At 40.1% G+C, this 144,179-nt stretch overlaps 3 protein-coding genes and 1 long non-coding RNA gene across 19 annotated transcripts; 3 read left to right on the top strand and 1 right to left on the bottom strand.

Annotated features, from left to right (window-relative positions):
• Positions 1–5,297: 5,297 nt before the first annotated feature.
• LOC110072797 (uncharacterized) lies at positions 5,298–67,273 on the top strand. Of its 3 annotated transcripts, none has more exons than XM_078394791.1 (20): positions 5,298–6,842; positions 9,542–9,642; positions 11,055–11,124; positions 12,440–12,570; positions 14,324–14,409; positions 21,746–21,845; positions 23,715–23,758; positions 25,185–25,262; positions 28,100–28,296; positions 35,455–35,519; positions 37,374–37,480; positions 38,776–38,887; positions 40,593–40,692; positions 47,677–47,716; positions 49,771–49,822; positions 53,419–53,542; positions 56,424–56,507; positions 57,694–57,817; positions 63,233–63,323; positions 65,199–67,273. In XM_078394791.1, exons 1-20 carry the CDS (start codon positions 6,671–6,673, stop codon positions 65,271–65,273), a joined length of 1,953 nt encoding a protein of 650 aa, XP_078250917.1. In that variant the 5' UTR covers positions 5,298–6,670; the 3' UTR covers positions 65,274–67,273. The 3 variants fall into 3 exon arrangements, with proteins under 3 accessions (XP_078250917.1, XP_072857629.2, XP_078250918.1); XM_073001528.2 differs by having other exon boundaries at positions 53,431–53,542; XM_078394792.1 differs by lacking the exons at positions 53,419–53,542; positions 56,424–56,507; positions 57,694–57,817; positions 63,233–63,323; positions 65,199–67,273 and adding an exon at positions 52,037–53,378.
• LOC140707564 (uncharacterized) lies at positions 44,094–67,833 on the bottom strand. Its single transcript, XR_012087699.2, has 3 exons — positions 67,699–67,833; positions 50,857–51,049; positions 44,094–46,824 (listed from the first exon to the last, which is right to left on the bottom strand). It is a non-coding gene; the product is annotated as an uncharacterized LOC140707564 (long non-coding RNA).
• A 1,243-nt stretch (positions 67,834–69,076) lies between these two features.
• LRAT (lecithin retinol acyltransferase) lies at positions 69,077–81,939 on the top strand. Of its 6 annotated transcripts, XM_020781378.3 has the most exons (4): positions 70,459–70,477; positions 72,948–73,063; positions 75,301–75,987; positions 80,521–81,939. In XM_020781378.3, the coding sequence occupies exons 3-4, from the start codon at positions 75,445–75,447 to the stop codon at positions 80,671–80,673; spliced, it is 696 nt and encodes a 231-aa protein (XP_020637037.3). In that variant the 5' UTR covers positions 70,459–70,477; positions 72,948–73,063; positions 75,301–75,444; the 3' UTR covers positions 80,674–81,939. The 6 variants fall into 6 exon arrangements, with proteins under 6 accessions (XP_078250920.1, XP_020637040.3, XP_020637037.3 ...); XM_078394794.1 differs by lacking the exons at positions 70,459–70,477; positions 72,948–73,063 and adding an exon at positions 69,077–69,174; XM_020781381.3 differs by lacking the exons at positions 70,459–70,477; positions 72,948–73,063 and adding an exon at positions 69,322–70,037.
• A 19,306-nt stretch (positions 81,940–101,245) lies between these two features.
• RBM46 (RNA binding motif protein 46) lies at positions 101,246–134,691 on the top strand. 9 transcript variants are annotated; one of them, XM_073001527.2, is made up of 7 exons: positions 101,246–101,444; positions 109,458–109,522; positions 109,945–110,119; positions 111,070–111,537; positions 116,423–117,205; positions 128,899–128,958; positions 132,504–132,740. In XM_073001527.2, exons 3-6 carry the CDS (start codon positions 109,969–109,971, stop codon positions 128,952–128,954), a joined length of 1,458 nt encoding a protein of 485 aa, XP_072857628.2. In that variant the 5' UTR covers positions 101,246–101,444; positions 109,458–109,522; positions 109,945–109,968; the 3' UTR covers positions 128,955–128,958; positions 132,504–132,740. The 9 variants fall into 9 exon arrangements, with proteins under 9 accessions (XP_072857628.2, XP_072857627.2, XP_020637044.3 ...); XM_020781385.3 differs by lacking the exon at positions 128,899–128,958 and adding an exon at positions 108,092–108,145 and having other exon boundaries at positions 101,253–101,444; positions 132,504–134,691; XM_020781386.3 differs by lacking the exon at positions 128,899–128,958 and adding an exon at positions 108,092–108,145 and having other exon boundaries at positions 101,253–101,440; positions 132,504–134,691.
• The last annotated feature ends 9,488 nt before the right edge of the window (positions 134,692–144,179 follow it).

A 144,179-nucleotide genomic window follows, 5' to 3' on the forward strand; every position in this document is an offset into this window, starting at 1 on the left:
AGTATTTCCTAATTTTGCATCTATGCACACAAATTCATGTACACATTTTTATGCGAACCAGTGTTCTTCTCTCAGGTAATGCATACCATCCTGTTTGGTGATGTATGCAGTCACCGTAACAGAGGTGCTACCTGTTTTAAGTTCAGTCAAAATGGTACAGGTTTTTGTGCTCTCATGTTTGATAGAACGTCTGAAATGGGAGCTTTTCACACAGTGCCTGAAAGGGATGCGCAGTTTGGATTATTTGGACTACAAATCCCATATTCCTCACTCCCAGGACTCCCATGTGTAGGACTCAGACCTCACAGGCACCTGAATTGTGCTCACCTAGATAGATGGCCTAACTAACTTGCTTTATGCTTTGGACAGACCTAATTCCCCGTTTGAAAAAGAAATTGCCCCGGCAGTTGTGGTGAATTTTCTTTTTCAAACATCCATGCCATGATTCCTGTCAGCTGGGCCTTCTCTATTTTCCCCCTTGGTTGATGTTTGCCTGTTATTATGGTTGATTATGTCCTTTTGTTTTCCTGGCCTGGCTTTTATATGTACATTGCCCAGAATAGTGCTGTGCACTAAATGGGATGGTATACACTATAAATTTCAGAATAATAAATAGACTTTAGCCTGTCAAGGAGGCACACTGGGCGACAGGGCTGCCAATCAGATACCTAAACCACTGAGCTATGTTTTATTATTCTGATTCTGAGCTGCATGGGGAGCCTACACTAGTATAAAAGGCTCCCCACTTTAGCTAAAGTCAATATTTAACACAGCTATAGGGATGGTGAGAGTAGCAGCACAACTTTGAGGATAGGCCTAAACATGCAGCCAAGCTGCTCACTATGCTTTTCTTGCTGACCTGAATAATGTATAAACAGAAGCATTATCATTTGTTCTTAAATCAAGTGCCAGCCTAGCCTACATTCAGCAGCCTGCTTATTCTCCTTCCCAGTTCAGCTTCCAAATCCTTCAAGAATCAGCTTCCTCACAGCTAATCTAACTGCTCAGCCTAGACTGCCTGGGCATAATGCCTGGCAAGTGTACGCAGGCGCAACTTTTTCTTCTTTGATGCCAAAAATGATTCCAGCCCTTATGTACCTAAATATGCTGGATTGTCACTGAGTACAGATGAGATACGAGCCTCTTCAGTTTTGGTGCAGACAGTGAAACTGTTTCTTAGATGTTCAAAGGATGCTTTCACTAACACTGTGGCTTTGAAGAGCTGTGTCTAGGCTTGCATTCCTTTAACAGGCTGCTTGTTTACTTTTTTGTAGGGCCTCTCCAGGTGGATATATAAATTGATATTTGGATCGCTGTTTGTAGTTTGGTTCAAACCAAATTGTGTCATCCATGCGTTTCTATATAGATCAACCTACCTTCCTCTTTTAAGAGCTGTCACACATTTCTGGTACAGGGCTTCCTTTCTTGGGCAGGATTTGACACACTCAATTGTGTAGCCTGTGTGGATGGCCAGTTCATACCAAAATGGAGCTGTGGGGCTGCTTCATCAGACGTTTTAGCAGAGGTAACCATGTTACTCTGTGCTAGCATATCAGCAAGAGAAGAATAAAAAATAAAGGCCAAAACATTGTGGCACTTTAAAAAGTGCTATATTTTAATGTGAGCTTTCATGGACAAGTCCACATCCTCAGATGTGATAGCTCTTGACATAATATGTGGATTATGACATTAAAGGGGGAATGGAGAAACCACCTCCTCTATTTTTAAAAAATATTTCCCTAACTGACACAGCACAGTTCTAACATTATGCTGGTTTGATACATTACCCTTTTGATATGTCACTATTCAACTAACAAACAAAAGAAAAACCATTGTGGCCCACTGTATAACAGCTGAAAGAAAAGGAGGGGAAAGGGGGCTAAGTTGAGCCAATGGGTTCCACCCCTAAAAGGCAGCGCAGCCCCAGCAGAGGCAAAAGGTGGGGGAAAGGTGGGGTTTACCTCCCTTCTGTCGCCCCAACCTTGACCCTGATATTTTCCCATTGTGCCAGTACCTCTGCCGCAAGCTTGCCCTGCCTCCAGCTCTTGACTCCTGAGCAAACCAGGGAAACCTTGCTCACAAATAAACTGGCAATCCAAAGACTTGTGTCGACCCTTCTCACAAGAGAATAAACATCTACAGTGTGAATGAAAGGATCCCTCATGTGAGAGATAAAATAGATCACCATGAAGATAAGAACCTTTTATATGTGACCCAGACCACTCCATATTCCTGTCTTGACAGGCCTTCCAACAAATTTGGCAAGTCACTCTTGAGTCTGTACTAATGCTGAAATACAAGGCATAAATTACATAAATACTTTATAGTTTCTTTGTAATGTGTTTATTTTATAAATGTTGTGCAGCCAAAAGAGCTGCACATGAACATAAGTTTAAGATCCAGTGGTAGGTGCAGCAGTCAGTGCAGTCTTTTTGTATCCTGAACTTTTTTTTTCATACAAGCATATCCTTCTAACTCCTTTGAAGTCAAAGGAATAGCTTCCATAAATTTCAGGAGGATTATGATTTCCTCCAAGTCAGCAATTCTGGAACTCATTGTGACTTCCATTAGCTTAAATGAATCTTAAAATAGTTTTGTAAACAGTTAATACAAGTAGGAACATTAAACAGTTTGTGAACTTGCATCAGAAAATATTAGAAGAGATTCTCACTATCTGTATAAGTAATTAGAGACTGCCATCTGCTGTCACTTTGTCCTGAGTTCTTTAAATCTTCGGTACCTGCTGAAAACGAACCACCAACTTCTCCAATCCTAAACTGCAACATTCAGTATTACATTTTTTCACTGTGGGATACCAACCAAAACCCAATAGAAAAAAAATAAATTACATTTTCACTGTGACTAATATGTGTGCTATTTTGGTTGGCAGACAATATTCTTTCAGTATGCTTTACTGGTTATTTCATCCAATTTGTATTGCAACTTAAAACTCTTGGCTTTGAATAACAGCTCCATGCAACAACACAGCCCCTTCTCATGGCAAACTGCTCACCTTATTAATAGTTACCACATAATAACATTATGGTCCGCTTAAGGGGACAATCTTTGTTATTTTCATACTTTTTCTCTTATTTTCAGAATTTAACTAGAGTTCACAGACAGAGCAACAGAGCCTCCTACTGGTCAAGATACTAATCTGGAAAAACTTCACTAGAGCAAAATGTGTTTATGTGATCCATTAACAACAGATGAATTTGGATAATACCTTAAACGTATATATAAAAGAAGCTTCTGAGTTACTAGAACTCTTCATCAAGTTCAGATGGTATAAAGCAAATAGTTCAAAAATTGGGTCAGATTTATTTATATATTTATTTATTACATTTATATACTGCCCATCTAATGGCAAACCACTATTCTGAGTGGTTCACAATGGAAAAAAAAACACCTCTCCTAACCCACATCCACCAAAAATACCACATAATTCCCACAAGAACTGTGATAGTGAAAGCTAAAAATAACATGTACAACTAAAAAAATAGCACATTAAATATTACATCAAATGGTCTCCTACAGGGGTGGGACTTGAAGGCCTATTTAAAGAGCACAGAATTCACAAGCTTTTTAAGGGTAAAGAGAGAGGGAGCATGGCATATACAGTGGGGTCTTGACTTGAGGACCTAATCTGTATTGGAAGGCGGTTCTCAAGTCAAAAAGTCTGTAAGTCAAGTCTCCATTGACCTACAGTGCATTGAAAACCGATTAATCCCGTAACAGGCCATTTTTGTTCCATTTTGGTTTTTTTCTGCTCTGTAAGTCAATTCTCAGGCTGCAAGTCAAACCTAAATTTTGCGGCCAGAGAAGTCTGTAACTCAAAAAGTCTGTAAGTCAAGCCGTCTGTAAGTCAAGGGTCCACTCTATCTAGAAATAAAGTATTCCACAGCTTTGTGGCTATCACTGAGAAGGCCCGGTTCCTAGTTATCGTTTTTGGGGCCTCCCTCAAGGTAGCCATCTGCAGCAAGGAAACCTAGGAAGAATGTGTGACACGGGTATAAGATCTTAAGAACAGAGCCTCAAAGTATTTAGGGCCCTTGTAAGTCAATGCTAACACTCTGAATTTGTCATGGAGGCAGACAGGGAGCCAATGAAGACATTCCAAGGATCTGAGAAATATGACCATATTTCAAAGCTCATAAAACCAGCTTGGCCACCGCATTTTGTACCTGCTGCATGTTGCCTTCAAAGCTAGCCCCACCAAGAGTCAATCCCTGAGATTCCCAATGCATGAACTAGCTGCAACTGTGCAATTTGCCGAAGCTGAAAAAAGGCAGACATGGCTACAGCAGAAATTTGCTTCTCCATAGAGACAGCCAGGTCCAGAAGCACACCAAAGTTAAATAAATGGTTTTTTAGGTAAAGTGTAACCCCATCCAGATCAGATCAAAATACTGTCCAACTGGTCAGGTTCCCCTCCCGACAAGATCTCCATCTTGTCAGGATTCCACTTCCACCTGTTAGCTCTCATCCAGTCCATAATCAAGGCCAAGCAGGTGTGGTGCCCACAGTTTACAAAGCCAGACCTCCAACAAAGCAAAATGGAATTTAGAATCTACATTTAATCAATCAATCAATCAATTAATTATTTGCAATATTTTTATCTTGCCTTTCTCCTTAAAAAGGACCCAAGGAGGCTTACATCATTAAAAAGACAATATTTAAAAGCTAAAAATAGTAAGTATACAAATTAGAGACGGGGGCTCTGCATTTGTATACGAATATGAGTCCCCCCAGCACGGTTGGGCCGGCTGATTGACCCCCACACTCAGACCCCACCAGACTACTTACCATGTGGCTGAGCAGGGAGACTCATCCTCCCACCCCCTTTCCAGAGTGGCTGGGTGAGCAGGGAGGCAGGGTTGCGGCAGCCAAACCACTGCTGTGAATAGCAAGCTGATGATTATGTCAGCCACAGTAAGTGGTCCGGCAGGGTCTGAGGATGGGAGGTAATCAGCCAGGCCACCTGTGCTGGGAGGCTTCGTATTCATATACGAATATGAAGCCCCTGTCTCTAATAAAAATATTTTAAAATAATTATATTTTTAAAAGGGAAATAAAACCAATACTAAAACACATTTAAAACAGAGCACAACAATCCATTTAAAAACTCATCTCAGACCAAGAGTCATTAAGATGACTGAGGTGACCAAGTTACATTTTTGTGGTTCCCCTCCCCAATCTTCCTATTGCCTTCAGTGAGCCACACAAGTCTCTACCATTTTGTAGTCTCGCCTGTTGACAAAGGACTGGGTTGTGTTCAGCTCCTGTCACAGGTGATCATGAAAAAAAACCTGATTTGCATTATCAAAATCAATTGACTGCAAACCGAAAGAACTGTGGATTGAAACCAGAGAAATTGCCAGGAAGGAATGCCAAAAGGTGATTCCTGAAAGAAGAAAAAGGAAACCTCAATGAATTACAGATGAAACTCTTAAAATTGTTATCTCCAGATAAGAAAGCAAAGGAAGACTTGACAGAAATAGGGACAGAATTCCAAATGCAGCTTTTCAGGAACTTGCATATAGGGACAAAGGGTGCTATTACAGTAATCATTGCAAAGACACAGGCCACTGAAAAAAGGAAATCAAGACATCTCTTGTATAAAATCCAACAAAACAGTGGGAAATTTAAACCTAGATTAAGGATGCAGAATGATCAACAGGGAAACATCTGATCAAGATAAAAGAAATGGAAGATGAAAACAAAATACTGAAGAAGTCAGAAAAGATGTGTGGATGGCAGATTCCTTTAAGTAAAAATCCATTGATGACAAACCGGCAATCTGAGCAAGCAAAATGAAAGCTATTCTCAAAACATGCTGAAGAAATAAATCACCAGGACTAAATGGGAGATCAAAAGAATTTATTTCAAGCTACAGAGATTGAACCTATCAAAATACTGACAAAAATATGCCAACAAATACGGAAAACAAAACAATGGAATCCAGACTAGGGACATTCAATTACCTATTCCAACCCAAAGAGACTCCAAAGATTGCAGTAATTATAGGACTACCGTATCCGAGTAATTTTCTGTGCAAGCAAACTGATGTACTTTTACCATATAATGACAAATTCCAGGTGTTCCAAACTAGATTCAGGAATGGAAGAAGCACTAAAGAACACTGCAAATATACGTTGGCTACTGGAGTGAACTAAAAACTTTCAGAAGAAAGTCAGTTTATTTTTCATAGATTATAGTAAAGCCTTTTCCTGTGTAGATGATGAAAAGGTATTGTCCTAAGGAAATGGGTGGACCAGAGCATTTCATTGCCCAAAGGCACAGCTTGTACTATGGGCTATACAGGCTACTATTAGGACAGAACACGGAGACATGGAACTACGGCAAAGGCGTCAGTTAGGAATGTATTTTGTCTAGTTATCTATTCAATCCATTTGCAGAACATATCGTATGTAAAGATGTATTAGATGAGTATGAGAAACCCGTCCATGAATGAACATGCTCTTTCCCGTCGTACAAGTACGGGATCTATTAGCAGCGATCCGGAGGTGCTTCTATTGGCCGCACCCAGAAAGAGGCCTGGCGAAGGTTTTCCACTTCGCGGCTGGCCGGGCCCGCAGACGGGCCTCCTCCTTCAGCGCAACTTCCCTTCGGAGGAACCCGCCCAGGCCGCGCCATTTGAGGGGACACCATGGTTTGCGCCTCGCTGCTGGGGCTCCGGGCAGCAGCCGCTGCGCCTCGGCTCTTGCGGGCAGGAAGCAGCCGCTGTTGCCGCCGGTGGTGCAGCGAAACGTGCGCCCCGCAGCCGAGCCCTGTGCGGATCGGCTGTGCCTCAGGCTTCTGGGGAGACACGGCGGCCTCAGGTACTACCGAGGGGAGCGGCGCGCTCGACCGCCCGAGCGAGGGGCGAAAGCCGGCTGGCTCGCAGCTCCTCCTGCTGGCGGGCAGCCGAGAGACCCCGCCGGCGGAAGCCTAGTGGAAAAGGCGGGAAATCGACACGCCCCTGGCTTCAGGGGCGCACTTTTTATACCTTGCCGAGGGGCAAGCTTCCTACCCGGAAGCACCAAGAAGCAGGGGCTTCATGCTCTAGTAATCGTGCAGATAAAAGACCTGCCGAAATCGCTTGCAGGCTCCCTTTCCCTTCGAACCAGACTTTTCCCCACAGAGTGGTTGTGGGGATGGAGAGGATAGGCCCTCTTTGTGTATAATTCAGTGAGCTGGCTGAAAGGAAAATAGGAAAAAAGTCATTAATAATATTGTGCTCTAGTTCCCCTGTCATAATTAAAACAGGCTCGCTTTCCTTACTTCTAAGACTCAGGAAGAAGAAACCTGCCGCTTGTATGCGCTTATTTTACGAACAGGCGGAGCAGGCTTTGGCATCAGAAACGAAGCGCCTCTTCAGAATGGAGCCGTGCAAAACAAATCCGAAAAGAAACTTGCCTCCACGACAAACAAGCTTGACTCATGCTAAGTTTCCGTTTGAATAACATGAGGGTGAAAGGAAGAGAGAATAAGACGCCAGATGGCTCTTAACTTGGTTATTTACTTGGTGTTTACACCAACTCAGATTACATGCAGTGCAGTCAAAGCTTGGTCGTGAGCCAGACTGAGTGGGATTTAAAAGAAAGAGTGCAAAGGATTGGATTGCACCCTTCAACCGCCCCGGCATCAAAACCATCTAGTATTAGCATATTCATAGTTAAAGGGATTGATTAGAATGAGATAAAATGTTATTCTGAACCTGAGACCTAATGAGGATTTTGAAGCTATTGATGAATAGGTTCAGAAGGAAAAGGAGGAGTCTTTAATAGTACACACCTCAGCAAATAGAAATATGATGACTACAGTTCGGAGAGCTGCATCTTTTTTGAGAATGCCATCACGTTAAAATGATATGTCTATAGTCAATGCATACATTTTGATTATTGTACTTTCATTCTACAATAATCTTCTATGCTCTTTGGAAGTGGACTGGTAAATCAACCCTTGAGACTGGGTGGAGATGCAATCTTCACATCCAAATGGCATATCAGAGCTCAAGCAACACTATTTGATCCAGCTCCTTCCAATATCATTTAGTGACTTAATAAGTGCTTCATGATAATGTCAAATTGAACACTTCCTCTGCTCCAAGGTGGATTGGTAGAGGAAGTGAATTATTTTTAAAGACTCCGGTAGACTCTTTCTGGGGGTCTGCATTCCTTAAAAAAGAAAAGGAAAAAAATCAATATATTTGGTTTGTGTGAAGGACCAGTCAAGAAACTGCTCATAGCCAACCAAACAGAGGGACAAATAGTTGTCTGATTGAGCCCCTATTCACAGGTTTTAAAAACAGCAATAGGGTCATACAAAATAGTTAGACTGGTAACCAAACAGTGCAACTGAGTTGCATTGTGACTGCTTAGACGTAAAGCCCAATCATATTCAAAATGACTTACTGTATATCCAGGTAAATTGTACAGGTTTTATGGCATAAAGTATTTTTACTTGTATGTAAACACACATAGGACTGGACTACAAAGTAGAGGGGTTGATATTGCTAAGTGAAATGTCACATAAAGCAAAATATGGCCCCAAACCTATTCACAGTGCTATTTGTTACAACAGAAGATGGATGGAGAATGTCATCCACACACTAACATCTCCCGAAATCACTGAGGGCCAGAGTTTTGGGGTAGTTCGAGAAACCTTGAATATTCTCCCTTTGATTTTCTAATCTAACCATGTCCAAATTCCTGTTGTTTAGTGTAGTAAATCATAGCAGAGTAAGCCCATTGAATTAATGGGAATTTAGTGAGTCAACTCCACTGTAAGTTTCATTGATTCAAATGGGTGTACTCTGCAGCTTAGTGTGCTAAGCAGTTCTGGACATGACTCACCAAATCCCCATTGTGATTTACTGTGTTAAGCAATAAGAGGTCATAGTCATTGGCCTTGTGTTATACTTTTATAACTGTTTTCTATAATGCAAAGATGGCAAACCTACAGTCCTTTAGATCAGGGGTCCCCAACACCCAGTCCGCGGCCGAGGACCAGGCTGTGGCTTTGGCAGGACTGGGCTGTGGAGACACATCTCCCGCCCCCCTGCATGCATGCCCACATGCATGGCCCACCTGCACACCTGGGTCCCCCGCGCGAGTGCCCTGCCCACCCGCGAGGGCGCCCCGCCTACCTGTGCATGCGTGTGAGCGTGCACTGCCCACCTGCTACTGTGCACACCCCGCCCCCCATGCACGGGCCCCACCCACCCCAACCAGTCCGTGGTTTAGAAAAGGTTGGGGACCACTGCTTTAGATACTGTTGGACTTGAGTGTCTATCAGCCCCAAACAGCACATTCCATAGAGTTGTAGTCCAGCATCTGGCCACCTTAACTTTAACATAGTGCTCAAATCCCTGTACAGTCTGTGCTGAGAGTAAGGTCCAGTGTTCAGCAGAATTGTCTTATTAACATATTAGTTCCTCTGCTACAAATCCTGTATTTTTCAATAGTTTGCAATAAATGTTTTTACATTGCATTGTGGTTTTCCCCCTTCTTAATCTCTATTTATTATCTTGCATTAGTTCCTCAACTACTCTATGGAGGCAAGCTGGATTTCCTGGTTTTTGATTACCTTTCTGAAATTACAATGTCTTTACTAGCTACAGCCAAAGCCAGAGCTCCCGTAAGTAAATTTATTTCCCCCACCTCTAAAACCACAGTCTCAATTACAGAAACGTGAACTCAACAGAGCTGGAAGACTTGTGTAAAATATATATCTAAACCAACTGGCTTATGGGTTGAATTTCTGAAGGAACAATGTGAAAAATGTTAACATTTCAGTTGTCTGAAATCCTATTTAATGGAGGGTCTCTTGGGATCCACTTTGTTGTAGGAAAGCTGTTGGGGTCAATGGGATAAGGAGAAGTCTTTAATTTCTGACAATTGCTGTCACTAAATGGTTTTCCTGATAACAGCATTTTTTCAGAAATACAATTTGTGCAAAATACTTTTTTAAAAAATTTTCAATAGCTGAAATCTTGTTTAGCATAGTAAGACACAACTGCCCGCTGACTGCTTCCAGGTCTTCCTTTGTATCCTTTTTATTCTCCTCTTGGCAGGAGACCTCCTTGGTGGGCTTTTCCCTACCTTCCTCATTTCCATGCTCCTTTTGGTATCTCCTGTCTTTTCGGTCCAGAGGAGACTTCATTCCAGGGTAATACCCAGGAGAAGGGACACACCTTGTACCTACGTAGAGGGCCAATGGAATGTGAAGGTAGATCTTTCCTGAGTGCCCAAGCTCACCAGCTCACAGAGGGGAAACAGGTTAATTGTATGGAATATGCATATCTCTTAATGTCTGGCTTGACCCATTATCTTCAGCCTAGAATATTAGAATTTACATTTATTTATTTTATTTATTTATTCAATTTCTACCCCGCCCCTCTAGACAACGTCTACTCGGGGCTACATGGTTTCATTAACATGTATAAGAACACTGAGAACAGTGCACTTTACTGAACTTAATTTTGTATTTCAGAAAACATATTGTGCATTTTAGCTTTTTTTTTTTTTAAGGAATCATTTTCGTTGCTTAATTAGAAAACAACCATGTGTGAAATACAGTACAACTTTTGCATAGATTATTTGCTTATTGTTCAGGAGAGGCATACTGTGCTTTACCCAACCCAAAAAGGAATTGTTTGAAGCAACTAACAAAATACAAGACATTTATAGATAAAAAACCATTAAAATGGCTAAAAACAGCAGGACCAACAAAAACAGAGCAAAAACCTGCAGCCAGTAAATAAATTAAACAGCTACTAAAAGCATATACAGTACTTGTTTCCAGAGTAAAACATTCAGTTCCTGGTGGAAAACAGCGGGAAAAGAAGACGGTGATCTGCTTCTCGTAGACCATGAAGTGATGCAGTCACGCCTTGTCTTCAATATGTAGCTAATTCCCCTCCCTAAGGAATGTTGTTTTGGGAAAGAAGTGAAAACTGAGTAGCAGTTTAATTGATTTTTTCAAAGACAATTCTAAAGCAATGGCATGTTTTCTCTGATAAACTGTTATTTATTTTGTATTATTTTCAGGATTTGGGATATATTCCTGATTTTGTATTAACTGCAGTGGCTCCTTATATAAAGGACATACAGAGAAAAGGTAGGAAGTTGTTATAATATTAAATAGTTTCTGGTAATAAAGTAAGAAATAACAGCTCCCTTCTCTTGCCCTCTATTTCAAAATACTGAGGTTTAATAATAAATGTATGCACGTATCTCAGTAGGTATCTGGCTGCATTGCCAAAGGTTGAGTGTTCAGTCCCCACTGTGCCTCTTGGAAGACGAGCCAGCCTGTGTAGCCATGGGCAAGCAACACATTCCCAGGGCATTCCCAAAAGAAGGAAATTGTAATCCACTTCAAAGTATTCTCTACCCAGAACACCCTGGAAAGAGTCCCAAAAATTGGAATTGATAGCACAGTTTGTAATTTGGAAGAGAATTTGGCTTGTTTTGGGTGATTGACCATAGTTTTGGAATCCATGAATGAGCACCGGGGCCGAAAAGTTTCCCATGTGCTCCTCCTTTCCTTCCACTGTATGACAGGTTTGGGATACAGATTTTTATACAGTGGGGTCTTGACTTGAGAACTTAATCCGTATTGGAAGGCGGTTCTCAAGTCAAAAAGTTCTCAGGTCAAATCTGCATTTCCCATAGGAATGCATTGAGAACCATTTGATCCGTATCTGCTCTTTCCCGTCCATAGAAACTAATGGGAAGCTGCTATTCTGCCTTCGACCACTAGAGGGGGATATTTTGTTTCTTTTTTTCTTAGGTCAAGAAAGGTTCAGGGAAGGCAGGGAAAATACAGTCCAGGCAGTACAGTACTGAATGTTCAAATTTTGCACTTTCCCTGCCTCCCACTTGGTTTTTTTCAGTTCTTAACTCAAATCTAAGTATGTAAGTCAAGTCAATATTTTCCTATGAGAGTGGTTCTTAAGTCAAAATGTTCTTAACTCAAGCTGTTCTTAAGTCAAGACCCCACTGTATTAAGGCCAAAGTTTCCAGTTATACATGAACCAGGAAATTCTAGCTTGGTGTCAGTTAGCAAGCTAGGAAAACAAACCAGGATATGTTAGATGAAGGGCATTCTGTCTTGACTTCCACTAGCATCAGTCATCCTCCTTTGTGCCTACGTAGACCCACTGACAATCCACTTCTCAAGCACTTTTTTCTATTATAAATAAACATTTTGGGGCATTATTTACTAACCAAAAGTGGATGTTTAAATAATGTGTTTTCATCTGATCAGAGTTACATACTATCGCACCCTGCAATTGTTTAGTAGCTAGCCACAAACATAACAATCTGAGCAAAGACAGTCAAGAGAGAAACCTGTATGTGTTTGTGTATATGCTTGTGCTAGCATATGCACACAGTGTATGCATTCTTCACAGTGCTGCACTTATTGTCCTCAGGTATCCGTATCGTCAGCAATGCTGGTGGGATGAATCCACATTCATGTGCCACTGCTCTCAAAAAAGTGGCAGAGAAGGCTGGTGTAGATTTGAAGATCGCTGTTGTTACTGGCGATGATTTGATGGGAGAGGTATTTCAGTTTGGGGGGGTAATTCATTAAAGTTTTGGAGAAATGATAATTTTGATACAATTAAATAAGGCAGATTTAGAACTCCACAGCCTAACTAGATTCTTGGTGTTTCCATTAAGATAGGAGTGGGTAATATAGGCCCAGGAGCTACGCGGGGCTGGTCACAGACTGAGAGGCGTATCAAAACAACACAAACAATGAAATGGAAAGGAACTAGAAGGCAGCTGCCTGTTTCCAAAAATGGGTATTCAAATGGTGCAGGGTGGTCCTGTGACTTATTAAAATGTGCATTGAGTACACTTCCTAGGGTAACAGTTCACCTTTTATATGTCAGAATGAGAAGGATCTGGAGAAGGGCCAGGGGTTGCAGAAAGAATTTTGGTGGGCTGCCTTTTGCCTACCCTGCTTTAATAAAACACAATATTGGACAAGCACAGCAGATGACTTATTCTTTGTACTGGCTTAGTTTTTTAATTGGTTCAGCTAACTGAATCTTCAGGGCAGGGACAAGGTAGACCCATTAATAAAAAGGGGGAATTAATGGCTAATAGTGGGGTTTGTTCCTAGCTCAGAAATGGTTGCAATCTGGAGTTTACACAAAAACATTACTGACATGGGGACCAAAGAAAGAACAGTGTCTTTTAATAGACTGGGAAAATGAAGCTCTAATTAATAAAGATTCTTTTTTATGGTAACTCAGCCCAAGGATCAGCCAAAGTCATTTTACAGCCTGAAGCAGAGTAGCAAATGATGCCCTCCTTTCCCTGGTCAAGGCAGACCGCAATATTTAATTTTAACACCTCTAGGCGCCCTATACTTGCTGCCATTATAACCTTTGAAATGTATGTATGTTTCCAATACTGATCTACTTTTAAATTTGTTTTTAAATTATGATTTTAAAACTTAGGTGTTTAATAACTTTTTAATGACTCATGTATCTAGTTTTAATTTTTTGTTTGTTTGTTTTAATGACTTGTGAGCCATGTTGAGTCCTATCACATGGGAGAAAGGTCACACAGAAGCGCAATAAATAAATGAATCAGTAAAATAGTCAGGTTGTTTTGGCCTCTAAGGGACAAAATCAAAGACAGCAGATGACTCGTTTTTGTTTTGTCAGTCCCTCTGCAAACGTCTGTGTGGTATGCACTCAGGGCTTGCCAAGGTAGCTGATTTCATCCAGCCTTACAGTGAGTGATTAGTTTGGCAACTATTATACGAATCTTCCATGGGCTACACTAAGAGGCAATGATTTTAATACATGATAAAGCAGTTACTTTTGATAGGATAGGCTGTCATTTGTAGTCAAAATCAATTGAGAATATTGATATTTCCTTCCAAATGCTCACAAGTTTTACAGCACAGTGTACATTTGCTGGTCTATTTCCATTTGGGATGGCTTTAAAGCACTCCAGTCTTCTGGTGTTTCAGTAATGCTTGACAATCCTACCTGAAGAGGTTACTCAAACAAGAATTTGTTATGTCATAGCGAATGTCTTTTTTGGGGAGGGGAATCAAAGTTAAAGGCATGAGAGAAAAGGGAGAAGACAGAGGTCTTGAGCTTATTGCTTGCTCCTCAATTCTCACAGTTGGTCTGATAAACTTTTAACACACTCCTGAAAGTGGTCCTATTTAGCATTTTCTTAATTTACCTTTTACAATTGATTAATATTGTTTAAATTACTACAAAATATATATTTATCTTGAAACTTGAGAATTTCAATCAAGCATTTTATACTGCATTCATAAATTACAGTTAAGCAACATTAAAAAAGCTCTACCAAAAGGAGAAGATGGGAAGCGATTTCCAGAGAATATCTGCAGCATGAATGCATATCTGGGGTAAGATTTTTAGGAAATATTTTGTAAAAATATATATGAAGAAATGCTTTTGAAAGCATTAATATTGTATCCATTTAGTTGTCTGCATTAGGTACAGCCTCGTTTTCTGAGTCGGACTTAGTGTGATTGCATCTTGATTTAATAAATAAGTTCTTTAAGCGTGTGATAGTTTTATCAGATAATATGTTTGTAGTCATTAGTGAAGGTGCCAAAGAACAGTGATGAATCATCTGCAAAATTTGCAGGGATCATTAGCTAGTAAAATGCCAAAGTGGTCAGTATGAAAAGAAGTGCCTGTTTGTTGTCTTGAAAAATCAGGGAATATTTAATATCATACAGGGCAAAAGTTCTTGATTAAAGAGCTGGATATGTATGTATCCAGTAGTCTGCATAGTCATATAATCTCTGGGGCAGGGGATTACAGGTCTTTCCATTGCATTTTGAGAAACTTGCAAAAGGAATCCAAATACACCATCTTTCCCTGAAAATAAGGCAGGGTCTTATATTAATTTTTGCTCCAGAAAACACATTAGGGCTTATTTTCAGGGGATTTTTTTTTCATGTACAACAATCTACATTTATTCAAATACATTTATTCATGTCATCTTCTGGTTGCTGCACAATGGTGGAGGGCAGGGTTTAACTTCACAGGGTTTTATTTTTGGGGTAGGGCTTATATTACAAGCATCCTGAAAAATCATACTAGGGCTTATTTAAGGGGAAACAGGGTAGTTCCAGGCCTTCAGGGACCCAGCTAGGCTCAACAGCCCAAGTTTACTGGCAGTTGTCATTTCCTGCCTGGAGTAAGCAAGGCCAGTGACTCCCTTCCTTCAGAACCAAAACCAGCCCTACAGGGAAAAGAAATAACTTCATAGCTGGCCAAAAACTCATGGCTAGATTTAGGACTACCATGGCCCAACCACACTCCTAAGAAACAAACCAGATGTGTAGTAGAGGTTTTATTTTATTAAGGAGATTTTTAAATGGTAGATTAAATGATGAAAATGGCATCACAGATTAAACACAACAGTTTGGGAAAGAAATCAGTATACTTAGACGGAGATGCTCGCTGTAGATATAGACAGATGCCTGAGCTTATTCAGAGTGTGAAATGTACCAACAGAGTAACAGACTGACATGGAAAGATATATGACCCATTTTGGTCTTGCCCACTATTATATTCTTACCCTCAGTGGCAGTGATGACACCCAATAACCAATCATAATTTAGTTTTTCTAGAATCCTGTAGAATATGAACAATCCTACATGGATTCAGAAAAAGGTATCTAAACTAGCTGGTGTGACAAACCCAGACCTACTGGGATATGCCACACGTTAACTAAGCTGCCACCAACCATTCCCTATAAGAAGTCACACAGACCAGGGATGGATTTTTAAACAAATAAAGAATAAGGTTTATTTAAATACAACACACAGGGAAAATAAAAAGATCAGGTGAATAAGATATAGTAACGTGGCTTAGTCTCATTCATACATACACACAGTTTGGTTCACACAGAACCCTTAACTTAAAGCACAGACCCTGAACCTATCAGTTCTGGCTAACCAACAGACACCTGAACCTATCAGGTTGGTACTGACACACAGTAGTACCCTGTCTGACACACAGACTCCCACACCAGCTTCTTCTTCCCAGCTGCTGCTTCTTCACATCCCAGCGTCTCCTAACTTCTCCACCCACGCTTCACATATATATACAGTACAGCCCCTCCTCCTGATGTCCCGCCTTCCACTCCCCATAGGATGGAACTTTCCCTCCAAACCCATGACAGACAGGTAACATCAGTGCTGTATGTAACACCTCCCCTCTTTATAAGTTGTTTTGTAGGGGGAAAGCTAAGGTGCTTTTTCCCAAAAAACAACCTGGATAAAACACACAACAACAGTTATACATACCATATCATACTTACTTATACTTACATTCTAAGTTAACCATAGCAATTAGGCATTTAAACATTTACCATATACATTACATCAATTTACCTTTATTCATACAAACCAAGTTCAAAAAAACAGGTACATTTAACTTTTTGTCATCAATATATATACATAGTCCATGTTTCTTTCGCCGTCTTCATTCTTCAGGTCTTCTTGACAAGGCGTCAGCAACACAGTTCACTGACCCTCTGACCACCTTCACTTCAAAGTCATAGTCCTGTAGGTTTAAAGCCCACCTCATAAGTTTGCTATTGTGGGTTTTCATTGTCTTTAACCATTGCAGTGGTGAATGGTCAGTGCACAGAACAAAATGTCTTCCCCAGATGTAAGGCTTGGCCTTCTGGATCGCGTAGACTATGGCCAAACACTCCTTCTCCACGGTTGCCAAATGTCTCTCACCTTTTTGAAGTTTCCTACTCAGGTAGGACACTGGATGCTGGTCACCATTCTCATCCTCCTGACACAGAACTGCTCCTACCCCGCTGTTAGACGCATCGGTGTAGATGATGAACTCCCGGTCGAAGTCTGGAGCACGCAGCACTGGATAGTTGATTAGCGCCTGCTTCAACCTCTGGAACGCCTCCTCACAGTCGCTGGTCCACGGGATGCGGTCATCAGCCTTCTTCCTCGTCAGATCGGTCAGCGGAGCCGCAATCTCGCTAAACCTCGGGATGAACTTTCTGTAGTAGCCCACCAACCCAAGAAATGATTTGACTTTTCTCTTGGTGTTGGGTCTGGGCCAATCACGAACTGCTTCTATGTTGGCCTCTAGGGGTTTTATCACTCCTCCCCCTACCATGTGACCCAAGTATTTTGTTTCTGGGATACCCAGCTGCAGTTTGTTCTCTGTGCAGAGCCTAGGCCAAAGCACTTCCTCCCCTGGGTTAAAGTGCCTCTCCCTGCCTTCCTGGTCATCCCAAACTTTCTTTCTGACCTTTTGAGCTTGCAGGGTCTCTACTGCTAGCTCTAGGTTTCTCTTTAGGTCCTTCCTTAAAGAGTCTATGTATGTCACAACGTCCGGTGGGTCATCCTGGGTGATCTGCTCCCAATCCTGTTTGATCAAATCAAGGGGCCCTTTCACCCTTCTCCCAAATAAAAGTTCAAATGGACTGAACCCGGCACTGGCTTGTGGCACTGATCGACAAGCAAATAAAAGGGATTGCAGCCTCTGGTCCCAACCGCCTGGATTCTCTGCCAAGTAAGCCCTAATCATGCGCACCAGAGTCCCATTGAACCTCTCAGTCAACCCATCACTTTCAGGATGATAGGCAGTGGTTTCCCTGTGCTCAATTCCACAGATTTGCCATAAGCTTTTCATGAGCTTTGATGTAAATGATGCGCCCAAATCTGTGATTATCTCTGAGGCAAATCCCATCCTGGACATATACCCCACCAAGGCATCTGCCACTGTGTTAGTTTCAATATTAGTCAAGGGTATGGCTTCAGGGTACCCCGCGGCATGGTCCACAATGGTGAGAATGAACCCGTTCCCCCTCTTTGTGGCCCTGGGCAAAGGTCCCACAATACCCACCCCTATGCATCCGAACGGAGTGTCAATCACAGGCAAAGGGCACAACTTTGCTTTGGTCCTGTCGCGGCTATTCCCCTGCCTTTGACACACATCACATTGTTTACAGAACTCCCTGATCTGCTTCCCTATGTCAGGCCAGTAAAAATTCTGTGTGATTCTCTGCTGTGTTTTGTTCACCCCTAAGTGCGCAGCAAACATGTCAGAGTGCCCCCTTTGTAAGATCATGGGGCGATACTTTTCAGGTACCACCAGCTGACTTCTGATCCCATCTCCCCCTTTTGAGATATTCCTCAGGGTCTCTCTATACAAAATCCCCTTTTTCTCTAGAAATCTCACTGGGGTTTCAGGTGTTAGCTGGGCGTCAGTCACCTGTTCAAAACACTTTTGGAGAGTGGCATCTGCCTTTTGCTCTTGTCCAAACCTGCTGTCTGTGGTTAAGGTTTCCACCACAGCTTCTGAACTCCCCCCACCTGCTTCCGTCTCTGGCTCATCATTACCCCCCTGAACTGTCCCCGTGGTGGCTTGTGAACGTGTAATCACTAGCACCCGTTTCACATGTTCAGCCAGGTCATTTCCCACGAGCACGGCTGCTGGCAGAGTCGATGAAATTGCTAGCCGCCAAACTCCCCTCCAGCCTTGAAAGTTGACAGGTACCTCCGCGACTGGCAGTGAGATCACCTGCCCCTCAATCCCTGCCACCTTCATGCTCTCATTTGGGATTAGATATTCCCTAGGAATAATATCTGGATGGCACAGGGTCACCTGAGAACAAGTGTCCCGCAGCCCCCGATACTGATGGCCAAGTATTCCTACGTCCACCCCTGCTGTCTCAAACAACTGAGAATCCGTTCTCACCAGTAGGCAGCGCCTGACCTCTACAAGAGGACCATTTTCCTCAGCCTGATCAGCAGATGTAGCTGTTCCAGATTGAGTAGCCATGGCAACAGGCTCCCTCAGTGACAATGAGCCTTGCTCTTTCTGGACACAGAACACAGCTTTTGGCTTGGTTCCACTCGAATCCTGAGGCACAATTCCTTTTAGCTGCTTTAATTTCTCACACTCTGAGATTAGATGGCCCTTTCCCTGACAGAAATAACATTTTCTGGTGTATTTTGAGTCTCTCTCATCGTGTTTTGGTTTTCCCTCCAAAATCTGAGGTCTTGGTTTCATGTCTGAGGGCTTCCCTTCACCATGGGCCCCTCCCCCTTGCTGGCTTTTCCCTGGTCCCTGAGAGTACTTGCTGTAGGTTTCTTTGGGTTTCCCCATCGCTTTCCCCTCACCCAAGGGCTTTCTTATTTGGGAAATAAAATCTGCGATCTCGGCTGCTTCTGCCACAGATTTTGGTTTCCTTTCCCTCACCTGGAATTTCAGTTCCCCATGCAGGACTGAATAGAACTGTTCCAGCGCTATCAAGTCTTTGAGCTGCTGGTAGGTCTCTGTCCCCTCCTGAGATAGCCATTTCTCAAGCAGCCTCACCAATTGGGTCCCCACTTGGGTAAAAGTCTGCTCTGGTTTCTTTGTGAGGGACCTGAATCTTTGCCTCAGCTGTTCCGCATTTATCCCATGTCTTGCAAACACCAGTTTTTTAAACTCTGCAAAATCTTTCATCAGTCCCTCTGGCATCTCTGAATAGACTTCGGCCAGGCTACCACTGATTAAAGATCGCATGATGGTCATCTTCTCAGTTTCCCTCACTGAGAAGTCCACAAACGCTCTTTCCACTAAGGAAAAGAACACCTCAGGACAATCTCCCTTGTGGTACACAGGGAATTTCTTCAGGTCAGCCTTAGACAATTGGCCTCCCTCAGAATCCCTATTGTTATTATTGTTCTGATTCATCAGTTCCAATTTTCTTAATTCAAACGCCATTTTCTCTCTCTGCAATTCCAATTCAATTCTCTGTCTCTCTAATCTTTCTACTTTTTCCATTCTCTCTCTCTCTCTCTCTAATTCAAATTGCCGTTGTTTCTCTCTTTCCCTCTCCTCCATTTCCCTCACCCTCAGTTCATGCTGTTGGGCCAGGAGTATTTTTCTGAGTTCTGGGTTTTGTTCTCCCGTGCTGTCACCTTGCACTGAGCCAAATTCATCCTCAGAACCTTGGTCTACCTGGGGGTCTTTCACTTCACCCATTTCTGCCATCTGGCTTCGAGTCAAGGGCATAATCCCCCCTCAGAACAGGCTGCTTTCCAAAAGTCAAGCCTCAAAATAAAGCGACCACTTTTTTTTTCTTTTGCCTCAGAACCAGCTTTCCCTATAGATTGCTGCTGTCCTTTCAGCACTAACTTGCAACAGTTGCGAGCTAGAGTCTACCCCCCTCTGCTGGGCCTCTCAGCAGACAAGCTAGCTCACTGCTATTTCACAGTTTTGCCTCAGCTTTTTCCCGCCAAAACAGGCTGCCTCAGAGCACCCTAATCTAGTCTCCCCAGTTGGCACGTTCTTCTACTAGCGCACCTCCCCGTGAGGTACACCTAGAAGATTACCTACGCGCCTCAGATTGTCCCTGACTAGACCCCCCTTGCTCTGGGCACACTTGCCAAGGCTTTGCTGGACCGCTGGACAACTGGACCAGTCGTATCCCACACGCTGGACACCAATCAATGTGACAAACCCAGACCTACTGGGATATGCCACACGTTAACTAAGCTGCCACCAACCATTCCCTATAAGAAGTCACACAGACCAGGGATGGATTTTTAAACAAATAAAGAATAAGGTTTATTTAAATACAACACACAGGGAAAATAAAAAGATCAGGTGAATAAGATATAGTAACGTGGCTTAGTCTCATTCATACATACACACAGTTTGGTTCACACAGAACCCTTAACTTAAAGCACAGACCCTGAACCTATCAGTTCTGGCTAACCAACAGACACCTGAACCTATCAGGTTGGTACTGACACACAGTAGTACCCTGTCTGACACACAGACTCCCACACCAGCTTCTTCTTCCCAGCTGCTGCTTCTTCACATCCCAGCGTCTCCTAACTTCTCCACCCACGCTTCACATATATATACAGTACAGCCCCTCCTCCTGATGTCCCGCCTTCCACTCCCCATAGGATGGAACTTTCCCTCCAAACCCATGACAGACAGGTAACATCAGTGCTGTATGTAACAGCTGGCAATTCAGGTCTTGTTACCAAGCAGTTTGCACTGACTTTGGCTCCACTTCAGCCTGGTAGTACAGGTATCTCCCTGAAAATTGATTGATCAAACCTTCCTAGCTGGTGCCACATCACCTCCCATCAGCTAAGCAGACTGCAGCCAAGATGTACTGTAGATGGTTTGGCTCTTTGCATGCCTTCACAGTACTCACCTTAGATCAGTGGTTCTCAACCTTGGGCCTCCAGATGTTCTTGGACTTCAACTCCCAGAAATCCTGGCCAGCAGAGATGGTGGTGAAGGCTTCTGAGAGTTGTAGTCCAAGAACATCTGGAGACCCAAGGTTGGGGACCACTGCCTTAGATGTCTTTCTGATTTCATTGTTCAAGATGGGAAGCAATATTTCCTAACTGGTTACATTTACTGTAATCATTCGATGTAGGAGTTCATTATAACTGGTAGGGAACTGAGTCTGATAGGCACTGGCTTGCCCAGGAAATATCTTCTGAGTGTCCAAGTGGGCTAATTAAAACTCAGATTCCCAAGTCTCCTAGTTCATCATGTATCTTCCTCTGCCTGTAAATGTTATGCATATGATCAGTGGCATCATACATCAACTGCATCGCTCCCTCCACCAGTCATGTAAGAACTGCCTTCCTTGTGTTGAATTTTGTGTCTTCTCAGGTGAATTATGTTAAAAGATGAGGGAATGAATTCATGATCAGGATTTTTTTTCTTTAGCGCCAGACCGATAAGTAGAGCTCTTGATCTAGGAGCAGATATTGTGGTGACTGGAAGATGTGTTGATAGTAGCCTTGTACTGGGACCACTAATTCATTCTGTAAGTATGGAATCTGCTTCTGCGTCGGAAATAGTTTCTTCCTCTGCTGGTCATCTGTATGAATGCTTCATAGGTTTCCAGCATTTTTTCTCACCCTAAAACCTTAAGATAAGAATTGATTTAAATTTTGTTTATTTTTAAAGGATAAAACAGGGATTGATAAAATGTCAGCATTGCTTTACTATTTTAACTACTTTGCCGGGGCCAAGCACACAATGCTCATATGCAATTTTTGCTTACTTCAGTATGTTTTGAAGGGAAGTTGTGTTCCATCTGAACTTTTGACTTTCCACTTCAGCTATTTGCTTTGTGTGTCATATGGGGCAAGAAAAATACATAGTTCACATGCTTCTTCTAGTGCTCACATATAAGGTTTTGTACTATTAGTTGGCGTTTGGCAATGCAAAAGTTGACAAAATGTTGCATATTGTTGTGGCAGTGTGTTTTGGTAGTGTCATTTATTAATTGATAGTGAAATCAAAATTGTATATGCCCACTTAGGAAATAATAATAGAATATAATCAGCAACTCAATAGCTAATTCAGCCTTTTTGTGTGTTTTTTCTTGAGCTTGTAAATGAGTTCTTTCTGAATGTGCGGGAAACTTAATTTGGGGGTTCTGGTTTGTTTCTTATTCTAAAATAACTCTTATTAGGAGTATTTCCCCCCCCCCATCTTTTTAGACAATATAGCTACATTTTAAAAGAAATACAATGTTCATGTTAATGATTTTTGCCAGTGTGCATTTTAAAAATATCTGCTCCTTTTCCTGATAACTCCATTTAAAGCCACTGCTTTAAGAAACTCTGGAGTTTCTTAAGAACAACAATATTAGGGCACAAGCAGATGTTAGAGATCATCCATTTCATTAACTGCTCTGAGTGTCTGCCCGGTAGGAGTTTTTCTTGCTTGATGTAATTTGCAGACTGGCTTGTTTCGTTTTGTGATTGCTCTCCAAGACAAGTACAGGATTCTTTTTACATTTGATTTCTCAGACATAATAATGTGCCTGAATCATATCTCCAATACTAATATGCTTTCATCTCTGATCACCAACTACGGTATCTTTACTGCCTGTTGGTGCTCTTGGGCTTCATTTATAACATGCAAATAATTTACCTTGCCACAAGGTGGCACAAAATATCAGTTTGTTTCCAAAATGCATTTTTTAATTTGCTGACTGTTTTTTACTTAAATGTCTGTTTAATTTTAAGATGTGATGCAAACAAGAATGTAACTGAGCAAATGCACAACATTTTTATTTTCATAAAATGAAAAGTTCTAGAAAACAATGTCCTTTGCTTTGAATGTGTTACCTTCAAAGTTTTGAACTGGTGTTATCATTAATGAAGCCTGAAGAACTTTTAAGTTATACAAGTAACTGAATTAGTTTTAAAATCCACCTGTATAGTGTCCTATTTAATCAATACTTTGAAAATGCCTCTTTCCATCTGTAAAAAATAATAATAATAATCATGGATCTGGAACATTTCATTAGTCAATTAATTTTTCTATTTAATTTTCAAGGCATGTGTCAGTTCTCTGCAAACACATCATATGAGTGCAAAGGAATGCAGACTAAATAGTTGGCTTATAAACTCATTAGAGCCCTGTTTCTCTCTGCCCCGATCTTTCCTTTCCTAAGTAGAGTTGAGTTATGAACGTCAATATTGAGATTGTGTATAAATCACTCTCCCAGTGGCCTTGTTGTCCGCCTGCACACATGCACTGGGAAATGGACAGAAAGGAGGAAAGTGAAATCTCCTGACCTTTGAGAGTTTTCTGCAGGCACTGCATTGGCAATGAATTGGCTTGTGTTGTCCCTATTCTAACTATTTCATCTAACATTTTCAGTATTCTGTTTTTATAGTTTGGCTGGAATAAAGACGAGTTCAACCTCTTAGCATCTGGAAGGTAAATTATACTACTGTTATCTTTTTTAAAAACCCTCAAAAGCTTAAATGCTGTTAAAACATAATGGTATCACATGAACTAAACATAATGCTAATGGAAACCTTAGAGTTAAATGGCGAGATCAGTGCATATACAGTTAATTGTAAAGATCTTGGGCTTAGGCAATGAACACATAAACAGTACATTTGGGAAGAGTTAGTGGATTTTTATCTTGATCCAGTAAGATGAATGTGCACTCAGTATCAGGTTTTTTTTTGGGGGGGAAGTGGCGATCTCCTCCAAAGCACCTATTCCGCCCAGGCCTTCATGAGGTTCTCGCTCTTCTTCCTTCTTTGCTTCCACCAAATATTAATTCTTTAATATCATTTGCTTATAGAGTTAAGTGTGCTGTTCAAAACTTAAGTCTTTTATTTGATCAGGGAATTCAATTAACAATGAATATTCATGGAATAAATCACAGGCTGCCAATCACTTGTATTTGAATGAAATCTGATATAACTTTAAAACTCTTTTAACTCTCTGTTTCAATCTAGGACTCTTACAGATCTCTAATTCACTTTCCAGACACTTACAAGTTACACACAGTCTCTCACTCACAGAATCTCCCCTCAGACCCGACACACCAGTCTTTATATCCAGCTCCCTCCCCCCTTGGCTCCACCTTCCGTCCACTCATAGGCTCCTTCTTCACTATTCAGCTGTGACGGGCAGCTGAGGGCAGGGCTGTTCGCTACGGGGGGGGGGTCCCATTTCCTTCTAAATTGGAAATGATGTACACAGAAATGTGCCATGTACATAGTTTTTAATCCCAAATCTGTATATGTTATGGCACTACAAAGCTTTTAGCAGCACTAAACACAATGGTGACTTTGAATGAAAAATCTTGGCTCCATAAAGACCAAACTGGGAACTATAATACAGTAAATAGCTTCTAAACAAGTCAGCATTCAGAAGTCAAGTTGTACTAACTGTTATAGAAGCTACCACCAGATATATTAAGGTTTTGAACACTCATTCTTTAAAATGATACATTTTTATTTCTTATAACATTATTATCTTATAAAAGAAATTGAATTATTATTATTTTAATACTGTTGTATATTTGATAATTTTTAGTGTCATAATTTATTGTGGATTTAGACAGGTTTTTTTAAAAATAACTTGTGAGCCACCTTGGGTCCCTCACTTGGAAGAAAGGCAACATAGAGATGAAAATAAATAATTAAACAGGGATACATACTGTATAGGAGTATCTTCTAGGAACATCTCAAGAAAAAAAGTCACTGCTATATTAGGGGTTTTTGGGGGGTATGTGTGTAACAAAATAGGAATGTATCTGAACATCTATAAATTAGGATGTCTGGCATTAAACTGAAATGCTGCTGAAATGTATATTACAACTTTGGATGTTACTCTTGGTTTCCAGTCTTGCAGGTCACCTGATTGAATGTGGTGCTCAGTGCACAGGTGGAATATTTACCGACTGGCATAGTGTACAAGGCTGGTATGTTGAAACTGTTTTATTTACTGTTTAAAGAACATTGGGGAAATAAAATCATTTTCTTGATTTCTGGGAAGAGGCCTACAAGTAGAACTCAATAGAAATGTTGAAGGAGAGAATGAACCATATTTTATCACCTCCTTCTGATGGTTTATAATGATCCCATAATTAATAACTTCTTTGATTCCGTTGTCTAAGTTTAAGCATACCCTTTGGCATATTCATTTTGACACCAGTCTCATAGAATTCCAAGGGACAGGGTAGAAGATTTCACCTTTAATCAACAAACATGCACGGAGGATGAGCAACTGGAGAAAAATCTCCAACAACCCTTGGTTACTGTTGGTTGTTAAGACTTCTCTAAGCAATAGCAGCTGACAGGTGTGCTATATACTTCCAGAGTTCCATACCATAGTTTAACTCTACCTTCCTGGAGCTAGTGTTTTTATCACATCCTTCAGATAGTTACTATTTTCCTGGCCAAGTTACATTTCAAAGGCCAATTCAGGTTTAATCCTTCAAATGTTATTTTGGTTTGACTTCACCTATTATAATTATATTTAAAATTGTTTGTCTCATAGTAATGTAGCAATCTGAAATATGAACCAGATTGTTGTTATTTAGCAACAGGCCTAGAAGATAGGTTAACATCTCTGTTACAGCAGCTCCACTGGCTGCCAATCTATTTCTAGGCACAATTCAAAGTGTTGTTTTAAACCTCTTAAGCCCTAAATGGCTTGGGTCCAAACTATCTAAAAGACTTTATGGACCTGCCCAGGTATTAAGATTATCAGGTGAGGCTTTTCACTCATTCCAACCACCTTCACAGGGACGTTTGGTGGGGACAGGGGAGAGGACTTCCTTTGTTGCTGCTTCCAAACTGGAACTCCTTCCCATGGGACGTCAGGCTGTCCCCATCTTTACTGTTCTTTTGCAAGCAGGCAAAGATCTTTCTCTTCAGGCAGGCAGGCTTTCCTTTTAATGACTGGTTGACCAAGAGGATTTTGAAAGGGATTGTTTTATTCTGTTGTTTTACTTGTGTTTTTAATATTGCTCTTATTATGACTACTAATATGATATCTGTTTAATGCTTTTAAAATATTGTAATAATTTATTATTTAGCTTTTAACTTTGTTTCTTCTAATACTTTAAGCCACCTTGGATCCTTTAGGAGAGAGTGTAGTAGCAGATTATCTATTTTGTCATTGATGTCCTGGGGGAGAACCATCTTGTGCCAATTGGTATTTTGTTGTACTAGTCAAAACAATGTTTCCATTTGTTTAAGACCCAGATAAATGTACTTAGTAATTTGGAATGTACTGTATTTTCCATGTATAAGACACCCCCCACTTTTCTAATCCAAAATTAAGAAATCTAAGTGGGGCTTAGCAAGTGTGTGTGTGGGAGGGGAAGGGATCAAAGCGCTGCAGGATTGCTTTGATCCCTGCTTTCCCCTCCACTTGTTTTGTTCTCTCCTCAGCTTACTTACGTGTATAAGACGACCCTCAATTTTTAGTCTAAAGATTTTAGACAAAAGTATAGTCTTATACATGGAAAATACGGTAATTATTTTCTCACTATAGTCTGCCTTTAGTTCTTCAGAACTGGTTTTGTGTCCATAATTACATATTAATTTTGTGCAGTAATGTGTAGAATACAGCCATTACTTATCTCTGCCCTACTTCACACTTTGTTTTTCAGGCAAAAAGAATAATCCTTGCATTTATAGTGGCTTCCAATCCATCATATAACATCCTCAAGCAGTGCATTTCAAGATCCTTCTTTTAGTCTTACTGCCTTGTGTTTTGGGCAGAGAAAGTGCTCTCACCTATTCACTTTTATGGCAATGGCATGCTTCCTTACTAAGGAAGCAAAGAAATACAATTGCTGTCTCAGTTTTGAATAATACAATGGTGCCTCTCATAATGAGCACACCGTTTAACGACGAATTCGCATAGCAATCCATTTTTTGGGATCGCTAATGCGATCGCATACTGATGCTTTCTATGGCCGAAAATCGCTTTGCGACGATCGGTAAGTGTTTCGCTTACAGATTTTCGCATAGCGATTTTTTAAAAACAGCTGATCGGCAGTTCCAAAATGGCCGCTGGTTGCCCAAAATGGCCGTGCGCAGCGTTTTCGCGCCCTGCCCTCGCTTACTGAGGGCGTGAAAATGGCGGCCGGATGGGGAAACATTGCAGAACTGTGAGTTTTGGGCCCCATTGGAACCAATGGGTTTTTCCGTTCCGTATAGCGACGTTTCCCCATAGCGATGGTTAATCCGGAATGGATTAACCTCGCTATGCGGGGCACCACTGTACTTAAGGAGAAAAATGCTTTAACACATTTATATTTTTTTCATATAGTATATGATCAGTAAGATTGTGCAACATTTCTCCTTTTGAGTATTAATCAGGGGGAACTAATATTCAGAAATACTTGCTTTTAATTTTTCCCCCCTAAAATGTGCAATGTAAGACATTAACATTCTTTTACATCATGGGCTGTTGAAGTTTATGCAGTGATTTTAGCACTCAACATGCTGTCACACCCTTTCAACTTCTTTGCAGTGTATAATCTTCCTATATACATATATTTTCCATTCCTGATACTTATTGTGGGATGATACTTTTTGTATCCCTGTAATTTTTTCTCATGTGAATTTATTTTAGCTGGTCATGTCATTTTTTGTTTGCAGAAATTTGGAAATAACTGTCATAATTTAAAAAATCTAAATGACTGATGGCATAGTTTTATCTCCTTGTCAGCATTATAACATGTTGCATGCTTTTTGTTTGCTTATTCTAAATCTAAAGTATTTAATATTTTTAATCCTTTAGGCATAACATTGGTTTTCCCATAGTGGAATGTTCTTCTGATGGAAGTTTTACTGTATCCAAGCCACCAAACACAGGAGGCTTGTTGTCTTTTGGCACAGTGGCAGAACAGCTAGTATATGAAATTGGCAATCCTAAGGAGTATGTCTTACCGGATGTCATATGTGATTTCTCGCAAGTTACTCTTACTGAAATACCAGGTTAGTGCTGAGGGTGCTGCGTTCTTTGTAATTCTAAGGAAGCACTGTATTTTATACACAGCTTTATTCTTAGGACCAACACAGTTATGAGAATTCCTCTAACTATGTAGTGTAATAACCCTTTATTATTATTATTATTATTATTATTATTATTATTATTATTATTATTATTATTATTATTATTATTATTATTATTATTATTATTATTATTAGTATTAGTATTAGTATTAGTATTAGTATTAGTATTAGTATTAGTATTAGTATTAGTATTAGTATTAGTATTAGTATTAGTATTATGACTCTGTACGCCACCTAGAGTGGTCATAACAACCAGATAGGCGGGATATAAATTGAATGAATGAATGAATGAATGAATGAATGAATGAATGAATAAATAAATAAATAAATAAATAAATAAATAAATAAATAAATAAATAAATAAATAAATAAATAAATAAATAAAATAATTTTCTTAATTTTTTTAAATTGAGAAGATTATTTGTTAACAAGGGAGCTTGGAAGCAGCAGTGCAAAGGTTACAATATTCTGCCACATATTTTCCCAAGTGAATGCATGTCTTCAATGAGTGGAAGAATTTTTAGCTATCCCCCCCAAGCATTTCTATATGAGGATTAGAAATAACACCTTTGATAGAAATGGTAGGAAACAAAATACTGAAAAATCATCACATATGTTATATGTGAGGTCAGTGAAAAAGAATATTAAGAGGATAATAAAGTATTATAATGTTAAAGATAACATAGAGACTGAACATTTGAGAAGAAAATCATTACACCATTTGTGTGACATTAAAATTATTTAATCAAGAATGAGCACTTCTGATTCCTGCCATACTAATGCATCAATACTATAAAATACAGTTTTATGATTATGCTTGTGTAGATCAGAAACCATATTATATATAACTGGAAATGTTAGTTGAAACACATTAATACTACAGAAAATACTTGCCAAGAAAGCTTGAAAATGTAATGGCCAGACTGATTACAGTATTGGGACTAGTAAATTCAATCATATAGCCTCAGTCTTGGCACACCTTCATTGGCTCCCTGTCAGTTTCCATACTCAATTCAAGGTGCTGATTATGACTTGTGAAGCCCATAATGGGTTAGGACCTCAATTGTCAGAATCTCTCTCTCAGAAACCAGCTACCCTTCCACTCACTCCTCTCAATTCATATTGTTGAAAGTGGTCATACTGAGGGAGGCCAAAAAGGCAATAAGAAAGAATTAGGCCTGTTTGGTGGTGGCCCCCACACTCTGAAACAAGTTACGAGCTGAGATCTGCCAGATTCCTTCTCTGTTTATGTTCTGGAAATTGATAAAAATGAAATTATTCAAAGCTGCGTTCATCTGATTCTCCAGGATGCTGTATTATTTTCTCTTTTCTTTTTTGTATGAATTTTAGACTTTATCATTGGGTATTGCCATATTATTTGAATACGTATATGTTGTGTGCCGTCTTATGAGGTTTTAAGTTTTATCCAAAAAAAAAGCAATGCCCAAAGTAGTGCTTGCACTAATGGATAAGGATATAAATCAAGTAAATAAATAAAACACTAATAAAGTTGAGGAGCATTTGCTCATTTCTAAACCTAACCAACAAATTCATACTATTTAATTATTTGCAATACTTAAGTACGAATCTTCAACAACAACAACAATCTCAAAGTGGTTCACAGGATGAAGTGGCTCACCTACTTCAGTACTGTTCTTTGATCTCCTAGCTGCTAAAGAGCCTAGAGAGAATTGGAGACTACCAAGAGGCATTTGTATGATGAATAGATGAAAAAATGACCACAACTTACAGCTTGCAAATGCTTTGGCACAGCAATTTGTCCACTAGCCTTGAGTACTGAGTATCATTGAGTGGAATGATACTGGCCCTTTAGGATGTGTGAGAGATGCAAAAACCCTATGGACTGAAGCCTGTTTTAATGATAGATAACATTCTTTCCAGGTGACCTGAGTCCATAGGAATTCACAAACTTATGGTATATGTAAAGGGAGCAGCAACATTCCCTAGAAGCAGTGGCTTTCTTACCTTCACCTCAAGCCCAAGTTTAACACTGGGACCTCAGAACCTGCATGGGGGAGGAATAGGAAACTTTGAAAGAAAAATTAAAGTCTGTGGCTGATGATATCATCAGGATTTATGTGCCCATCGTTATGCAACAGGATTTTAGCCACTGAAATTAAATAGAAGAAATCGATGGTCTTTTCTTTATCTATCTTTTTATGTATTTTGAACATGAAAAATATTCCAGATTTTAAAAAGAATTTAAGAGTTGTTTGACAGCCATCCTGATAGCTTCACCTACCAGATTTCAAGTGGAATCTCTTAACTGGAATAAAATTGCAAGTTTAGGAATATAAGGAATACTTTTTAAAATACACAAAGACATTTTAAAATATAATGGGTTCTTTTAATCCAAATAGCCTGATAAAAAGTTGCTGCTTTTAGAGGCTGCTTTTACAAAAATAACAATTAAAATACTTTAACCTCCAAATGAACTTTTAGCTTGTAAATAGCCCAATATGACACATTTGAACTCCCAATGAACTTTCACATGAACTTTTAGTTAGTTATTCTCCTAGAAATATAACAGATGGGAAATAGGCAGATTTCTCAAATATTTTTAGATATAAGTGTAGTGACCGTGTACACCAGCAAAGAGACTGCAGGCCTATCTACTTTAATTGTTTACTTTACTGAATACTTTGTATGGCAGGATTAGATAAACTAGTCGGTTGAACTCAGCGATGCTTTTTTTTTCATTATTTCAGTGGTGAGTATGAAGTTTTTCTAATATAAAAGGCATCAGGTTTTATTATATTGAAGATATTTTCCTTATATTAGGTCTCACTGGTGATACATAATACTAATACTAAATGAGTTCTATTTATGTTCAGACTCTAGAAAATTAAATTTATTTAGACTTTACCTTGTCTTGTGTCCAAATGCTCTTCTGCCCAAGGTAGCTGCAGCATTAAATTGAAAAAGTGCTTCAAGTAGGAATGAAAAGAATACTTACTGAATTCCTTATCCTTGTTAAGATACCTTCAAAAAGAATTTTCAACCACCATAGGATTCCTTGCCTCCAGTACAAGAGTGAAAAAAGAAGTGCTTGCTTCACCATGAATGTTTGTGCAATTTATGCTAAATTCCTCTAAAGCAGTCTATGTAAAACTATTGTCCTTTTAGTTTAAGAAGTACAGTGGGCATATACATGCACACACATACAAAGAGCAGGCACATACCAATTACCTAATTGTTAAAACTTCAGAGTTCGTGAAACAAATCAGGAGCTATTACAATTTTGTTCATCTTGCATATGTTATGTAACTTGCACAAAATCATTAAGTCAAGAGCACCAGAAAATGTATTGCTGTGTTGCTGAGCACATAGCAAAAATGCCCTGCTTGATTCTCCACCTGTAGACTTTATTAAAGAAGGTGGTGCTCATTCCCGTTTCCAAGCCATAGAGCCAGCGTTTGTCCGAAGACAGTTTCCGTGATCACATGGCCCGCGCGACTAGACACAGAACACCGTTACCTTCCCACTGTGGTGATACCTATTTATCTACTTGCATTTTTACATGCTTTCGAACTGCTAGGTTGGCAGGAACTGGGACAAGCGACAGGAGCTCACTCCATCGCTTGGATTCGATCTTACGACTGCTGGTCTTCTGACCCTGCAGCACAGGCTTCTGTGGTTTAACCCGCAGCGCCACCACGTCCCTAATGAAGGGATACTTGCCATTATCTATCTCTGGCATGGTTACTTTTATGCTAAACTGTTGTGGTGCTTTCCTTATCTTTAGAAATAAACTTTGGTTGATGGAAAATGCAGTTATCAAATCCTGGTGTCCGATGATTGAAATTTAATTTGATTTTGTTTCATCTTAATTGTTTCTGGAATTACTGTAGAGTGCCAAAAAAAGGTTAACTGAAAGTATGAACAGGAATAATAACCCACTCCTTGTTTCTCACTGTGGCTGAGTGAAGAACAGGCTGAAAAGGAAACAATCTGCTGCACACGGAGACTCTCTAAATAATCAGGAACAACTTTTTTTCAGGACCCTCAATTGCATGGAGGGATTCCACATGTATGAGAAGCTTTCCTCTTCAGACCGTCCCTCTCCCAGTGGAGTTAGTGACAACAAGAAGGCAGGGCTAAGACTCTACCAACACACACTTTTGATATTACTTTCCTTTTTTAATGTCTGAAGAGGGCTCTGGTCTTGGCTTTTAAAGTCCTAAATGCCTACAACAGTAATTCCCAAACCCCTAGATGTTTCAGGAGTCTAGTTTTCGGAATGGTACCATCATCGTGAGTGCTTATGTGAGTGAGCTCCAGAGTCAGAATTTATTCAGTGGCAATGTGGAGGCTATAGAATACCCTTGTATGGGGATTCATGTGGATCATTGCCTTGTAGACAGAAAGTTGAAAATGTTTTCATTCAGAATGGATTTTAGCAGTTTTGTTGCATTTTGCTGTGAAATTAGTGACAACTGATAATTTATTGGTGTGTCTCCATAATGTTAGTGTTACATATCATGTGTTTGTTAGGCTCTGGATTTCAGGGCCTGGTGTCATCTATTGTTATTATATCTGAAAAGTAAAGAAGGCAGCAGTGTACTTTTCAGAGTTTGCCACAAGTCCAGTACTCTTGACTGGCAGAGAACTAGAGAACAATCAGTACTTTGGACAGCTCCAAGTAGTGCCGAAGATGCCAGCTGGACTTGGATATTGCTTCAACAAATACATGATCCGAGTTAAGCTTTAAATATGAAGTTTGCCATCTTCAGGTTGTTTGAACCCACTTTCGTATCTCTACAGTCTTCATCTCTCTTTTATAAGTCCAGTATTTTTACAACCTGCAGAGCAAAAGCAGAGTTGGAGTCATTTTGAGTTAGAAGATAGTGCTGGGACTTCTGGGTACAGGGGGCCCTGATCCTGGGAGCCTCCTTACAAAGTGCTTTATGAGGAGATTGGAAGTTCATGAGGATTCCCTAACACTGAACTAGTAATTCTTCTTTTGATTTCCAACACATTTCAAGATATTCATTGAACAGATGAACAGGGCAAAAAATGCTAATAATCATCCCCTTGCAGGGCTAGCAGTGATGGTAGTAGTAGCAATAGTAATGATGTTGTTAATAACAGCAGCAACAATGATGAACTTGTGATGGGCAAATGGTCTATATTATAAATTTATCACAGTCTCTCAGTCTTGTGTGTGACAGTCCAGTGTCTGCCATCTTCTCTGTATTATTTGTCTCACAAGCTGCAAGCTACCTGCGCTCTTTACTGTTCTTATCCTTTGACTTGGGGGAGGGGTATGTGGATGGGGAATGGAGATCAGATGTATTTCAGCAGCCCAAAAATGAGTAGCCCTGGTTACTCTCCCAATAATTTGCATATTTTACACATAATTTGATTGAGAGGTTGGTGTATCCAGCCTTTTTATATTATTATTTCATGTGATGTACATGATAAATGAGGCACCAATAATTCATACAAGCGCACATACCTAGTGCTGACCATGGAAAACACGATACGCCAGACATACCAGCAAGTCTAGCAGATGAAGTCCTGGCCTCACCTTTTTTTTTCAGTTGTCATTAACTGACAACTGAAAAACAGAATGCAAGTCTCTGAGTCATGGGGTGATTTACATGACAATTGTCAAGACTTGTATCACATTTCTTTATCAGTTAGGGCTTTTTTGCATCCAAAATAACAAGGGCTAACAAAATAGGAAGCTAATGTGTTAGGATAGTAGTGGCAATTGTGCTGAAGCAGGTTTCATAGAAAGCTCTGTAAGGTGGTGACAATGTTTAAATCCTTTAGCCACCTCCTGGAAACTATCTTCCAGATGAGCTGGCTGGGGTACTGAATGTCAAAGTGACCCTGGCTGCTAGGAGTTGACTTGATTGCCATCACATTTCCTGTGATTCACACTTTTTAATAGGTAAAAAATATTCCTTTTTTAGTAGACCATGGACGGACATTCAGAAGGTATCATATATTTATGTTTGTTCACTTGGATCAGCTGCATTTCAATGTGAACTTGGAAAGGTGTAATGAAGCAGAATAAAAACAGTTGATTGACATAATGTACCTTTGTCTAAAGTGCTAAAAATTTTGGATCCTATTCATACAAAAATATAACACAAATCTGCATTATAATTTCTTAAAAAAACTGGAGGTGCCTTATGAACAATACCGTAAGTGTGCCACATTTGCATGAGGATTTGTACATAGTTATTTTACAGTTAGGGTGTACAAAATCGGAGGGATGATAGTTCAGAGATAGTTTATTCTAAAGATACAGGGAGGAATCTAAATCTGACTACTTATTTAGGAGCCAGTTTTATACTGATTTGTTCTGCTATTCAGTATTGTAGCTTGGATCCTAACCTTTTTCCCATGAAGGGACCACAGCTCAAATCACTCTGCTTCCTACCCTTGTCCTGTAAAATTTGATCCTGATAGAGGACCTTGAGACCTTCAGTATCAGAGGTACTGTTCTTCTGAATACTACTTGCTAGGGAATATGAGTAGGGTGTTGTTGTTTCCCTGTCCTGTTTCTGGATTTCTCACATCTGATTTGGGTAGAATTCTGGGATGCATACAGTAGGTCTTCAACTTGATGCAGCATGGCTTTTTTGTTCTAGTGATGTTATTGCTCTGACTGTACTGTTTTAAGGCTTACGTATTTACATATCCACTTTTAAGTTATAACTGGAAGAGTTCTCTCAGATCATTTTAAAGAGCTATCTGATCCCTTATACTTTTTTCCCACAGTGACCAGAGAGATTTTTCCAAAGAGCCTACTGTAAGACACAAAGTATTTTCTGATTGTCCTCCATTGTGGCTGAGAACTATTATCTCTGGAAGTACCTGGTTATACCAGACTGATAGACCCAATTCCATAAATTTGTCAGATCGCATTTTAAAACTATCATTTCATTTACACTAACTTACTTTACAGTTTTCATCTTTGTGTATTACACTCCATCTAGGTCATCCTCAAGAACATGGAATGTAGCCACTTAATAAGTTTATATTAATATTTGTTTCTTTATAAATAATGCTAATGTTTTTCTGTATCTTTTATACATCCTTTAGGTATTGAAGGTGGTGCAGTGAAGGTTCAGGGAGCTAAAGGATTACGTCCTTCATCCTTTTACAAGGTGTTCATAATTAATAAAGAATTGTTCTTGTTTGAAATCTGCATTTATTTTCATTCTTGGTATTCAGAATTTAAAAGTATCATACAGTACTTGCTACTCTACCAGTCACAAACAGTATGAAGACAGACCCATGTATTATGTCTAGAAAGAAATAAAGGTAAATGTTTCCAGTCCAATTAGCAACAACACTTCATGGAGCTTGCATATTACAGTGAAAAATTCTGCTTCCAGTTAATGTTGCAAATACCAGGGAACTGTATAAGCAGAAGTTAATATTAAAACTACAATTTTGTGAAAATCCAAAATTATGTAGTAGTCTCCTGTGGTTAACAGAGGTTTTCTGCTTTTCTGAAAACATTTTTTACATTGACAGATGGCTTAGAAGTAATTCGAATAATTACTTTACTGCAGACTGGTCCAACTGGCAAAACAGGCTATAATATTTTGAAAGTCCATTCCAATAAAAACAGAATTGTCTTCTTAATAATTCACATATTTTTATTGAACACCTTAGTTTACAGTTTACATTGTTGATTCTGATAGCACTTCATTGAGATTGGCAATTATTTCTAATAGTATATGAGAAGTTATCTCAAAAATCATGATTTGTCTGTTGATGTCTTACATAATTGTGTTCAACAATTGAGTTCTTTTTGTATTTCACCACAGTGGCAGTATTTCTGTAGTTCATATGCAAAACACACATATAAATTTATGGCTGAAATCTTTTTATGTATGTTACAGAGGTACAAGGGAAGTATAATCACTCATAGTGCCAAATTGCTGTTAATTAAAGAATCCATGCTTCATTTCATCATTGCATAAACAAATTCTCATTGCATGCTTCACATATGACCCAAAATCAAAGTGGAGAGTCTTTAGCAGCAATTAATTCATGCAGTAATCCAAAAGACAACACCTGTTTTGGATTCTTGCATGAATTAGACTAAATTTTAAAAAATAATGAATTAAAAGATTTCACTTTGATTTCAGGTTGTGCATGAAGCCATCTGACTCATGAAGAATAACATGTTTAAGCAATGAGAAATCAAAATGGGGATCCTTTAATTAAGAGCAATCTGTCACTACAAGTGATATATTTTCATTTATACTGGTGTAATACATGCAGAATAAGTTTAGTCTCTATTATTAAATGTTTTAGTTGTTTAAAAATATACATTGTTCAAAAACTGAAGGATGAACATCCTGGACTGTATTTAGTCATAATTAATTATGTTTTACTGTGACAGGACTGAACCCAACCTCCCTCTGAACTTGCACACAGTACCCTTTCCTCTTCTATTTTGTGTAGGGGGTCACATTGGTGGGGGTTTTTTAAATCTTGTGACCAGTTTTCTCTTCTACTGACAGATCATTGATTTAGTGAATTTTCTGGCAATCTCTCAGTGACATATTTGGCAAGCATAAATGAAACATGGTTAAGAAAATATCATTGGGCAAATGAAATTGTGAAAGGGTTGATGAATAAAATAACCCAGGTAACCCTGCTTTGTGTTAGCTACAAATGGAGTTTGGAAGTGTTTTCTTCCGTATTTAATAAACTATGGGTACAACAAATCACAGATAAATTTCACAAGTTTAATATAGCCTTGCAGTATAATCCAATTTTCTAACTCCACAGGTTTCATCCATACATTTCATTCTGTAAATAATTTGAATAGTCTTTGTGGTTTTGATCTTCTATAATATTTCTGTTTCTTCAGGGGACAGCACTTCCATTTTTTTTAAATGGCAGCATGAACAGTTTCCATAAATATAAAAGTTACAGTTTTTGTTGATTCTGATTAGTTGATAAATAATAGTCAATTAGTTGCATCTGTTCTGTTTTTCCAGGTAAATGTCACCTACTTTGATGGATTCCGAGCCACAGGTTGCTGCCCAGTGGGAGGACCAAAAGCAATAGAAAAGGGGAGAAGAGCTGCTGAAAACATTTTGAAAAGGTTGGCATCTAATGCATTCCAACTCTCTTAATTCTAAAATCAACTTGCATCCTTTATTTATTCATACATTAGTAGCTATATTGTTTGGTTAGCATCCAAAAGTTTCAGTGTCTTAAATGAAGGACAATACACTCACTGTTTCTAACAGCGTATTGCCATTATATTTCCAAATAATGGGCAAAATAACCCATCACAATATTATGAATATGAGTAATAAAACATTCAGAGATTATATACTATCCAAAATTTAAGCTTACAAACCTTGGATAACAATAGAAGATCACAATAAATGCAGATATGTATTTAGTGATTTGGAGATACCTGACTGGGAGGAAATTGGAGAGCATTCCAGAGGGTAGGTACTACCGTGAAAAATGCTTGTTTCCTTGCTGCCACTTGTCAACTGTCTGCAGAACATAGCATGGCCAACAGCCCTCCTTTGAAGATCTCAGCCGTATAGCATGTGTATACAAGGAAAGTGGTATTTGAAGTAACCCAGTCCGGAACTCTTCAGGACTTAAAAAATCAGTGTCAAAAAGAGAAACAAGTAATTATATTTTATTCCTGGTTTAATGGGAACCCACATTGCTTTATATGAAGTTCAGACTTAATTCTTCACCTCTATTAAGGCAGGTAGGTAGAAGTTTGGTCTTCAGAATGGTTAAGCAGAGGAATTCTAATATGATCCAACACATGCATTTTGTTTACTGATAGGGATATATTTGTACCAGTAATGAATGGAATAGGATGGGATAGAAATAAACACATACTTTGGGGAAAAATAAATGTTTTGTTACTCCTTCACTTAGAAGTTAACAGTTTTTAATTTCTGTTTTCTTAATTTCTGTTTTCTTACAATGAATCAATAGTAATTAGAATGAAAGTTTTGTATAATTAGGCTCTTATCTGTACCTGGTTTCGACACTAAATACATGTTTTTCTTGTACTAAAGATATGTTAATGCTTGCACAGTGGGAAACATAACTCTGCCTTAAACTGCACGTAGTTATTACAGACTTGCATCTTTGAATACTCTTTGCCTCAGCAAGTTTAGAACAGGGAGAAGGTCAAAGGAGCACATGAATAAAGGCTTCTAAACATTCCCAGGGACTTTCCCCCCAGCTGGCTACATTTCTGATATTAGAGCACAATTCAGAATAAAATAACTGGATGGTACTACTTGTATATGCCCATTAAATTTCACTCTCATGAATACTTCAACAGCAAATCTGCCAGTTCCAGTTATTGCACATTTCCTTAGAAATTGTGTACTTTCTACATTTTACTTGTTTCAGAACTCGTGTTATGTTTGATCAGCTGGGATATGAAGATTACAGTGCAATTAACCTACAGATGTTAGGTTCTGAGGAAACCTATGGACCACATGCAAAACAGAATATAGATGGAGTAAGTGTGAAATTGTCTCACAACTGTATTGGTAAGAACATGGCAGCAAGAGTAATATTTATGTTGCGTTTGCCTTTATTCTATTTCCATTATTTTTAAAATCTTGTTACTTAGCAGAACAAGTTGCACTACAGCAGGGTTGCACTACAGCAGCACTAATTTTGTAAGGATTTGGAGAGTCAACTCCTTTATAAGTTCTATTGATTCAAATGGGCTTTCTCTAGTGGTAACTTGCTTTAGCATAGTAGGCTCGTATGAATCAAATCACCAAATCCCTGCTGATTTAATGGTCCTGCTCTAACTGCAACAAACTACATTAAACAACAGGATTTCAACCACTGTGAAGGTTCAGATGTATTTAAATAGTCTGGACCATAGCAGATGAGATTCCCAACCCAAAAGAGTGGTCTTGCATTTAGGTTCAAAAATCCAAGAGATCCAAGTAGAGGATGGAAGAGACCAACCTTAGTAACAGTAGATGTGAAAAGGACCTAGGCATCTTAGTAAATCACAAGCCAGTAGTCCAGTGTGGCTTAAAAATCTAGTGTGGATTAATCTGGTGTGGATTTTAAATAGCCAATGAAATCTTGGGTCGTGTTAATAGAAGTAGAGTGTCCCAACCATTGGAGATAATAGTCCTAGTCTGTGCAAGTCATGTCACATATGGCATATTTTTTCCAGTTCTGGTGCCACAATTTAAGAAGGACATTGAAAAATTAGAGGGCATCCAGAATTATGAGGGTGCTGGGAACTAAGTTGCATGAAAAATTGTTGAAAGACATGGAGATGTTTAGCTTGGAGAAGAGCAAGAGAGACATGGTGGCAATCTTCAGAGATTGGAAAGGCAGATTTGTTTTCTGCTGTTTCAGCAAGCAGTTGGTGGAAATCGCAGGGAGGCATATTTCAGCTCACATAGTAATTGTGAGAACTGCTTGCTGATGCAACAGACTATCTTGCTTGTTGAGGGTTTCTTTTATGGTAGACATGCTTAAGCAGATGGACACTCATCTGTTGAGATGCTATAGCTATGTAATGTGTTACAAAAGCCTATATTGGATAGAGAATTAGATGGTCTCCAAAGTCCTGTCAAGGTCTTTGATTTTCTAAAATATTTGGGCGAACTAATTGATGGCTTCCACACCAAAGGCGAAAGAGTATTTTACTTTTTTGATATGTGTTTTTTTCTAAAAGATAGTATTCACGTAGTCAGAATTAGTTTTGTAAAGCTTTAGCATACCAGACAGTAAAGCTCGATAATTTACATGGTGACCCCTATTATTGATAAAAGCCAGGCATTAAAAACTTTACACTGGGGAACACTAGAGAACATTAGACTATATTTAGAAGGCAGATCTTAGAATTTAAAATGTAAATCTTAGTAGTAGTTTTTTTTAATGCTGAGCATTCTAAAAATTTGTTGCTGTATATGACATGTTTTATCCACCAAAAATTAATGCCAAAATTTTAATATCAATTGACCACATGCACAAGCATTTCATTGTTTCATATGGGACAATCTCTGACAGGAGTTGTTGTACCCTGTGATTTCTGATTTACATTTTAAATTCCAGTTGTTGTGTTTTTACCATAGAAGAGTCTATTTTACAATTTGTTAGAAGAACTGGATATTCAACAAATTTATTGTTTGCATACTTTTGCTTTCTTTATTTGCACACACACACATCTTCCAATAACCTGAAAACAGGGTCCTCGGGAAGCTGTTATTTGGCTTGCTGTACTTCATAAGCGGAAAGAGGCTGTGGAAATCTTTTCCAGAGAAATTGCTCCAGCTGGAACTGGAATGGGTAAATTTTGAAACTTTTTCCACTGAATCTGTTAATACTGCTTTTCTGTAGTTGTGCTTAATAAATTAAATCTGTAATTAAACTTTAAATATGAGGGATACTTGATAAAAATTGAGCAGCTGATATTTTTAGTTACTCAAAGCACAGAATCATAGAAAAGTGAAGTTGGAAGGGCCTAGAAGGGCATCAGGTCCAACCCCCTGCTCATTTCAGGAATATAATAAAAACATATCAACCAACATGAATTTTGACCCAACTCCGGGAGGCAGTGGAAGACAGGAGGGCCTGGTGTGCTCTGGTCCATGGGGTCACGAAGAGTCAGACACGACTAAACAACAACCACCAGCATTTTAATTAATTAATTTACAAGCAAATATGGTAGTTGAGCCTTTGTCATTTATACATCTGCGTCTAGAGAGTTCAGACTCATTGATATGCCCAAGACTGATTTCTATGCTGTCCTAAGTTTGAAACAAGACATATAAACGAAAACAAGTAAACTGAAACAAAGCTACTCTTAGGGGTATTCTTCTAATGAAGATTCTTTCACACTTGGCTTTCACGCATCCTCTGAGCATATGGATAAGGAAAAGTTACACTTTTGACTATCCATATGATCTTTCCTAATAGAAGTCCTAACTTTCACAGATCTATGTAACTCCAGTAGCAGCTCCAGGTTTGGATGGGCATTTAGTCCCTCTGTAAATGGGTTTTCCTCCATCATTTTATTGTTGCTTCTGCTCATATTCTTGTCTTCTCCTTCTGTGCCCATTCTGCCCACCAGGCCATAGGGAAAGCACAAGGTAAGTGAAGGATGTTCCTCTGTCTCTCCTAACACTTGTCATTAGTTGCGTGCTCAGTAAAGGCAGACAAATAGCCAATGAGAGAATGGAAGCAGAGGAGCGTTAGTAGGCTCACTTTAAGACAGACCTGGAAGCAGCTCTACTTTTTGGATTCAAAATATAAATGCTATATTGGTATAGGCCCAGGATGGCCCAGTAGCTAAGAAGCTGAAATTGAAACAACATCTTCGTGATGGAATTCATCTCTGCTGTAAATTGATGAGATGGCTCACTAGACAGGCTACTGTCTCTCAGTCCCTGCTCTGCTTTGAATTATGGGGAAAGTGGCCTTAAAACGGTTACTATAAGGACTGCTTCAAACACTCTGAACATTCCAAAGCACTGAATTATTGTTCTTATACTGCTTATGAGTAATTAAAAGGAAGAAATGGATTTCTTCTTTCTGTTTCCTAGAGAAACAGAAAAGCAGTCGAAAGGCAGATCAAGGGATGGTTGCAGCCTCTACTGGATAAGGTTACACTCCCTCTGAAAACACAGGGGTGCAGCTTGCAGGTACTTCTGGATTTGTCTCTGAGTCGTGATGTCCAGGATTTCAGCGATAGCCAGGAGTGCCTTTACACAATTAAAACCAGTGTGCCAGCTCCACCTGTTCCTGGAGAGGTCTGATCTGGCCACAGTGACACATGTTCTTAGTTACATACCAACTGGATTACTGTAATGATATTGTCTTTTAATGATTTAAACCACCTTGAGTCCTTTCTAAGGAGTTAAAAAAATTTTAATTTAATAAATTAAGAGTTTTTATTACAGTTAGTGTTTCTACATTTGACTATTGAATATTGGTTGAAATCCTTTTTCTTAATTTAGTAAGTCACAACTAGGCAAGATCCATTGAATCAGTGGAACCTACTGATGAGTTTACTCACCAAATCCCCACTCATTCAATGAACCTAGACTAGTCGCAACTTGCTGTTCTAAAGCAACAGGATTTTAGCCATTGTTACATTACAGTTTTAGTCTAGTCAAAGAGAAGTATAATTTTGTCCCATTTCAGACATTCCATTTATCATAGCATTTCATGATTTCAGGTGTTTGTATATGTTCACTAATTTGCAGAGACAATCTTAGAAATGAATACAATTTTCTCATTGCTGAGCCTCTTTATAATAAGTCTTTTAGATCAGTTAGCATCAAATGCAAAAAATAATAGTCACTTTTTTCTAATATTTGATGTGATTCTTTATCATGCAAGATTGCAATCCCCACATGCACACAGATCTCTGTAGATTCTGCGCTGTGTTAGGTAACCATGATAATGGGGAGAGCCAGTGTAGGTATGGTAGGTCATTAACCAGCTCCCATACCCTGTCATAGTATATCCTGTTGTGCATGTTACATAGTAAAAGAGGAGGAACTCAGCTGAGTCTTTTCAGGATCCCATTGCACAGTTGCATGTGATTTTTATGTTAATAAGTTCATTGTAAAGCTTATAAAAACATCTTGTCCATATTGAACAGATTCCATCACATGGAGCAACATCACTCAGACTTGCCAATGTACATTTTCATAAATCGGATTATTGTACGTATATCCTCAGCTCCATTGCTGCCCAATTTGATCTACGCCATGTTTTAAATTTGTATTGTTGGAACAATAGTCCTAGCCATTTTTGTACAACTCTTCCCCCCCCACAAACACTATTTCCCTTTCAGTTTGAAATTGCTGTCTGTTCCCTTGCTGCTATCTAGTTCCCTGTTGCTATCAGAATTGCCCGTTGGGTTCATACAGCTTCCCTTCTGGGAGGTTTTTTTTTTTCATTTATTCAGTCAACAGATGGGTGAGGTAATAATGAAGTTTGTATGTCTCATGCTGAAAATCCATGTAACCTTCGTACCATAGCATAGAACTCTGGTCTGAACAAAAACACACTGCTTTATACAGCTACGTAATACCAAGCACACAAGTAACAGAAGTTGGTTAGCCTCATAGCCTTCTAGTTGTGCAGTGGAGCATGCAACCAGTTAAGCAGTCACATGACTGGTGGGCAGCAAGTTGTGAAAACCATGCTGTTTTATATATGTTATTCCGCTATAGGGTTTTGGCCATTGTTCCTGTATATTTTTTTAATGTAATAAATGAAATGTTTATGGATCTTGTTGTAAGTTAAGGACAATGGAAATTTGATCAGTCCATTTTTTTATTCTTAATAGTTTAGCATGTCTTTTACAAGACATTGCTGGAGACACAGAAATAAACAGTTATTTAAATCCCAGTACATAGGGAAATCCCAGGAGTACAAGCTGGATTTTGAAGGGGCAGAGGAACTGGAGACCAAATTTCTAACATGTGCTAGATTATGAAGAAAGCCAGAGAATTCCAGAAAAATATCTACCTCTGCTTCATTGACTATGCAAAACCCTTTGACTGTGTGGACCACAGCAAACTATGGCAAGTCCTTAAAAAAATGGGAATGCCTGACCACCTTATCTATCTCCTGAGAAACCTATATGTGGGACAGGAAGCAACAGTTAGAACTGGATATGGAACAACTGATTGTTTCAAAATTGGGAAAGGAGTATGACAAGGCTGTATATCAACCCTGAGTGCTCACTGGAAGGACAGATGCTGAAGCTGAGGCTCCAATACTTTGGCCATCTCATGAGAAGAGAAGACTCCCTGGAAAAGACCTTGATGTTAGGACAGTGTGGAGGCAAGAGGAGAAGGGGACAACAGAGGATGAGGTGGTTGGACAGTCATCAAAGCAACCATCATGAATTTGACCAAACTATGGGAGGCAGTGGAAGACAGGAGGACCTGCCGTGCTCTGGTCCATGGGGTCACGAAGAGTCAGACACGACTAAACGACTAAAGAACAACAACATAGGAAAGACACAATACAGAATGTAAGTTGTATCATCCATTTAACTTGGTAAGAAAAGGGAATAATTTGCCTCAGTGAAAGTCATTCTTTAAAAATTGTAAACGAAATCTAATCTGAACTCAGAATATGCAACATTTACAATTGTATTAAAATCAGTGTATATTAAACGATAGAACAAATAATACAAATTGCAGTCCTAAATATCCTGTTGGTTTTATATTTGTCTTGCCATCATTAAACTTCTCCCATAATCAAAGATGAAAAATTCATTTAGAATTAATGCAAGACAGCTCTTAGGGCATAATTTGCATTGAAATTACTGTGTGTTAAGTACTTATACAGGAGTACATTAGCCATGGGGGTTATGTGAATAAACTGTTCAGTTATTGCTTCAGCAATGGCCCAGAGATATAATAAATACTCTGTTTGTTGCTTTAAACCTGTGTTTACAGAAACTGGGTCAGTGTATGGTCACAGCCTTTAATTAGCAATAAATTTCTGTTCTACCAAACAGACTGAAGTAAAGATATACTTATCTATATGAGTTTAAATATCACTAAGATAAGACAGATGTAATCATCTTGACATTTGTTGCTTATGGTATTGGTGGGTTTTTTTTACCTTTAACATTTCCCACTGCTTATCTGCAAAAAATACTGTTTACTAAAAGCACTTTCCTCAGAATATTTGGAAGTCTAAATAAAGACAATCCCACGTATTAGTGCAAAGTAAAAGTTTGCACTAATACATGGGAAGTCTTGTTAATTAAAAACATGGTCAGTTATTCAAATAGGAATAAACTTAAATTCTGATATTGTAAATATAAAACATGTCCAAACCTGCACTGTTAACTGTTCTAACAATATTTATATGTGAGTAAGTCACATTGATTCCAATGAGATGTGCTTCTAAGTAAGCAAACATATCAGTATGTAAGATTTTCCATAGCTGTTACCAAAAGGTGAACTAGCGGTTGAATTACAAATTCTTTGAGTTGTGGTTGATAGATCAATAAACATTTGTTGTACAAATACTTTGGTTTCCATCTCCCTGTTTCAGCAAAGGCATGGCTTGACCTGGGCTACTCATCCTTTGTAATGGGAATGAGATGGATCATTTTTCTGAGACGTTGCCCTTTGGTTTTTTGTTTAGATGCATTTTGGTGCATTGTTTTACTGGCCAGGCTTGAAGCATGAACTATACTAAACTACCTCTCAGGTTTAAATTAAATATTTAATATTTTTATATTCCTTTAGTGATCTATCTTTATCTCTTTTAAGAAAGCATGCAATACAAGTACAGTATTCTATCTTAATTTAAGTCAATGTGGTTTAAACTTGTCAATTGAAGTTCATTTTAGGAAACACAAAACCGAGATAATTTACACCTCTTCCCCCCCCCCCCCAAATCGTTTCACTGTAATTGTGCAACAGTTACTTGATGGATCCTAAGTGTATTTTCCACTTCCTTTCTCTTCTGGAATGACCAAGGACCAGTATATTAAAATAACTCAAAATACTCCTTTCCTCCATAATTAATGAAAATGGCTTTTGGGCATTTTTCTTATTCAAATGAAAAACTGGTGGTAACATTTCTATTTATATTAGCAAGGAGCATCCCCCCCCCCTTTTTGGCCATAATAAATGCTACATTCAGTCATTATTACAGATATCCCAACTGTAAAACTAATGGCTGTCCCCTATTTGACATTCAGTTGACCGGAGGTTTACACCATTGTGACAGCTGGTTAACGCAACTTGAGATTTTAAAGTGCCTGAGTATATGTAAATATTATGACTGATGACAAGCGTGTTGGAAGTTACTTCAAGAAATGTCCTATGTTTGATAGATTAACTTGAACAGTCCCCATTTATGTTTGAATACATAATCCTGAAAGATATCTTATCTCTTGGAGTTGAGAGGAAATGAATAGAGCAATTAAAACTGACCGTTGCGAGCAAAGTTATTTGTATGTACAGTTGTGTGCAATATTATAAGGGGGAAATAACATTTAGAATTATGTGGAGAGCCTCCCTAAATAGAGCCTCCATGTAAAGGGAGCAGTGGAACTGTCCACAAGGGTGATGAGGTAGTGTACATCCTCTCCTTATGTGCTTACTGTACTTGAATTTTGAACGTCTACATGAACTTGATACATGTAGTCTTAGAAATTCAAAGAGTATTATGTTGTTAAGAAGAGCTATGGTGGGAGCTTGGCAGTCTAGCAGAGGTGATGAATATGTGGCCTCCAGATGTTGGTGCTCTCTCTGAGGCTGATGGGATTTGTAGTCCAGAACATCTGGATAGTCATGTGTTCCATGCTTTCACTGCCCCTTCAGGTCAGGTCTTCAGATTCTTAAGTACCGCAGGTCTTCTGGGGTCTCCCCCCACCACTCCACTGTCTTGTCTTTAGCTCTGCTCCAATCTGCTATTATTTCTTATCAATTCCTACAAAAAACCATAATAGAACAGTAAAAACAACATTAAGGCTAAAATCCTATTGTTTTGTTACACATGAGAAGGCAAATTCTGTAACATTTAGTTCTTCCCAGCTAGCAATTAATAAGCGGCTGCTTGGATTTGGGGGGAGGGAGCACTTATGCTGGCTGGCTTGGTGCATGTAAAAACTGACTCAATTGCCACCTGGAAGGAACTGAATGTTACACCATTTGCCATCTCATGCATAACAAACCAACAGGATTTCACTCTTTAAAGAGTAAAGCATTTTAAAAAGCCAACTTAAAAACATGTTGGCTTTCCATCTCTACCCTTTTTCAAACAATATCTCTTTCTTGCTGTTCCTGTCCTATGAAGACTTATTGGAAATTTAAAAGGGCTTAAATATACAAGATTTGGGGAAACATGCTCCTCATCATTTAATGGGCTGAATCCTATTGGCACAGTTCTGTTGGAATAAACTGGATCAGTGTGCCAGGAGCCAGAGGTTGGATGTTTCATTCTGCACTGTCCCTCCAGAGAGAAGAACCAGGCTATGTAGCAATGGACAAACTGTACAGTCCCAGGATGCCCCTACTAGAAGAAGAATAAATAATAATCATATGCTGTCAATTCTGACTAAGCCAATTCATTATTTCTGGTGCCCCCGTGCAGTTTTGGCCAGTGCAAAGTCACACAATAGGATTTTGCCCAGTGTTAGTTCATTGGAGAAACAGTTGGAGCTGGGATTGGAATTTTCTGAAATCAGATCACAGAAAAAAATTCAATCCAGCTTTCTGTGAACTGCCTTAGTGCTTTTAGAATCTTACCCTCATTTACTACTTTTTCTTCATTACTTTTCAGCACCTGGTTTCACTGGAATTGTCGGAGGACGTCCTAAAGTGTAAGTTTAACATCATAACTCATCTGTTATTGATTATTCTGTACTCCCTTTTTTTGCTAGCTGGGAATGGGCTCAGGTTGAGGCAAATGGACATTTCTGCTGGTAAACTTCACCAGAGAGGAAATTCTTTATAGCTTTTCTCTTCCACTCACAAAAACCATGGGAGTAACACAAAGACTGTGAAATGGCTGGGCGTTGTAAGGCACCTGGAATTTGGCCCAGAAATTGATAGGCAGCCAATGTAAACAATCAAGAATGCAAATTAGATGGTGTAAAGGGAGGTGAAGGCCATGTCATCTTTATATAAACAACATGAAAGCCAAACCACTAGATGACTTCTCCCTGCAGTAGATGTTGAAAAACATGGGGACAAGATGAAAGCTTTAGTCATGCCATTGCCATGACCAAGTGGAAAAGGTTTACTTTCTGTGAGTCTAGCCCTCATGAAAGTAGAGGGTACCCTGTAACATTGCCTCCAAATCCTATCTAGGAGAAACAGGCCAAAAGAGTGCTATGGTCAATGCATAGAACATCCTTAGGATCCCAGAAGAGCCAATAGTGTCATATTTTTGCTTCCATTCATTGACATAAATCTATCCCAAACCCAGACCAGAAGGCAGACTAGAATGGATTTAAGTATCTATTATTATCCAAAACTATCTGGAGCTAGAATGGCAACACCCACTCCAAGATCTTGCATAGGAGTGCTAGATTTGAAACAGCTAATGGTTTTCCATAGCTAAGGGGTTTAGATCTGGCTCCTGAAACAGTGATTTCACTATTGCTTCCCTCAGGCCTGATGGAACTGCCCTCTGCTCTAATGGAGCAACATGAAGACATATTGCCAGAAAAAATAAGGATATAATGAACAGGTGGTGGGCCTTAGGCCTCCAAGCAGTTTGACAGCATCTTCAGGCTACACTAACTGAAAAGTATCCACTTAGCAAGAAGACCAGATGGTGTCATTGCTATATCCACCTCCAATTGTGTCAAAACTGGCATTCAAGTCAGAGCAAATGTGAACAATTTTATCTGAAAGATGCAATGCAAATTGATCACAAGAAGAGTTCAGGGATCCAAGCAGCTTCTTCACCATCTGATAGAACTCTCTTGGCCAATACGGTGTGAATGCATTGCGATGACAGAATAGCTTTTTTTTCTCTGTCATCACAGTTCCTTAATGAACTCAGTCTATTCACTCAGTGCTGTTCACTTCAAGTCTTAACATATGTTTTAATTAACATATCATGTTCATATTCACATCATAGTTGTATAATTGTTGTTGACCTTGCTCATTCTGAGCGCCTCAGGTCTCTACAATAGGAGAGGTTGATCACCAGTTTTTTTCTTAGAAAAATGATTTTTTTTTTACTTGAAAAAGCTCCTTTGCAGCCACTAGTAGGCAATGTCTTTTAACTTTTGTAAAAGAAAATTGGAGTGTGTGGGGAGCTTGGGTTCTCGAGCTATTGCACATGGAAAAAATTATTCATTGTTTACTGTTGGGTGTGTGTGTGGGGGGGGTACATCTGGTTCACTGCAAGCTGTATCTAGCCCATGGGCCACCCGTTGGTCACCCCTTCTCTACTGTTTAGCCAAGAATGCTTAGAAGCAATCATATTTATAATTGTAGCCACCTCCAGAATAGACCAGCTTATTTCTTTTAATTTAAATTTACCTTTTTGTCAATATGGGGATCCAAGGTAGCTTATGAAATGGTTAAAATAAAAAAAACAGATAAAACTAAACCCACAATAATGCCATATGTAATTTGAGACAGACCCATGGTTTGTATGGCAGTTATAACTTGAGTTGCTCCATGTGAAACAGCTTCAGTGTGGGTATTAAAATTCCCCTTTACCGTATTAGCTGGTCATAACAGTTCTGCTCAGAATTGCATTGTCAAGGATACTGCATAGTTTAAAATCCACCCATGCTGTAAATAATTAGGCTGATGTCAATGCTGAAGCACTGTTTTTGAGATGCATACAGGTGCTGAATGACAGCAGTGCTACATTAATTTGCCTTTCTCTTCCCCACTGTGTTCTTTTTCATAGATCTCCAGTTCTGAAACCATTTTTCTTCCTTTATCCTAAAAAGAATGTCAAGGTAGGAACTGCTGTGTAAGCAGCAATTTTGAAAGTAGCTACTTCTTCCTTTCGTCTCTTCTGGCTATCCTATCAAAATGAAAAATCTGTGTTGATTCACTAGAATTCTTGCATCATCCTGAGTGAGGCTAGAGCAATACATCCAAAATCTCTGCCTTTCTTGCCTAAATGCAAGTAGGAGTCTTTGCTTCATAATTACCATTTGTAAAAGCAGTGACCTCTGAGGGTGCTCTGAGGGCTTAACAAAGAAAATCATGAGGACTTTCTGCTTTCTTTTCACTCTCCACCTACAAAACAGCCTGTTCTGTGGTGCTTAATCACCATTAGAGTCCTCTGCAGAGAGTCAGAAGAAAACCAGTGTTCTTGGCAATAATGAATCATGAATGGTAACAGTTACAGAATCCCATGTTTAATTTATTGTTAGATAAGACTGAGGATAAATCTAGATGAGATACTGTACTCAGCTTGCATTCAGAAGTATAAAGCCTGGTTCTTCTTTGTGGCCTCTGTGAATGCACACAAATGGGTTGTTCTGCGGCTGTGCAGGAAGTTTTGGAAGTTTCTAGAGCTTAAAAACATGTGATAATGAGACGGTCCCCCATGGAGCTCATGCTCCGCCCTCCCAACGTCCCCTCAGTTCCTTTTTACCGCCACTTCGGTAGGATGTATTGGAACGCTAGAGCGAAAGAGCGAGTATTCTTTTATAGATTGTTCATAATTAAATCTAGATTCTAATTATGATTTTTTGACGTTCCCTTGTGATTACCCCATATATTTTCTCCTGCATCACAGTTTTTTTTAATCTTCCCATGTTTTTCTCCCACTGCCCGGTTTTCCCCCTTCTTTCCCATTTTTATGGCCCCTCCAGGACCATTCAAGCGGTGCATTATTTGCATCAATAAAATACCACTGACTGACGGGCATGATAAATGCTTATTTTGCCTAGGGAAGCAACATCAAACCCAATCGTGCCCTGAACGCAAGAAGCTCACAAAACTGGCACTCAGATTAAGATTGCAACGCTTAAGATCTTACCTCTGGGGATGATCCCTCAATCCAAGTATGGAAGCGATAGCTTCACCAACACCCAAGGATTCACTTAGATCTGACCCAGCTTGCTCCATATCGAGTTGGACACCTGTTCCAGCTAGGCAAAAGGAAACGTCAAAACCACCTTTAAAGTCGAGCTCAACTTCCACCTCTAGAGTTCCGACTCACTCTGATGACCCTTCAAAAAAGAAAAAAAGATCAAATCAAATCAAAGAAAACATCAAAATTTACTCATATTGAACCTCCACAAGCCATGATTCCATCTCCAATTTTAGAAGAATCATCCCGGGAGGCTCCTCTTACAATGTCTCACAGGGATGATCATACTCTAATGAATCAACCATTGATTTTGCCAAGTCTATTCCCTTCTCCTTCTATATCCATACAGTGCATGCTCCACATGCTAGATGTCTCTAGCCTTTCATATTAACAGGACAATGATATTCAGGAAGTCTCTCCAAAACTCTTCCTGTGCTTCCAAGGTCCTTACAAGGGCGCTCCAGCATCAGCTGAAACCATCTCTCGCTGGATAGTTCAGACTATCTCACTGGCCTATGAACTTTCAGGCAAGACACCTCCTGAACACTTGAAGGCTCATTCCAACAGAGGGTTATCAACATCCACTGCTCTCCACCGTGGAATAGAACTACCAAATATCTGCTACCTGGTCCAATCCTTCGACCTTTGTCAAACATTATCGCCTTGATGTCAGGGCAAAGAATGATGCTGCATTTGGCAGAGCAATCCTGACATCTCTTCTACTGTGACGTCCCACGATCCGGTAAGTGAGCTTGTCGGTCACCGGTTTGTGTGCATTCTCAAAGGCCATGAAGAAGAAAGAGAGGTTACCTACCTGTAATCATTGTTCTTCTAGTGGTCCTCTGCGAATTCACACATCCCTCCCATCCTCCCCTCTGTCCATCACATTGTCTTTTAATACACTACCTTGACAGCGGTGGACTATGGAAGGAACTGAAGGGATGTTAGGACGGCAGAGCATGCGCTCCACGGGGGAACGTCTCATTGTGTTTTTAAGCTCTAGAAACTTCTGAAACATTGCAGAACAACCCATTTGTGTGAATTCACAGAAGACCACTAGAAGAAGCCTGGTTACAGGTAGGTAACCTCTCTTTTTGCCCCTCCTCCCTAAATATATGTTTCTCAGGGATACAGGCCTGCGGGCAACCAGATGTGCAAACTGAGCAGATGTTTACCATCCAATGAGAAATCACAGAACAAAACTTATAAGAATGCAAGATATAGAGCTGAGTGCAAGCAAATGCTGTGATAGACTTCATTCAGCCCTTATGGAAGACATGCTTCTAGCAACCTGATAGCTGTACCAGCCAGAATCCAAGGGAAAGAATTAGGCAGGTATAACACCACTGGCATATGCTTTCACTATAAATTACAACAATTTAAGAAGTCAGCTGCATTTGCACATCTCTGACTGTTCCCAACAATTTTTTAGCTTGTGGTAGGTAGTTCACAGCTGAGGTTTATGTAATACAGTGATGCTGGCAGCTATAATTAATAGGAATCAAGCCATGGACTAGTTTGACTCTGAAATGAACACACAGCCTATTTGAAAGTGTCCCCTTTTAGAAGATATCTCTTGCTATGCAGTTAGCATTCAAAAAGAACATTCAGTCAAACATGCTTATTTTATATGAGCTGAGGGATTTTAACATGAAGATCCCACTCAGACATTTCTAGATGTGAATTCCATCCCGGCCCCCCACTGTATTTAGAAGTAGTACAGTCAGTAGTATTTCTTCAGCTTAATGCTTGAATCAGCTTTCATTATTTTCACAGAGGTGTGCAGTTTCAGAAACCAACCAAAAGTGAAAATCTGTTGCATAAGATTTTCTTCCCAAAGATGCTGATACTGTACAAAGATTCTATTATATGGCTTGTAGGAAAGCCTTGTTTTGTTCCAGTGGCAAAGAAGGATCAGTGGGGCTTTTCTTCAGCTTTTATGTAATTGTATTAACTTTAGAATAGAGTATGTGTAGTTTTTTAGGTTACAAAGTTTAGAACTCTTGCTAAGCAAACAAAACAACAACTCAACATCTACATCCCTTTTTTGTTTTTTGTTTGCTTTGGATGATGTAGCGGAGAGAGCTGAAAACATCTTCCAGTGAACATTTCCTCAAATCATGGGGGAAAGTAGCTTACTATTAACGTAATTCTCACAAAACCCTGTGAGGTAGGTCATGTAGCCGGAGTGTCTGGGTTAAGGTTGACCAATCAAATTTACATCCTAGGTAAGGACTAGAACCTGTATTTTTCAAATCTAATTTTAATATCCTAATCATGTCACCACAACACACATAACTGATATTGTCTATGGGGTAATGAAACATTTGTTCTGCGAAATGTTTGTGAACGCTGGTGTTAAAACATTGTCAGCAGATGCTCAGAATAGGAGATGTGTCAATATAGACACTAAATACAAAAAGATTTGCCCATTTTATATCTGAATTTTTTTTAATTTTCTGTACATGGCATTAAATTAAGATTTGCTTGTTTAATAGTTTAAACCAGCTTTTTTTCCAGATTAATATCTTTATGAATGGACAGCATGTTGAGACATTTGAGGAAGATCTTTCATTCACTTCAGACACAGCTGTTTCACATGATCAGCTTGAGATTCAAGAAGAGTTAAAAGGTACTGATGTTTATTGCTGAAATTTCTCCATAGCTAACATTTTATACGTAGGTCCTCTTTATAATGTTCTGCATACTGCAAGTTTCTTCCAGTCTTGTTAGATAGAACAGATGTAACTATAGCATGCTGTCTTTAAACATATCCTCAAATATTTTTATAACTGAAATACTTGCATTGTCAGATATGTGAAATATATTTTCCTGAACAATTTGCAATGAGAGCTGTTTATTTTTTTAGATGAAGGAATATACTTAAAAATGTGCGAGCAATAACCAGCTGGGTTCCAATCTGTTACCAAACAAAATTAACACTTGTCAGCGATTAAAGTTTTATATGGGGTGAGGCACTACACATGATCTGCCTAATTATCTAACACTATTCCACTTGTGGAATTACAGTTTTTAATAGGATAAGCAAGTATTACAGGGCACCATTAGCTTGCATGCCAGAATTTTTACCTTACCCAGTTTATTCTAGAGCCTCAAACTACCTAATTGCTAAAAACAGATTAAGGAAATTATATAACCAAAGGCTTTTTTATGACTAGGCTGTAACACTATCATAAATAATTTCACCTGGAAACTTGTTAGGGCATTTCTCAATCTGTGTTGATACATTTGAAAATTTATTTCTAAATTATGAAAAATGGAATGCCAGACTGAGGCAGGAGGAGTCTAGGTTCAAATCATTGCTTGCTCATTAACCTTACTGGGTGATTTTGGCCAACTCACTGTTTCTCAGCTCCATATACACTTTGCAATGCTGTTGTGAGAATAACATAATTGTGGGATTAAAACATGTGTTTTTTTAAACCCCATCTGAAGTAGACTCATTGAATGAATGGAACTCACAGAAGTACAGTGGGGTCTCTACTTAAGAACTTAATCCGTATTGGAAGGTGGTTCTCAAGTTGAAAAGTTCTTATGTTGAACCTGCATTTCCCATAGGAATGCATTGAAAACCACTTAATCCGTATCTGCTCTTTTCCGTCCATAGAAACTACAGTGGAACCTCTACTTAAGAACTTAATCCGTTTTGGAATGGTGTTCTTAATTTGAAACGTTCTTAAGTTGAAGCAAAATTTCCCATAGGAATGGACTGAAAACCAATTAATCCGTTCTGGCTGTTTTTTTGTTATGTAGAGGTGTGTTCGTACATTGAAGCATTAGTTCCCATAGGAACTAATGCAAAGCTGGTTAATACGTACTCTACCACTAGGGGGAGAATTTTTTTTTAACCTAAGATGACCTAAGGTTAAAAAAAGAGCAGGAAAGGTTTTTTTCCTGTTCTTATCTTGGATTTCTGTTCTCAAGTAGAAGCAAAATTTAGCAAATGGAGCTGTTCTTAAGTTGGATTGTTCTTAAGTAGAGACGTTCTTAAGTAGAGACCCCACTGTACTATCTACTGAACAACTCGTATTCATGCAGTGAGTCTTATCCAGTTGGGACTAATAATTGTCATTAACTGAAAAAAAAGGAAGGAACATTTTGTTTGACTTCTAGATTCTTTTATAAATGACAGAATTTTCTGAAATTTTCCATTGGTGCCCTAAGTATAAAGAAAAACTTTAAAATCACACCATTCACCATGTTTATGACATTGACCATTATAACATTAATACAGTATTATGAAGTACAGAGCAGCAGTGTTGGGCCAGATTTATCTACAGAGGCTTTTCACTATAGAAGAAACACAACTTCGATATTGTTTAGTTATCTTTTATTTGTTATGCTCCTGGATTTCTATGAATAGATGAGAAGCACAACAAGTGTGTTTATTACACTTATATGCTCCTTTCATCTGGATAAAGGATGAAAGGAAATTATTCCTTTTATATTCACAATTATGAGGTGCATTAGGATGAGTAGCCTAACATGATCTAATGAACTTTAGAACTAAGTGGGGATTTGAATTTCTCAGTCCTGACCTGACATTGTAACTGCTCCACTATGATGGTGGTGCCTCTGATGATGTCTTGATTTAATTAGAATTTGTAATTATTGTCTTCAAAAAGAATGTAGAGTTTACAGTATTTTATTAGGTGTGCCAGTTCATCACAGCAAAGAATAAAGCTAAAGCTATTGGTGGGGACAGTCCACCCATTCATTTGCTTTGAAGCCTTGGGAACATTATCCCTGTAGATACTTCATGTATCATATTGTATCATATGTCCATGTTTTTGAGAAAGTAAAAAAAAAGAAGCAGTTTTTCAAATTCTAGAATGTAGTGAAGATGAATGATGGAAAATTCAGGATGGACAAAAAGAAATACTTCTTCACACAGTGCCTGGTTAGATTATGGAATTTACTTCCCCAAGATACAGTGGTGGACCATGACTGACTTGTACCTCCCTCCACTACCCTATCTTCTTTGGTTTTATTGTGAAGTACAGCATGGGAATATATGTGTTCTGATAAGGGGATGGAATGTCCATTTTCCTACTTGGACCAAACCTAGAGAGATAGGATAGGATTCAGCAGTCGATTTCTTCTGGCAGAATAACAAAACCCAGCAGAATAAAGAAGCAGGGAAAATCTGCTTGCCTGTGCCGGCCAAAACCACCCATGGGAAACCATCCCCAGACATTTTTGGATAGCATGGAGGACGGCGGGTTGGAGGATTGGGGAAGAAAGTTGCATCCCAGAGTGCTGGGCATAACTATAGGAATAGGAAGTGTAGTTCAGACTCATCTTCTTTTCATTTCTATGGAAAACTAAAGTGGCTCTGTGAGAAAAGTTTTATTTCCTGCAAAACTAAGAATGTATATGTGGAAAATGATTCAAGATTTTAAAAAAAGCAAAACTCCTGAATATAAATCAGAACAACATTTTTTTCTGAAGCAGGGGAGAAAGCAGTAATTTGTTTCATTCTGTATACACAGACCTACCAAATGGTCCACATACCTATCGCCTGGAAGATCTTGCCTATACCAGGAGTGGGGACAAAGGGAACTCAGCAAACATAGGTACTCTTTACTTTTCATTCAAGGTATCCTTAATGTTTCCTTTCCGATCATGATAGTCCCCAAAGGGGATAGCAAAATGTTTTTAAATGTTCCTGTACACTGTGGCTTGACCTCTTCGTTCTCCATGTATTCTTCCACAGTAAAAATAACTGATGGTCTTGTGCATTTGGTCATCCCATTCCGTTTATGTGTTTTAAATCTGAAGGATTCCTTAAAGGGCAAGGCTAGTGGGAATGTGTGTGAATTAGACCCAAAGTAAAATGAATGAGGGAGATGAAAGACTTGAATATTCCACAACAATTATTTTTGTTCTGCTGCAGTAGTGAAGGTGTTATTCATTCAGTGCTTTTCTCCTTATTTATATTTCAAAGAGATTTACAGTTGAAGGAAGAAAATGAGCATATATGAGAACAATTCTATAAAGTTGTATTTTGTAATCTCAACTCAGTATCATATGGTTAGAATAATAGCAGGACGGATGGTAGAATATGTGTATTAAACCTCTCTATTAATGAGCTGCTTATGCTTACTTAGGTTTTGAGGGGTCTCCACCTTCGTTGATTACTATAGAAAGGGAGGTGTTTTTTGTTTTGTCATGGTGCCCAGTGTTTGCTTGGGACTTTGTCACATTTTGGGCAGTAGTGAATGAAATCCATCCTACACTCTGAGTCTTAAAAAGCTTTTAGCAGTATTTGTTTTCTTTGGCTTACCTTGTTTGCTGTTATTTGGGGTACTGTTTCTTCCTGCAAGCCCCACAGCTGTTTTGTCTGCCATGTTTATTTTGTTTCATTGCTTGTGTTTGTAAATCTTATTGCATTGTAATGTCTTTATTGTATTATAATGTCTTTATGGTAAGCTGCCTTGAGCCTGTTTTGCAAGAGGTGAAATATAAATATTTTACATAAATAAAATATGGTTTTTACTGTGGCTTTTATTTTAAAATAAAAGACGGCCTCTAATTTTCAAAAATTTTACAGGTGATGAAAGGCACTCTTTTAATATACTTTTTATTGCCTTTTATTGGCAAGGACAAATCATCAGGAGTAAAGACAACAGCATAGGGAGGACAGTACTTCCTCCTTAATGATGCAAATAATATATTTCTAGCCCTGAGTAAGATCTGAGTAGCTTTTAATTTTTAAATAATAGAACAGTAACTGGGTATTTTCTGTTTGTGTAACAATAGGTGTCATAGCCCGGCATCCCCTCTATTATCCTTATCTGAAGAAAACATTAACTGCTCAGACTATAGAAGATTATTTCCAGCACCTTTTGGAGAAAGAACAGTCTGGAAAGAGCTTGGTCACAAGGTATGTGCTCATTAATGTGCTCATTCGTATCAGTACATTCCTGTGGTGCAGTTTGAAGAAACTGTTTGGAATTCTTTGACTACAAGGAAATATTCAAATAAGCTTTGAATGTTATGCTAGGCAGGAATTCAACTTAGGCAGAATGTCAGTTACAAATAAATGCTCTGCATAATGGCTTGATCCATTCCCACATGTAGAAGTGCAGCACTATACTGAGTAGTTAAAGAAATCCGCAGTAAGTTACCGTCATGTTTAGGTTCACAGTAAAATGGAGCCACTGCTGTGTAAGTTGGTCCTACTTATAGCAGTGGGAAGAATTTTAAAAATTCATTGAAAGTTGATATATTGGGATAAAACAGATTTCTTGTAATGTCTGTAAAGAGTGAATAGACTTGCTTGAGTCCCTGTCAGGTATAATAAATACCCTGATATGGGATTGGAGTTGTGTGGGGATGTGCCTTTCCTATCTCCAACAGTCTTTGATCCTCTATACACCTATAAAATATACAGGTTTGATGTTGGTACAAATCTTAGGGTGTGACTAAACTGGTATTAGTCCTGTTAATTTTGCTGAAGTTCTCACTGGTAATTTTAGGGTTTCTTCTTTGTGGCCCTTGTGACTCACTCACACACAGGTCTTGGCAGCTGTGTCAAAACCATCTTCAGAATTTTCCAGAGTTTTGTGGATTTCTAGATAGGCCCTTCCCCCCTCCTCTGTCGTACATGCCTCATTGCATGAGATGGCCTTCTCAGTTCCTCTTTTTCTGCCAGGCCAGCAGCACTCTGAGGCACCTTCTGGAGCAAAGAAGAATGCTTTTATCATGAAGTAGCTTTCTAAGATAATTCCTCATTTGAAAATATTTTTTGTGCTTTAATTTTTAACCACCACCACCACCATCATCGTCATCCCCTTCGAGGGCACAGGCCTTGTTGAGGTGGAAGGGCTGACACGTTTCAGTGAGGTTGAGAGCTATACTGAAGGTCTCCCAAGCCAGAGAGGTCTCAGCTGAGAAACCAGACCAACTCTGTCTACCAACCATCAATTATGATGAGAGGAAATAAACAGAAATCCATAAGTTATGGCTTCAAATATTTTTGTCCCCACACTGCCATTTGCTAAACCAAAGTGAAAATATTATCCTTCACATATAGTTTGGTCAGATGATTGTTAAAATATTGTTTACAGTGGAATGTGGGAGAAATGGGTGTGGGAAGTTCTCACATCTAAATGTGTGAAGGTAAGGTAAAGGTTTATTATAGCCATTGATCATTAAAACCATGAACATATACATTAAAATGCACAATAAAATGATATCACACTAGATAAGGTTGTACGTCTGATAAGCTATGTAGACTCTAATCAGCTCTATCTCCTATACCTTATCTCTAGTATTTCCTATTCTGTCATTATTTAGCCACTTATCCCTTCGTTTTATGGCTACCCATCCAAATTTTGTTACCTCTTTATTCTTATCCTTCAAAAGCTTCTGTAGGCACTCCTTCCTATTTCTGCCATCCAAGGAAGGTATATTAGGTTTAATGACCTATTCGCAAATCCGCTCATAAATTTTACACTCTAAGATGACATGACTCAGTGTCTCTTTAGCCCCCTCACCATATACAGTGGTGCCTCGCTTAACGTTTGCTTCGTTTAACGTTTTTTTCGCTTAACGTTTATTTTTTCAGAGGCAGATTGTGCTTCATATAACGTTTTTCCCTATGGGCGATTTTCGCATAGCGTTTTTGGGACCATGCTTCGCTTAACGTTTTTGGTTTTAGGTCCCCTGCTTCGCTTAACGTTTTTTTTTGTTTTCAATTTAAAAAGTGTCTTAGAAGGGTCCAAAACGGCTCTAAATGCTTGGATTCATTAGAGGACCCCTTAAGTCATGTGCAAACCTGATTTGGCTTTGATCTGACGTTTCGTTAATTTTTTGTGAATTTTTGTTTTTTGGCCCATAGGAACCAATGGACCTGTCAAAATCTGACAGCTCCATGCTTTCCTATGGGGGAGAAAACAATTTACAAAAAATTAACGAAAGTTCAGATCAAAGCCAAATCAGGTTTGCACACAACTTAGGGGGTCCTCTAACGAACCCAAGAATTTAGAACAGTTGCTGAGTCTTCATTAATTTTTTGTGAATTTTTTCTTCCCCCATAGGAAATAATGGAGCTGTCAGATTTTGACAGCTGTCAAAAGTTGGGGGGGAAAAATTCACCATTAATTAACGAAAAGTCAGATCAAAGCCAAATTAACTTTTGCATCCGTTTTAGAGGGTGCAGAAGCTAATCCAAGCATTTAAAACCATTTTTGACCCTTTTATGACACACTTAATTTTGCAAAAATTGACTTCGCAAAGCCATTGAAACCTATTGAGTCAGCTACAATACATTCCAATGGAGGATACATTGTATCGTTTAACGATGTTTCCTATGGGTTTTTTCGCTTAAGGATGGCAATCCGTGCCTATTGGAACGGATTAACCGGTTTCCAATGCATCTCTATGGGAAATGGTGTTTCGCATAAAGTTTTTTTCGCATAAGGTTTTTTTTTTTTGGAACCAATTAAAAACGTTATGCGAGGCACCACTGTATATACAATCGACTCTTGTAAGGGGTATTGTATCTTCCCAGCAACACCACAGATGGCAACAAGTCCATGTGCAATAACATAAAGGACCTTCTGGTTTCAGGATACTCTAAATTGTTTAAGTATGGCATTGGTAGCAATCTATTCAAGGGATTTATTTGGCCTTATTTATATCATGTCGTCTTTATATAGCTAAGATCCTTTGCTTAATCAATTTTTTTTTGCCTGGATCATATTCATTGACAATAGGTAATGATGTGAAAATCCATAATACCCTAGCGTATGTTCCAGCATCTTGTGCCATGGGGGAAATGTGTGGAGACTATATGAGTGCTTTTAAATTAAGAAGATTTCAAATCTAAGTTCTAACAAAATTGATCACATATTTGTCTTTGTAGTAAGATTTCACACAAATAATTCAACTTTTATGTGGCTAGGCTTTTTTTAATTTTGGCAATGAAAAACAGGGTCCAATGCTACTTTATCAACTAACAATATGTTTACTATACAGTACTGAGATCTTCGTTAGGTATTTGGAAAACATCCTGATGAATTTATATGTGAAAGTATCTTTTGGCTAGAGCACAGGTGATTCATGACTAGAGCATGGGGGAAAATCTTAATGTTTAGCAAGTGCTGAACTGACAAGACATGGGAAGTATTTGAATTAGCGCTGTGCCAGTTTGGTGCTATGGCTGTAGAGGAGAAAAAAGACAAGCAAAGGGAATAGGGCTCATTCCCACCCCACACTCTACTCTGCATATCATCATCAATGATATTCTCTGGATATACTCAGAAATTTCCCCAGAGGACTAATACAGGTGATCACAAAACAATGTGATTGGAAATGCTACGAACACCACCACCACCAGAAATCCTGTGAGCTGAACAAAAATTTACCACATGCACATGCCAGAAATTGGACCTATTCACAATTAGCACTAATGTCTTGTGGTCAATGGAATAAATATAGAAATGAACATGGCACAAATAGCAGGACAAAGATCCATCTAGTCACTCAGGCATCTAGTTAGTGCTGAATGGTGGGAGATTGGGGAGAGCAAAAGGAAGTGCACTCACACACAATACATAACAAAGGAATTTGCTACCAATTTGAATGGCTTTAAGAGAGGGTTAAAAGAAATCACGGAGAATAAGGGTGTCTAGCTTGCTGAATATGTGTTGGAGTGATCTCTTGGGGCTGTCTGCTGTCTGGTTTTTTGTAGTGTTATAAGGTTAGTGTTTTGTAGTGTTATAATGACCTGAGGTTGTTGTTTGAATCTCATACATTTGACCTTGACAAAGCTGTCAATGACTACTCACTATGATGACTGTCTACTACCACCATTATCTGAGAGTTTGGAATACTAGCTGTAGAGGGGTTATGTCGGGCTGTACTTTGTAGCTAAATGCTCCTTGTGGTCTTCCCATTGAGTCATCTAGTGGGCTACTGTGGTAAGAATGCCTGAAAAGTCATCTTTCATTTAATCTAGCAGGACTCTTATGTTCTTATGAAATGATAAGAGTTATGGTTTGGGTTAATGAATCACTCAAACATCTGTGCATATACAGACACGCTACAGATTTTCCACTACTGCTATACAGGTATGCATGCACCCAGAAAGTCTCATTTCCCCTCTTCCATGCCCAAGTAATCCTCACATTTTATCAGAGACTATTTAGGAAGTTGTAGCAGGTTTGAACCTGATGGTGCAGTCATGGCCATATGGCCTGGGTGGTACATGTGATAATGCAAGTTGAAACAAAACAAGAGCCATAGAATAAATAGAAATTTATTTTATTCAACTTGTATGCCACCCGCAACCTGCAAGGGTGTCCTATGCTTACACCTAAGTAATACCTAAGTAATTTGCATGCTGACTTCTTAGTAAAACCTGGGAGCAGCCTGCTAGCTACAGTGGGAACAGTTTTAAGGAAGAAAGAGTGATAGGCTCTGCTTCACATGGGGAGTTGACCCTCAGAATTGGCTTTTTGACAGGTTTGGTGGCTGATACAATTGACCGGAAATGATAGAAACAGCTTATTTCATGCAATTTATAAAATACCTTGAACTCTATATTTAGGGTTGGGATTTCCCACTGTGTATCTCAGGAGAAGATCTGGTGTGTGTAGCCTTGGGCAAGCAGAAATGAACCAGTAGCCAATGAAGGGCAGCCAGAATGGGGGAGATGTGCTGAAATTTTTCACCCCAGTTATTAATCTGGACGCCAAATTCTGAACCAGTTGTAGTCTCTGCATCAACCTCAAGGGTGCCCCCACATAGAGAGCACTGCAGTAGTCTATTCTTGAGATTACTACTGCATGTATCAAAGTTGTGCGTGCCCCCGCATCTAGATAGGGGCACAGCTGGGCAGTCCTTTGAAGATGGAAATGGGCTACCCGGACCACAGATGTCACCTGAGTTTCCATGGTGAGATCCAGGTCGAAGCAGATGCCCAAATTGCGAACCTCATTCTTTATGGGAAGAGTCACTCCCCCAAAGGAAAGTGAAATTCAGACTATTAAATGTTTTTTTTTCTTTCTTTACATCAGAATAAACTGTTTTGATATTTCAGAGTTAGCCACTGTAGTGTGTGGTAATGCTCATCTTGTGAACATTATGATTAAAGGAAACAGGCTTTCGCCATTGTAAATTTTATACTATTAAAATACGTTAGTATTTTGAGGTGACTGTCATTAAATGTGTATCATTGCTCTTATCCATTTCAAAGTGTGATTTCTAAGTTTTTCTTAAAAGGTATTAAATTTAAATCAAAGGAATTGTAAGAACATGAATACAAGATAAAACTTGTATTTTATCTTGACAGATATGAGTTGCCAGGAATATATGGATTAAATTTTGTCCTTAAAAACTCCCTTGGGGGTGGAGGCACAGCATCTCTAAGAAGTGACCCACAGGTAAGTATCAGATTTTAAAGGGGTTGCTATATTAGTTTACTTAAAGAAACAGAAAAAATAATATGGTGCTCATAGACTGAAGGCTGATTCATTGGGTACATGAAGTATTATATATAGAGAGAGAATGGTATAACAAAGGTATATAATCTCTGATGAAATTATTGTGGAGTCAGTTCCTTAGAACCTTCTTCTTTTTTCCTGCTATCTAACTTACACATAAAATTGCTGGAAAGATTTTCCAGGGTTCTGAAAATTCTGCCATTGGTATAAAATTCTACCTGTCTGTCTGTCTGTCTACCCACCTACCTACCTAGACACACACTCACATGTACCTCTAAATGTGTAAGTAATTTTATTTGCCTCTTAACATGCCACAGGACTCTTTGTGTGTGTATTTCAAGTAGGAATCTAGTCATGAATTTGCTTTTTATTTACAGTATTATATTGTTCATTTTAGCATGCAGCAGTATATTTACTCTGTAATGTGTGCTGAAATATTAATGACATTGAATTAATTCTAGCTTTAGAGTTCTTCTAAGGTGCCACAATATTTCCCAGTCTGTCTTTGTGCAAATGCAGTTTCTGGTGACTTGTCTAATGTACAACATGTACTAACAGAGAGTTTAAGTTCTAGGTTTCAGTGCTCAAAAGCACCATGCTTTGCTTCATGCTCTCTTTTCTTCAGCTTCCCTTTCTATACTGACTTTGTTCTACTGTCTTATGCTCTGTAGTACTTCTAAGTGTACTCAAAAATAACTGCTGAAATAAGTACAGTAGTGCAGAAAAATTGATGGTCTCACTCCATCTTGGCTGGCAGAGAGAGACGTATGCATGCCTGTTCAGAATCAGGAAGAAAAAAGAGTTCATGCTGCCTCTTCCTCCGAAGGCATGCTTACAACAACTAATAAACAAAGACCCAAAAAAATCATACAGGAGGAGAGGAAGAGGAGGGGTGAAAGTGCAGGAGCTGGTCTCAAATCCTAGAGGTGGAGAAAAGAACTTTGTTATTTGGTTAGTGCTGAAACATACACCGTCAGTCACCTAAATCCAGGGAAGTCCCTCCCTGCTTACCTACACTCTCCTAGCAGTATGTGAGGTTGTTGAAAACTCCAGCACCCCTTCTCAAACTTGCATCTTGAAGTCCCAGATTGTTTTAATATCCTCTGCCCAGTCTGCACCAGTGTGTCCTACAAGTTTCATGTTTTTACTAGCAGGCAGTCTGAGCTTGAAGTCCATAGTTTCTTTCAAGTTTCTAGCTACCCTTTTGACAGCTGTCCAGTCGGTTTGTGTTGGCGAACTGAATTTTCTGCTCAGCACTCTAACAGTATTAGCTGTGTCAAGTCTGGTAGTGGTTGTTAGGGACAGAAGCTTTCCTATACCTGCTCTGTACCTGCTGCTGTTTGGCAGAGGTTCACTCACCTTTCTGCTTTTCAGAAAATCTGTTTGCATGGGTGTTGCAACACTGTGAGCATCTTGGAGGCCTAATATCTCCATAAGCTTAATTATCTTTTGCTTCTGATTCAGCAAATATGAACTTTCTGCCTCTCTTTCAGTTTGAATGACCAAATAGTACGTTGCATTCCATAGCTTTTTGTTTTCAACCTCTTTGTTAAGATGGTATGCAATCTCTTTGTACAGCTTTCCTCTGTTCATTAAAATGAACCACATGTGTTGTTCGGACGAGTGTTTAAATTAATTACTTTGTAGCCTTTGCCGCCAAGGGCATAGCCAATTAAAACAGTCTGTTCTGTTCTAAAGTCCAGTTTGTGCCTTTTCTGTTTTGCTATGCAGGTATGTACCGTATTTCCAAAGACTCTATTGTGTTCCATTCTGCAAGTTAATAAGGATGTTTTAAATCTTCTTTTCCTTTTCTAGGGCAAAGCACTTGGGCAGATGCTATTGGACTTCAAAATTAAAAATGTTCCAGATTTAAAGTCTTTGATAGAATGACATCATCAGTTTTGTTCAATACTGAAACCATGTTAAAAATGACTTAAGTGAGCATCACTCAGAAATAAATTGCTAATAGAGATGGGCATTTGTGGCGGTTTGGCACAGTTGGGCAGACTGGGACCACAGGATTCCGTACCCTGCCTTCTGCCTCCTGCCATGGGCACCTCCTCCTAAGAGGAGTGGCACTGCCTCTGACAGTGCACCTGCCGGGGCACCCATACAACAGCTGCGAGTCTGATCCACCAAACTGTGGTAAGCGTCCATCTCTAATTGTGAAGTAGAAAATCAAGAATTTGCTAAATGTAATGATAGCAATTATCAGTCAAAGGTTTAAGTAATTCTTAATGCACAGATAAGGAAGTGTCCTGAGTGATGCCAGATTTTTTTGCTTTGTACATGACTAATATTTCCTGTCTAATGCTTTGGATGAAGCATCTGTTTATTTCCTGTGACTGTAATTATGCAATAAATGACAGAGTATCTTTCTGAGAGATAACCACTGCCGCCTCACTAGCAAAAAAAACCCTGCCTGTCCTTCTTCACTGCTTTCTGATATAGCAATAACATTGCAGCTACAGAGAGTTTCAAATATAATACTGACCTTGCCAGTAATAAAGCATTGTTGTTTACAAACAGATGCTATCTTACAGACACAAAAAGTTGTTATTGCCTGTACAGTGGTACGTCGACTTACGAACGTCTCTACTTACAAACATTTTGAGTTACGAACGGCTCAGTTCGCAAAATTTTGCTTCAACTTGTGAATGGAACTTCGGCTTACGAACAAAAAAAAAACTTTCCTGCCCTTTTTTTGACCTAAATTCATCTTGGGTCAAAAGAAGAAAAATATATTAAAAAAAAATTCCCCAGGTGGTAGAGTACGGATTAACTGGCTTTGCATTAGTTCCTATGGGAACTAATGCCTCTACTTGCGAACAGCGCCTTGACATAAGAACAAAAAACAGCCGGAATGGATTAAATGGTTTTCAATGCATTCCTATGGGAAAGCCTATGGGAAATTTTGCCTTGACTTACAAACTTTTCAACATATGAACACCGTTCCAATACGGATTAAGTTCATAAGTTGAGGTACCACTGTATATATACTATCTCTAAATCACTAGTTACTTGCATTAAGTGATACTTTTAATTGCCCAGTGCTTGGTCAAGAGGATGGGAATGGACACTGTTGAAATGTGAAAAACACTGTGCCTGCCCCTTCTGAGAGCATGCAGAACAAGTTGCTTGTTCTGTGGATTCTAGCCAAGGCCTATGGTGCTCAGCATTGACAATACAGTCAATTAATAAGGTACTTCCTTTGGATGAGTACACACAAACATTCACTGCTGACTCACAGAAGGGACATAAGATTTGGATTGCTTGTGCAGATAATAGCTAAGGATCTCTGAAGCATCAGAAGTCCAGATCCATAGATCCTGCATTATAGCCACAGAAAAGTGAACATAAATGCATGCATTTTAAAAATGTTTTTCTGAAAATGGTTGAGTACTGTTGTATATAAAATTGAATTATTATTTGCACTTGAGTCAGATTTTCAGGACTGCTTATAAAAATGAAATTTTGGTACACAGATTTGAGCTATGCTGATTTTGCCAGAACCTTCAGCAACATGTTACGTCTGATTTCTTACTTTTAATCATAAGTTGTAGTATGAACACACTGCATGCTGAGTTTACTGGGAGCCTGTTATGTCTTTATATGTGTGAATGAATAACAGAAAAGATGAAGGCTTTACACTCAATCCAAATCATTTCTTCCCAAAGTATAGCTCAAGCCATTCTTATTTTACATTTGTTCACCATTTGGACTTGCTCTGCAGAAGACTAATTAAAGTATAAAGTACATTTGGGCATATTCAAGAGGAAGAAATTCAGGTAATTAGCCTGGAATAGAAAATGTTGTCTTGTGACATCATAATCTCTTACAGTATTGCATTTATTCTTAGCATTTAATAAAGGTTAAATAGTACAGCCGGGCTTCTTGTGTCTCCTGTTCAATCTTTTTTCAGTCTGTTTATTTTTCCTAGATACATCATGATATAATATCCCAAGAGCGTGATGTTAGTGATTTCTAACCCTCTTTCTCTGAGTGCATCTTGTTGCTCGTAGAAAGGAAACTGGGATCACAGAAGAGTTTAACGAAAAAATAATTTATAAGCATCTTTGTTCATAAATATTAGCTTTAATCTTGTCCCCACTTCATTCTTCAGGTTTGACTGAGAATTACTGTATTTAATATCTGACATAGGTCATTTTCTGCAGTAGGCATGGATGTACCTGATTTTGGAAGACAGATATGATGATTCAGAAGATAGGACATATCACAGTTACTTTGTTAAATTTTAACTTTACTGTTACTTGGGCTCTAAAAAGAAGGAAAATTAAAGAAAACGGGTTCTTACCTTAACTATTAACTGAGCCATTTTACACTCAGTATGTTTTCTCTCAGCAAATAAGTAAGAAGAAACAGCTGCTGGTAGTAGGAATTGGAAGGCATCACATGGAGAGTGGCTAAACCTCTTTCCCCAGGCTGATTTTTTCCCCTTATGTGTGTGAAAACACATGCGCGATAACAGCTGATCCTTCTTGCTTTTCATCATTTTTTAAGAACTAGGAGAATCAATTGGCCTTAAGCATATTTTCACCATATCATGCATTTCTCTACACCACAAAATAAACTGAAGAGTTGGCATTTCTTCTTATGATCTAACCTAATGAAAACTAGGAAACACGTCTCCTGTAAAGAAAGGGAAATTAATCATGTATGCACAGTACTCAACAGGGTAGGCAGAGAGCAACAGTTGGAGGAGAGCTGTGCAACAGCAGGTCTGTAAGAAATTGTTTAGAGCAGCTGCTTACTGTAGAATCCTACATGTTCCATCAGAATTCCTTTGGCTGAAATGCTGTAGTGAGTTACTACTAGACTAGGTCCATTGAATCAGTGGGGATTTGGCTACCTAACTCTTCTGTAGGTTCCAGTGTTTCAATGGGCATACTCTAACTGTGACTTACTACTGGATTTCAGCAGATGAGTGGATATTGGATTATTTTCTTCATTTGGAATAAAGCTAAATCTAATCCAGCCTTTAGAAAACAATAAAGAGGGATGCTATGAAAATTAAGAGCAAAGTTTCAAGAAGTGGATATGAAATTCAGATATGGTTAAATGAAAATAAGACAGAGTAAGATAACTTTACTTAACCTGCATATAAGTGGTTTTTATTAACAGTTTAATCCTAATGATGTTTTCCTGGAGGTCATAATTCCTTTTAACTCTTTATTATCCTCTACCACACCAACTGTCTAATAATTTGTCTAAACACTTCACAGTTTTCTCCCCAACTGTTTAAACGCTTCACCATCTTTTTTTCTCACTCCCTCTGTCCCACTCTCTAACTGCCTCTCTGGCACTCCCAGTTACTATCTCAGCTCTTACAGGGAAAAAAAATACTACTTTCACAACATGATAATTTATGTACATGTATTTCAATTTAAATAAATAAATAAATAAATAAATAAATAAATAAATAAATAAATAAATAAATAAATAAATAAATAAATGCTTTATTTGTATGGTTTTTTTTTGTTTCCTTAAATATTGGCTGAAATCCAGCAGCAAGACTTTGCGTAAGTTTGATGAGGTGATCACACATGGCTGTTTTTAATTAAACATTTCCAATCTCCCCACCACCCCCAAGCTTCTGAGGCCCTCTTGGGATTCCTTTCCTCGTGGTGAAGCCATTGGGGGCCGTCAGAAAGGAAGGGTGGCGGCAGCAATTTTTGGAAATCAATCCCTCTCTTACCTCATGGTTCACAATGAAAGGAATCCCAATGGATTTAATTTATGAAAACTCACCACATCATCAGCCTTATGCAAGGTAAAGCCACAGAATTTCAGCCATTTAGTATGGAATATTTGTTGCTCGGTATATTTTGTTATGACCCTATTAACTGAAGTTTGTATATTGAACAAGATGGTTTTTGATGTTTAATCCAGATATAAGAGGTGCACCAATTCAGAGGGTGGGAAAAGTCAGGTGGAGAATATGCAGAGCTGCTGCAGCGTAGCTTCAGTTGTCAACACTGGAATATGGTACACTGGAAAGAAACACACACCCTCCAAAAAAAGCCCTCTGCACATCTACAAAGCCAGCTCCAGAAGGTTGGAAGAATCCTGGGGCTAGGTTTGGGGCAGCATATAGGGCTTTAAGGAGGAAGGGAAGAACACACTTCAAGTGTCACCAGCTGGATAAAAATTCAGCAGTAATGTGCACCCAGAGACAAATGGAAGCAGGCTGTTTCCCAAGGGGCTGGCAGCTTTTGCAAAAGAGAAGGCAGGATGCAGAGAGTGAGGAGAGGAAGGGCATATTTGTGACCAAATGGACCAAAACTGGAGCAATCTAATGCCAACGTGTGGTTGACCAGATCACAACTACATGGGCTGCAGGAGCAATTTTCAAGTGATCAGGAGTAATCTAATCAAGACCCACAATTCTAAACAAACCCAGACTAGATGTTTCCCTTTCATTAATGTAGCCATAATTTCAGTTACAGTTCAGGTTCAGCTGCTCTCAGAAGCTCCCAACAGCACGAAACAAGACAATTATAATACCCAGTGCCTGAACCTGAAGTTTAATAATGATCTGCAGCAGCAATTTGTATTTTCTTTAAAAGCTGCCATGCAATACTTCCTATTTCCTTGTCCTGATGCTCTCACTGTCTCTGCTAATGAGCTTGTTTGGTAAGTAGATTTTGATCCAGGAAAGCTCATATTGAAGTAGATTTCTTGATCTTTAAAGTGCTGCAATATTTTGGCTTCTCTCTTCCCCCCCCCCCCCCCCATCCCACACTTTCAGTTTTGCCAGCTTGCTGGCTAAGGTGAAAATGCCAGTGGTTTCTGTAGCTTGTTAGTGGAAGTAGCCAGAAAATAAATGTTTGTTTTCCTACCTTCCTTTGGATATTTACCCAAGCAATTTCTTCTCTGGTTTCCTGGCACCTTTCTTCTCTAGATTTAATTGTAATTTGTCCACAGCCATTTGGATAAGGTGAGGTTTAAGATTTAAATTCTACTTAAAGAAGAAAACAAGGCAGTAAGAAACAATTTAGAAAGGTTGTGTTGCTTTTTCTAAGAATCTAAGCAGCTGCCTCTCCATCTGATCTCCAGCTACTGAAAATAGTACAGTAAGTTGTACCTGTTTGATTTTGATTTTGTTTTTTGTTAGTAGTTCTGCAGCTAAATCTCAGGGGTAAACGGAAGAATTGGTACCATTAAAAAATATTTAGCTTTAAAAAGAATAACATAAGATCTATCTGGGTGGCCATAAGGATCCTTGCATACCGGATACAATGAAGAGCTAGGCAATTAAGCTCTTAATTAATCTCTTATTCCCTTTAGGCTGTTGGGGTCCTGCTGTCCCATTTGTTAAAACAACCTTCAAACATTAATTACATGGGCAGCTAAAAAAAAAGCAATCTGGGAATATTTCTCAAGGACAGAAGCATTGGCTTGTTCAATCATTTTAACATTTTCTGTTTTAAGGAAATGTAGGAGATGCAGGGCTGTTATTCCAGTGTCTGACTACAGTACATTTTCATATCTGCTAGCCAAATTCAGGGATATTCAGTGTGATGTAGTGGATGGAATAATTAATTTGGATTTTGGAGATCATGTTTCAAATCCCTACCAAGCCATGTAAACTCCCTAGAGGAGTGGAACTGGTAAAACCACTCCTTCAATATCTCACCTACCTTGAAAGCCCCATTAGGATCACTATAGGTTCTGACTTGACAGCACAGAACAAAAAAAAATTCCAGAGTTGGAAAACATTTGTTCCAGAAGATTTTTGTGCAGATTTTGATGCTGACTAATGAACCAGTGGTGGCTGGTCCCACTGGGGGAGCAAAGTAGGAAAACGAATTAGTCATTAGGCCAGGTATACAGTCAAATCAGGTAGTTGTGCCTAATGAGCAAAGAGTTGGATTTCAGTAGGGTGCAGGCTCATGAATAATTTCATGCAGTCAGACTGGCATGAGGCAAAATGGAGCATCCAATTCTAGCAAGAGGTTAAAAAAAATGCAACAAAAGCATCAGTGTGTGAGGAGAGGAACACAGAAGGGGCCTGACTTTCCACTTCAGTATGAAGGCAGGCAGGAGAGGGCAGTGCACCACTTACCCTGATGGGCCAGCAGCCTCCATTGTGCTGTTTGGCTTTGAAGGATACCTGACCAGTCTCGCACATTATAATTTGTTTCCCCTTTGCAAGGGGGATTCCTGTGACATTCAGAGTCTGCGGAGAAAAAGAGAAGTATGTTTGTTTTGCAAGCTTATTGAAACTCACTGGTGGAGCAGAGAAACCTCTCTAGAAGACAGCATGCTCCCCGCTCTCAGACTGATGCAATGTGTGGCTGGCGGAGAGAGTCAGAGGGGCACATTGCAGTTGCAGAGATGACCACCACCTTCTGTGGAGTAGAGAGGATGCTCTGGGAGAGACCAGGGTCGGTTTGAGGATTTAGAGCCACCTTCCAACCTAGTGTTCTCCAGGTATATCAAACTGTAGCTCCCATGCCCATGCTGGCAGGAGATGATGGGAGCTGTAGTTCAACAACCATGGAGGGTGCCAAGTTGGGGGAGGCTGCTTTATCTTCTGCTCCTTACAAATTATGTCCCAATTAATCCTGACAGTGTTATTAAAGAATCCTGAGGGCATTCCTCTTGCATTTTCACTGCCACACCAGCATACCCATTGTCATTCCAAACAAGCTTTTTGGTCAGGCCTGGTTAATTCAAGGCCTTCCAGTTGTTTTTGGACTGGAATTCCCATCAGCCTTACAATGCATAGGCAGTGGTGCAGCATGATGGGAACTGCAGTTGAACAACACCTGAACAACCACAAGTTGCCCATTGTTTATGTGGCTGAGGCAGCATTAAGTGGCTGATGTAGCAGGCCTTCCTGTTCTGGTTGAGGAAGGCAAACAGCACAATGTGAAAAAAAATGATGGAAAGTGGGGTTGTTCTTAACGTGCCATCAGGTGCTGTTTGCTAATAGTGACCTTATGAATGAATGGCATTCAAAAGTCCTATCTTTGCCAGTTCTGATCAGATTTTACAAATTGGGAGGTCATGGCTTCCTTTATTGAATCAGTCCATCTCATGTATGGTCTTCCTCTTTTCCTGCTGCCTTCAGCTTTCCTCAGCATCATTGTCTTTTCCAGTGAGAAAAAACAATGACAAAAACACAGAACAGTGTTGTCAGGAAGCTGGACTCAGTCAACAGGTCTGAACAGTCAACAAAGTCGCTCAAGGCAGAATGGTCAAAGCTGAAGAGAACGGACAGTTCTGATAGTAATGAGAGTAGCAGCAGTAGTCAAAAGTGAGGCTGGCAGAGGACTGTACACAGGTAACAGACAGTGACATTCAGGGTAACTTTTGTGCAGAAGGCGGCAAAGCTTAACCACTGCTGAATGATTTATACCTTGAAACCCCTATGATGGGAATAGGGATGAAATTAAACATTACTTTTCCAGTTCAGTTCCAACAGGCCTTTGGGCTTGCATCTCCCACCACTGGCTAACCACCCAGTTTGCAGATGCTCAAGCAAAGAGAAAGGCCAAGATTCACTGACTCTAAGTTGCTGTCATTTTTGAAATTCAGTTCTACGGAAGAAAAGGGAAATTGATGCCCAAAGCAGGCCATAGTACGTATTCGAACTCCTGCATTTGTTTTCTTAGCCGATCAGAGACCTCGCTTTGCCGGACGCCAGTTTCAAGGTAAATGCGTGGGAAAAACCGAATTCTCGGGCGATCTCCCTTTTGGCGGGGGAGGGGGAGGAGCAGAAGAACCCCGCCCCTTTCCCCTCGGGCCACGCCCCCTTCTTCCTCCGGTGCTCCGGGCGCCTCCTCGGCTTTTTTTGCCCGTCGGCGGGGCTGAGCCACGGGGCGCCGGGCGGCGGAAGCCGGGGAAAAAGCCACAGGGTTGGGGCGAGCCGGAGCGGGGAGGGCCGGCCACCTCCTCCTCCTCCCCGGCTCTCAAGCCCACCCCCTCCGTTCTGCAGGTAAGATGAATGGCCTCCGCCATCCATCATCCTTCGCAGTTTGGATACGGAAACGGTCCTTCAGCCCTCCGGCGCGGGTGTGTGTGTGGGTGTGTGTGTGTGTAGGGGGTGAGAGGTGTGATGGGCGGAGGGAGTTGTCTCGAGTCCGGCGGAGGTGTGCTTTTGTGGGGCACTTCGTGGCCGGGTTTCTTGCTTTGCATCGGGCGGAGGGGGGGGTCGTTGGAGAAGCACGAAATCCAGCGGTGAAGCCCTTGCCACGTTGCCTTCGCCTTCCGAGCTAGCAACCTTCAGGGCACGTTCGTCTGACCCCCCCTCCTTCCCGACGCCCCAAATACCTCCCGGGGCTCGCTTTTGGAAACCGGATTTTCCGAGAGGTGCCGGCTTGACTCTGTCCCAGAAAAAGCCTCGTGGCACCTTTAAGGGGAACAGATCGATTGGGGCGCCGAGCTTTTTGTAGATTGCCACCTACTTTTGTCAGATCCATAATAATTAATATTGTAATTGTTTGCCGTCACGTCGATTCTGGCCACCTTTTCCAGGGTTTCCTAGGTAGAAAGTACTCAGATGTTGAGTTACCCTTCCCTTCTTCTGAAGACGCCCTGGGACGGTGCAGCTTGCCCATTGTCCCCCCCCCCCCCCCAAGGCTGACTCTTCTGGGATGCACGGTGGGTGGGGAAGCCAACATCGCACTTCCAGTCGTGCGCTCCGCAGCCAGACATCTAAACTACCTGAGGCTCACTTATTGCGCTTCATGCATCTGAAGAGGATTATAGTCCTCCAACAATCCTGCTCAGATAAATTTGTCATTTTAAACGTTTCACATGACGACTCCCCCTCCTTAGTTTTTGCATCTTCATTCTGTTGAACTTAGGAGAAGTTTTGGTGGTATCTGAAAATGAGCCAACCTGGTAGAGCACTGGGTTATGTTTTTGTCTCTCTTTTGCTCCATAAGAGAAACACACAGTTCTTCCCCAGTTCCATAGAGAGAGGCTGCTTTTCTGAAATGCAAGAGGGATGTATTTCAGATCTGGGGAAAGAATAGGTTCCAATGAATACCCCATGAAAAGTTGCATAGGATAATGATGTAGTTATCACATGGAAACGGTAATGCCTTATACTTAGAATTGCAAATCAAGCAGCGGCTAAGAATATGGCAGCCCCCCCCCCTCAGATGCTATCTAAATAATTCTGACAGATTCAGAGACTCCAAATCTGTACATACATCACATTTCTGATGCATTTGGTTGATTCTGTTTTGGTTCACATGCGTATTTCTGTATCTTGCAATCAGTACATTTATGATATAAATGGGCAAAAATCCAATAAGATGCAATATATATGCCAAAACTGAACATTTCATTTGGCAGTGCCTTTTTCACTTACTGTATGATTAGGTTTGATGAGCCTTATAATTGCATTTCAATGGAAAGTCTAAGGATGTGATCTTGAACACTGTGCAGTAAGATTTACTTCCTAGTGAACATGTACAGAGTTGCACATCACATCTACATAGTTACTGGGATGTAATGTCCAGTGAGATGAATTTCCATGTGCTATAAATATGCTTAAGATTACAATTTTCCAAAGCAATCCTTTGTGTGTTTCTTTGGAAGTAAATTCCATTGTGCCCATTGGTAATTTACTTTCAAGTAAGTGTTCGTGTTGGATTCCAGTCTTGGTCTGCAAATGTTTTCTCATAGTGAGTTTGTGTCATATGTCACAATGCAACAGCATTTGGATTTTTTAAAAAAGAGTGATACGTTGGCATTTCCATACATCCTTGTGAAAGCATTTATTCAGTGCTTGCTTCTTAACAAAGAAATCCTGGAAGTGGCAAGTGGTCTAGGGGTGATGTTCCTGCTGTGTCCTCTAAAGTGAATCCATAACCAGGCCTCCAGTAAAATGTTTTCTAAAAGAGGCACTTTCTAAGTTAAGATCCTTTTCACTTCACAGTGACCACCCACTGCCCTGTCTGCCAATCAAAGTGGATGCTGCTGGTGGACCAGCCCCTTTTACCGTGGTAAAAAAGCAAGATGTTGAAGCAGAGTGAGGCAAGAGCTGTCGCAGCTGCAAGGGTGGCTGTAGAAGAATAAGATCATGAAAAATCCCATGTATGAAATAGCTTCCCTGCTCCTTGAAAAATTTCTCTTCCTGGCCAAACTTCTTGGCATGAGCTCCAGCGAAGAGGAGGAAGAAAAGAAAAAAGGCACCAGTTATTATGACACAGCCTATTTCAAGCCAGGTGATTTGCTGGAGGTACCCCGCACCCTTTTCGTTCACTTTGGCATCTACCTGGGTGACAACCGGGTGGCTCACCTAATGCCGGACATCCTGCCAGCTCTCACTGTTGACAAGAAACAGATCCAGAGAGTGGTGACCAATAAGCGGCTCATCTTGGGTGTCATTGCCAAAATGGCCAGGATCCGGGTGGACACAGTGGAGGATTTTGCCTATGGAGGCTCTATTTTGGTGAACCACATGGATAAACTGTTCAAGGACAGTGTCCTGTCTAACGAGGAGGTGGTGGCCAGGGCTGAAAAACTAGTGGGTGCCACAGACTACAGCTTGCTTTGGAACAACTGTGAGCATTTTGTGACCTTCTGCAGATATGGCTCTGCAGTCAGCTTCCAGACTGACAAGGTAAACTACCATTGTCCGAATCTAGCCTGGCAAAACAATGTTGAGTCCCTCCTTTGAGTGCTAGAACGCCCCGGAAGGGCGAAAACACAGTGGCTTGTCTCTGTGACACTTTGACATCTTCATTTCTAATATCTTTTTCTAACCACTCTTCCTACATTTTCCTTGTTTATTTAGAAAGTAAAATGTCTGACCTGTTAAGGTTTTGTTTGGGAAACAAGAAAGGATAGTATTTGGTTTATTTTAGTTTCTGCCTTTAACCACTAGTAAGGCAGGTATTTTGGGGAAGGGGAAAAGAAACATACTTCTTTAATGGACCATGAGGGACCATAATATCCTTCTAAATATCCTTCCTTTAAAGTAGAGGTTGGTGTTGGATTTAAGAGAGAAAAATCCAAACTGATTTTCACATTAGACCAACCAAACTGGATGAAAATGTATGGAAACTTTGAGATTTTCAGGGTTTTTCCCTTCCATCAGACAAAGGGTGTATGTGTGTATGTGGACTTCTTTTAAAGGCAGGATATGAGAGGAAAGGGGGAGGGCTTAAATTTAAATAAATGAAACTAAATGATTTTGTGATCAAATTTTCCTTCTTTCTTCCTGTCCCACTTTCCCAGCTCCCTTTAAATGAATGAATGAATGAATGAATGAATGAATGAATGAATAGGCCTGAAAGCTAGCACAATTTTTAGGCTGTTTAGGATGACATCATAACAAGTTTTGCACAGTATGGAATTTTTCAGTTTAGCTTTTAGATTCAAGTCCCAGCTTGCCTTGCTTGGTTGACCTATTTTGTGGGCCTCTCTGTCTTGAAGAAGCACAAACCTGTCCAGCCAGCAGATCATCTGGGAAATGGGCAGAGTGCTTGGTGCTGGCAAGGGTACTCAGGGCCATTGCTGTAATGATAGCCATCCGGTCCTTTTGTCTGAGTGTAAACATGGCCAGAGGGGAATTTTAACAAGAGTGCTCTCTGGGGAGAAGAAGGTGCACCTTCTTCTCCCTTTATGATTAGGGGAGTGAAGGTCCAGAAACAGGACCGGGAAACCTATAAACTCCATCTCTGTTCAAGATTTAACAGTGTCAACTGCCCTTTCTTTAGATGCACTGCAGTCTTTCTTGAGACACTTGAAGGTTGGCAAGCCATTTTTTTATATATTCCAGTCATTTCCTGCCTCTTAGATCAATGACCTGACATTCTGTAAGGTAGTCATTAATTTTGAATAGGATTTTGGTTTCACACTGCTAATAGCCATGCTGGATTTTGTATTTTTCAAGGATCTTTGCACTTAATGCGGAGTCTGTTGATAAAGGAAGCAGTGTACAGTATAGTGTTCTTAATACTGTATACTGTATTTCATTAAAATCAAAAAATGATGCCTTCAAAAGGCTTGAAGTCTAAGGTTGCCATTGCTTTCTGGCCTTTTGATATTCAGGCAGGGACGAGTACATGCCACTCTGTCCTCCCCCTTTTAAAAACAATTTTTAGGTGTCTGCAAAAAAAATTTTTTTTTTACAATTAACAGTATTCTCGAAGTGTAACTTCTAATTCTTTAGAGCAGAATATGTCCCACAGAAAACAAATGTAGCTGTGTTGGCCATAGGAAAATTTCCAAGTCAACATTAGCCTTAGTAACTTTATTGGACCATCAAAAAGGGTGGAAAAATCTGCGCTGCTTTTGAGATCTCCTGGTGTTTTGACATTGCAAGAAGTTACCAGACGTTAGCAGAAGCAGGTTGGGGGAGGCGGGAAGTTTGGGTTGATGTTGATATCACAAATGTAGGATCAGAGTGGTGGCTCCCTTGTTTCCTGTGCTCCTGCTGCTTTTTGTAGTGTCCTTCCCGAGTAAAATTTATGTGGAGATCTCAAAAGCATGCATGCAATTTTTTGTCTTTTCAGTTGGTGTGGTAAAGATACCATACTAATAGGAACTTGGAATCATTAGACTCAGCAGTTGAGTGCAGCCTGCTTTTCTTTTTTGGCTGGAACTTCTTTAATGTTGTTGAGGTTGGGACCATTTAAATCCTAGTCCTGGAATTTAACAACGTTGAGTAAATGAAAATATTAAGTTTGGTCGCACACTGTAATTTATTTATTTATTTATTTATTTATTGCATTTTTACCCCGCCCATCTAGTCAAGTGACTACTCTGGGTGGCTTCCAACATAAATAATAACAATATAAAATATAACAACATTTAAACATTAATAGTAATAGAGTTATTCAAGATGGAAAGAAATAGGAAAAAATAAATAAATCAAATAATAGCTGAGGGGAAGGCCTGCCTAAACATCCCAGTTTTCAATTGGTTTTAAAAGATGCCCAGCGAAGGGACCGCATGGATCTCCGGAGAGGGATTATTCCAGATTTGGAATAATTCCAGATTTGGAATAAACCAGATTTGGAATAAAGATTTGGAAAGTAATCTTTCCAAAACCAGTGTGTTGTAGAGGCTGGTGATATACCACCTTTCCAAAAAAAGTCAATTTACAGTATTTTTTCAGGATGTAGCAATGCCATTCCATTCATTTCTTGCCACCCTAAATTCCTGAACCACTGGGAATTTTAATCTGGAAAGGAACTTTTTGAAGCTTTAGTGACAGCCATCTGCTTGGGTGCCACTAAATTCAGGGTGTCGGTTATGACATCTTTTAGAAGAGCCTTCTCAATTCCTTCTCTTGGATTGTCCTCCAAGTAGCCATGCTATCTGAGTTATCTGGTGATCTGGGAATCCAAACCATAAAGTTTCCAAGAATAAATACTTTGTAATGGGGAATGTGGGTGCTAACAGTGGAGCCAATCTCTTTGCCCATGTTTCAGTGAAATAAAGATACATTTGTGCAGGGACTAGGCAGCACAAGCAGTGGCCCCAGGTTAGCTCAGGGCAGTGGTCAGGGAACAGGGGTAAATTGCCCCAAATGGAGTAAAAAATGAAAATCCTGGGGGTAATGAGGATGGTTGCGGCAGGCATTTTATTTCCAATGATGCTGTGTGTAGGCGGGCATTCTGTTGCGGGGAGAGCAAGCTCCTGCGAGGAACTGCACAGGGCACCCGCTTGCCCTCCTCGCCTCCAAAGTGGGGGGAGGGTGGTGGACCCGGCCAGCTGGATTCTTTGCCCAGTGGCGCCCCGGCTGGGGCTCTCCTTCCTGCCTGCGCCCGCCTGCCTGGTGCCCTGGTGAGGAGGCCCCTTTCCCACCCTGCCTCACCTGAGCTCATGGCTGGTGGACCTGCTGGCCCTGCGGTACCCGCCTCGCCTTGCCAAGGACACACTTTCCCGGCGGCATGGCAGTTCCAGACTTGCTGCTCAGGCGGCCGCCACAGGTACCAGGCAAGGGCAGAGGTGGGGGGGGTCGACCGTGGACGGCGAGAGCAGAGGGGCGGTGCTGGGAGGGGGCAAGCTTTACAAGCGGAGTTAGATGAAGTCTGCAAAAGGAAAAAATATCAGATATATTTAGATACCAAGCAAACACTGTCTTTTAGTGGCGGCAGTGATTCTGAGTGGCTAATTAAAATGTAGCACATATTAGCCAGCTCTCTGGGCTCCATGCAGGCAGAGAACAAAGCAAGGGCTATTTTGGTTTCATTTTGCTTTTTGAAAAAAAAATATTGAATCTGTGTGTAATGCCAGTGAAGCCATTTAAGTTTGCCAGGCTTCTGAGAGACAAGAACTGATTTTAATTGGAGTTACTGTTTAGCACTGCTCACATAACAGAGTTTTTGTGTCCTGCTTCAATGGCCTAATAAATAGCTTGGCTGGAAAGAACTCACACAAATCTTTAAGCCCCCTGGTTTCTTTCTTTTTTTAAAAAAAAATGCATATGTTTTCTTCAGAAATAGGACAGTTAGTTCTGAATTTTTCATTCCTGCAGCTTAAATGCAATTTTAAAATCCCACTACTGCCACACTGGTCACTATTCTAAGTTACAAACTGGCTGACAGTATAGATTGGCAGGTTAGCCAAAGATAGGAGCTTGCCGATGTTACTTTTTGGACGATCATTCCCCGAAATCTCTCCCCTTTGCAGCAGGCTTCTGGGAATTGTATTCAAAATAATTAAGTTTCCAAGCAGTGGCAAAGACTATTGGTTTTTCCTTTACATGTCACTAACATGCATTTCATCCCAAAGCAATACCCAGGTTTAAAGGTTGCAGATAGTACAATTCTGCTGACCTTTTGTTCTGAGAAAGTACAGGAATTACTGGGTGGTAAGGGTATTGCGGGGAGCCTCCTGTTCATTTAAAGAGTTGCAGTCTATCAAGACTGGCTTGCAGAGTGCACGCTTCACAATCTCTGAAATGACACACTATCCAGCCCAACAGTAGCCGCCTTGCTATATGGTGCAGATGCCGTTGGGATCCTTGGCTTTCGATTCCCTGAAGCCTCAGTCAGCATGACCAGTGGGAAAGTATTGTGGGACATATAGTTTGCAACATCTGGAGGGCTTTCCCCTTCCCTACAGAACAGCATGATTTGCCTGAATGGGGTTAATCACCTTGGATTTTCCATTCTAAACCTTTCTGTTCTGATCTTTGCAGTTCTGTGAAACAGTGAAGATGATTATTCGGGACCAGAGGAGTGCTCTTGCTTCGGTGCTGCTGGGACTGATTTATATACTCTACTCGGGCCTGGCCCCTTCCACGGCTCTTCCGACCATCATTATTCCTTTCATGTTGTGGATGGCTGGTTAATGGAGTTCCCAGAGCTGTACCTGGGATGTATAATGTATTTATGAAAGCTCAAATGCCTTCCCATTATTGTGTACACAGGAACATGTGACTTGCAATTGTGTCATGATTTAGATGCATGATTGGCCTGAATACGGAGAACAAACAGGAGCTTACTGTGTAAGCTGCAGGATTTTGTGAAAATCTTTGCAGAAAGTACACTCAATGATGGATGTGGGGGATTTACTCCCAAGTGAGTGTGCATTGATGGCAATCCTGAACTTAGTAAATTCTGCTAAGATTAACAGGGCTGCTTACCCAAGTAAATATGCACAGGGGTGGAGTGTGGGTGCAACAGGCGAAAAGGCATTCCTTTTGGACATAGGTGAGCGGTAGGGTTTGAGTCCTTAGCTCAGCTTCCTCCAGCCTAATACCCTCCACACATAATGGACTACTATTCCCACCTTTCCCCACCAGCTTGGCCACTTGAGTGGGCTGATTGCAGATAATGGAAACATAAAAAGAGCTAGGCTGGATCAAATCTGAGGCCTGTCGAGCCCATCGTTCTGCTCAAACAGTGATCAACCATATTCTGTTTTGTTCACAGCAGGACATGAGTGCAACTGTACCCTCTGCCTCATGTGTCCCAGCAATTGAGATACAGAGACATGCCACTTCAGATACAGGAAGTAAACTCTGGCCCCTATGAATTTATCTAATCTCCTTTTAAAATCACGCAACATGGCAAAACATCTCTACATCTTGTGGCAGTGAGTTCCACAGTTTAATTATGCAGTGTTTGAAGACCTATTTCCTCTAATCTGGCCACTCTTAATCTCCTGTGATTCAGCCCCAGTGGATGACCCTGATTTCTAGTATTATTACACATGGAGAAAAGTATTTATCCATCAACTTCTTCCATGCCATGCATACATAACATGTACCTGCCTCATGTCCCAATCCCTTACTCTACTTTGTTTTGAAGCTACAGGTGCCATAAACATGGAGGTGTGCAGATTTATATTTTTGGACCAGAACACACAGAATTCTCCAAACAGCATAGCTAACTACAGCGTTCTGGGAGTTAAGAGTCCAAAACCCCAAATCTGTAACATTTCTAGTTGTGTAGCCTGACACATGTTAAGGACTGACATGAAAGGCAAAGAAGGAAGCAATACATTAATAAATTAAATTCCTTCCAGTTCTGCTTTGAAAGCTGATGCAATTTCTTAAAGAGAATACAGTTTCCCAAGAATTGTTGTTATTTTAAAGAGTGACTGTGTCTTTATACATCTTTTCATTGTTCCACGTTTAAACCCTCCAAACTGGGCTCACTTCTGCTTCTTCGGGTTTCCTTGAAGAGAAAAAGCGAGTTCACCAAGAGTGTGTCTCCTTAAACACAGATACCTCCCACCATTCTGCCTGGGTTTGTGTTTGGGTGCATGGAAGATTCTGCACCTCTTCAGGGTTCTAGTCCTTGCTAGTAAATTTCAGTGGGTCCAATATAACTCATGCCAGGATGGCTTCTGAAGCCTTAAAATGAGGTTGGCACAAGTAGTTAACACACAAAGCAAATAAAGAGCATTCAGTGTTGTGGGGAGAAGATGAAAGGCAGCGGCCTAGCTCTTTGATCTTTTCTTCACAATGAGGCCAAGCGGCATGGAAATAAAAATGCCGCTTTATGACCTCTAATAGCTCTCCTCCTGGTCACTAGATTGGAATTCTGTCGTCATTCTGTCCAGAGCCAGACCTGCCATTAGGGTAGGATGAAAAGCATCCTCAATCCAAGAGCTCAGATAGGTGTTTTTTTGGACTACAACTCCCAGAATCCTCAGCCAGCATGACCAGGGCCCATTGTAGCTGAGCGATCTATGGAAGTGCAATCCAGAAACATGACTTGCCTAAATTCTGCTCGGATATTTCTGGGCAATACTCAAAGTGGGGTTGGGGGAGGAACCTCGTTATTGACTTGGGGGCAATCCTATCCACATGTATGGAAGAAGGAACATGGTGGGAAAAGAAGGTAAAGAGGTGCCCTACCAGATGATGCCGAAGGCCATCTAGTCCACCCCCCTGCTTTTCCCCAAAAGACTATGGGAAACCTAGGAGCAGGAAGGTAAGTGCACTTCCTCACTGCCTTATGACTAGGATGCCACAATTGAACCTGAAGGGTGCATTTCACTGCCTTAGTAGCCATTTATTTATGACTGACTTCATAGGCTCTCTCACAAGTGAGCATGCTGGACAACATTTTCGCCTCGGGAGCAAGGATACTTGTACATCAGGTACTGTTTTACTTTAAGCCTGGAGCTGATCCAGTGATTCAATCAATGGTTCCCAACCTTGAGTCCTTGGTGTTCTTGGACTAAAACTCCACAGTTTTCACCCCTAGCTGTCCTGGAAGTTGCAGTCCAAGAACATCTGGAGACAGGGTTGGGAACCACCGGAATAAAGTGAGATGGCTGCCTCAGGCGGCAGGATTGAGGAGTAGCCAAGATCCCAACCAGCAGGAAGGAATATGTTAGAAGAGGAACTTTGGCTGGCCTGGGATAGGCTGAAGAGGGAATGGCTGACCAATAGGAAAAAAAGAGCAAGCTACATGTTGCTAAGCTTATCAGGGTAAAAGGAAAAACATTTGCTTCAAATTCATTTGGAGGATTTTACCACCACCTTTTTTTTTAAAACTCTCCTTCAGTTCTGCAAGGCAATTTGGTGCTTGATTATCAGTGTTCTTCCAGTTAGGCCTGGAGGTGTAAAAGAACTTTTTTGTTTGTCCAAGGTGTTCTATTTAACAGGCAATCATGAAAGTCATTATGGTTGTCAGGAGGAACTGGAACCCCCAGGCAGGCAGCCGCAGCTTTCCCATTCACCAGCTTCATAGTTTATCTGAAACCTCTCCGTTCAGCAGTTGTTCTACCCAGAAAATGTATTTTTTAAAAAAATTACAATTCAATGGCTCTACTAGCAGGGGCATCTGAGCAGAAAGAGCCCAGTAATGTCACTTTTCTAAGCAGGTTCTGCCTAGTAATTACAGCTTCAGTACTGCTTTGTCAAAGACAACCACCCCAACCAGATAGAAGATTTCTACCCAAAAGCAGAGCATGTCTTTTTCCTTGTTTCTGCTTTAAAGCAACATGCATTCCAGCAAAGAGCAGTTTCTGTACTTTTCCAGCCTGTCAAATTACAATTATGAGTTGATTTCTCATGATTGTATTTTTACCTCCTGGGAAGAGGAGAATAAATATAAGCCAGTGCTGGGTTCTGTTGACTTTGGAGGAGGCAGCAAAGTATGACAGACTGGCCTTCCTGAAGTTGCTGTGAAATTGTGGGAGGAAAGCAGAATCCTTAAAATTCAACACCTTGTCCTTAAAACTGAGCCAAATTTGCAAATGGTGAAACTATTGAAGTTCCAAACTATATTCTCATCTCTCCTGTGGACCTCTTCATTGATTCATTCCATATCACACAATGTGCTTTCTTCTGTATGGGAAAGAAACAATTCATTTCTGTTCAGTCTATGGTATATTGTGTAATGTTTTTCAAGCTCCAGTGAAATAATGAGATTATATACTTTCCTTGCTTGAAAAACTTGTCTGGTTTGGTTTGAACATCACACTAGGGTGCTTTACGCAGTTCCTATAGTAAAGTCAGGTGTATTGAATTATAAATCATCTACTTTGTGGACAGCTAAGAAAACAGAACGATAGGAATTCAGTTAAATGAAAAACAGTTCTCTGCGCAGCAATCCTGTCGTCCTGTCTTAAATCCAGTTTACAGACTCTGCTAAGAGCATAGATGACTGTCTTCCATAGGCACTGCCATGGTTAGAGTTGGATTATAACTCTATAACCTTACCTGGAAATGCCTGTTTGCATAGTTGTAACTGACCAAATCTCCCAGGTTGCATGTTCCTACAAATTGCTGATGGTCCAGAGCACTTTTCCTGAACCTAACACAGATACTCTCCAAGATATTGGACTTCAGCCCCCATCATTTCAAGGTCTTAACACCAGGCATGCTGGCCAACGAATAAGACTGTTATAGTCACAGAAAGCAAGAGGGCCCGTGGTAGGCTGAAATGCACTGGCCTAGAGAGAGCGCTATTGCTTGTATCATTTAATAATCGTATATATGTAACAGAATTTCACGTTACCTTTCGATGCTTTCCATCAGAGCATGTGTTCCAGAAGAGCTAATTAGATTTTTGGAGTGCACCCCATTTCATCCAACATGAAGTATTCCAAGATAATTGTACAGAGGCCGTGATTTGGGGCACAATCTGTGCACAAAACTAAGGGTTAGTTAAAAAGTGAGGTGGTTTATATAGCTGTGGGGTTCGGAGTTGATCAAAGGAGCAAGACTGGAGTGAGCAACATTTTGATACACCAACATTTAAGGAACATAATTCATGGCTCCAGTGAGCAGATTAAAGCATCCAGGAGGTTATTGCTAAACATAGCGTTAGCACAAGTGCCTACACATGTGTCCAACAAATTGGCAGTTAGAGGAGGGAAGGATTCCAACTGTGCCTGCCAGGAACTTGTTCACCTCTTTTTCAAGGGTGGAATTAGAATGGAGTAGCTAGTTCTCACAATGTTGGCCAATTAACCTAGTAGGACAGATCCCCAAAAAAGCAACTTCTCAAGCTTTGCAGGTTCTACATGCCTGATAGTGATACCCCAATAACCACAAGCCACCCAGGGACTGCTAGTAGTTCAAATGTGAAAGTAAGGAATCACAGGACTGGAATGTTTGAGGACACAGTGTTAAAACAGTCAGTCATGGCAGGAGAACACTGTGCTAGTTGGTGCCTTGTGCACAGACTCTTCCCCTTCCCTCCTTCCTCTTCAGCCTTAAAGCACTGAAGCAGCAGTGGGAGAAGCTGTAGCTTGGACAAAGTGGAAGTGGCATCAATAGGGGGCACGGGCATGCTTTTATTAGGAGACAAAGCTTTTGTCTGGTGCAACAGGACTCTTTAAAAAAATTACAAGTCTGTGTGAAATGAACAGAAGATGCTGGCAGAGGCATGGGGGGGGCGGGGTAGACAAGTGCAAGGAAGGGAGAAGCAAGGAGACAGACTGCCACTATGGGAATAAAAGGGAGACTGGCTCTCCCTTCTGTTCAGCACTCATTTTTCCAGAGAAGATAAATGGCCTCAATCAATCATTTCTCAGCAGCCTTCAGAGAAGCTGAGGGTCTAGTTGACTCCTAAAGCCCATTTGCCTCCAGCTGGGAAAGGGAGGTATTGTGGACCTGCAGAGGTGCTCTTTTGTGAAAGGAGTTGCTAGGAGTTTACATAATGGCTTGTTATCATCACAAAACTCAGCCATGCCTCTTTCACTTTCCCCAATGGTGGAATTAAGACCAGTCATTTGGAAAAAGCAGGGGATTGTCAGCTAAATGGAAATCAAAACAAGTAAGGAAGAGAAACAAAGACAGCAGCATACTGTGTTTTCCCAAAAATAAGACAGGGTCTTATATTAATCTTTGCTCAAACAAAAAAAAAAGCATTAGGGCTTATTTTTTTATGTACAACAATCTACATTTATTCAAATACAGTCATGTCATCTTCTTCTGGTTGCTGCACAATAATAGTGGGCGGGGTTTCACTTAACTGGGGCTTATTTTTGGGGTAGGGCTTATATTACAAGCATCCTGAAAAATCATACTAGGGCTTATTTTCAGGTTAGGTCTTATTTCAGGGAAACAGGGTAGTTGCTACAGTTTGCTCATTGGTATAGGGTAGATTCATTGATTGATTGATTCATTCATTCATTGAAGGACACCATTTCTAATCCAAATCTTGATTTGGAAGTCAAGGCCTTCATGAATTAACACTGGAAATATACAAATAGGTATGACCTTTCCCCTGTTCATCTGAAGTGAACGAAATTTTTAGTACCATAGGGGGAGGATATGCCTGCTCTGTTTCAGAGATATGGGTGTGGAGGTATAGCAACAGCAGCAGCAGCAATATTAGGAACAACATAATACTGCACTGATATTTAACAGATACTTAGGTTTTTGATTAACTTTTACTTTTTACTTTTTTTGGACTTACACCCCGCCCCCCCTAGACAAAGTCTACTCGGGTGGCTTACATGAATAATAAAACACAATAATATAACATACATAGTAAAAACCTAGAAACTAATTTCTATATACATTGTCAAGATGGGATAATTAAAGAAACAGAAAATCAGTTAATTGACTGGAGGGAAGGCCTGCCTAAAGAGCCAGGTTTAAAAACTTGTTATAAAATACCAGTTAATGTTTTTAAAATTTTGAGTGACTGTGTCTGATATTTTTGAATAATAATATTTATGCTGTTCCTAATACTGTTTTTTAAATAGCTCTGATGGTATTATTTCCGAGATTTGCAACTGCTTATAATATTGTGTGAAATTTCTTGATATAGCTCCCCAAACCTCAACTATGAGGACCACTCACTGAAATGTGTTTCATCCACAAGCAAGACGTTTTAATTGCCAGGTCTCTGTATTTTGTTAGTTTTTCTAATTATTTATTTTCAAGTCTGCCGTCCCCTGGAATTGCAGTGTCAACGATTCAGACATTTCTTCATTCTGTTACTACTACGTCTGGTGTGTTATGGTCAAGGTATCTACCATTTTGGATCCGGAAATCTCACAAGATTTGGACTTCCTCATTTTCTGACACCTTCTCAACTTGATGTTCCCATGGGTTTTTGGAGGGTGAGAAGTTATATTTTTTGCATAACGACCAGTGGACTGATTTTGCCACTCTATCATGTCTAATTTTGTAATCTGTTTTTGCAATCTTTGAAGATTTGCAGATGAGGTTCGACACAGTTTTATCTTGGCATAGTTGACATTTGCTATTAACACTAATTCCTTGGATCTTAACTTTCATCACGGTGCTTTGGAGCGCTTGTGCTTGTGCAACAAAAATCAAGCCTTTGGCTTCTTTCTTAATGGTCCCCAGTTTTAGCCATGCCTATGTTTAATTATTATCATGCTTTCCATGGTTTTTCGTTAAAACTTGTATCTGTTATATAATACCAGTAAAAAAAATATATGATTTTGATTGACTGCACCTGATACTTCTGAATAATAATAGCAGCAGTTGTGATACTAGACCTACTGATACAGTTTGTAAAACAAACTTTTTTGACAAAGTTCAGTGATATTTACAGGAACCCCTGTCCTTTTTGAGGGAATAAAAGTCTAAATTTTCAGAAGGACAAGTAAAACGTATTTTGTGTAGAAACACCTTTTACAGTTTGATTTTTTTTTAAAAAAATCCAACAAAAAACAAAAGTGTGTTTATCCTTCTAGGATTGATTGATTGATTGATTGATTGATTGATTGATTGATTGATTGATTGATTGATTGATTGATTGATTTTTGCCAGCTGCTATGGAAAGGACATACAGAACAGATGTGTTTCTGAGAAATCTGCAGGTTTTCAGGTTAGATGCAGAATCTGGGATAGAAAATGAATATTCAAATATTTATTTGGGGCAAGTGACCTGCTTTGCCTCCATGGGTTTTAGTAATTTGTATGAAAATAGTATATGTTACAGACGTGTCCTTAGGAAACATTTCAGATATGTAGCACAAGGGCTAGGGAGTGGAACACTATGGGAGTTCCCCACCACCACCACTTTATGGCACCAAAATCACAGGAAGTCCAATGATGGATGTAGCATGTACAGAGGGCAAGACGGGACTTGAACAGCCAGTATTTTTTAAGCAAGTACATAATGCTGTACTCTCCCAGGCCCCTGCCCCTGCAGCATCACAACAGTTCCAACACTCATGCTTTTGGGAAAGAGGCTTAGCAAAGAACATTGAACACTGGATTACTCCTACAGTATATGATTTCACCACCCTGTCCCCAAAGCACTTAGATTGTCGTAAGCCTTGGTAAAACAATTCTCTATGATTAGAAGGTAGAACAGCCAATCACAAAACTGGTCTCGCTGTTCCTTTTCCTCTCAACCTTGGCGTTTCTCTTGTATGAAGAACTTACTGAGAAATGTACCTAGTTCCAGAGACACACTTGCTATGTCCCTCTACAAATTCAAATTATCAAATCTTCCGGAGTATGAAGATTCAGAACACTTGAGAGGAGACTGGTTTCAAGTCAGACATCCCCTGAATCTTGTCTGAATTGATTCAGAATTTTGCCTTTATCTAACTCCAAATCATACTGCTATGCACAACGAAGTATATCAGTAGTCTGATACTTCCTGGGAGAAGTGGTGAGGAGTGGAGCAGAAATGTAAAGGACTGAAAGTCTGTCAATATTCCCAGCTGAACTTAATAAGTATGGTATTATTCTATATGCTGCTGTTTTTTGGGGGGAGGGGTTGTATATATTTATGCCTGCATTTTTGGACTATGCTTGAAGATGTGGCCATGGTGGATCTCGTGATGTGCTCCTGCATTCAAAACTTATTATCCCACCAGTTTTCCTCAGTTTTACTTGCTGCTCAGCAGAAACTGCACTGCTAAAGGCATGTCCCTCCTTGCTGTGCTCAACAGTGTCCCTGCTGCTTACTTGATTCTCTCAGTCTGCAGGGGTAGGTTGGGCTTTCTTTGTTTTGTTTTGTTTTGTTTTGTTTTGTTTGTGTGTATGGATTTTTTTGCACTGAATTTCATCAGCTAAGATGTTGGCGTCAGGCCATTCATTCAAATTGATTTCAACAGATTTGTTCTTAAATACAGTTAAATTATCTTGGATCAGGACCACTATTTTATTTAGCACACAAAATGCTCCTCTTTGTCAAAGCTGTTCAAATGCAAATTACTGATTGTTCTCATGAAATGTTTTCGGAAAATAAGAGAATACATCATGTCTTTTCACCTGCACTCAGGAGGTAAGGCAGTGCTGTAAAATCCTCATTTTTAAAATTACTGTATTTGGTTAGTAATAGGAGTGTGTCTACTGGCTAAATAGCTCAGTGGTTTAGGTACTGTATCTGGTAGAGATTGGCAGTTTCATTCCCCACTAAGCCTCTTAAGGGGAGAGCTAGCCTGTGCATCCATGGGCAAGCTGCACTGTCCCGGGATGCCCCTAGAAGAAAGGAATGATACACCACTTCAGAGTAGTCTCTATCTAGAAAACTCTGGAAAGGGACACCATGTCAAAATAAATATGCTCAAAATCTATGTGAAGGTTATTTGCAGGGATTGAACAAAGACTTTTAAATTGCTCTTCAGTTACAATGTCCTGCCCAGGAGTGGGCAACTTTGTAGGCCTCTGGAGGGTTGCTACACCATCAACCCAAAAAAGTCAGACAATGTAAAAATAAAATAAATTCATCAAAACTACAACATAAAAATAAGTGAGTGTGCCATCTCCCATTACTAGTTCAGAAATGCAGAGCAACAGTTGCTTTTACATGTTTTGTTATATATGTGTGTGTGTGTATGCGCATATATATATGCATATATATATGCATTAGAAGTATGGAAAATATGATTCTTGCAAACTAAATGTGCTCAAAAGAAATGTGAAGGTCACTCAGTATGGACAAAATACCCACATTGGCAGGATAGCACCATACGTTTGTGGAAAGGCTGAAAAGGTTACAACCCTGAGAACATTTTGATAAAAGGCAATGGGAAAGATGCTGAGTGACTAGCGGCCCTTTGTTTGGCATGACTGGAAAGAGGATGAAAGGAAGATCTTGTTGGTAATTGAAAGAACATCACCACTAGCATCTCAGACTGCTTTTCTTAGGGCCCCCAAACAAGGGCAGGCAATACTTTTGTTAGACCACTAAAACCTCACAGTCAGGCATGCTTTTAAGTCCTGGAGCTTTTTCATGAGGCTGAATGTTACCGAACTGGGTGCAGAAGAAGAGTGCAGAAGAAACAGAGAGGTTCTAAAAATCATCATGGACAGATGTTAAAGCCAGGTTCCCATGTTTACACTGAATTCCAAAATGGCATCTGCAGTTTTGCAAAATCTGCTTGAAGTCTGAGTTTTTCTTTTCACCTCAGGCCATGTAGATTTCTCTCTCTTTGTTCTTTCTTTCCTTGGCTGGCTATATGGAAGAGCTGGTTCCAGGGCAGTGGGGATGAGAAACAGCCAGGTGGCTGTGATTAGAATCAGGCTGTAATGAGCTAGCTTGGGTAGGGGATTATGATTCTGTTCTGGCTGTGCTAGCTAACCAAAATGCCTGTATATGTTTTACTGTTTCTTTTCCAACTTTTGTATTTTTAAAAAATGTTTTGTGAGCAGAGATGTGTCGCTGGGATTTTTCTACCTTGCATTAACCTTTTTTGCTTTGAATGTGTTGTAACTTTCTATTTTAAGATGTAATCAAGATTAGTTCTTTCTGAGATATAGTCCAGCTTCTCCATTGCTTTTGTGCTTGGTTCACATACCAGTTAAGGAAGGGGAAAGCAAGCTCAGAGGCTTGGAGTTATTTTAAATTCTATTTTTTTCATTGCAGCTCCCAGATCCAAGGAAGGAGATGGGTCCCGCAACAGAAATCTTTCCAATTGTTAGGTAAGCAGGGGTTTCCTTCATCTTGGATAGATCAGGGAGGTGGAAGCAGTTACTAATTCCAGGTCATACAAAAACAACCCACCTCCTCCTTCTCCTTGGATTTTCATACAGACTGGATGGGAAGTAAGCCTGACAACTCTGTTGGAAAGACAGTTTTTAAAATCGGGTTTGAAGGCAACGAGATAGGAGGCACCATAAAAGTGTTCTGAGACTAGTTAGGCATCCTTCAGTCTCGAAAGACTATGGTAACGTGCTCTATATGGAGGACTTGGAACAGCGTCTAGTGTGGCTGAGGAGGCCAATTCGAGAGTGACAATCCCTTCCACACTGAAGACAAATCCAATTTGTCCCCTGTCCAGCTCCCTGGTTTTGCTGCTTTTGTGACTTCCTCTTTGCCTCGGCCTGCTGGACAAGGGTCTCTTCAAATTGGGAGAGGCCATGATGCAATGCCTGCCTCCAGGCTGAACGCTCAGATGTCAGGGTTTCCCATCTGTTGAGGTCTATTCCTAAGGCCTTCAGATCCCACTTGCAGATATCCTTGTATCGCAGCTGTGGTCTCCCTCTGGGGCGATTTCCCTGCACTAATTCTCCATACAGGAGATCCTTTGGAATCCGACCATCAGCCATTCTCACGATGTGCCCAAGCCAATGTAGACGTCACTGTTTCAGTAATGTATACATGCTGAAAATTCCAGCTCGTTCTAGGACTACTCTATTTGGAACTTTGTCCTGCCAGGTGATACCAAAAATCCGTCGGAGACTAACATCTGAGACCAACATCAATGGATAAAGGCAACAACATAGACTCCAGGAACAACCTCAGGTCCCCAAATGTTCTTAGACTACAACTTCCACAAATCTTGGCCAGGACAGCTAGTGGTGGAGGCTTCTGGGTGTCGCAGTCCAAAAACACATGGGGGCCCAGGGTTAGATCCCCGGCTCCAGAAGGTATGGTGATGCTACAGTTCTTGTAGAACCTCCTTCTAAAATAGGTAGAGTGAAGCTTGGGTGACTACTCGTGTCAAAATATCTTCTTCTACACATCTATAGAGACATACCTGTACAAGGTTTTTCATCCTCCATCTCAGTCGTTCATGTCATTACAAAACAAACAAAAAATGTCCAGAACCCTATTGGCTTTGCATGATCATTGTAAATATATTTTGATCACTCAGACATATCCAAGTTACCGGTATGTACCTGAAGCATGTGACAGGCACCACTTGTGTACTCTTCCTTACACCTGTGGTATTTTGAAATAGGATTTTCTTGAATGTAGTTATTATGCTATCAGCAATAAGCAAGCTTGGAGATGTGTTCACTTTGACATGGCATATTGTCAGGTTGTTTTTTGTGGCAACCAGGTTCATGCACAGAAAGGTCTGTATTAGGATATGGTAAAGTCACATACCGTACCTAATAGGCTTCTAAGAATCTGAAGAAGCAGGGTCCAACAGGTCACATATTCTCCTTTGTCTTACATCAAGTAAACAGTTCGGCACCAGTGATGATTCCAGGAGGAATCAAATTAAGCAGAGTTGGCCTATGTAATACTGCCACCTACTGGCCAACCAGGAACCATCTCTGAAACAAAAAAACTGAATATCGCTTGGTCTTACCTAGGTGTTGCTATATTTGTGGAGCCAGACATCTGAGAGTGCTGTGAGGAAAACCCCTCAGATGTCCTGTAAGCTCAAAACTTATTCATGAATGCCCTGGTGGATTTCTTCTGCTTTGCTGGTCATAATAAGAGTCCTTGAGAATGGAATGCAGCAGAAAGAATGAGAATGCCACAGTATACTGTATAGATGTTTCTTTACTTGTATCCCAGCATTGCACAATTTAAAATAGAATATGAATGTGTGCAGGATATCATATGCCTCTCTCCCAAGATCAGGTTCATCCACACTATTCTATTTCTGCTCACCATGTATGGACATGAAAGCTAGACAGTTAAGAAACCAGACAGGAAAAAAACCAATTGCTTTGAAATATTTATTTATTTATTTATTTATTTATTTATTTATTTATTTATTTATTTAACTTATATGCTGCCCACTCTACCCAAAGGTCTCTGGTCAGATTACAATAATTAAAATTCAATTAAAATACAATGAAAGATTAAATGATTAAAATACAATTAAAATTGCCATCAGGACCCACAGTTGATGTTATTTCAATTAAAAGCCTTCTGGAACAGGAAGGTTTTGACCTGGCGCCGAAATGTCATCAATGTTGTCGCCAGACAAATTTGGTGATGGTGGAGGATTGCTTTGGATTGCTGGAAAAATGAGTAAGGGGTTCCTAGATCAAATCAAGCCTGAACTATCTCTGGAGGCAAAAATATTGAAATGGAGGCTGTCCTACTTTGTACACATCATCATAGAAGGCAAGTGTAGCAAGCATGCTGAAGCCTCTACCAACTCAGGCCTCCAGGAGTGCTCACTCTTCTTCTTCAGTTGCTGCCACCAATTTTATCCAATATTTTAAAAAAAGACAAGTGTTGTTTCAAAACAAAAACTTGTTTATTGGCTTAACAAAATAAAGTAAGTAAATCACAAGATGTTAATCAAGGTCTCTCACTCACTGACACACACAGACTCTTCCCTCACGGACTATTTGCCTCACAGGCCCATAGACACAGTCCTCACTCACTCTCACCAAATCGCTCTCTCACTCCCCCTCTTTTACATCATACACCCCTTTATATATCCCAGCTCCTCCCCCTTCTGCATCACCTTCTGTCCCCTCATTGGCTGATATTCCACTGCCCAGCTGTGACTGACAGGTGAGGGCAGGGCTGAATGCTACATACCTCCCCCTTAACAAGTTATTTCATGGGGGAAAAGCTATAGTGCTTTCCTCACATGAACAATGAGGAGCTTGACAAAATTACATTATCCCAACAATACCTTCACACTTACCAAATATTTACATAAACATTAATTACACATCTTACCTGCATGTTATATTTCAACCTTACACTCTATTTGCCAGTTCCATTACATAAATTAACACTTCAAATGTTTATTCAGGCGCATACTTAATAACAAACTATAACATTTAAAAATACTTACATATAATTTCTTTTGAATACACAACATATAACATTTCTTAATGTGTACATTAAACTTTTATTACTTTCACCATTATATGAGTCCATTCATTTCTTCTCTAGTCTTCTGGTCTTCTTGAGAGGGCATCCACAGCACCATTCCGAGTCCCTTTAATTACTCGAACCTCAAAATCAAAGTCTTGCAGGATCAAGGCCCATCTCATCAGCTTGCTGTTGTTAGCTTTGATAGTTCTTAACCATAATAATGGGGAATGGTCAGTACACAAGACAAAATGTCTTCCCCAAATATATGGCTTAAGTTTCTGAACAGCGTACACGATAGCAAGACACTCTTTTTCGATGGTCGCAAGATGTCTCTCGCCTGCCTGCAGCCTTTTGCTCAGGTACGCCACTGGATGAAGTTCTCCGTTGTCGTCACTCTGGCACAGCACGGCACCTAACCCGGTGTTGGATGCATCAGTGAAGATGGTAAACTCATGCTGGAAATCCGGAGCTCTTAAGACTGGGTTGGTCATCAATGCCTCCTTCAGCTTCCCGAACGCCTCCTCATAGCTGCTAGTCCACTGGATACTATCAGCACTTTTCTTGCATGTTAAGTCAGATAAGGGAGCGGCTATTTTGCTGAATCTGGGAATAAACTGTCTATAATAGCCAACTAACCCTAGAAAAGATCTGACCTTTTTCTTGGTGGTGGGTTAAGGCCAGTTACTAATAGCTTCCACTTTGGCCGCTAGGGGTTTGATTCTACCTCCCCCTACTACATGACCTAAATACTTCAGCTCAGGGCTACCCAGCTGGCATTTGCACGCTTTCACTGTTAGCCCAGCTGCTTTCACTCTTTGCAGCACTGTCTCTAAGTGATAAAGGTGATCTTTCCAGGAGTGACTAAAGATCCCTATATCATCAATGTAAGCCACTGTGAAGTCGCTAAGCCCTTGTAAAGTTTTGTCCATAAGTCTCTGGAATGTTGCTGGTGAGTTTCTTAATCCAAAACTCAGGACACGGAACTCGTATAAACCAAAAGGGCTACAGAAGGCTGTCCTCCTGATCTCTTGGGTCAATTCTCACTTGCCAAAACCCTTTTGTTAGATCTAGGCAGGATATTCTGCTGAGAATCCTTACAATTGGGATTGACATCCCCCTATGGTCTCTATTAGGTTGTCTAATCTGGGCATCGGATATGCATCTGGCTTGGTTATGTGGTTCAGCTTCCTATAGCCCACACAAAATTGAATGCTGCCATCCGGCTTATCAACCAAAACTATAGGAGCAGCCCAAGGGCTGGATGAAGGAACAATGATGTTTTCTTTCAACATATCATCTAGCTCCTTGCGCACCTTATCAACATATGGCCCAGTAACTCTATAAGGAGTAACTGCTTGTGGGGGTGCATCTCCGGTATCAATCTTGTGCACCACTCCCTTGGCTAACCCTGGTTTGCTAGAGAAAACCTGTTGGTACTTCATAACCAAGGCCCTCAATTCACTTTGTTGCTCATGGGAAAGTAAAGGGCTAATTCTGACATCTTCATGGTTATATCTAGCTTTCCACCTTACCAATATGGTAAGTCATGTTTCTCATTGTCTGCTTCCTTCATGGCAAACAGCACTCTGTTCTCCTCCCTATAATAGGGTTTGATCATATTTACATGGACCACCCTCCTGCCTGGTTCTCCCTCTTCCTTAATGATATAATTAATTTTGTTCATTTTGGCAATTATTCTGAATGGTCCTGCCCAATTTAGTTGTAATTTGTTCCCTTTGAGAGGTCTTAGCACAAGTACCTCATCTCCAGGATAGAAATTTCTTTCTCTGGCTTTCTTAGCATACCAGACTTTTTGCTTATTTTGCTGCCCTTGTAATTTTCAGCAGCCAGCTCTAAATTTCTTTTCAAAGTGTTCATCAGGTTGCCTAAATATGATATCACATTCTCGGGATCAGATTCTTGTATTTTCTCCCAACTTTGTCTGAGTAAGTCAAGGGGTCCTCTCACTTTTCTCCCAAACAGCAACTCAAAAGGACTAAATCCTGTACTTTCTTGGGGTACAGACCTATACGCATATAACAGAAGTTGTAATTTCTGATCCCAATTGTAAGGATTCTCAGCAGAATAGGCCCTAATCATGCGCATAAGAGTATCATTAAATTTCTCTGTAAGGCCGTTAGTTTGAGGATGATAAGAGGTAGTAGTTAAATGTTTGATCCCACATTTTGCCACAGTCTCTGCATGAGCTTTGAGGTAAAGGATGATCCTAAGTCAGTTACTATTTCAGACGCGAAGCCCATACGGCTCATATAACTCAGCAAGGCATCAGCCACAGTATGAGTCTCAATATTCCTCAGAGGAATGGCCTCTGGGTATCGTGTGGCATGATCAATAATGGTCAGAATAAATCTGTTTCCCCTTTGGGTGACTCTAGGCAATGGTCCTATAATATCCATACCAATGCGTTGGAATGGGATAGAAATAATTGGTAAAGGGCATAGCTTGGCTTTAGTTTTATCATTGCTATTCCCCTGCCTTTGACAAACATCACATCTTTGACAGAAATCTTTTATCTGCTTTCCCATCTCAGGCCAGTAGAAATTCTGTGATATTCTTTGTTTTGGAAATGCCTAGATGAGCAGAAAATACATCGGAGTGTCCCCTTTCTATTATTTTCTGGTGATATTTCAAAGGAACCACTAACTGTTTTTGCAGATTTCCCCCTCTTTTCCTGGGGTTCACCAAAGACTCCCTGTACAATAAGTCCTTCTCAATAAGAAATCTTTCAGGTCTTTCAGGGGTTAACTGTTCTTCAGAAATGTTCTCAAAGCAGCGTTTCAGCGTGGAATCTGCTTTTTGTTCCTGAGTGAATGTATTGCTTTGGGGGACTATTAAGTTGAATTATGTCGGCTGAGTCATTACTCTCAGTCATTCCCTTCATATGACTTTCATTTCCTTCCTCAGCTGTCCCTGCATTCTCCTGTTGGGAACGAGTCAGAACTAAAACCCTCTTTACATGCACAGAGAGGTCAGTTCCAATCAAAACCGCTGCTGGCAATTGTGAAGAAATCCCAATTCTCCAATGTCCTTCCCATCCCTGATATCTGATAGGTATTTCAGCCACTGGAAGAATGACAGCTTCTTCTCCAATCCCCTTAACAGACATGTTTTCCCCTTTCAAAATATATTTCTGAGGGACTATATCAGGGTGACATAAGGTTACTTGTGAGCACGAGTCCTTCAGAGCCATGTATTTGTTGTTAAAGACATAAATATTGTCTCCAGAAATTTTAAATAATTCCTGGTCCGTTTTAATTAAATAACAATGCCTAATTTCTGCCATAGGAAAATCAGGTTCTCTATTTTCAGCTTGTGTAGGGAGCTCAGCTTGTGTTGCCATGGCGCCTAACTCCTCCCTCTGAGTATTAACCTGTTCCTGCTGCACACAGTATACAGCTTTAGGCTTAGGTGAATTTCCTTTTTGTGGCCCAAATTCTCTATTTTTACCACACTGGGTTGAAATATGGCCCTTTTCATCACACCAAAAACAAGTCCTAAAATTCAATTGATCACTACCAGAGCTCTTAACTCCTTTTCCCTCCAAATTTTGGTTTCTGGTCTGGTTCTGATCTGAGGGCTTACCCACAAAATGCCCCCCAACCTTCTGCTGGTTCCTAAATTGTCCTCTGGGATATTTATTTGTGTCCTCCCACACTTTCCTCACAACTTTTCCCTTATAACCACTTGGTTTTCTAATCTGGGAAATAAAATCAGCGGCCTGTCCCGCCTCTTGCAGATTTTTGGGTTTCTTGTCCCTGACTAGATACCTCAGTTCACTAGAAGGTGTGAATAAAACTGTTCAAGACCAATGATGTTTTTAAGATCTTGTACTGTTTCAACTCCCTCCTGTTGGATCCATTTATCCAGGTATCTGGTCAAATTGACCCCAAACTGCGAATAAGACTCCTCAGGTTTCTTTCCCCTGGTTAAAGGCATGTTCCTTTACTCAGGCTTCTGATTCAACTTTCAAGCCTCAATTTAAAAGTACACTTTTCTTTCTTTCCTGTCAGTGAGAGTCTGTGTTATAAAGTTGCTGCTTCCCCAGCACTCATCCACTGGTAAGCTAGCTACAGTGTCTAGGCCTCTGTCAACCAGCTAGGCCTGTCACCAAAGACAGAGTTTCTTTCCCTGCCTCAGGCACCCAAACCACTGAAAATCACAGCTTCACCCTATCCTAGGTTTAGCTGACTTTGAGTCCCCTCAGCTTATCTGCCTTTGGCCTCCGCTTTGTCCCCTCAGAGCTCTCCCTTGAATTCAGGACAAGCTAGCCAACCTGCCACAGATTCTGCTTTGGGTAACTCTCTCCAGAAATGGTTTCCACAAAGCCAGTCCCTATCTTAGCCACCCCAAATCTGAGTTTCAGAGCCCTCCTACTAGACTTTCTCCCCTTGAGAAAAGTCCTAGGAAGTTACCCACTCGTCCACTCAGATTCCCTGACTAAAGATCTTCTCTGCTCTGGACACCTTTCCAGTCCAAGGCTTTACTGGACCAAGCACGTATCCCACACGCTGGACACCAATTAATGTAGCGAGCACGCTGAAGCCTCTACCAACTCAGGCCTCCAGGAGTGCTCACTCTTCTTCTTCAGTTGCTGCCACCAATTTTATCCAATATTTTTTTTAAAAAAGACAAGTGTTGTTTCAAAACAAAAACTTGTTTATTGGTTTAACAAAATAAAGTAAGTAAATCACAAGATGTTAATCAAGGTCTCTCACTCACTGACACACACAGACTCTTCCCTCACTGACTATTTGGCTCACAGGCCCATAGACACAGTCCTCACTCACTCTCACCAAATCTCTCTCTCACTCCCCCCTCTTTTACATCATACACCCCTTTATATATCCCAGTTCCTCCCCTTTCTGCACCACCTTCCGTCCCCTCATTGGCTGATGTTCCACTGCCCAGCTGTGACTGACAGGTGAGGGCAGGGCTGAATACTACAGCAAGATTCTCTGGAAAAGACAATAATGCTGGGATAGGTAGAAGACAGCCAGAAAAGAGGAAGACCAAACACAAGATTGACTGACTCTCTGGAAACCACAGGACTGAGTCAAAAAGAGCTGAGCAGGACATGCTGAAGACAGGACATTTTTGAGATCTATCATTCTAAGGGTTACCATAATTTGGAGGTGACATGATGGCATATAACAACTAAGCTAATAAGGAACATCTGATAGGAATACACTGGCAGAGTTCTTCCCCTATTAAAATAAACATTGAAAAACGATTAAAATACCTTTCATGATAAATTTAACCTTTTTTAAATGTCTCTTCTCATATAACTATTTTAGCATTTAATTCACCACTACAGAAAGGGAATAGGTGGATTCTCTAAGGTTAAAATGTTATTTCTGAGTTTTTAGAAGCAACCATTCCTGCTCCTATGTTTTTTATTTATTTATTTATTTATTGGACTTATATACCGCCCCACAGCGCTACAAGCACTCTCCGGGCGGTTTACAATTTTAATTATACAGGCTACACATTGCCCCCCCAGCAAGCTGGGTACTCATTTTACCGACCTCGGAAGGATGGAAGGCTGAGTCAACCTTGAGCCGCCTACCTGGGATTTGAACCCCAGGTCGTGAGCACAGTTTTAGCTGCAGTACAGCGTTTTAACCACTGCGCCCATTTTTAATAATGGTTATTTGTATTAATTAGTATTTTTCATTTTTTGCAAATGAGCTTCTTTATGTGGGTGTCATTTTTTGTAAGTGCTTTGCCCTCTTTTAAAATGCTATCCGTTTGCTGTCATTCTACTATTTATTTCTCTAAAAGCTTGTGTTTTATATAACCCCCGATTTTTAAGGAGGTAAGCAGCTGAAAGAATTCTCCTGACTTATTTCAGTTAAAAGTTATATCAAAAGACAGATTTATAAAAACTGATGACTTTTAAAAAACTGTCTCAGGAATGAATTTAGTACAGAAACATATGCCTCTAAAGTTTTGATAAGTTAGGGCATCATCATCATCATCATCATCATCATCATAGGCTTTTGATTTGGTGTTGGGGAAAATTCCTAAGAGGAACAGTAAGAGGGAAACAATGCATAAAAGAAGTTTAAATAGTGAAGGGACAATGTATATATTAAGAAAGAATCCAAAGACAATTAAACACAAGAAGTGAGTTACCCACAAAAGTCTGCTTCTAAAATTAAAACTGGAGGATGCCTTTAAAGGTATTTGGAACTGAGAGATTTATGTTCTGTACTGGGCTGAGAACTCACTCCTGGTTAATTTTCTGTACTGTACTTTAACACGATTTAAGGCCGCGGCTGTTTTTTTTTTTTTTTTTAAACTGTTCCGTTGTTACGGTGAAACAGCACAGCCAGGCATTTAAACCCTAGAGAGGAACCGATCTTAATCATTCAAGAAGCCGACTTTTTTTCCTTGCTCTTTCTCTCAGGAAATTATCAGCTAGGATGCTTGGAAAAGTTACTTTTTGAACTGCAGCCCGCAGCATCTATGTATTGTGGGACTCGTACGTAGTTCAAAAAGGAGCATTTCCACATTGCGGCTCCTATACCAGCTTGTTGTTGTTTAGTCACTTAGTCGTGTCCCGACTCTTGGTGACCCCACGGACCAGAGCACGCCAGGAAAGGCGGAGGGGAGGCAGGAATTGAAGGAGTGAGGGGCTTCGGTTGGCCCAGTGTGTGTCCACAGTTTTGGGAGGGGGAGTCAAATCACTCAGCTTACTCAGGACTAAACCCCAGGGCAGTTGTTTCCCCAACCCGGCTGAGCGTCTAAACCACACAGTTGCTGCTTTCCTCCCATTGGCTCCTTCTCGCCTAGACGGGAATAATACGCGTCCGTTGGGACAACGGCCCCCTTCGGCAGCGTTCTCTTTCTCGCGCCCCCCCCCCCCCCCCGCCTAACCGACGCCGCGCGCCCCTTTAGCCTCGTTTTAAAACGGCGCAGGGCAAGGAAGGGTTGAGGAGCATCTTAGGTCGGAGGGCGCGGGGAGGGGGGTTATTTCGGTTGTGATTGGCTGGAGGCAGCCGTCAATCTTATATATCACTATAAAAGGCGAGTTAGGGTTGTGGACGAGTTCAAGGCAAGCGTGAGTCCGTGACTGGCGCCTGGTCAGAGAGGTCCGTTCGAAAGTGGCGCGTACCTGTTCGCCCGCCCAGCCACCCTGCCTCCCTCCCTCTTTCGTCCCCTCGCGTAGGTGAGAGGGCGTGGGTGGTCGCCGCAGGGAAGGTACCGGTTTCGGTTGTTGGTGACGTTATTTGTACTGGAGAGGAAGCGTCCTCTCCCGCTCGCTCGCTCACTCTTTCCTCTTCCCTCAACACTGGTAGAAAGGTGCCAGGCGAGTGGGGAGAGGCTAAAAGAGCCTCACCTCCGCCACCACGCGTTGTGGTAAACGTAATCTCTCATCTCGTAGATACTGAGCTCTGTCTCTTTGTCATGGGTGGCAAATTTCATACATCCCCCCCCACCCCGGTCCGTCTCTGGTACGGTGAGCCTCTCCTCCCGGGGAAACAAATCGCAGTGGAGATCATGGGCCTTTCCCCTCAATGAGAGCCTGAGGTCAAGAGGGAAAGACGCTCTCACTCGCCACGTTTAAAAAGTCCCGTTGAAGAACGAGGCGCCTTGCGCGCTCGTTGCCAAAGCAGCCGATCTCAATCCAACTACCATCCAAAATAATCGAAGGTGGTTTGTTTTGAAAGGATAAAGGAAATGGGTCACATGGAGAAACACATCGGTTTGAAGCCGTTGCCTTTGGGAGTAGAGCTGGACTAAGTTGGGGGGAAGGGGCCAAGACGGTTGAAATGAGGGCCTGAGAGGCACAGAAGGCCGTTAACGGCGGAGGGAAGGAGGAGAAGTGGCAATACTCTGAGTTGGGCGTATGAAAAAAGGCAGGAAAGGCGGAGGTGAGGCAGGATTGAATGAGGGGCTTAGGTTGGCCCAGTGTGTCTCCGCAGTTTTTTTTGGGGGGGGGGGTCAAATCACTCCTGCCTGTTGTCTTCAGATGGTGCAGGTTTATCTCCAGGTATAGGAAGAAAGCAAGGCCTAGTTACCCCCCCCCAAAAAAAACCCCACAGTTATATTTCAATCCGGAACTCAAAGTAAAATAATAAATATTTTTATTCCAGATTAAAAAATGGGGCAGTGAAGCATATTAATTCAAGTTGAAATAAGGCTACATATGCTCTAGGTGGTGCTGTTATTCACAAGTCACCACAATGTGCATCAGCTAAGCTTGGCTTTTGAAAATACTGTTTGGAGACTAAGCCTGGGAGAGCTCAGGTTCAACCCAGGACGTTCAAAAGTTTACATTAATGAATGCTTATGGTGTAATAGGCAGGAACTTTGTTGAGTTCCTTGTATTTGTTTTGTAAATCTTTAATACATTTCTGTTATTGAATTTTCTGCCAAGAACTAGTGATTCATTTGTTGATGCAAAACAACAAATAATCATGGAGTACCTTAGAAAACGAGTCCATTTTAGTTGGCATAACCTCATGTGGACTGACTGCAGTGTATTTCTTCAGGTGCAGTCCTTTGTATGCCATCACCTGTTTTTAACAAGCTCAGCCACCTTGAGCATATTTCTTTTGACCGTTTGCAGAGTACATTTCCCTCCATACATTTCCATCCAAACTCGAGGTTGTGGAATAGATAGTGCTTCTGGAAGTGCTACCTATACAGGTGCTTGACTGAGGTTGTTTTCAGATACGAATTTTATTATCCATTTACTCTTCATTGTTGATGGAATTGTACAAGGCTATGGATGAGAATGTTTAACTTGTAACCCTTATGCAATTTCCCATCATCTGTTCTGTCCCACCCCACAAATAGTTTATTAAGGAGGAAAAAATTCCATAGTTTTTTGCATAAAACCTTTTTTGATAGCCTTAGGAGCTCCTTGGGTGGGAACATAATGGCATTGAGAAGTAAATTTGATAGTTCTTGCTTGCTGTGCATTCTTTCAGAGAACACCCTCCAAAATAATGCCATTTGCTTCTTGGACCCACTTGTCTGTGATGGGATTCTAGGGCAGCACTATGCTTATAGCCTGCACGGAGAGTTATGTGCAGCTTTCCCCCTTTCTCCTGTGATATGTCTGTTCTTTCAGCATAAAAGCCTCATCTGAATTGATAAGAAGAGTAACTTCACTAGATGTTTTTCCTTAGTTTGTGTTCTTCAGTTCAGTCCTACCTATAAGAACTAGCCAAAATGCATAGCATAGTAAATTGCAATTAGAGTAGGCCCATTTGAATCATGAATCTTTTGGAGGGGTTGTCTCACTAAATCTCCACTGAATCAGTGGGCCTGTTCTAGTGCTATTTATTATATTAAGCAATAGGATTTTGGCTAATGCAATCTAAAGCATGCTCCCCAAAACATTTTCTGCTGTGCACAGGTATATTGCACACTTTATTTAATATACTGTGTGTATCCTTATTTAGAAACCGATAGGTTCTTCATCATGATCTCTGTGCTTCGTGTATGGGTTAGCACAGTGCAGAGCAGCAGTTTGAAACTTTTACATAGAGTTTTTGGGGTACAGTAGTTTTACCCCTCCTCCCTATAGTGTACATGTGAGCAATATCCTTAGGCTCTGCATCATCCGCTTGCAGCTCATAGTAGAGAGACAGTTCACTACTACCAGCTGTTAGTATTCTGGTTAGCTCATATCTTGATTATTTTCTCATTCTATATTTGCATTTTTAGCTATACATATTCTGGACTTTTATTTTGAATAGTTTTTAGTTTTACACTCTCCTTAGGCCTGTATTCCCAGGAGCATTCTGTATATAGTGTGCCAATTGCAAAAGAAAAATTCACATCCCAGATGGACATGGCAAGTATCTCTTTCTGTCTTGGAAAAGAGCAGAAAGCTTCTACTTCTAAATTTTGCCAGTCTTTCAGTAACTCAGTTCAGCAAAAAGGGAACTCTAAATTATACCTTCCAGAAAAAGCCATCTGTTTTCAGCAGTCCTGAAATGTTTTCAGCAGTAGATGGCTAGGTCTCGTTAAAGTTTTTCCTGCACATCTGTTAGTAGCTGACATTTCAGTGATATTGATTATAACCCTTAGTTTAATTATTGCCCATGATATTGTAGTGATGCTAGCAAACCAAGAAAGGAAAAGAGAATAGTAGATCTTCCTAATGAAAAAAAGAAATGTCCCTCTGGGGCACTTTTCCTGCACTAATTCTGCATACGGGAGCTCTTTTGGAATCTGACCATCAGCCATTCTCAGGACATGCCCAAGCCAATGTAGACGTTGCTGTTTCAGTAATGTATACATGCTAAAAATTCCAGCTTGTTCTATAACTATTCTATTTGGAACTTTGTCCTGCCAGGTGATACCAAAAATGCATCTGAGACAATGCATATGAAACGTGTTCAGCTTCCTCTCCTGCCGTGCACAAAAGTCCAGGACTCACTGCAGTACAGGAGTGTACTCACGACACAGGCTCTATAGACCTGGATCTTGGTACATGTGGTCAGCTTTTTATTAAGCCATATTAAACATATTAAATATGCCTTTAATATCTCCCAGTTGGAGCTTATTCCTGAGCATCCACCTAAACAGTTGGTAGTTGTTGAAATTTCTCCTCCTCCTTAAATTGACTGCCACCCTCCTGAGACACAAATCGTTGACACTATGTTCAAGGGGGAGATCCAAGAGGAATCCATTCTAGCCGAAACCATCAAGCCAGTTCCACACAGCAAACTCAATATCTAGCAGCTGTCCATTGTCTTACCGCTCAGAACTCCTCTGACTGCTCCCAACACGGAAAGTAGTCTCAGTCTCCAAGTAGATATTGTCATGAACACCCGCCATCTCCCAGCCAATACTACCAACCCTCCTGCAGAGTATGGTTGACAGCAGTGCTTACTAAGTCTCCAAGAAGAAATTCCTCTCTCTGTCCACTCATTACATTATGACTTTCAACTGTTAACTCACTGCCTGGCTCATCAATCTACAGCTTTTAATCTGTCAATTGCAGTGTGTCCTTTTGCCATGTATGTCTGCAATCATTTCATTATCACCAATCCTTAAAGAACAAGATTCCACTTTGTTTATAACCATCCCTATTTTCATAGATCAGAAGTCCCCAGTTTTTTGTATCAATTGACTGTATTGTCAACCAAAAAATAGGATTTACTTTTGATACTGTCCAGTGTGCTAGCTTGCATGTCATTTAATCTTTCCTCGGGTCTTTCATAACTAAAATAGGCCCATCAATGCCTCTTTTATGCTTCTTCTGTCATCACCCCACAAACTACCTTGTACTACCTACTGGCAAGTAGGTATGAATTTTTTATACTATTGGATCTAATGTTGGTTGGATATATTCAGTTGCTTCTTTATTGAGTCAGCTTCTCTAGGGCCTAATGCAGGTGACCAGTCTCCTATATCACCATCTGAAGATCACTCTCTGTGCTGAACTTCTGGTTTGCTTGGCAGAATGCTTGCAGATTCTATACAGAAAGGAAAATCCATTAGAAAATTGATGAAAATTAAGAAAGCACCTGGGGAAAACATAACCAACAATTTCATCAATGGAAGGGCTGCATAACAGTCAGGAAGATGGTTGTTGTGGGTTTTTCAGGCTGTTTGGTGTGTTCTGGAGGTTTTTCTTCCTAACGTTTCACCAGCCACATCTTCAAAGGACAGGAGCTAGAATTCTGTCTGTCCTCCTGTCCTCTGAAGAAAAACCCACAACAACCATCAGATCCCGGCTGTGAAAGCCTTAAAGAATACATTCAAGAAGATTACTGTGAGTTGTTATCAAAATAACCAGCAACTTGGTGTGACTTCATTCATGGGAAAAAGTTGTTGTTGGTTACTGACAAAGATCAGTGCTTCAACTATGGAGTAGAAAGCATCTTGTGAAATTAATAGTTCTCAGATTTGCCAAGCACAAACATATCTAGCTATTTATGATATGGCAAGTTTAATGGAATCTATCTGCTGAAAAAAAGAAGTCATCACTTTCTTTTTTTAAAGCAGGAACTGTCTCTTAGCAGCCGATCATTTCAATGAGTTATCCAGCAAAATGTGTTGTGTACTCTCACATAGGTGTTGTCCCTTTGTGTTGCCACTCTTGGCTGTGATCTACAGCTTTACCTCAAAACAATCTCACAAAGATTGAAGAAACATGACCACAAACTTTCAAATGCTGCCTATTTGATTGGTGTCATCTCTGACTCACAGCATTGCTCCTCCAGTTGGTCTAGATTAAACACTTATGAGTACTGCTAACTAGAAATGGAGGTATTCGTATATGAATATCTCCCCACAGGTGGCGATAACAAGGGTCTGGCCCCATGGGGTCAGATGGTCCACTCACTGATCCGTTGCAGCTGTGGACGCCACAGTTCTTCCAATGGCTTTGCATATCACAATTGTCTAGCCACTCCTGGTAGGAGGCGAGAGGACAAACCTCGCTGCAAGGTTGAAGAGTGGCTTACAGATCACAATCGGCAGAGCCATTGGAAGAATTGCGGAGTCTGCAGTAGCGGCGGATCGGTGAGTGGCCCGTCTGGCCCCATAGGGCTGGACTCTATCACCACCTGTGCGGGGATATTTGTATACGAATACCCTCATCTCTATTGCCAACCATCCAACTTGGAACAGTTGTTACTTCCATTTCCCAGAGGCTTAAAGCAGTCTTCTTAATAATGAAAGTCTAAGGACTCAAAGTGCAGTTTTTGATTCCTTCTCATCAACACTTCCATTCAGCCTTCCATTCTTTTCTCTTTTTTTGGTTCCAGACTCATGCAGCATCTTGAGACTTGGAAAAACAATGCATTGAATTGATGAGTTCTCTCTGTTATCCAGTGGGGTTATTGTACAGCATGTGGCCATCTTCTGTATGGAGCATTTTGTTCAATTTTTCCCTTGATAATTCTACCAGAAGATACTACTTACCAAACAAAGGAGCCATAAAATCAATATCACTGAATCAATACCATGCCACCTATTTTCCCTGGTGCTTCATGGTACCAAAGAGAAATTGAAGTTCTGAGCAGCATTTGATTTATGAAGCATTGCCAAATTTGTCATCAAAAGATGCTATTGAATGGTTACTGATGCTGATCTTTTGCTTCTCAAAGATGATTGGTTTGCCACAACTGATCTGAAGGACACATATTTCCACATAGCATTACACCTGTCCCATGCAAGTTCTTTTGCTCTGCTCTTGATAACAACCTTTATGAATTCCAGGTCTTTTTACAGGATTGAGAGTATTAACCCAGACGTTGACAGTCATCATAGGTGAACTGCAGAAGAAGTGCATAGTGTTCTTGGTTGATTGATGCCACTTCAAAACATCTTGTAGACTATCTTGATGTTGTAATTATGTGACTTCATAACATGGGCCTTTCTGTCAAGAGTAACAAATTTCCATTTGCTCTGAATCAAGATATCAACTTCAACAAAGTAAAACTGAGTTCACACTCTGTTATTATGGTTGTTTCAGAGGGCATTAAAGATAGTAGATGTGGTTCACTTTCTCACTTCAAGCAAAGAGTGATAGCACTGTCCATTCTCAGGCTTTTTGAACTTACAGCCTCCACAGGTGTGGTCCTCTTGATTATGAGTGTCATGACAGTGGATTTGCCCATGTTATTAGGCATCAACATCTGTCAGAAGGCTTAATGTATATGTTACAAGCTTGTAATGTGCATACTTGGAAAGGTTGGAAAGAGTTAACACCTAAATGAAGGTAATGTGTGGTATCAGTAGTGATGCTGCTGAGGACTCACAACCAGTCAGGTTGATGGAGAGATTTTTAAATACATATCCAGCAAGATCTTTCTTTTTTCTCTTTTGGGTTCTTCCTCTTTCTAGTTGGTCATGAGAAAGAGCTGATTCCCAGGACAGTGCAATGTGAGAGACAACAAGGTACTGTGAGCAGAATTAGGGTAGTAAATAAGCTAATTATTTATTTATTCAGTTTCTATCCCATCTTTTTCCAGCAGTGTGACCCAAGGTAGCTTTACACTGATGCATGTGGCATGCTTACACTCCATTTGGTGGGCAAAAAAGATCACTTTGCACATCTTCTCAGCAAATCTCACTAAGATTCCCAGGAGTGGGAACTTCATTTCTAGAAGTTGAACCAAACTTGGATCACTAGACAAGATCCTCTTGGCACAGTTCTGCTGGCATTGTTTAATCCGGATGTCAGAAATAATTAAGATCGTAAGAAATTAATTTTAATTTATTTAAAAGTAATTTTCTCCACCCCACCCCCGGGCCACCCTGTTTCTGCTTAAAAGGCTCTCTAGGATTTTCTTTCATATTAAAAGGTCCCTTCCAGTGTCCTGAGGCTCTCAAAGGATATTGTTCATTATGCTCTTAACTAGAAGCCACAGATACACTGAAATAAAGTGGCAGTTGGCCAAGATTTTTAGGAAATACATGTTTTCTTTCCTAGTGTCATGTATCTTTACATGCTCCTGCCTTTTGTACTCATGAGAGTCCTATTGAAACTTATGAGGAAGAAGCCATGTTGCACATTTGTTTTTATCTGACGGCCAAAGCAACTTTGCTTTCCAGTTTTTCATGTATCATACCAAGTCTTCTGTTGACTGTCTCTTTGGCTTGATATCAGTTCAAAGGAATCAATCTTCCGTTCCCCCATCTTCACTCTCAAGCTCACAATAGGGAGGACCCATTCTTAGAATGCTAAAGATTAGTTGGGCTTTAAGGAAGCTGTTCATAAAGTGTTCTTCAATTAAAAGTTTTGGATATTTTGCTCTTTCATAAAAACTTTGGGTTTAATTATGACAACTGATCCCTTTACCAGGGTTTACAGTTTCTGGTTCCACTTTCAGGTAATTTTGGGGTTTTTTTTCCATAGAAGTGTACTTGGCCACTTTGTCACCTAATCTTTTCCCACAATTCATGTTGCAATTGTCTGTTCTTGCTCTCTCTGAAGTTCAAATTCCTCTAAGAAATGGCATGTCATTTTCCAACACTGGGGTTTATCCTTTGTCTTGTCTTTCACCTAATGGATAGTAAGGCCCATTATATTGGCCTACCAACTGGCAAAAGTACCACTATCAACCATGCTAGAGAGCCATTTCACTGGAGCTATGATTGCATGATTTGGAATGTATCTCCTTGCCTGAATTGTGTTGAACTGCTGATCTCAAACATGGATCATTATCACATGAGATTAGTTCTCAGAAGAATACTTTCTTTGATACAGGAATTCTTGCAGCTATGCTCCAGTGGTTGAATGCACCTACCTGCCTGTCTTCATAGATCTTGCAGGTAAGCTTGCTAAATTTTACCTTGTTTATGGTGCATAAAGACTATGACAAAGAAAAAGAAGTTGCTCACCTATAATCGTTTTCTGTATATTCAGACAACCTGCCTTCTCTCTCCTCTCTAGCACGTGTGGTTGATTACTGCTGTGTCATCTGAATTTATGAACTGATGGAGAGCTTGTTCATGCACATACTTTAGGGAGGAGGTGTGAGTCTTAACACAGAACTGTATATAAAAGATTCCAGACCATGGTTCTGTATAGGTACAGACCCATAAACTGTTTAATTAAAATAATTAAATTCATTAATTAACAAGTATTCAGAGGAAGAACAAACATTACAAATAAGCGGGCTGTTTGTATGTTTTGCCCATGAGGTAGAACAAAATTGTGTTCTTTATTAAACTAATATAATAAACATTTTCAGGTTTTCTTTAAAAATACTACAAAAATGAGTGAAGAAAACACAGATGCAACTACTAGCTGCAGCAAAGTTAGAACCGGTACTCAGAATGAAGCTGCCTTACTGGCTCTTATGGAAAAGACAGGTTACAACATGGTTCAAGAAAATGGACAGCGAAAATTTGGTGGGCCTCCACCAGGTAAGGAAGTACACCAAAACATATATTCCTGTTTTACACTTAATCATACCCAATAGGTTTCTCAGCCTTTTGACTGAGATCAAGTATATCCTATTTTGAGTTTTAAGTTACACCATTTGTAAAATTCACCATCAGCACATGTAACATAGATACAAAAACTCTGTGGTTAGTTTTCTAAAGTAAGTGGCTAGATTTGTTACTGGTTCACTGTACAATAAGCGTCATACTTTTTGACAATATGATCTGTCTATAGTTAAAATGAAGTACTGAATTTAAACTGATCATTCTGAAGTGAATCTGAGATCCTAAGGATTCCCTATTAGAAACAAGTTAAAATTGGTTATTACCATATTTTTCAGTATGTATAATGTATAAGACACCCCCTTTTCTAACCCAAAATTAAGAAATCTGAGTGGAGCTTAACAAAAGGAGGGGGGAAGGGGATCAAAACAATCCCACAACTGCACGATCACTTTGATCTCTTTCTCCCTCCTTTTGCTAAGCAGGGCTTAGCAAAGGGAGGGGAAAGCAGGGATCAAAGCGATCCTGCAGCGCTTTGATCCCTGCTTTCCCCTCCGCTTGTTTTTGTTCTCTCCTCAGCTTCCGTGTATAAGACGGCCCTCAGTTTTTAGTCTTAAGATTTTAGACAAAAGCATTGTCATATACACGGACAAATACAGTAAGTGTAAGCCATACTAATTTAAATTAGTCACAAAAATAACATTCAAAAGTCTTAGGGAGACAAGTTTTAAACTTGAATTTAATAGCTGGTGAATTGGGTTCTTTTATCCATTATGTGTAATGTGTAAGAAATGACAATATAGAAAATTCCTAATTTGTGTTAACAGCAAACGTGTAGTGGCAGGGGTATGAAAAGCATTAAAATTCATATTATTAAAGTATTTTGTCACAACATTTGTATTAATATGGTGCTGAATAATTTTTTTAAGGTTGGGAAGGTCCTCCACCACCCCGAGGCTGTGAAGTTTTTGTGGGGAAAATTCCCCGTGATATGTATGAAGATGAATTAGTTCCTGTTTTTGAAAGAGCTGGGAAGATCTATGAATTCAGGCTGATGATGGAATTTAGTGGTGAGAATCGTGGATACGCATTTGTAATGTATACAACCAAAGAAGAAGCTCAGCTTGCTATTCGAATACTTAATAATTACGAGATTCGTCCTGGAAAGTTTATTGGTGTTTGTGTAAGTTTGGATAATTGCAGATTATTTATTGGAGCTATTCCAAAGGAAAAGAAGAAAGAGGAGATCTTAGAAGAAATGAAGAAAGTCACAGAAGGTGTGGTAGATGTCATTGTGTATCCAAGTGCAACTGACAAGACAAAGAACCGTGGTTTTGCTTTTGTAGAGTATGAATCCCACAGAGCTGCAGCAATGGCAAGGAGAAAACTAATTCCTGGTAAATCTTTTCGCTTTTACATATTATATTAATTTCTGTTACTCTTGAGCACCTCACTCTAAGGATCTGAACATTGTTAAGGGCCAAGCTCAGTGTGATGGTGGGAAATCCTGGAGCTCCGCTTATGTAGAAATTGGTAGTCAGTGGTAGTCTAATTTTAAGGGCAAAATAAATACAGTACATAAGTGAGAAGTGCAGAGGTCTTTGCAATGAAGTAGGTGCCTCTGAGATAATCTTTCATTTTGTATAAGAAAGTTAGGTAAGAAAGGCTACAGTGGAAAGAATATTTCAGTTTTGTTTAAAGGCAGTCATTAGTATATGTTATCACCATGTGCACTTTTCTGAACGCTTAACAAGAAATGAGGATTTAGAAGTGTGAAGTTCAGTTTAAGTTAGCTGTTTCATGAGTATGTTCCTTCCATTGTCAAGTTAACACATTGGCAGGCAAATTAGCTGTGTTGCTCTTATTGGTTTCTTTTTTCTCCAAGTATTTTTATATCCCATTTGTTTGTTTTTATATTTTAGAGTTTTAGGGATAGCTCTAATCTAGCCTTTCCATTCACTGTGTCATTCTACTAAGCTACTTGAAAGACACATTCAACAAATGTCAAGTAACTGCATTAATACTTTGCATAATTTTTTCTAAAATTTTATTAATAACATTATAAACATAACTAAGCATTACAAAACCTTAAAAAACTAGTAATGTGAAACTTCAAAATAATTATATTACAAGTGCTCCTCCCTGGGGACAATTAATTATCTGTTAATATTGTGATATTAACAATATTAATATCAATATTAAGATATCTGATAATATCTTCCCTTCTCTTGTTAACACATAATAAATTCTCTCCAGATACCCATGCAAATAGACCTTTTAAACAATCTGTTTGTTGCTTTAACATTACATGTTAGCGAATCATTTATAACTATTCTATACTTCTTTATACCATTCATTTAATTATTGTTGCAGACATGAATTTTAATATTCCTGTATCCCATATTTTCTCCAAACTCCCAGTACTTATTTCTTCCCTCAAATCATATTACCGTAATGATTTAAGTGAATCTCGTTGATCTTCCTCTTCAAGCATCATTTTATAAATTTTGCTTACTAAACCTTTCATTATTTTATTGTCATCTCCTTTTGTAAAACCATTTCCTCCAACATCATAAGTTCCCTACATTTACCATTTTACTTGCCTAAGAAAGATTTGCAAAATATGATTAATGTATGAAGAAAATTATATTATAAATGGAGATAAAAACACAGGAATTAATAAAAAGAAATGGTATAAAGCTCAGAAAATAGGAGGGTTGGGACTTCTTAATTTGAGGAAATATGTTGCCAATCAGTTAAGACATCTAAGGGATATTATCTCACGCCTTAAGAAAGTAATATGGGAGGATATGGAGTCATTAGAGTTAGGTTCAAATTTTGAGAATATTCTTTTCAGATAATCTAATAAGAATAGAATTAAAGACATTGAAATCCCTTTCCTTAAAACATGTTATTAATGTGGAATGTATTGAAAAATATTTAGTCCAACAATTTCCCAGCCTGGTGGCAAACCAATTTTGAGAAATTTGGAGAATTTATTGAGAGGAAACCAAGTTACTAGATTAAAGGATTGCTTAAAAACATGGGGAATAAAAAACAAATAAAAGACATATTAGGAATGGAGAAAGTATCTTGACTTAGTTTCATACCATTAGAGCACTGAACAAAATATTTTGCATAATTACTCAGAGGATTTTTACTGTTATTAACACATTATACAACTGGAGCAGTGGGCAAAATATTTTGCGTAATTAGCCTAAGCATTTTACCATTCTTAACACATTGTAAACTGGCTAGGAAGCTTAATGACTCATTATCTGGCTCTGGAGGAGGAGGTTGGGAATTCATTTCCCCACTGTGACTCCAAGAAGAGCCTCTGTAGCCCTGGGCAAGCTGCACAGTCCCAGGATACCCCCAGAAGAAAGGAATGGTAAACTACTACCGTGTATTCTCTACCTAGAAGACTTTGAAAAGAGTTAGAATTGACTTGTCACATAATAAAAATAACAACACTTGCACATATAAAACGTTGTTAAGAAGCACCTGATTGCAACAATCTGCTGCAGTGCAATATCTCTCATGCACCCAGCTTACCAGCACAGATTTCTCTTTTCTGAATTGTAGCATGAGAATTCGGCTGCTGGAGCAGTCAAGCTGCTTAGAGCTTTTGGGCCAGTCATCTCCACCCCCTCTATTCCCAGCATGCATTTGTCATGGGAATGGTGCTTCATGAATATTTGGCTTACATGATCAAAGTCATTACCAGTGGAGTTCTGGTCTCAGCCAAACTACAGTTTTGCATTGTACTTTGTTTTATATTAAAGGTAGAAAACCCTTCATGAGACCTTGTTGAAATGCAATGTTGATTTGAAAATGTTACAGTGGGGTCTTGACTTGCGAACTTAATGTGTATTGGGAGGCGGTTCGCATGTCAAAAAGTTCGCAGTTCAAAATCTGCATTCCCATTGAAATGCATTGAAAACCATTTGATCCGTATCTGCTTTTTTCCGGCAATAGAAAGACACCCGCACAGGCAAGGAAAGCAGGGGAGAAAGAGCGGGCGGGAGGGGAGCCTGTACAGGAAGGAAGGAAGGAGAGAGGGAGGGGAGAGGAAGCCCGAAGCCCACCTCGCCTGAGTGCTGGGCGGGCGTCTCAGAGGGCAGGGCAGGGGAAGAGCCGGCCTGACAAAGGGCGGCGAGGCGGGCAGCTTCCTCCGGGGAGATCGGGCGCTGAGAGGGGGGGAGGGAGGGCGCGCCGCGGAGGCTGGGAAGGAGCGGGTGGGACCCCAAAGGCAGCCCACCCGGCCCCGCGAAGCCTCCGGAGGGAAGAGCGTCTGGCCGAGGGCGCCTGAGGGAGGTATGGACGGAGGGAAAGGGTCTTGCGGGTCGAGGGAGGGCAAGAGGAAAGGACGGGGAGAGGAAGCCCAAAGCCCACCTCACCTGAGTGCCGGGCAGGTGTCTCACAGGGCAGGGCAGGGGAAGAGCCGGCCTGACAAAGGGTGGCGAGGCACGCCGGGGAGAGCGGGAGCAGAGAGGGGAAGGAGGGAGGGAGGGCGTGCCGCGGAGGCTGGGAAGGAGCAGGTGGGACCTTGAAGGCAGCCCACCCGGCCCCGCGAAGCCTCCAGAGGGAAGGGCGGCGGACTCACCTCGCGGCTACCGGAGGTGCCGAGCGTGGCAGCAGCGGCACGGACTCCCCCTCAGCCGGCCTGAGCGGCGGCGGGAAAAGGAGGCAGCCGGGTCGAGCGGCCGCATTGGCGCGCTGCCTCCCTCGCGTCTGCCCAGCCAATCAAGCTTTTTTCCCCGGTTCCTTACTGTTCCTTACCGCTCAGCCACCCAGCTATGCTTTTGCCCTATTGGCTCTCCCCGCCTCTCGTGCTTCCCCCCCCCCCACTTTTTGGGTTCGTATGTCAATTCTCCGTTCGCAAGTCAAAATGGATTTTTGCGGACAGAGAAGTACGCAACTCAAAAAGTTCGCAAGTCAAGCCGTTCGCAAGTCAAGACCCCACTGTATAATTTTATTTGCTACTCCCAGTTGCCAGTATTGTGTCTCCATGGGATAAATGGTTCTCAGCGACAAATTACTGTTTAGGGGTACCGGGGTGTGTGCATGTATCAGTTCATGAATTGCATTTCTCATTTTGACATGAGGCAACCAGCAAGAAGTGAACTGCTCCCAGAGGATGGGGGGTCACATAATGACCTTCTCGGTGCTTTTTGGTCCCTAGCCCCCTGCTCTTTCTTGCCTACAGTTTCTCTAGGACAGAGCTCTCCTTTGTATTTGTAAAAGCTTTTGAGTAGGAGATAATGGCAGTGGAAAATGTGGGAAACCACAAACATATAATTTAACTAAGCAATGTCAGTCATAGGCATACATTTACAAATATAAAATGTATTTAAACAAAAACAGTAATTGTTTTAGGTGGTGGTGGGGATCTTGTTTCATACCATCAAGGCTCCTTTGCCCAACCTTTCTCATATATGAGTGAATATAAAAACAAACATTGGATAATTAGAAGTAACCATCTGTTCTTACTGAATATGTGTGTGTTTGAAATCATTATTTATTGCATTTTCTAATTGCATGTTCATGTGGGAAAACAATTTCATGTGGAGCTTTATTTGGGTTAAATATAATGAAAGAAATCAGATGCAGAAGGTGTAATAGAGCATTACCTAGGTGCTTTGACAGTATCCTCCTTACAAATATAATGAAGTATTGCTTAACCTTTAGCCACTAACTTTGTGTTCTATAATACAATAATAAACATTTATAAACAGAATAAATATAATAATTACATCAGATAATAGAATATACTATTAAATATGTTCATGTTGTGAAATTTGGAAGCTTTTTCCTCAGAAGTTGCCTCTGGCCTCTTCCTGAACAATGATAAATGAAATATAGAAGCTGTAGGAGAGGAGAATCACTTTTAATTGGGCTGGGGGCCTCCAGATTGTCCCCTCACCCAACAGTCCTGTATACCTTCTCTGATATTGCTTAAGATAAATCTTCAATCCTTGGGAAAAGGAAGAAAGAGAGAACTGAACTTTCCTCCTACACAATTTCTTGATTGAACTTACACTAAAGTGGAAACCATTCTTATTCCACGAAGCATTTAGCTTCATGAGGTTAATTACATCTTCAGTCTTACCATGTTTATTTTTTTAAATGTTTTTTCTTTATGGCTTTAAACTGTTTTACATTTAAAGTGTGCTGGCTTGGAGGATGAGTTGGAAAGGGAAAGGCAGGACAAAAATGTTACTATAAATAAAATTAAAGAGAAATTGATATACATTGTTACATTTTACATTTCTTTCGTAGGAACATTTCAGTTATGGGGCCATACTATTCAAGTAGATTGGGCAGATCCAGAAAAAGAAGTTGATGAAGAAACAATGCAGAGAGTTAAAGTATTGTATGTTAGAAATTTGATGATCTCTACTACAGAAGAAACAATCAAGACTGAATTTAACAAATTTAAGCCAGGAGCTGTTGAGCGTGTAAAGAAACTTCGAGATTATGCTTTTGTTCACTTCTTTAATCGAGATGATGCAGTTGCTGCTATGTCAGTTATGAATGGGAAATGTATTGATGGAGCTAGCATCGAGGTGACGCTAGCAAAACCAGTTAACAAAGAGAGCACTTGGAGACAACATCTTAATGGTCAAATTAGTCCCAGTTCTGAAAATCTTCTAGTCTTTACAAATAAAGAAGATAGTCATCAGAAGTCTCTAGCAAAACCAGCAACTCTTCCAATTCGCCTTAATGGACAGCATAGTACAAGCCCTCCTGAAATTGAAAGGTGTACTTACCCATTTTTCCCAGGAATAAAGCTTACTCCAGTTAGCATATATTCTTTAAAATCTAGTCATTTTAGTTCTGCAACAATGCAGTTAGATTATTATTGCAACAAAAATAACTGGGCACCTCCAGATTATTACTTATTTTCAACTACAAGTCAAGATGGAAAAGTATTGCTCGTGTATAAGATCATTATTCCTTCTGTTGCAAATGGATCCCAGAGTCATTTCATGCCAGACAAGCTCTGCACGACAGTAGAAGATGCAAAAGAATTAGCAGCACAATTTGCATTGCTGCACTTGGGTAAGTTCTTAAAATTCTAATTTTAATTAACATAAATCTGATTTTTATATCATTTTAGAATAATCTGTTTATACCCAACAGAATTTCAGTACTGACTCCCAGTGTTTAGTAGGCAAATCATGTAGAAATCTGTGTCAGACTAGACTACAAGCTTACTTTGAACCAAAATACCTTCTAATGTTCAGCCCTGCCGCTCACGACTCCTCCCCTGTGCACACTCAGGGTTCCATTGTGACTCGGAACCAAAGGGCCTGCACAGAGGAGGAGGAATGTGTGGAGGGAGGTGGAGTCATGTGCATGTACACAGCTGCACGCCTTAGAGAGGTCCTTGCTTTGAACACATATTGGCAAGAATCCTGTTGACATTTGCATGAACTTTACATAACCTGACATATCTAATTGTGCTTAATTGATGAGCCTTCACGGTATGTCTTGGTTGCATGCCTGGTTACATGCCTGATTGTGCAACCAAGACATACCGTGCCATCTTGCCAATTAGCTGCAGCAAGTTACACAAATCTTAAAGAACACTAGGATTTCAACCATTTAGAAGAGGTGGCATACATTTGTCAAAATACTTTATCATAATAGGTGATTTTTCTCAACTTCATATCTTACATTTGTTTTGTCATTGCTTATTCAAAGATAAGGGAATTGAGTTAATAAAAGGAAATAGAATTTCCCTTTAAATTTCTAGTTTAACCCTGTGTTTTGTGTTCCAAAATGTTTAGTTCTTCGTGGCCTCTGTGAATGCACACAGTTGGGTTGTTCTGCGCCTGCACTGAATGTCTCGGAAGTTTCTAGAGCTTAAAGACACATGATTAATGGGACATTCCCCCATGGAGCACATGCTCCGCCCATCCTAGATCCCCCTCAGTTCCTTTTTTCTGCCATGTCGTTAAGACCTGTTTCAGAAGAATAGAGCAATTTGTCAGTTTGAGCGTCCAGATCTATCATATTTCAAATTTATCCTCCTTATGTCCAATCATACAATCGATGTTCCCCTGTAAGTTCATTCTAATTTTCATCTACCCATGTTTTTGCTTCCCCTCCTTCTCAAGCCAATTTTCCTTCCCTTTCCCCCTTTCTTTATGGCCTCACCCAGCCCTTTTAAGCGGTGCATTGTTTGTGCCAACAGAATACCTCTAACCGACGGGCACAAAAGCTGTTTGTTTTCCCTGGGTGAACAACATCCCACCCATTCCTGTGTGGTGTGGAAAGATTAATGAAGCCAGCCCTCAAACTTTGGTGTCAGAGATTAAGGTCCAACCTTTGAGAGAAGTCTCTCAACCCTCCAGCGTCGTCTATGGAGACCGCACAGTCCCCAGACCCTCAAGTAGAGCGGCAAATCCCACCACAGCCAGCTCCCAGCTCAGTGACTCCTTCTCCGCATCCCAAGGAGAAGTCCGAGAAATAGAAATCAGCATCGAAATCATTATCGAAGATCTCAGCTCAAGCCCCAGATTCTTCTAAAGAGAAGAAAGATAAAACAACTTCAAAAAAGGTCGAATCTTTTCATATTGACCCACCACAACTAACTTTGCCATGTCCTGTCATGGAAGAATCATCCAGAGATGCTCCAAGATCTACATCTGAGAGGGAAGAGCCTTCTCTACCTTTGGCCCAAGCGCCAATCTCAACTGGCAGCCTGTCGCCTAATACCAGCTTTTCTCCGGCTGACGTGCAATCCAGCCAGGTCTCGGCCCATTCTAGCCCTGCTTCATCAGAGTGGGCAATTGCAATAGAACTTTCCGGCTCAGAGTCATTTCACCACTCTCCCAGGAAGCACCGAGAAAAGCGTAAACACCTTTCACCTCCTTGGTATGTCCCTCCATACCAAGAATACTATTACTATCCTCAATCCTCACAATATCAATCTCGTGATGAAGAGAAGGAGATGTATTATCACTATGGTCCGTACCTAATTGAAGACTCTCAAGAACAACTTCACTATGAGGAACCCAAAAGAGTCAGATATGCACTGCCATACCCATCTCAACATTCACTATCATTCTCGCCATCTCCACCTCCTTACCAACATCAATCTCAATATTCCATGTCCACTTATCCTACTGTTCTAGCCAAACCAACTTTGAAACACTCTGCCGACTGCTCAACATTCACACTCGAAATGATCCAAACACTCCTCTAAAGGCCAAATTTCATTACAAGTCACCACTCGAGAACTCACGAGTGGTCTTTAGATGATACCATCTTTGACCTCATGTGCCAAATATATTGCTCTCGAGCTGGAGTCGACAAGAACTCTATAGGAGATGCGTTCACGGTAGACTGGGACAGCGGTCTACTTTACCTCTTCCCACCAATACCACTCATAAAAAAATGATCATTTGGCTCTATCACTTCCAGGCCAATGTGATCCTCCTAGCTCTATGGTGGCTAGGACAACCATGGTTCACTCACCTCAGATCAATGTCAACAGACTCATTCCAGCTCCCTCTTATTCTCAATCTTCTCACACAGGACAACAGGATGGTCTACCATCCAGACATACCATCTCTGAATCTGACAGCCTGGAAGATACTCCCACCATAAAAGACGTCCTCGATCGAGCTCGGAAGCCCTCGACCCAGCTCCTGTATCAAAATAAGTGGAAAGCATTCCTCCATCGCAGAATCAAACAACTTACCTGCATTACCAGTCTCCTTAAAAACTCTACTCACCTTTCTGCTTCTACTGTTCAACTTTGGACTGTCTTATTCTACCTTAAAAGTCTATACAGTCGTGCCCCGCTTAACGATTACTTCACATGATGACGAATCCACTTTACGACGATGGTCTAAATGGTTTTTTTTTCGCTTTGCAAAGATCGGTTCCCTGCTTCGGGAACCGATTCTTCGCATTATGACGATCAAAACAGCTGTTCGTTGGCTTTTCAAAATGGCCGCTGGGTGCTCAAAATGGCTCCCTGCTGTGCTTAGGGACGGATTCCTCGCTATACAGGCACTGAAAATGGCTGCCGTATGGAGGATCTCCGCTGGACGGTGACTTTTTAGCTCATTGGAAAGCATTAACCAGGTTTTAGTGCGTTTCAATGGGTTTTTTATTTTCGCTTTACGACATTTTCGCTCTACAGCGATTTCGCTGGAACGAATTAACGTTGTTAAGCAAGGCACCACTGTATTTCAGTCATCATAGCTCATCAACCTGCCAACTCTAAATCAGCTAAACTCTTTTCTCACCCAACTGTAAAAAAGTTTCTCAAGGGACTTAATAATATTTGCCAACCACAACAATGTATTATCCCTCAATGGTCTTTACAACTGGTCCTCAGTGTTCTTATGCATCCACTCTTTGAAACGATGGGATCTTCCAATCTCAAATTGTTATAAAAACTTATTTCCTTTTAGTGATAACATCAGCTAAACGAGCCAGCGAACTCGCTGCCCTCCATTCCAATCCACCTTTCCTCCAATTACATCTGGATAAGGTCACACTGTATTTTCAATGTTTCCTTTTTACTCAGATTGTTTTTTAATCAACCAATCATCCTATCAACTTTTTTTCCATTACCATCAACACCTCGAGCACATGCTCCATTCACTCGACGTAAGACGCTCTCTTGCCTTCTATATTGACAGGACTAAGCCTTTCCGAAAATCAAATAGACTTTTTCTATGTTTTCATGGTCCTCACAAGGGAGCACCAGCTTCCCCATAATCTATCTCTAGATGGGTCATCCAAACCATCTCATTGGCTTATGAGTTATCAGGCAAATCACCTCCTGAACACCTAATAGTACATTCTGCAAGAGCCCTGTCAACATCTACTGCCTTCCAACGTGGGATTGAACTACCTCACATTTGCTGTGCGGCCACATGGTCTACCCCATTGACCTTTATCAGGTATAACCATCTAGATGTCAGAGCACGGAGCGATGCTGGTTTTGGCAGAGCTATTCTGGCATCCTTCCTACCATGACGGCCCACCATCCGGTAAGTGAGCTTGCTAGTCACCCAATTGTGTGCATTCACAGAGGCCACGAAGAAGAAAAAGAGGTTACCTACCTGTAACCATAGTTCTTTGAGTAGTCCTCTGTGAATCCACACATCCCACCCATCCTCCCCTCTGTCTGTCATGTCCATGTGTCTTTAAGCTCTAGAAACATCCAAGACATTCAGCGCAGGTGCAGAACAACCCATTGTGTGGATTCATAGAGGACCACTCAAAGAACTATGGTTACAGGTAGGTAACCTCTTTTTTTCCTTCTCTTTCAATAAAAAAGGAGATTGAGACTTTGCTGTTGTCTTTTTAGGATGGATGTACCAAATATTTCCTTTTGTTCTTTTAAGTTTAAATCCAGGCTGGTCAAAGGATGGGAATATATTTAATCTCAAATGTTTCTTTTTTTAAAAAACTTTATTTAAAAAATCAAATGTGTTTCTGATTTGCCGAATTTGTCTTACAGTCCCTTTCCCCAAGTCTACCAATGTGGTTTTGCCTTTAAGATCTATGATGTGTAAAAACTTAAGATTTAGATGCTTTTATTGAAAATAGAGTGGCAGTTAATTTACATTTCATTGCATCTTTTCCTGTTTATTAAACATTTGTTTCTTTGGAAAAGAATGTATAGGACAAATTATTTTTTTTGGTAAAGAATGTTACCATATGAGCACTTAGTAAACAGTTCCCTCCACCCCCCAACAATTAGCTTTTTGAGTGCTAGTAAATTAAGGACAGACAGATCCGCCCAGTTGTATCTCTGTAATAGATATGGAGACGGGACTTAAGCTATGTGCAGAGAGGATTGGATGCTCCATGCCAGTTTGCTTCTTCATCTCATGGAATCCACACACTCACCCATGGCTTCCAAGGAACTGCTTTGGTTTATAATATCTTTGATGTATAAACAACCTTTTAAATATTTTTCCTATCTCTTCAGTTTATTTATTTAAAAAATATTGTAACCTATATTGTCCAAGGTTGCATATGTTTCAGTCAAAACATGTATAAAAATAATATCAAGCTAATGCAGCATTCAACATTAAATAAGTAAATATCTATAGAGTAGTATCAAGGCTGTAGTAGAACAGTAGTAAGCTAATATGTTTACAGATACAGATATGGAATTTGTTGTAAATTTAATTTGGGTTATTTGTCTTCACTGTGGAAGGGATTGTCAATCTCAAATTGGCCTTCTCAGCCACACTAGATGCTGTTCCAAGTCCTCCATTCAGAGCACATTACCATAGTCTCTTGAGACTGAAGGATACCTAATCAAATCTAATTTGGCTAAAAGTTAACGCACATCAAAGGGTTCTGTTATGACATGGTTCCCTTACAATCACCAAACCTTCAGAGGCTGTAAAAGTACTACATTTACCCTATACACATCAGCAGAGAGGCAGCTTGAGAAAGCCTTAGAGAAAGGAAATCAGTTACGCTAACATAACTAGACCTCAAAAATCCTAAACAGGCTGTTTGTTTACCATAGGAAAGTGGCTTTCTATCTCTCTTTTCTCAAGGTTTACATCCTACTTCTGTCTCAAATCAGTGCACGTGGTTTGTCAGTGGGGAGCAGGTATTTATGTCCTGTTTGTATATTTTGTGAAGGACTTGTAGAAATTTTATCTGTTGCTTTCCATAAGAATGCCATAGCACAATGTTTGTATCCTGAACCAAAGATGCCAATCGCTTGTCTTATCCTCATACAGATAGAAGGAATTGCAACATTCTTCTGTATGCTAGTGAGGAATTTCTGGGGGCTCTTGTTAGAGTTTTTGTATTGGTAAGGATATGTTTTATGGGAAGCCTTTTTGCACAGAATTTATTTTTGTGTAAATTCCATAATTTTATGCAAGCTGGTGCACTTTGCACAGTTGCACAATTTGCCCTATATTAGGGTGACTGTTTCTTTAAGAATTTGAAGCACTACTGTATGCACACGCTTGTGTGTGCTTTGCTTATCAAAGGAAAAAGACACCTGAGACATTGTGCATAAATTGCAGAGGCTTAGGGATTGCTGTTTATTTTAGTCTTGGCTGGAGGCAAAGAATCTTACCAATATTAAAAATTCTTATCAAATTGTCTGATACTGAGACAATCTAAACCAGTGAGAATAAGGAACTTTCTGGTTGAATACATTAAGTTTTCTTGCCTCCCAGGTTCTTGTTTCTATTCTTAATTACATCTTTCCTAAACAATCTATTGTTCTTTTTTGTTAAATCTTGAAATGAAGTCTGATACTGTATAACATAGAGTAAATTTGAATGTAGGTTGACCTGATGGATTGGATTGTTTTTGCATTTGTGTGAGTGGGAAAAACAGCACAGTTGTGTTGTTGGTGATACAGTACAAATACAGTAGCATTTTCATATATTTTATTAGCAATTAAAAGCCAACATTTCAGTAGTCATGGAAAATGCTAAATATGTTGTATTAACTTACAAATATGTGCTGATGAAACAATTCATAATTCACTGTAAGTTTTAACAGTTAAAAATTCAAAATAACAGTAAAAATAATATACTGTGCAAACTTAAATACTGACCCATGTGCAGGTTATGAAGAAGCTGCCATCCTCCTAGTCTCTTGATGCCTCCTACTAGTAACAGTAGCTAGCGTCTCTGGAGGCAGTCAAGATCTTGGGTTCCTTCAGCAATGGTTCAGTGTTGCCAGATTTCCCCTCCCACACACTATTCATTCTCTCCTTTATTCCCTTCTTTTAATCTACCCACTATTCTTTTGAATTTCATTTCATTTCATTTGGCTTAACAGTTTTCTCCTTCAGCGTAGAAGTGATAACATTTTTAAAAAATCAGAATGCAGGAATGATTGACATATTTCTATCCTTTGTCCACCTACTTCATTCTCTACTCCCACCCTGTTTTCAGACCTTTTTTTCAGTTTTGTGCTATGGTGCAAAAGTGATAACATTAAAAAAATTAAAAACTGAAACTCAGGAACAACTGATGTTTTCTCCCCCCCCCCCCCACTTGCCTCTCTCTCCTTTTTTTAACCCACCCACCATTCAGAATCCTTCACATTTCCCCCTATTTTTAATTTTTTACTTTTGCACTGTTGTGCAAAAAAACCGTAATATTTTTAGAAGAGTGAAAAAGTAGAATGCAGGGACAGCTGAAATCCCAATAAAACTATACAGGAGCACCAGTAAGTCATGGAGGGATGGAGACTGACCAGTCAAAAAAATACCCTTGAGGGAAAAAACATCACCAGACATCAACATGATATGAGGATCTGTATGAGCAGATCCTGTACTGGAGCAGACATGAGTAAAGCACAACAGAAATAAAGCACAACATGATGGCGATGTAAAAAGCTTAGAAAGCAAGCTTTTTTGTCCTTGTTTCATTCTGTTGACACTAGTTTCAACCTTGCTTTGTGTCGACTGGGATACAGTACAAGTATTGTGGGTGCAAGAAACATTGAACAAATGTTGAGTGTGAATGGGCCATTATATTATTTGTTGTTGTTTAGTCATTTAGTCATAGCCAACTCTTCATGACCCCATGGACCAGAGCACGCCAGGCCCTCCTGTCTTCCACTGCCTCCCGGAGCTGGGTCAAATTCATGTTGGTAGCTTCGATGACACTGTCCAACCATCTCATCCTCCATCCCCTTCTCCTCTTGCCCTCACAGTTTCACAACATCGGGGTCTTTTCCAGGGAGTCTTCTCATGAGATGGCCAAAGTATTGGCGCCTCAGCTTCAGGATCTGTCCTTCCAGTGAGCACTCAGGGTTGATTTCATTCAGAATGGATAGGTTTGTTCTCCTTGCAGTCCAGGGGACTCTCAAGAGCCTCCTCCAGCACCACAATTCAAAAGCATAAATTCTTTGGCAGTCAGCTTTCTTTATGGGCCAGCTCTCGCTTCCATACAGCACTACAGGAAAAACCATAGCTTTGACTACGCGGACCTTTGTTTGCAAGGTGATGTCTCTGCTTTTAAAGATGCTATTGAGGTCTGTCCTCCTGCTTTCCTCCCAAGAAGCAGGCGTCTTTTAATTTTGTGGCTGCTGTCACCATCTGCAGTGATCATGGAGCCCAAGAAAGTAAAATCTGTCACTGCCTCCATATCTTCCCCTTCTGTTTGCTAGGAGGTAATGAGACCAGTGGCCATGATCTTAGTTTTTTTGATGTTGAGCTTCAGACCATTTTTGTGCTCTCCTCTTTCACCCTCATTAAGAGATTCTTTAATTCCTCCTCACCTTCTGTCATCAGGGTGGTATCATCTGCATATCGGAGGTTGTTGATATTTCTTCCGGCAATCTTAATTCCAGTTTGGGACTCCTCCAGTCTGGCCTTTCACATGATGTATTCTGCATATAAGTTAAATAACCCGGGGGACAATATACAGCCTTGTCGTACTCCTTTCCCAGTTTTGAACCAATCAGTTGTTCCATATCCAGTTCTAACTGTTGCTTCCTGTCCCACATATAGATTTCTCAGGAGATAGATAAGGTGGTCAGGCACTCCCATTTCTGGGAGTTGTTTATTTATTTATTTGATTTATATCCCGCTCATCTGGTCAAATCGACCACTCTGAGCGGCTTCTTGGCCCACATACTGCTGAAGCCTACCTTGTAGGATTTTGAGCATAACCTTGCTAGTGTGTGAAATGAGTGCAATGGTACAGTAGTTGGAGCATTCTTTGGCACTGCCCTTCTTTGGGATTGGGATGTAGACTGTGAGCTGATAGTAATGATTGTAGGATGCTTCACAGAGACCTGGCTCACAAGACTGATCTTTTCCAGTCCTCTGGCCACTGTTGAGTTTTCCAAACTTGCTGACATAGGCGCAGTCGTGTCAACCGCCTGGGTCATCTCCCTGTTCCATAGGGTGACCTGAGCTTTGACAGGAGGGCCGACCATATCAGACGGATAATCCCCAGAGCATTCAGGAAACCATCCAGATCCATTAATCTCCAGGGGCGGATCATCTTAATAGTTCCCCCACCCTTGCAGAGGGAAGAAGAAGCTAATAGACTAAACTTGACCAGGAAGTGGTCTGACCATGACAATGGGGTCACGACCAGCCCCTCCACGTCCAAACCATCACCTTCCAGTCCCATTGAGAAAACCAGGTCCAAGGTGTGGCCCTTCTCATGTGTCGGGCTGATGACACATTGACACAGCCCCACGGTTGTCATGGCGGCCATGAAGTCCTGAGCCACCCCAGTCAAGGCAGCCTCGGCATGGATGTTGAGGTCCCCCAGCACCAACAGCCTGGGAGTCCTCAACACCAGGTCCGAGACTACCTCCGTCAGCTCAGGTAGGGAGATTGTTGGCACGCAGCAGGGTGGGCAGTACACCAACAGAATCCCTAATCTGTCTCGCAAGCCCAACACACAATACAGGACCTCAAGACCTCCTCTCAAAGGGATAGGAAGCCTATAGAACTCCTATAGACTATAGCAACTCCCCCTCCCGACCCTCCAAGCGACATTGGTGCTGGACCGAGAACCCAGGTGGACACAACTGGGAGAGGGGAACACCACCCTCCTCTCCCACTCAGGTCTCAGTAATGCATGCCAGGTCAGCACCCTCATCCAGAATTACATCATGGATGAGAGCAGTCTTATTTTGTACTGACCTGGCGTTCATCAACAGCACTGTGTGGCTCGAGGGTTTGCTGATATGGTCACCTGATACCATCTGGTTGGGGGCAAGACAAGAAGAGGGGATAGATGTAAGGTATCTAACCACTCTTCTCCTATGGGGGCATGTTCTACCCTCACCGCCATTCCTTCCCCTACCCAGCACCACCTCAATGGCTACCCCCTCCAACGCCCTCCGTGGAGGAAGCAGTAGCAAACCCTCCAGTTTTAACAAGCAGCAACCCAAAGGGGAGCTGGGAGCAAGAGGCCAACACTGCTACTCATAGTGAGAGTATAGAAGCCCTCCTTGTAGAACTTCTTGGGCGGGTCAGCAGGGGTTGACCCCACTGAGGAGGACAGTATAGAAATTTCCCCTTCCCAGTGCTGTTAACAGGAAAGGCTAAAGATTCTGGACTTTTAGAGACTACTCCAAGACAGTTCCAGTTTTTGATCTCCTGTTTTTATAAACCCAGTTTTGTTACAAACATGTACGTATATGGAGCAAAGGATGGAAGAGAGTACCTGCAGACCCAGCAAGGGCTGGCAGGGCTCACAGTCATGATTGTCTTTATTGCAGTTTATTTTCAAATCTCACATGAATTTTTTTTATTAGCTGGTCACCCGACTGTAATAAATAAATTCAATAAATTCAGTTCACTCATATGAATTTGCTGATCAGCCTCTTTTGAAGCTACCTGAATTTGTGACTACAGTATTCTGTTTTCTTAACTATGACTGACTGCAGTATTGTTTTAATGTGATTTGATGGTGTGATCTGATTAGCTGCTGTCTTTGTCATCAACCTTTTTTCAAAAGATACATGAAATAAGTCCTATTTATCTTAAAGGTGTATCCTTTAGATACTTACCGTATTTTTCGCTCCATAAGACGCACCTCTCCATAAGACGCACCAAATTTTTAGGCAAAGAAAACGGGAAAAAATAATCTGGGAATTTCGCTCCATAAGACGCATATACTTTTTCCCCAATTTTTTTTGGGAAAAAAGTGCGTCTTATGGTGCGAAAAATATGGTAATATGCACATTTGAAGAATGGCTTGTATTATTTGGAGGAACAGATGACATTTTCTGGATTTCTCCTTAGCAAAACCTCCCCAAACACTTCAGGTATACTGGTCTCTTTTCATAAACCTAGGTCTTAGCTTGCCTCACAAGATGAAGGTTCCAGTGGATTTGGTGTGGCTAGTTTTTCTCCGCCTTTAGAGTTCAGCTCGGGGAAAGACTTAAAGTAGCCAGTAGGTAATGCTGAAGCCAATTGCAGTGATACAAAATGGTGGGGTGGTCCTTTTCTTTCACATAACATAGCTAATTCTGCAGTAAATTTGCTCGATGTGCCATTTCAGTGGACTTACTTTTTTTATGGACTACTTCCCCTATTCTTTATCTCCTGCACGTTTTAATTCTACTTTTATGTCTTAATTGAAAACCTGATTTAGAAGAAGTATCTGGGTAAATAACATGGCAGTATTTAATTTAGTACTTACGATAGCAGCCATTATCAATACATTCTGGGCAAAATATTTACCACTGTTTGTAAATTTCTGCTATGGAATATGAATGTATTATGGAAATATCTAGACAGTTATAGATATATAGCACTATAACTTTTTTATGACTTAGAAAAAAGAAAACTAATGACTATGAGCTTTATTTATACTTCATAGCAGAAGACTTACTGTTTGTGCTTTAAGAGCCATTTTTTTGTCATTCACGGTTATGTTAAAGTGCTCAGTACTTTGGGTAATTATATTTTCATGTCTTTAAACATAACACTTTCTGAGATTGACCGCAATAATAGTATATTGTTGCATTTAAAATGTGTGTGGATGTATTTTGCAATATAAGCACCATATAGCAGCATAATGAGTTTCGTGATAGTTGCTAGTGAAGCTTTAACCCTTTTTCTGAGTTGTGTGCTGATACAGCAAGATAAAGATTTTTAACTATAGTTTGTATTTGTGCAAGGCTTTCTCTACTTTGCTAGAATTAAACAGTAGCATATGGAATACTATAATTATGCAAGTCCCAGAATTCCATAAAATCTTATTAGGGCTAGTATTACCTTGAAAATTGTTATATTCTGTCTCCACTGCTTGCAGAAAGGGTACATAATCTTCCCAGTCTGGACCTGTGTAGGAAAGTTTGGAGAAACTGAACAGGTAAGTAACTTGATTAAAACGGAGAAAAAGTCAAAAGCATGCCTGTTTAAAATTAAAGTGTTTTTGTGTGGAATATCTTTTTAATAATATGGAATAATTTTAAAAAAACACTTTACATTTTGCCCACCGCCCACCTCCATTTCTTTATATGCTTACCCTCCCAAACTGAGGTTTGAGAAATTAATTTTTGAGAAATATAACCATCTGGTACAGATCATGCTGCTATTACTTTGAACAGTTTGATGACAAAATAATCCCAGTGAACAGTCATATCAGGATTTGTATTTTCATGTCGACAAAAATAGTGTGTCCAATATGTTCCTTTTATATTTTACCTTTTGGACAATTACTAGAAAATTGGAACAAGGCATTTATGTAACAATATCTTAGGTTAACATTATTGTATTATTATCAGTTTCTGCTTCTTTTTACTCAAATTCATCTATTTTCACATTCCTTCCAAGTGCTCTCTCATTGCTTTATATTTTCATCTAGTATGAATGTCTCTGTCATATTCATACATGCCACTTAATATATTATTGGTGCTTCTTTAAATAATGGATGATAAGGATTGTTAGATGCCCATGTTCTCTTCAAATATATGTTGGAGGGATTGAGAAATCTAAGAAATCAAGTTGGCGTGAAGTCATATACTCTGGTTCTAATGCACAATAATATATATCTTTTACCCTCTGCTCACTTAGTACTGATACGCACGAGTTGTGTGGGTTGGAAACATGGCCCTTTTCTCCATAGATCAAAATTACTCACTCCATCTTCCATACCTGTTAGTCGATTTTTCTTCAGTGTACGTAATCTGAATTCTTCTGATATCAGTTTCTACACCATCTTCCCCCCCTTTTCTTCCCTCTCATACCTTCCCCATTCGTAGCCCTGTCTCGCTCGACCCCTTGTATCTTTCTCTCCCTTGATGTTGTCTGGTTCATGCCTTCTAAAGACTAATACATCCCAGATAAAGATGAGCACAATCTCCTAGTTTGGTGCTGTTTGTTCCCTGGGCAAACAGCTGATTTATGATTCGGCCCCCGGCCCCCTCCAGTGGGCACCCATTCAGCAGCAGCGCCCCACCCTACCTCTTTTGGGTGCTGCTGCTGATGGGAACTCACTGGAGGGGGCAGGGTCCTGAACTGTGGATCAGCTGTTTGGCTCACAAACAAACTGTGCCAAACCACTGAACTGGCCCAGTGCCCAACCCTAATCCCAGAACCAAGAACCAACTGGACTTCCCCCCCAGTTTTAAGTGAGGGAAGATAACCCTGAAGGGATTGATTCAAGTCTCCTGAAATGTCATGTACAGTACATCTGTTAAATTAATCACAATCAGTGGGTGATGGAGCCACCTCTTAAGCAGGAGTAAATATGATGTGTGAATGAGTCAATTTCAGAGAAGTGGACTGTTAGAAAGCTGTAGCAAAACAACAGTATACCAACATGAATTTGGCCAAACCCTGGGAGGCAGTGGAAGACAGGAGGGCCTGGTATGCTCTGGTCCATGGGGTCACGAAGAGTCGGACACGACTTAACAACAACAAGCAAAACAAATATATTAAGACAAATAGACTTCATGAACTAAGTATTCTGATGTTGCTTAAAATTTATTTTCCATCTTTTCATTTTGTTGGATGAATATTTACACGGTATCATATCCCTTCGCATTTTATTGTTGGAGCAATGTCCTATTGACACTGCCAGATGTTCACTTTTTATCCTGTACTACTAGGTAAATATGTCAGGTCATCTGTTGTGCTGTGTTGGCTGCAACCAGAAAGGAAGCACTTACGTATTTGGACTGTATTGTCTTAGCTGAATGTTGGGGAAATTACAGATTTATATTGGTCAGAGTTCTACAATTAAATTTTATATCGAGCAGTAATGAAAACTGAAGTTGCTATGTTAGGCTAATTATACATGATTGTGTTTAAGCTGTTCTAATTTTAGTTCCAAAAAATGTTAAAATATTTGCACAACAGCTGTAATTCCAATATCAAAAGAGAGATGTACACACAGACATGTGATCTTAAATATTGACAAAGGGATAAGATATTAAAATACTGCCACTTTATTTTTCTATAAGATAATTCTGTCTCTTAATTTGCACCTGAACTCTTAAAGGCAAAGATTAAAATGTTATCAAAGCCCTGCTCTTTGGAAATCAGTTTAGAAGGTCCATTATGGCAAAAAAGTAAATCTGATAAGTTTTGACAAAACAAAAGATACTAACTGAAAGCTCTAATTAAATGAAAAGATATCCTTTTTCTTAAATATTTTAGGGAGCTAAACATTTAGACAGCTGTGTAATGCAACAGTACATTCCCCACTCCTGAATGTGCATACCTCCCCAGATTTATATGTGGAATACTTTGGTAGAGAAAACAAAAATAAAAACTGAATGTTTATTTGATATGAAAAGTGAATCGTAGAGGGGGCTGTTGATACCTATCTCTTATCCGTTTCATTCCTGAAGTAGTTTTTTTTAAAAGTAGCACAAATAAAAATGATCAGGATTTCATACTGTTTCAACTATTTTAGTATGTTTAGGTAAGCTCAAAATGTTCAATATCTATTGCTATTTTTGTCTAAATAATTGTCCCTTTCTCTGCCAATCTTTTTTTTTTAAAGAATTTTTTATACATTAATGTCAATGGATATTTTCCTTTTTTAACTCTTGTGGGGGCAAGATACTAAAATGAAATTTAAAAAATTGGAGTAGAAAGACTAAACCTCCCCATCTGTGTACAGTATTTCTGATTCAAATTGGGATTGCACACTCTAATGTTTGAGTGCAAAAGGGATCTTGAGCGACTCAGTATGTGTTGAATATATTGTGAATTTTGACCTAACTGAAGGTGCAAGTGTGAAAGTCTATGCAGTAGTTATGACCATTGTTTTTCCCTTTGTTGTCTTGTGGTTGTGCTGAGCAAGCTGCAGTGCTGCACTTTGCTACTTACTAGACTACAGAATCTTCAAGTCTATCCACTGAGATGTCTAGGGGGTCTCGTGGCACAGTGGTTAAAGTGCTATACCACAGCTAAAACTGTGCTCACGACCCGGGGTTCAATCCCAGGTACCCAAGGTTGACTTAGCCTTCTATCCTTTCAAGGTTGGCAAAATGAGTACCCAGCTTGCTGGGGGGGCAATGTGTAGCCTGCATAATTAACTTGTAAACAGCTCAGAGTGTGCTTGAAGCGCTATGGGGTGGTATATAAGCAGCACACTTTGCTTTTGCTTTAGACAGATTTCAACCTAACACCTGATTGTGCAAGAAGTAGGAGTAATCTCTCCATGCATGGCCTGGTTATACTTAGTGGTTTATAGAGACAGATTAGCAAGCTTTGCTCAAAATAGCCCCCATGCATAGGTGGCCTGCACTGTTACTCTACTCTTGCTGGGTAGCCAGAATTTCATGAGGGAGAGCAGGCTAGAGTTACCCAGGATCATATGGTATCCTTTTGCAATAATAAAATGATTAAAGTATATTAACGTGAGGAACACAAGGAAATTTAACTTCATATCATTTTTTACAGATTACAATTTCTGCCGAAGTTCAATAAACAGCATTTCTCCTGTTAGTGCTACTCTCGCTGCCGGAACTACCAGTGTGCTGTCGTATACATCAAGACCATACTCTTATCCAAGCTATCCTTTGTCACCATCAATTCCACTTCCTAATGGTAACCATGTTGGACAGCGTCTGTATATCTCCAGTCAGGCCTCATTCTTTTGAGGGAAATAAAAGGCAAGCTGAAAGTAGGATAAATTTATTTTAAAATTATAATTTAGTTTTAGTTTTAATCGGGTCCACACAATTAGTTCTGGTGAGTTAAATATGTATGTATTTTACAGATTACTTATAAATTCACAGAATTTGGATGAAGATGAATGTTCCAAATGTGTTCTCACTTGCCAAGAATAGGATTGTTTCTAAAATATAATATAATAGTTCCTGGTTATCAAACTGTAAACAAGAGAACTCATTCAAGCTTTTTTTTTTTAAAAAAAAAAAAAAAGTACTTTGCTGAATAATTTAAGTACTTTGCTTTAAATAATTTTAAGTTCATGCAGTTGTTATAATCTTGTAACTAAGGATCACTTTTTGGGAGATGAAAAACATTATTTAGTCAGAAAAAGTATTGTGTAAGAAGGAAATGATGCAAACGAGAGATTTTCCTTAAATAACAAACTTTATTTAAATCTGTATGACTAACTTATGTACTACTGTGGTCCTCATCAATTATTTTGATTTTAGTTGCATGATAAATATTTGTTTTACTAATAGGCTATCTTACTTTGTGTCACTTTATCCATGTTTACATTGTTGATATTTCTTTGTTAAAGGTATTGTTCTATTTGCATGTTGTCGTGTTTTTAATGTTCATATCATGTGTTTAATTCCATACTTGAATGCAAATATTTTGACATTAAATTCTCACTGTATAAAATAACTGAGATTTGTCTTTAATACTTAAAGTAAGTGTTAATAAATCTTGAGATCTAATTTTATGAAGGCCTTTTTTAAACTCTTGCTTTGAACCTATCAGATTGAATGATTGAAATGATCACATTATATCATATCCTCAATTAGTTTATGCAGATAGAATAGAAGTTGCTTCCCTGTAGTCTAGTCAGTTGCATGTTATATCACTAGAAAAGAACAAACAAGAAATCAAATTATAAACCGTAAAGACTAGGAAGGAGAGACTAAGTGGGAGCAGAATTGGGGGGGGAGATTGTCAAGGATTTTTATCAAGCACTATATAAAGAACCAGGGAAGTCAATAATAAAGAGAATATTTACAGAAGTTTCAGTTAAAGAAATTATCGAAAGAAAATAAAGAGATCTTGAATTTTTCAATAACGATGTGTGAAAGTGTAGAAGGTATTAGAAAACAAATGAACAAAATAAATCTCTAGGAAGTGATGGAATACTGGCTGAATATTAAAAATTTTTTGAAGAAGTTTTAGGTTTATCCTTTAAGGAATTAATAGAAGAAATAGAAAAAGAAATTCCCACTTCCTGGAAGGAAGCAATAATTTCAGTGATACATAATGAAGGCACAGATAAATCAGACGTCAAGAACTATAGACCAATTTCGTTATTGAATGTAGAAAAACTTTTAGTGCAGATTATTCATCAGGGCCAATTGGGATTCTTAGCAAAAAGACAAATGAAAAATAATATCAGAATAGTATTGAATGTCTTGAACTATGAAGTCCACCCAGAAAAGCAGATGGCACTGAGATTTTTCGATGCTGAGAAGGCCTTTGAAAATATGAATTGGAATTTCTTACTCACACAATTGCAATTAATAGAAGTGGGAGGGAAGTTTATAGGAGAAATGAAAGCAATATATTGTAAATACGAAGCAAGAATTAAAGTTAATGGAGAGCTGACTAAAACAGTTCAAATTGAGAAAGGCACAAGGCAAGCATGCCCACCGTCCCCTCTATTGTTTATTCTGATGGTAGAAATTCTGAATCAACAAATCAGAAAGGATAAGAGAATCAAAGGTTTAAAGGTTAAAGGAGAAGAAATCAAAATTCAAGCCTATGCTGATGTAATAATAATTTTAGTAATTAAATTTAGTAACTTAAAAATTAATAATTTTAGTAATAATTTAAGAAGAACCTATGATGTCAATAGAAACAGTAGAGACAGCTGAATACGGGAGTATGTCAGGTCTTAAATAAACAAAAAACAAATTCTGATGAAAAACATGACAAAAGAAGAATTACGAAAATACTCAGGATGTTAAGAAACTTGCAAGGTTTCTTAGGAATTAATATGACAAAAAAAAACAACCAAGTACATTAATAAAGGACAATTATATAGAAGCAATGAAAGAAATCAAAGTAGATTTGCAAAAATGGTCTAAACCAGTGGTCCCCAACCTTTTTAACACCACGGGGAAGGCAGGATGTTTGGGTTGATTGAGAACAGATCCTGCCCCTCCTCTGCATGACAGCCTTTCAAGTATTTGAAAAATGTTATATCACCCTTGTGTCTTCTTTTCTCAAGGCTAAACATGCCTAATTCTTTCAGCCTTTCTTCATAGGGCTTGGTTTCCACCCTTGTTACCGTCCTCCGAACTTGTTCCAATTTGTCAGCATTCTTCTTGAAATGTGGTGTTCAGAACTGGACACAATACTAAAGGTGAAGCCTAACCAGTGCTGAACAGAGGGGAACTAGCATCTTGCAGGATTTGGAAACTGTACTTCTGTTAATGCAGCCTAAAATAGCATTTGCCTTTGTTCTACATCACAACAACAAGGAACCACTCTGTCTCCGCTCCCAATAACTATGAGGGTAGCAAACTGGACGTTATCAGTCATCGCATCTACATCTTGGCTTCCTTTGTCCTGAGGAAAGCCAATTATATGGCAGAAATGGGACATACCACCGCCACAAAGTTCTCATCCTTCAGGCAGTGCCAGGGGACCACTGATCTCAAGGCCTCTTTCCACGAAGATGCTATGGTTGTGGCATGCCAGGAAAGAATTGTGGCACGCCATGTGGTGGATGCATCATCTAAACAGCTCTATGCAGACAGGCATGGCTTATGTCCCAGGGCATATCAGAAGATGTATGATCTAGGATTGAGGGCCTATCTTTCTATGGAGTCAGCTTTTTTGATGAAAAGACGGATGAAATCCTTGACATCCTGCAGAAGATAAGAAAAACATCCAGATCATATAACTTGTAACATTATTCTCAGACTCCCCAAAGTTCCTAACGTTGCCCTTACTCATCAGTCCTACAGACTTCAAGTAGACCACCAAAGGTCTCAGATACGGACCTTGTCTTGTTTTTCCTTCGGCAGCAGCTCAGCAGATGGCATCTATGGCAGTCCACCTGCCAACCTAAGAAGAAAGCAAAGAACAACCTTTGACTTGCAGGTTGACCAGATCCGTCCATGTCCTCCATTGACATCCCCACACACCACATCTCACACCTTTCCTACCCCCATGGACTCACATCACCTCAGATGCCTGCATTCTAACCATCATCAGTGTTTGATATGCAATCGAATTTGCCTCCATGCCCCCCACAGGCTCTTCAAGTCCACAGCTCCATCTCCAGCCTTGGAAGAGGAGGTATGCTCCCTACTAGAGAAAGACGCCATTGACTCTGTCAAGACTGCAGAAAGGACCTCTGGATTTTATTCCCATTATTTTAAATCCCTCCAAAGAAAATGATGGGCTATGGCCCATACTGGACCTCCATCACCTCAACCTCTACATCATTTCAAAGTAATTCTGTATGGTTACACTGGATGGCATCATTCCATTCTCCAACAGGGTGGCTTGTTCGCAGTTAAAGATCTGTGGGATGCCTATTTCCGTAGAGGTATCCGACCACACCATCTCAGATACTTCAGATTCTCTTTCCACAACTTCACATACGAGTTCAAGACCCTTCCTTTGGGCCTGTCCACTGCTCCGAGAGTCTTTATGAAATGCCTTTAGCTATACCAGCATTCCTTCGACTCTGCAATGTCACTGTTTCCCCCATTGCAGTGTCTGGCTCCTTGTCACATCTTGAAAGATAGCCCTCTGGGACTTCAGGTGAATCTTTCAAAGTCAGTCCTTGAACGTTCTGAGGTAGTCACATAGGAGCGGTCTTTGACTTCCACCAAGCCCGAGCCTTCCTCCTGGCACACCAAACTATGCCATCTCAGAGTAATCAATCCTCAAAAGACACCAACAAGGTTCCGAGGAAACGTCACTTGTCATGTTCACCCTCTATCTCTTCCCCAGGGGAATCTTCAGCCTCACCTGATTCAGATCAGGAGGAAGGAAATTCATCTGATGCTTCTAAGGAGGCCCCTCCAAATATTAATACACCTGACTCAGGTGTTGGCGACTTACGGCCACCTTCTCCATCTAAAAACTTTACATCCTATTCACAAAACAACAAAATCGTGTTTCCATGTGGCTCAGGTGCTTTTCCACCTTCACCTCCCTTCCTCCCCCGCTTCCTGGAAACCTTCAACCTTCTTTATTGAGTTTACTGGAAAAAGTGAAGTGTCCCCCAGCCACAAGATATTTATGCCCCCCCCCTCCTGGAGTTCTGAATTGCCAAATCGCTTCTAAATGCAGTTATTTCAAATCCTATATAGTTATTTGGACTGACATACTGCATTATACTATAAGATCTCCCATTAGGATGCATATGTCAGTAAAAAGACCAAGTGATAATAAATCAACTTCAAAAAACCTGAACCAGCTATCAGCTTATTTCTGTGGTGTAACCGTGCCCTAAACTATTTTTTTCAAAAAACTGATTATAATACAGTGGCCAAAATCCTGTTGTGTAAAGTTACACCAGCACAAGCTTGATGACATCATCATCTGTGGGCTGTTATTAATATTTGCTTTTTCTTTTCTCAAGATTCTGCAGCTGCACTATTCACTATGATTAAAAGAAACAAGCAGAATGAAATTCCATATGGGAAGTAAGTAGCAACTAATGAGCCTTTGAGAGCCTTGGGATTGGATAAGCCTTTAATGCCAGAAAATTGTTGCCAATGGCATTTAGACTGTGAACAATTTGATGGCATTAAACCCCTGCTCCCTGTCTCAAGGTTCCCAAACTCTTCCTCAGGTCAAAAGGAATCCCAAGGGAGCCTCAGAACCAGAGATCTAGAATATGAATCTTTAAATGAGTGATAAAAACCCATCAGCTTGCATGCATGAGTTTAACTTTACACAAGGATTTTGTCTATTGTTTGATAAAATAAAGGGAGTTGACAGTAGTCTTGTTGGAATTTCTCTGGTATCTTTTAGAATAAAAGCTATCAAATACTACTATTACCAGTACTAATTGAGGGTCTGGGAGAACTGATTTTAAGGTATAACCGACCTGGTTATCTAAGTTGTGAAAACAGTAGATCAATTCTCTAGCTCTTAGTGTTTCAGAAATCTTTTAGGATGAACCCTGTATCTTTTCTTCTAGGGAGTGCCAGACTGTGCATGCATAGCTCCCAAATCCCATTTTATTCTCACAACAATCCAATAAAATTGGCTGACAATGGGGTTGACCCATGGTTGACCAGTGAGCTTCATCTTGAGTGCTGGCATGCCTCATGCATTTGTTGCAAGACAGAAATATAATGGTCAGGTATTCATAATTTGAATAATATACAGTAAAATACAGGTTTTATGAAATGTGCACAGGTTTATCTAATTGATTTCAGTTTATGGTGCGGATGTTTGGAAAGAAGCAGTTTTGAAAAAGGGAAGGCGTGTTTACAGCTCCCACTGCCCTCCCCAATCTCATCCTTGTTTTGAGGGGTTCCAGGCGCAGGGTCTGGAAGAGTTAAAACACCTGTTCACTACTAATATTTATTTCCCAATTACAGTAAAAGAAATAGTAATACAGTTCCTTTTCAATGGAAACACCTTACTTGTACTGGACTTTAGGTGGCAGCAATGTGCTACAACAGTGTTTTCAGCTTTTATATTTATATCTCATCTTTCTTTTGGAACAGAATATTTCCAGGTGCCTAATAATAGAGTGGGAGAATGGATTTAAGCAGACTGATGACAGATCAGTTAATTCAGTTTTCAGTAACAGAGCTTTTGAATTGTAGTTAAGTACAGCTTTGAAAGACCAAAACCGTTCAACTGGAGTATTTGCAGCAGAGGAGGAAGACAGTTTACATTCTTAATCTGGAAAGGCATTGTATGATGGTTGGTCGAGTGCTTGGATGAGTTATAAATGTCTTTTGTTTGTTCCATGACAATCTGTAGAGGAGCCCTTGGCTGTAGCTCTCTGCCATTGAGATTCTTTCCACCTTAATACTGAAAAACATACTGTACTTCTTTTCCAGTTAGCCCATTGTAATTGTAACTGTAAAAGGCTGTAGGTCAGTATCAGTAATATAGGAATCTCTGTCACAGAGGTGTTGGTCTTTGATCTCCTATTTCATCTAACTTTGTGCTTATGAGGAAAGTATGGTGATGCATATGCTTTGGAGGCTGAAGTATACATAAGACGAGAAATGAAGGTAGCAGTTGTAAAAAAAAACACTGCTATGGAATTAATTCTTAGTCAGAAGTTAAATCCAGGAGCTACAAGTAACACATTTTATCGGGACTATAATAAAAATAGTACTATATTCAAGTGCGCACAAATAAACTTGTCCTGGAAGAAAAGAATAACTTGCACTAGGATCTCTTAAAAAAAACTAACCCTGTGTAAGTTGCAAGTTCCAAAAGGCATAGAAATGTTTTCTGGATTAAAGGAGTCTATTACAGCTGCCTTTTCAAAGTATGATATTAAAAATTGAAGCCACTTCTGATGAGCTTCTGATAACAGTAGAAGACTATTTCAGGATTTTAAGAATAGTCAAATGCCCAGAAAAGCCCAGCATTTCCAGATGTACCAGCCTCCAACCTTATCCACAACAACAACAAACTGCCTATGTTTCTGCAGATGACCAGTATAATATATCTGGAAGTTACTGAGTTGGGGAAAGCTGGGATATTCAGTATCTAGGATTTTATAGTTTTCATGAATACTTGTAGTATTCATTATTTGGAATGCCGCATTCAAGAAGATATCAGTGTGTTCTTGTTTGAGTCAGGGGGCAATCAATTTGTTGTTGGATGTCTTTTTTTAAGGGTATAGTTTCAGATGCAGTGCAGTGTTGCCTCGACTTACGGACTTAATTGGTTCCGAACTCTGGTCGTAACTCAAAATGGTTGTAAGTCGAAGCACCATTTCGCATAGGAATGCATTAAAATGCAATTAATCTGTTCTGGCCGAAGGGAAAAAAGCACCAAACAAACCCCAAAACACTGCAAGACCCATCGGAAACGCGATTAATCCATTCCGGCCAAAGGGGGCGGGAGAAAAGCAAACAAACCATGCAAGACCCTTCGGAAATGCAAAAAGCAAGCAAACCATGCAAGACCCATCGAAAATGCAAAAAAAGCAAAGCAGAAAGCAAGCAAACTGTGCAAGACCCATCGGAAATGCAAAAAAAGCAAATCAAAAAGCAAGCAAACCATGCAAGACCTATCAGAAATGCAAAAAAATCAAAGCAGAAAGCAAGCAAACCGTGCAAGACTCATCAGAAATGCAAAAAAGCAAAGCAGAATGCAAGTAAACCCTGCAAGACTCATCGGAAATGGGAAAAAAACCCAGAAAGCAAACAACCCCCCCATCAGAAACGGGGGAGAACACAAAAAGCAAACAAACCCCCCAAGACCCATCGGAAATGGGGTGGAACCCAAAAAGCAAACAACCCCCCCAAGACCCATCACAGCATAGAAACATAATCCCACCACCCAGCCCAAAACCACACTGCAAACCCACCCAGAACAGTTTTTAAAAGCAGAAAGCAGCACCTTACCTTACCAGGCTGTCTGAAGCCTCCTCCAATTGAACTCATCCTAACCATTTGGGCGAAAGAGCTACAAAGAAGCCGCCTCTTCGCCTACCAACAGTTAGCAATTTGAATTCTCCGCCTTTTTCCTCTGCCTTTTTCTGTTCATAACTGGAAGCTCTGGTCGCAAGTCAAAACAAAGTTTTGCTGCCGGAGCTGGTCGTAACTCAAAATGGTCGTCTGTCAGGAAGTTCGTAAGTCTAGGCACCACTGTATCTTGCTTTAAGTTGAAGGTGCAGTGGTGCCCCGCATAGCGAGGTTAATCCGTTCTGGATTAACCTTCGCTATGGCGAAACATCGCTAAACAGAACGGAAAAGCCCATTGGGCCCAAAACTCACCGTTCTGTGATGTTCCGGCGGCCATTTCGGGTGTTCCGGCAGCCATTTTGGGTGTTCCGGTGGCCATTTTGTGTGTCCTGACGGCCATTTTGGGTGTTCCGGTGGCCATTTTGGGTGTTCCGGCGGCCATTTTGGAACCGCCGAACAGCTGTTCCCCCATCGCAATGCGAAGATAGGTAAGCGAAATGCTTGCCGATCATCGCGAAGCGATTTTCGGCCTATTAAAACATCGGTATGCGATCGCATTAGCGATCGCAAAATCCGTATCGCTATGCGGATTCATCGTTAAATGGTGCGCTCATTATGCGAGGCACCACTGTAGTTCATATATAAACAGGACCAGATGAAGAATAAGATATGCTGAAAGAACAAATTTAAGGCTTCTAGTGTCTATGAAAACTTTTTCTATTTGCATTGAAGCAAGAGTAGGCCTTACACCTATGGAAGACCCATTAGTGCTTTCAGCCTTTGAGAGTGGGGGGTGAAAACCAAATACAGATCTTTCTACAAAAATAGAATGAAAGCAAAATATGCAGTGTAGTACAGTGGATAATGTGATGGATTAGGAGTCCCAAAAACCTGGATTTGCATTCCCATTTGGCCATTTACTCACTAGTGGGGAGTGTGTGGAACTGGTAAAACACTCCTTAAATATTTCACTTACCTTGAAAGCCCTATTAGGGTCTCTGTAAGATGGTTCTGACCTGAGAGTACATAACACACAGATTTGAAAAATGAAAGGAGTGTGGTTTTCTGGTTTTAGTTTGCCAATGACTTTAAGTCAATTTGAGATTCATGTATTGTGAGACGCTTGCCCACAAATGCCAATAAATGCTCAACTAATGCACTGTTCAGTAGAACTAAACATGGATTATGTATTCTTGGTAGACCAGGTTCTTTTTTGAACTTAGTGATCAAAACTTAAGAAATGCTTAATTATAGATTAGAACTGGTACTATAAGCTAATAAATAATTACTGCCTGAAAATTTTGTTCATCACCCAGTCAGAATTTTTAATAGCATCATATGGGGAGATGAATTTTAGATTGTGGAAACTTTTTGCACTGTAACTACAGTAGTTGCTAAACTTGGATTCTCCAAAGTGTATGAAACACCTTGGCCTACCCGCTGCAAAACCTTTACTGAAACAGATTATCTGACCACTGGGTTCAAACAGATGTAGGTTTGTTAGGCACCCTAAAAATGGCCCCTCTATATACCGTGTTTCCCCGAAAATAAGATGGTCTTATATTAATTTTTGCTCCAAAAATTCATTAGGGCTTATTTTCAGGGGATATTTTTATTTTACAGTCATGTCATCTTCTGGTTGCTGCACATTGCTGCACAATGGTGGAAAGCGGGGTTTAACTTAACTGGGGCTTATTTTCGGGGTAGGGCTTACCCGTATTTTTTGCTCCATAAGACGCACCTTTCCATAAGACGCACCAATTTTTTAGGAGAAGAAAACAGGAAAATATAATCTGTTTTCTTTGTTCCATAAGACGCACAGACTTTCCACCCCCCTGTTTTGTGGGGAAAAAGTGTGTCTTATGGTGCAAAAAATACGGTATATTACGAGCATCCTGAAAAATCATACTAGGCCTTATTTTCAGGTCAGGTCTTATTTTCGGGGAAACAGGTTAAGAACATTTTACCCTTGCCTTTAAATGTTCCATTTTATTTTACTGATTTGATGAGTTTTGATTATAGAAAAGCTTTTACTTGGGCACGTTTTGATATGTTACCTCTAGCCAGTTTATTAGGACACTATACACAAATTCCATAACGAGAGAATTTGCTCTTGTGACCAAAAATCAATGGAGAATTTGGCACATGTACTGCTCTGTTGTCCACTATTAGAGACCTATCACGAAAGATTTCTCAACCCTATTTTACAAAAACATTCTAGTAATTCTGAACAAGAAAAGCTTAAGATCCTACTTTCTGATAGAGACAAATGGTACGGTTTATCTTTACATTGATAAAAATGAAATTTGTATCCCCCACCTCTATCAATCAAGTCAATACTTAAGTATCTTTGGGGTTATTCCCCTCCCGATAAGTGCTTGCTGCTGGCATTGGTTAATGTCTTCCATTTGCCTTTGCCCCCTCTCCTTAGATGTTGAAACTTTGTGCCGTAATAGAAATCAGCTTGATTGGATTCTAAATGGCTTTTAATATTGTATTGTATTATATTGTAATGGACTATATTATATTGTTTATATTGTTTTATCTGATGTATGTTGTAATGGCCTGTGTGCCATGCAATAAACATTTTGCTTGCTTGGTAATTATACCACTGTAAAGAATTGTGTATGAAAAAGAGAGAGAAATTATGGCATTTGCTCCCATATCCTTTGACAGAAAATATTTGTCCACTAAATGATACCTGGGATGCTGGAAGGATGAAGATTGTATGAATTAAAACAAAGAGAATCTGTACAAGAGAATATTTAGGAATGTGAATTTGATAACCTTTAGACTGGTAAAATTTAACATTTAAAAATTATTACATTTTAAAATGCTTCTGAAATTGAAATGACAATTGAGATTTAATTTGATCTAAGTTCACTCAGCAACATTTATCAGAGCATATGCTGAGATGGCAGGGCTTGGTCTTTGTCATATAATATACTGGTGAAAAGTTTGAGAGGTTTGTCTGATATGTATTCTTCTACAGTAGTGACTATCTGCACAGAGACAATCTGGTATAAAACATTTTAAACCATTCACAATATTTGATAGGATATATTTAAATTACAAAGGTTGCTTTTTTGGTGGTTCTCTGCAAGTAATGTTGAGATATGAAAAAGAAATGTTTAGTTTTGTCATACATGGGCAACTTTGGTGAGGGCTAGGGACCTGAAAGTGCTGGGAAATGTAGAGAAAGAATTCAAAGCTGGAAATATCTGGTATTTGTTTGCAACCCCCCCCCCCCCCGGAAAAAAAGGCACCAGAAAGGGAAAATACCTAATTATTTTCTACTCTAGGGAGCCCTTAGTTCTGAGGTCTTGCACACAACCTCATAGGCATCCTTCAGTCTCAAGAGACTATGGTAACATGCTCTGAATCGAGGAGTGTCCTCTCCAGAGCATGAAGCCCGGGTAAGGTAATATGGAGGATAGGCTGTTACCCAAGCAGCAGATCCCCCCTCTCCACATTGCTGAAATGATCCAATGGAAAGGCAAGAGCCAATACAACTGGTTCCAGCAATGTCGCAGGAGTTGGCAGAACGACACATGCTGCCTTCGGGACTCCAGCTCCGGATTTTGCCTCGAGGTTAACTCCTGAAGCCTTTTCCATGAATGGATATAGCCACAAGGCAGTGGAGGTTTGAAATCGGAGTTTTCCTTCTCCTCTGTCAGGATATGGATTAAATAAATACACACACAGTGAGAACTAACTGGGCAATATAGTGGGTGTTTACTGGTGGCAAAAAGGCAGAAGGAATTACTTTGTTTTCATCCAGAAA

This window comes from Pogona vitticeps, chromosome 5 (genome assembly GCF_051106095.1).
Source record: "Pogona vitticeps strain Pit_001003342236 chromosome 5, PviZW2.1, whole genome shotgun sequence".
NCBI lineage: Eukaryota > Metazoa > Chordata > Lepidosauria > Squamata > Agamidae > Pogona > Pogona vitticeps.

Bases quoted from the DNA above. Each gene is read 5' to 3' on its own strand.
- LOC110072797 (XM_078394791.1), top strand. From the start codon at position 6,671: ATGGTTTGCGCCTCGCTGCTGGGGCTCCGGGCAGCAGCCGCTGCGCCT. The intron at 23,759-25,184 runs GTAAATTATACT...CTTGGTTTCCAG, and splicing joins AACCTCTTAGCATCTGGAAG to TCTTGCAGGTCACCTGATTG. The intron at 35,520-37,373 runs GTGTTCATAATT...CTGTTTTTCCAG, and splicing joins GTCCTTCATCCTTTTACAAG to GTAAATGTCACCTACTTTGA.
- LRAT (XM_078394794.1), top strand. From the start codon at position 75,445: ATGAAAAATCCCATGTATGAAATAGCTTCCCTGCTCCTTGAAAAATTT. The intron at 75,988-80,520 runs GTAAACTACCAT...TGATCTTTGCAG, and splicing joins TCAGCTTCCAGACTGACAAG to TTCTGTGAAACAGTGAAGAT.
- RBM46 (XM_073001526.2), top strand. From the start codon at position 109,969: ATGAGTGAAGAAAACACAGATGCAACTACTAGCTGCAGCAAAGTTAGA. The intron at 110,120-111,069 runs GTAAGGAAGTAC...AATTTTTTTAAG, and splicing joins ATTTGGTGGGCCTCCACCAG to GTTGGGAAGGTCCTCCACCA. The intron at 111,538-116,422 runs GTAAATCTTTTC...TTTCTTTCGTAG, and splicing joins AAGGAGAAAACTAATTCCTG to GAACATTTCAGTTATGGGGC.